This window comes from Podarcis raffonei, chromosome 3 (genome assembly GCF_027172205.1).
Source record: "Podarcis raffonei isolate rPodRaf1 chromosome 3, rPodRaf1.pri, whole genome shotgun sequence".
NCBI classification, from domain to species: domain Eukaryota; kingdom Metazoa; phylum Chordata; class Lepidosauria; order Squamata; family Lacertidae; genus Podarcis; species Podarcis raffonei.
The window spans coordinates 4,052,766-4,174,661 of record NC_070604.1 but is presented as its reverse complement, the minus strand read 5'-3'; the positions used below and the strand labels follow the sequence as shown (position 1 = coordinate 4,174,661).

Here is a 121,896-nt window from a genome sequence, read left to right as displayed (position 1 = left end):
GATTCTGATTCTTCATTTTCAGGGGAAGCATTTGATAGGAGAGGCTCAGAACTTACAGGGTTAAGAGTTCTGAGTGATGACGCCTCACATTCTGAGGGCGGGCATAGAACACGGAAAGGGAGTGGTTTCTCTGTGTGCTTTCAGTCTGCGTGTTTAGCTCCATGGAGAAAGGAGCAACATGGGCGAACTCTCGCCAGGCAGGAGATTTATAGCTATTGTGTTTTGCTAAGGAATAAAGTCTTTAAAGATAAGGAGACTGCTAAGTGTCAGCCTGAGTTACTGCCTTCGCACGAAGAACGTTCAAGCTTCTGTTCCGCTGTGTTTTACGCTCTGCTGCGTCAAAGGTCCCGGGGGGGAAGACCAGAGCTGCGCATGAGGAAGTGTGCCGGACCCCCCTGGACGTAATTGACCCGAACAGGTTATGGAGGTCAGCAATAAAGATAAGCAACGTTCGTGCGTGTGAGGAGGCTGAGCAGCCAAAGGCCAGCTAAGGAGTAGCTGGAGCCAGCTGGAGCGAAGGGAGCTCGCTGGGAAGGATCTGCCGGACCGGGAGGTACCTGTAAATAAGCTGGGCCCCCGGGGAGAGATGGCAGACAGCCATGAATCGCGTGCAGTCCCTTTTGAAGAGGCAGACGGGAAGGAGCCCTGGGTCGGTTGGCAGGCACTGAAGAGAGTGGGAGCCACACCAGAGGGGGCTAGACGCCAGCCTGAGGGACACCCAGAGGGGGCCAGATGCTGCACAGAAGCTGGGGAACGCCCAGAGAGCCCAGGAGGGGCTGAGGAATGCCCAGAAGGCCCAGAGGGGGCTGGGACTGTGTTGGAGGGCTGCCGGAATGCCCCTACATATGAGCTGCATGCTGGAAAGCTGCTGGAAGCTGGGAAGAGGAAAGCAGTGGCTAGCTGTTCCTCTGGAGGCTGTGCACCAAAGTTTGGGGGTGCAGGCCAGAAAGGCCATTCCAAGGGTCTTGAGAGTGCCCAGGCTGTTTGGCAGGAGCTGGAGGGGGTTTGCAGAGAAACCACAGCAGAAGCCAAAAGCCATTTTCCCAACGGCAGAAAAGCCTCAAGGAGGAGGGCTGCTGGAAAGGTTGGGGGGGCACTGACGTCCAAAGGCAAGTTTGAAAAGTTTTCCATTCGTTGCTGTTTTGTTTGCGGTTCTCCGGAGCACCTGCGCCGAAGCTGTCCACAGCGAGACAAAGGGCAGGAAAGTCCCAAGGACATTTCCCATGGGAACCAGTCGGGTTTCCATGGCAACAGCGCAGGCAGGCGTGAGATTGTAGGGCAGCGGCTGAAGAAGGAACAAAAAGGGTTTTCTTGTGTGAGTTTCTTGTGGCTGATTAGCTGCTTTCTCTGTGCAAAGGTCAGAGGGGGCAGGGCTTCTGTTGAGGTAGGTGATTAGCTGTGGGAGGAGCTTGTCAGAGATTGTAGGGCAGCGGCGCGCGCCTAGCGGCGCGCGCAGTTTGATCCATCTTTTAGATTTAGGGGAGCTAGTCTCAAACGTTTGTGGGGGGAGATATAGGTTTATTTGGGGGGATTTATTTGTCCTGTCTTCACGCTTTTTATGATGGAGGACCGCTGTAGTCACCCCCAACGACACCTTCTCAAGATGGAGGATGAGGGAACAGCTGCAGTCGCCTGTGGTTCCTGCGCAATGTTTGCCATCTTGCCAAAGGTTGCAGGCAGCTTTACCTGCAGCAATTGCATGTTGATTGCCCTCTTAAAAGACAAAGTCCAGCAACTGGAGGAACGTGTAGCTACGCTCCAAAGAATTAGAGAGCTGGAGCTCTTCTTGGAAGCAACAGAGCACACCGTCTCCACCAAGGAGGAGACAGGGGACTCCCCTGAGAAGGAGGCTAGTTCACCAACACAGGAGCCAGATATATGGAGAAACGTGACTCAAAGAAGTAGAAGGCCCAGGGTTCGCTCTGATTGTTTAGAAATATGCAATCGCTTTGAGGTCCTTTCCCCTAGCATGGAAGACGAAGAGCAGACTCCATTTGAGGATCTCTCCCTCATTACAGTCGATCAGGAATATGAAGACGAGCAGCAAAGGCAGTCCTCAGGGAATGTGCAGGCGACCTTGGAACGGACAGCTCACGGAAGAACCCCGACCAGACCTAAGAAGAGGCGTGTAGTGGTGATAGGGGATTCCCTACTGAGGGGAACAGAAGCAGTGATCTGTGGGCCTGACAAGATGTCTCGGGAAGTGTGCTGTCTCCCCGGGGCTAAGATCCAAGATGTAACTGAACGACTGCAAGGAATCATAAAACCCACTGACAAATACCCCTTCCTCTTGGTTCATGTGGGAACCAATGACACTGCAAGCAATAGCCTCCAGAAGATCAAAAGAGATTACGAGGCTCTGGGCAGGAAATTGAAGCAATTAAATGCACAAATTGTCATCTCATCTGTCCTCCCAGTTGAACGACGTGGCCCAGGGAGAGAGGGAAAAATAGTGGAAGTGAACAACTGGCTTCGCAAATGGTGTAAACAGGAACGGTTTGGATTCTTAGATCACGGAATGCAGTTTCTTGAAGATGGACTTCTGGCAAGCGATGGGCTGCACCTCACAACGGTTGGGAGGAATGTTTTTGCAAAAAATCTCAGAAACCTCATCAGGAGGGCTTTAAACTGACTAATGTGGGGGAGGGAGACAGTGCTCCTGAAGGTAGGAGTCTATCAATTGATGAAGATGATCATCCAAATGTCATAGACCGAATGGAGCAAACAGCACACAGACCTAGTGGTGGGAGGAAAAAATCCTTAAATAAGAGACACGGGGGAATGATTAATGGACTTCAATGTCTGTACACTAATGCGCAAAGTATGGGAAATAAACAAGATGAGCTTGACCTCTTGGTACAGCAAACTAAATATGACATAATAGGAATCACTGAAACCTGGTGGGATAAGTCCCACGATTGGAATGTAATAATGGAGGGATACAATCTATTTCAGAGAAACAGACCAGACAAGAAAGGAGGAGGAGTGGCGTTATATGTCAGGGATGTGTATACCTGTGAAGAGATCCAAGATTTAGAACCTCAAAGCCAAAGTGAGAGCATTTGGGTCAAAATTAAGGGAGAGAAGAATAACAGTGACCTCATTGTGGGAGTTTACTATAGATCCCCAAGCCAAACGGAGGACATAGATGATGCCTTCCTGGAACAGATGGCCAAGCATGCAAAAGGAAGGGAGATAGTAGTAATGGGGGACTTCAATTACCCGGATATTTGTTGGATGTCAAACTCAGCCAAGAGCATAAGGTCAAACAGATTCCTCACTGGCCTTGCAGACAACTTCATTGTCCAGAAAGTGGGAGAAGCAACAAGAGGAACAGCCATTTTAGATCTGGTCCTAACCAATGTTGATGACCTGGTTAGTGGGGTAGAAGTGGAAGGATCATTAGGCGCGAGTGATCATGCTCTTCTGAAGTTTACTATACAGCGGAAAGGAGCAGCCAAGCATACTAGGACTCAATTTCTCGACTTTAAGAAAGCCGACTTCATAAAACTTAGGGAAGTGCTTGGTGAGATCCCATGGACAGTAATACTAAAAGGAAAGGGAGTTCATGATGGCTGGGAGTTTGTTAAGAGGGAGATAGTAAAAGCACAACTTCAGGCAATACCAATGAGACGGAAACATGGAAGGTGCCTAAAGAAGCCAGGGTGGCTATCTAAAGAACTTTTAACTGAGTTAAGATTAAAAAAGGATGTGTACAAAAAATGGAAAAGGGGGGAAACCACCAAAGAGGAATTCAAACAAATAGCCAACACGTGTAGACACAAAGTCAGAAAAGCTAAAGCACAGAATGAACTCAGGCTTGCTAGAGAGGTTAAAAGCAACAAAAAAGGCTTTTATGGGTATGTTCGTAGCAAAAGGAAGAACAAAGAAACAGTGGGGTCACTCAGAGGAGAAGATGGTGAAATGCAAACAGGGGACACAGAAAGGGCTGAACTCCTCAATGCCTTCTTTGCCTCAGTCTTCTCCGATAAAGAAAACAATGCCCGACCTGAAGAATTTGGAGCAAATGATTCAGCAGAGGAAACACAGCCCAGAATAACTAAGGAGATAGTACAAGAATACTTGGCTAGTCTAGATGTATTCAAGTCTCCAGGGCCAGATGAACTGCATCCAAGAGTATTAAAAGAACTGGCAGATGTGATTTCAGAACCACTGGCAGTCATCTTTGAGAATTCCTGGAGAACAGGCGAAGTCCCGGCAGACTGGAGGAGGGCAAATGTTGTCCCTATTTTCAAAAAGGGGAAAAGAGAGGACCCAAATAATTACCGCCCAGTCAGTCTGACATCAATACCAGGGAAGATTCTGGAGCAGATCATTAAGCAAACAGTCTGTGAGCACCTAGAAAGGAATGCTGTGATCACCAATAGTCAGCATGGATTTCTGAAAAATAAGTCATGTCAGACTAACCTGATCTCGTTTTTTGACAGAATTACAAGCCTGGTAGATGAAGGGAACGCAGTGGATGTAGCCTACCTTGATTTCAGCAAGGCATTTGACAAGGTGCCCCATGATATTCTTGTAAAGAAGCTGGTAAAATGTGGTCTTGACTATGCTACCACTCAGTGGATTTGTAACTGGCTGACTGACCGAACCCAAAGGGTGCTCATCAATGGTTCCTCTTCATCCTGGAGAAGAGTGACTAGTGGGGTGCCACAGGGTTCTGTCTTGGGCCCGGTCTTATTCAACATCTTTATCAACGACTTGGATGATGGACTCAAGGGCATCCTGATCAAATTTGCAGATGACACCAAACTGGGAGGGGTGGCTAACACCCCAGAGGACAGGATCACACTTCAAAACGACCTTGACAGATTAGAGAACTGGGCCAAAACAAACAAGATGAATTTTAACAGGGAGAAATGTAAAGTATTGCACTTGGGCAAAAAAAATGAGAGGCACAAATACAAGATGGGTGACACCTGGCTTGAGAGCACTACATGTGAAAAGGATCTAGGAGTCTTGGTTGACCACAAACTTGACATGAGCCAACAGTGTGACGCGGCAGCTAAAAAAGCCAATGCAATTCTGGGCTGCATCAATAGGAGTATAGCATCTAGATCAAGGGAAGTAATAGTGCCACTGTATTCTGCTCTGGTCAGACCTCACCTGGAGTACTGTGTCCAGTTCTGGGCACCACAGTTCAAGAAGGACATTGACAAACTGGAACGTGTCCAGAGGAGGGCAACCAAAATGGTCAAAGGCCTGGAAACGATGCCTTATGAGGAACGGCTAAGGGAGCTGGGCATGTTTAGCCTGGAGAAGAGGAGGTTAAGGGGTGATATGATAGCCATGTTCAAATATATAAAAGGATGTCACATAGAGGAGGGAGAAAGGTTGTTTTCTGCTGCTCCAGAGAAGCGGACACGGAGCAATGGATCCAAACTACAAGAAAGAAGATTCCACCTAAACATTAGGAAGAACTTCCTGACAGTAAGAGCTGTTCGACAGTGGAATTTGCTGCCAAGGAGTGTGGTGGAGTCTCCTTCTTTGGAGGTCTTTAAGCAGAGGCTTGACAACCATATGTCAGGAGTGCTCTGATGGTGTTTCCTGCTTGGCAGGGGGTTGGACTCGATGGCCCTTGTGGTCTCTTCCAACTCTATGATTCTATGATTCTATGATTCTATGATTCTATGAAAGCTTATCAGCTGACTGCTTCGATGGCTATTGTGGAAAACACCACCTGCAGCGAACGCCCCAAGGTCGGGGGCAGCAGGAAGTCAGTTGCAAAGGCAACAAAGAAGGACAACTCCGGAGGGGGGAGAGTGCTACGTTGGGTTGTTGACTCGGCTGCGAATGCCCATTTGGTAACAGCGCCACCTGATGGACAAATGTGGAACTGCAAGGCTGTTTCAACTGAGAAAACAGTTAGATTTGCTACAGGTTCACAGGGACGTGTAACCCATGTTTCTAACATGTTTGTCTCTTTTTTACAGGCTGAATTGAAGGTTTATGTTCTCCCTGAGATAAAACATTGCCTGCTGTCTGTACCTTCTCTTTTACAGGAGGGATATTCTGTGAGTTTTGAAAAAAATGTTTGCACAATTTCCAGAGGTGGAGAGCAACTCGTAAGTGTTGAGAAAAATCAGAACAACCTCTTTGTTCTGGAATCACCTCTCGAGGGTGAGGGGAATGCTGGGAAAGCCACCGACCACACTCATGTGTCGTGTGCTTGCGTGTGGCACAAGAGGATGTCACATGGGTCCTGTGAGGACGTCCAGATGTTATCAGAGTGCACCAAAGGTTGCAAGGTAAAAGAATGTGGTAAACCTTTGAATTGCAAGGCTTGCAGAAAAGCCAGAAACAAGGGATTTAGCCATCCCAGGGTGGAGAGAGTGACCACAAGGCCTTTTGAGCTTGTGCATGCAGACCTTTTAGGTATGCCACAGCCAAGTCTGGGCAAGGCCAAGTGGCTGATGGTGCTGACAGATGATTTTACTAGGAACTCCTGGGCTTTTTCTCTGAAAGCTAAGGAGGAGGCAGCGCAACTGATCAAAGATTGGGTTGCAGAGGTGGAACTGAGGTTCTCCACCAAGGTGCAAGGTTTCCAGTTTGACCGTGGTTCTGAGGTCACTGGGTCTGCTCTAAAGGGTTTCTTTCGCCAGAGGGGGATACGTCACAAGGTGACTTCTCCTCAGGAGAGTGGCGTGGCAGAGCTGAGGAGTAAAGCTCTGGTTCGAGCATCCGAGATTCTACTGGATGACTCTGGTTTGCCTCACAGTTTTTGGGGGGAGGCGGTAAAAACGGCCAATTTCACGATGAACAGGTGCTACAATGCAGTGGTAGGTGACACCCCATATTTCTTGCTCAACGGACAGAAGCCACAAGTGCATTTCTTCCGTTCGTTTGGTTGCAGGGCCATGGTGCCTGTACCAAAGTGGTTGCAGCAAGAGGGTGGTCCAAAGTACCAGGAAATGATCTTCTGTGGATATGAGCCTGCGACAAAAGGGTGGAGATTCGCATATCCAGAAGGTGATCAGACCAAGCTTCTGGTCAGTAAACAGGCTGAGTTCTTTGAGCAGGATGGTTGGGCAAGGCGCAAAGTGCGCTCTGACTTTCACTCAGATTGTCTGTCTGACGCTGAGGAGGAAAGAGAGCCAGAGCCCGAACCTGCTGGTGGAGACCAGGACCCTGAACAGAGTAGGGCGTCTCCACAGGTTGTTAAGGGAGTGTCCAAGAGTGAGCCCTCATCTCCTGTGCGCATAATGGAGAAAGCTCACAGACGTGTCAAGTCAGAGGGGGAGTCTTCTGATGAGGAAGACGCACATGCTGGCCCCAGTGGGTCAGGAGAAGAACCCCAGTTTGTGCCCAGGCGGTCATCGCGGGCTACAAAGGGAATTCCACCTGAGAGGTTTCAGGTCACAAATGCGTGGGTTGGTTTCGCACAATGCGAACCTGAGGTTTGTGAGGTTCAACAGGTGCCTAACAACGATGCCAGGAAGGGGCAGAAGGCAATGGGGAAGGTGTTGAACACTCAGAAGTCCTCTCAGAACGTGATTCGAGAGGGGGTGATAGGAGAGGCTCAGAACTTACAGGGTTAAGAGTTCTGAGTGATGACGCCTCACATTCTGAGGGCGGGCATAGAACACGGAAAGGGAGTGGTTTCTCTGTGTGCTTTCAGTCTGCGTGTTTAGCTCCATGGAGAAAGGAGCAACATGGGCGAACTCTCGCCAGGCAGGAGATTTATAGCTATTGTGTTTTGCTAAGGAATAAAGTCTTTAAAGATAAGGAGACTGCTAAGTGTCAGCCTGAGTTACTGCCTTCGCACGAAGAACGTTCAAGCTTCTGTTCCGCTGTGTTTTACGCTCCGCTGCGTCAAAGGTCCCAGGGGGGAAGACCAGAGCTGCGCATGAGGAAGTGTGCCGGACCCCCCTGGACGTAATTGACCCGAACAGCATTTCTAGACCTGGTTCAGCCCCATGAGCTGGAGCCCTGGACAGCTGGTGGACCACAGTTCCTCCACCTCACCATAAAGAAAGGCTAATTTCAGAATTCCTTTTTGGTGGGGTGGGGTGGCTTGGAGGCAAAGTCATCAAGCACTATTGTAACAAACCCCCCCCCCCAAATTTATCACTTTGAGGGAGTCTATTTACATGTTTGGTGGAGCTGCTTAACTGTAGCTATTGCAATATGTTGATGAATAAAGTGATGCTTGGAATGTTTGTGACTCATTCCCAGCCACCCTCATTAACTAATCACCCTGAGCAATGTGGCCTTGGGGATCAGCAGTGTAGCTGTGGTCAGGAAAGGCCAGTGAGATGATAGGCTGCTCTCTCTCCACCTGTGGAGTGAATACTAAAGAGCTGAAAAGAAATTTGACTGTTGTGCTGAACAAGTTTGCTATGTTTTGCAGCAGTGATCTTGTGAAGGACATTCTATTGGCTGGAACCACACGTGGGTAGGATCCTGGTTTGCCTTCTTTATGGTAAAACTATAGAGACAAAAAAGGAACTGCGGGACCCTTTTTTGCTGCCACCTGCTGGCTGGAGTATTTCAATGCATTCATTTTATTTATTTCTTGTATCTTGGCAGTTCAAGTGACATCAACTAAATATTTCATCCTGTCCTATCCCAGTCCTGGTGAATAGCACTATGGCCGCACCTGGGAGGGCTGCACAGTGACAGTGGCTGAGTGAAGGAGACCGCTTGCTCATTCTACAGAGTAGCACCTTGGGCTTATGCCCCAGAGTCCTGTCCTGATACACAAGTATGCACACATTGAACTAAACAGGACTTCCAAGTAGAGATGCACAGAACCAGATTTTCCCACTGCTGCATGTGTTTCCAGTGTGTTTCCAAGGCTATGTGGCAGGCAGAAGTTCATTGTGGCACAGAGAGTCAGTAATGGGGGAAAGTTACACCTCCTGAATTTCTGGCTGTAGTTGGTGACATCAGATGATTAATAGGTGAGTGACCCTACCCACCTGTCAAAGTGGCCCACTCTGGTCTGCTGATGTGATCCTGTTCCCCACACCTGTGTTAAAGGCACAGAAGGCTAGAGGGAGGGACAGCATGTTATTTCTGTTTAGAAATCCCAAATACAAAAATTATTTCCAAGCGCATAAATCAACATAGATTTTATTGCCGTGAAATGTTCACTTAAATGTGGTCATCATCTTCAGAGACCCATGTCTCATGGACAAGTCATGTAAGGAACGGAAAGGTAAAAGAGAATGAGTTTAACCACCAAATTATAAATTGCTGTGGGGTGGAGCAGGAAGAGGAAAGGAACAATAATCTTTGCCTTGCTCGTGACCAAGTGCTCACTCACATTTAAGTACAATCACAACAACTGCTGTACAGAACAGAACCCATCAGACAAAAGAAAAAAATAGCTCTTTAAAAATGATTCCCCATGAAAGAAACTGAAGTTTGGTCTTTTTCTGATGTTGGGCAAAATGACCTCATCTTCCCAACCCCTCAGTCAGCGCTTCTGCAAAGTCTGCAGCACAGCCAGGAGGAAGAAGCCTTTGAAATTACACTTCCTGGATCCTGCTCGTGGGCCTGCAATTCTCTTACTATCAGCTCCTCTTGCCCTTTTAAAGCAAACTACTGGAACAGAAGAGTTATCTTTCCAAAGGCTAAGATAAATTCAAATTTATCTGGATTAATTAGCAGCCCTTTCAGATTTGTTAATTTCCAGAGCAAAAAAACAAAACAAAACAATGTTCTACAGTCTTTTCAAGGTTGGAGGGAACCACTACATGGGGTGGGGGCTGAAGGATGCATCTGAATAACAGGATGCCACCATGTGAGTGCTCCTATCAAGCGACCATGCCGGTGAGGAAATTTCAAAAGGAAGATATGAGCCGTGGGTGGTATTTACACAGAGGTCTGAGAGAGAGACTGTACACAGAATCAGGATTTGTTTTTTTTTGTTTTTGTTTTTTTTTGTATCTTACAGAACATCAAGCCTGACCTGCAAGAAGGTCATTTCACACATTACGCAGCAACAAAATAGTGGTTGGCCCCAAGTGTACACTCAAATGGCCCTCAAGCTACATCTAGGCTGCAGCTCACCCACTGTCTTCTAACAAGTGTACTTCGTCTGAAACACATATTTTCAAACACCTGTTTATCACATCCACACTATACATTTTTAGGCGTACACTTTTTTTTAATTAAAAAAAAACACACCATAATACAGGAAGGAGGCCCTAAGTATGGGTGCCTGTCTGGTTGGATAAAAAAGATGACTGTATTTTGCTAATGAGCTTACTTATAAATAAACATTGGCAACCAAAGGATTATAAAAGACTGAACAGTTAAGATACTTTTGAATATGAACTGGGGTGGAGCTGTGAGTGGCAATAAAGGTTTTTGCCAGGATTTCAAAATGAAGAAGAAGTCCTTAGCTTTTACCATCTGAAAATGCAGTGGTCCCATGAATACACAATTCCAAAAACCCATTTATCCCTCTCTTGATTGAATAAAAGTATTTCTAAATTACAGCCACCAAGGCTGTCCCTGGGTCACAGCCAGGGTGTTACAAATGATGGCTGCAGGGGACCCGATACCTGCTGCACAAAAACAATAATCACCACCATATTTAACAAAAATGGTGAATCCTTAGAAGGGAGGGTAAAATGTGATGAAGTTACACAATAGGAGACCTCAGGTAAAACTTCTTGATACCAAGAGGTTTGTCAATTCTCTGTATGTGTGTGAGAGAGAGAGTAAGGGAGAGCGAGAGCGCAGCTGATTTTGACACCTCACAAAACCCCACCATGCAGTCTACTTTGGTAAGCAGTATTATATCAGAGCCATGGACTCATATGAGATCAACCCTTCTCGATGCATTGAAAAATGGCTTGCATTTTCCAATGCACAGAAGAGGAGCCATGTTCTCATGTGAATCCAATGCTCTAGTGTTATACTGTTCAAACAAGCAGGCCACTCACATGAATGTGTGTATGCAAATTGGGTGTGTGGAAGCAGGGGCATAGCCAAGATTTTTGTTAGTGAGGCAGAACCGACATGATTAGTCAGTTAGTTATGTATTTCTATTGTTTTACTTGATGGGGGGGCAGCTATCCCCCGCCCCCTCTTGGCTACACCCATGTGTGGAAGTATAATCAGAACCAGCTCTGTGGGATTCCTCTATATTGGCCGGAATTAAGTGTGTGATGCACAACATGTCAGGGATTTATTTTATAAGTCTAAAGTTGTCAACATTTCAGCTGGGTTGGGCAACTGAGATTAGGGCAGATCTGCAGCAGTTAGCTAAAGTGTGACCTGCTAATTCCTGCATATCTAACCACTGTGTAAGGCATAGTTGGAAGGGCTAGTTGCAAAGTTAGCAATCCTATTACATTTTGATCCTGGGCATATTTCATGATGCTTTAGTGAAAAGTTTATTTTACTGTAGATTTGGGTAAGTTTTGTGAGTATTTGGAATGTCAGAACATCATACTATTTTAAGAAGAGGAAGAAAGACAATTGAGAACAATAAGGTTGTGCTCTAGTCTCTGCAGTGAGCAAAGTGTGTGTGTGTCTCTCTGTGTGGCAGATTTGGTGTTCCAGGCCCAACATGCGCATATGTTATGTGCAGGGTCTAGCTGAATGAACCTGAGCCCAGAATAGCAAACCAGACTTTGGGCAGATGTCTGGGAAAGAAAATTTTAAGTCCAACTTTATTATAAGCCACAGCTAGAAGGCTTTTCTCACTCCTTTAATGAACCTAACAGAAACAGAATGAGCCTGGCAAAAGCTGAGGCATTAAGTGTCAGAATCATGAAACAGCTAGAAAATTATAACTCTCTGGCTGTCTTGGGCATGGCTGCTACAAACGGCTACTTCTGAATCAGATTATTGAATTGGATAATGTGCTGGTCTATAACAAATCTTGAGTTTAGGAATGTGTGTTCTGGGGGGGGGGGACATTTGGCACTATTATGACATTTTCTGAAGAAGCAGGGAAAGGGGGAACAGCATCTTCCATGCTCATGCCTTCTGGCCCTCACTCCTTATGCACATTCAGCATGGTGTCTGTACAAATGATGCCCTACACATGTGCAAAGTGTTGGCTCTGTCTGTGTGATCAGGGACCTTTCCTGATTGTGTAGTCAGAGCTTACACACAGGATCTTTCAGACATTGCATCAGAAGCACATTGGGGAAGAGCTGGCAGGAGCAATCGTACCCGCCCCCCGCAAGAAGAGCTGAACAGTGTGGCTGAAGCATGATCGTACAAGCCGTTGAAGGGGGGAAAGAGAAACATTGTGACATCACAGCAACACACTAGATCTCTCCAGTCCCATATTCTGATCCAGCAGAGCATACAGCTGTTTATGGTTTTCTGCAGGTACAGAAGTCAGCTGCTAAGTTTAAGGGCAGGTGGGAAAGATGGTCAGAAGCTCCAGCTCTTATTTGTTGAACTTCTCCTAGCTAGCGGTAAGAAGGGTATGGACTCAGTGGCCACACCCTCCCAAGAGAAGGCACCCAGGCTGGAATGACAAATCGTTGATGGGCTTTGACATCATACTGGTGTGGATCTATCAGAAGCTCCCAGGCCTCAGTATTCAGTCCAAACAACGCAGTGCTTGTTATTTGAAATATCTTCAAGTTCTTCCACCTCCTATGCAAGACATGCTTCCATATTGTCTCTCGTGGGGGCAAGTGAAAAGAGGCACTCTTCTCTGTTTCATCCATTGAATGGGTGATGATGTGACACAAGTTCACCAGGATGCCATATTCTTTTAGTCTCCGACTAGGCTGTCCAATCAGAAAAGTGTTTCAGTGTTAGCCTGTGATAGGTTAGAATTGTGCTGCTTCTTCCTGGAAGTCTGGAAGTGCTAAGAGGGGGGGGAAGTGTCAGTGTATCATTTGGAATGATCAAATGTACGTGTGTGCGTGCGTGCACACACAAAACATCATTGAGAGAGAGAGAGAGAGAGAGAGAGAGAGAGAGAGAGAGAGAGAGGCTTTTAAAAAAGTGACGGTTTCATCCCACAGTTACTGTACATAGCTGTCCTTGGGGAGAGCAGGGGTGGTGGGTTTTAAAAAACCTCCCCCTCCCCAAATTCAGTTTGGTCCACTGGAGCCAAATCACTTTTGATGAGATATATAGATATAGATATATATGTAGATCTATATATATAGAGATAGATATATGTTTTAAAAAAAATATCAGCAGCAAGGTTCTCTGGAAATAGATTCTGTTTGATGTAGCTAGTCTGTCTTTTCTGTTTTGCCCTCTTTCACAGCAGCCTCTGAAGTTTTCCGCAGGGGGGTTTTCTCCGAGTTGGCGTGTCCTTGGCCGGATTCTGCTGCTCCGCCATTTTTGTGTGCCGTGTGTTTTTCCAAGTAGTTCAGCATTTCACTGAGAACAGTTTGGAAAGTGCTGAGGGCAGCACATATCGCAGGCGTCCCAAAGCCATGAGTGATCAAGCTGTAAAGGAAGGAGAAAGAGAGAGAGAGAAATATTGAAGAGTTTACTGCACACAGATTTTCATTTTGCTGAAATTGAAGACTTGCCCACTAAAATATTTATTACTTTTTGAGTGAGGAAGACACAAAAATAATCTATCTATCCAGGCCAGAAACATCTTCAAAGGTTGATTTTCTTGACAGAAGCTTAGGTGTTAAGTGCAGCCCTTAGGGACCAGATTTTCAGTTGGTGTAAACCGGTGTTGCTTCATTTACTGTGGCCAGGATGCCCTGGAACCCCACAGATAGAAGAGGATGCTATGAAGTCTCCCAAAGCAATACAATGTGACGCCCAACAAAACTGCCTGTTAGGATGATGAGGAATAAAGTCCTGCAAGAAAAAGCCTCAAAGGTAGAAATATGTGTGGAAACACACATCTTGCACCCACTGGGAAACTCTGGCCCAATCAGGTACTTGTGCACGGGTGTTTATAGGTTTATGGGTAACATCCACCCTTGGCATGCTGTGGTGAGAGTCAGTGTTGCAACAAAAGTGATTCCTGCAGTAATAATGTTTGGAGCTGGAACATATACTGGGGTGGCAAAACAGGGAACAGGGAATCTTCATTCTGGGAATAGGTATGAAAGTAAGGGGTTAACCCCCCTTCCCAAATACATGGCCCTGATCCAAATCATACTTGGGATACAGTCACATGTAGCTTGGTCTTTCGTTTGGATTAAAATTCAGGTTGCCAGTTTTTCCCCCTGGCATGTCCCCTATACCTTTAATGATTGCCTGGCTGGCAAAAATCAGCACTGAAGTTTTTGCTGGCGTGGCTATTCAACAGTGGGCAAAGCTTAACATGCTGGTTTCTGACGGTTATATAGCTATGAAATGCTGGAAGTATTTGGATACAGCTAAGCTTGCACTGGAAGCAGAGGTGTAGGAAGGTCAGGTGGTACCCAGTACGGAAAATTTCTTGTCCCCTCCCCCACATTGATTTTTGATTTTTGATTTGCCTGCAAAAAATGGTTTTACGTTATTTTGTATTTTCTTACAAAGGAATGTGGATTCTGGGCCCCTGATAACAAGTAGGTGACTGTGGACAGAAACTTAAATCTACAGGATGGATTGTGTTTTGGCTCCACTGAATTGAAATTTCAGCCTTCATGACATATGAAAATGGCCAAGTAAACAGTTATTTTCATGGAGGAGGGTCAAGATATTAACTGATATGCATGAAATTTCAGATATAGCTATATAATCCCTAGTGTAGTAAGATAAGATCTTTGGAGCAGACATTTTTTTTTAAAAGTTTTTTATGAACCGCCCTAGTAGGGCAGTAATTGTTCCTTGATAATTTGTCACCCCCTCCATGATGGCACCTGGGGCGTCCTGCCCCCCCCCTCCCACGCCCCTGACTGGAGGCTAGAGAGAGGAACCTCCTAGCTTCCTAGACTGACATTTATCCTGTGCTGACCTTCCTTCAGACGAGAATTTCTGACCTCATTTCCTACTTTCTTTTTTCCCATGCCACCTTGACATCTGAATCATAGAATCATAGAATCATAGAATCATAGAGTTGGAAGAGACCACAAGGGCCATCGAGTCCAACCCCCTGCCAAGCAGGAAACACCATCAGAGCACTCCTGACATATGGTTGTCAAGCCTCTGCTTAAAGACCTCCAAAGAAGGAGACTCCACCACACTCCTTGGCAGCAAATTCCACTGTCGAACAGCTCTTACTGTCAGGAAGTTCTTCCTAATGTTTAGGTGGAATCTTCTTTCTTGTAGTTTGGATCCATTGCTCCGTGTCCGCTTCTCTGGAGCAGCAGAAAACAACCTTTCTCCCTCTTCTATGTGACATCCTTTTATATATTTGAACATGGCTATCATATCACCCCTTAACCTCCTCTTCTCCAGGCTAAACATGCCCAGCTCCCTTAGCCGTTCCTCATAAGGCATCGTTTCCAGGCCTTTGACCATTTTGGTTGCCCTCCTCTGGACACGTTCCAGTTTGTCAATGTCCTTCTTGAACTGTGGTGCCCAGAACTGGACACAGTACTCCAGGTGAGGTCTGACCAGAGCAGAATACAGTGGCACTATTACTTCCCTTGATCTAGATGCTATACTCCTATTGATGCAGCCCAGAATTGCATTGGCTTTTTTAGCTGCCGCGTCACACTGTTGGCTCATGTCAAGTTTGTGGTCAACCAAGACTCCTAGATCCTTTTCACATGTAGTGCTCTCAAGCCAGGTGTCACCCATCTTGTATTTGTGCCTCTCATTTTTTTTGCCCAAGTGCAATACTTTACATTTCTCCCTGTTAAAATTCATCTTGTTTGTTTTGGCCCAGTTCTCTAATCTGTCAAGGTCGTTTTGAAGTGTGTTCCTGTCCTCTGGGGTGTTAGCCACCCCTCCCAGTTTGGTGTCATCTGCAAATTTGATCAGGATGCCCTTGAGTCCATCATCCAAGTCGTTGATAAAGATGTTGAATAAGACCGGGCCCAAGACAGAACCCTGTGGCACCCCACTAGTCACTCTACTCCAGGATGAAGAGGAACCATTGATGAGCACCCTTTGGGTTCGGTCAGTCAGCCAGTTACAAATCCACTGAGTGGTAGCAAAGTCAAGACCGCATTTTACCAGCTTCTTTACAAGAATATCATGGGGCACCTTGTCAAATGCCTTGCTGAAATCAAGGTAGGCTACATCCACTGCGTTCCCTTCATCTACCAGGCTTGTAATTCTGTCAAAAAACGAGATCAGGTTAGTCTGACATGACTTATTTTTCAGAAATCCATGCTGACTATTGGTGATCACAGCATTCCTTTCCAGGTGCTCACAGACTGTTTGCTTAATGATCTGCTCCAGAATCTTCCCTGGTATTGATGTCAGACTGACTGGGCGGTAATTATTTGGGTCCTCTCTTTTCCCCTTTTTGAAAATAGGGACAACATTTGCCCTCCTCCAGTCTGCCGGGACTTCGCCTGTTCTCCAGGAATTCTCAAAGATGACTGCCAGTGGTTCTGAAATCACATCTGCCAGTTCTTTTAATACTCTTGGATGCAGTTCATCTGGCCCTGGAGACTTGAATACATCTAGACTAGCCAAGTATTCTTGTACTATCTCCTTAGTTATTCTGGGCTGTGTTTCCTCTGCTGAATCATTTGCTCCAAATTCTTCAGGTCGGGCATTGTTTTCTTTATCGGAGAAGACTGAGGCAAAGAAGGCATTGAGGAGTTCAGCCCTTTCTGTGTCCCCTGTTTGCATTTCACCATCTTCTCCTCTGAGTGACCCCACTGTTTCTTTGTTCTTCCTTTTGCTACGAACATACCCATAAAAGCCTTTTTTGTTGCTTTTAACCTCTCTAGCAAGCCTGAGTTCATTCTGTGCTTTAGCTTTTCTGACTTTGTGTCTACACGTGCTGGCTATTTGTTTGAATTCCTCTTTGGTGGTTTCCCCCCTTTTCCATTTTTTGTACACATCCTTTTTTAATCTTAACTCAGTTAAAAGTTCTTTAGATAGCCACCCTGGCTTCTTTAGGCACCTTCCATGTTTCCGTCTCATTGGTATTGCCTGAAGTTGTGCTTTTACTATCTCCCTCTTAACAAACTCCCAGCCATCATGAACTCCCTTTCCTTTTAGTATTACTGTCCATGGGATCTCACCCAGCACTTCCCTAAGTTTTATGAAGTCGGCTTTCTTAAAGTCGAGAAATTGAGTCCTAGTATGCTTGGCTGCTCCTTTCCGCTGTATAGTAAACTTCAGAAGAGCATGATCACTCGCGCCTAATGATCCTTCCACTTCTACCCCACTAACCAGGTCATCAACATTGGTTAGGACCAGATCTAAAATGGCTGTTCCTCTTGTAGCTTCTCCCACTTTCTGGACAATGAAGTTGTCTGCAAGGCCAGTGAGGAATCTGTTTGACCTTATGCTCTTGGCTGAGTTTGACATCCAACAAATATCCGGGTAATTGAAGTCCCCCATTACTACTATCTCCCTTCCTTTTGCATGCTTGGCCATCTGTTCCAGGAAGGCATCATCTATGTCCTCCGTTTGGCTTGGGGATCTATAGTAAACTCCCACAATGAGGTCACTGTTATTCTTCTCTCCCTTAATTTTGACCCAAATGCTCTCACTTTGGCTTTGAGGTTCTAAATCTTGGATCTCTTCACAGGTATACACATCCCTGACATATAACGCCACTCCTCCTCCTTTCTTGTCTGGTCTGTTTCTCTGAAATAGATTGTATCCCTCCATTATTACATTCCAATCGTAGGACTTATCCCACCAGGTTTCAGTGATGCCTATTATGTCATATTTAGTTTGCTGTACCAAGAGCTCAAGCTCATCTTGTTTATTTCCCATACTTTGCGCATTAGTGTACAGACATTGAAGTCCATTAATCCATTTGAGATGAAGGAGAAAGCAAGGCCCATTGCACCTCTTCTATGCTAACCATGATACAATGCACTTTTGGGGGAACGAAAATGGATTTGTATTTGTAAAGAGTGTTCTGAGAACTTTGGTGGTGGTGGGATATTATGCCAATTTTCTCAAGTCATTATGCATTTAAGCACATGCAGCCATGCCCAGAAGCTGGATGGGAAGGGCGTTCCCCCTTCATGTTTTAATGATATCCTTTCACTGAAGCAAAACCAGCCAAATAGGCCTGAAGACTTGGACTCTCCTTTGGCAGCAGCTACAAGGTGTCACACACCCCACCCCACCTCTCCACCCCCAGGCTGACAGAGCTCAGTCTTATTGTGAAGGAAATAGCTTTACTCTCCATGGGAGGTGGAGAAGAAAAAGAGGAAGCCACCATCTGTCTATCCCCGTTTACAGCAATGGCCAAGTCTGGATATTTCTAGCAGCAGAAGTTGCTATAAAATATTTACAGCATACTGTGGCAGGCTGATGATACTCAAAGAGAGACATGTGCCTCTGCTATGCCCTGCTCAGTGTGAAAACATCTAACCCCATGAGTGGCCCCTATGACTGCAGAAGCCCCTTCCTGCAGCCTCTACATATTACCTGCAGTTCTTCTCAGTATGTAACTTGTTCATGGTTAGAAGCTAGAATGCCACTCCTTGTGACGGAAAACACCAGGGCTTAGTGCCAAGCCTTCAGATGCTTTACAGCAGGCACAGCCAAGGTGGGGGCCTCTGGATGTTGCCAGACATCAACTCCCATCAGCCCCAGCTGGCATGGGAGTTATAGTGCTAAAGGTCTGGAGGGCCACCCTTGCTTTACATAAATTTATTTTAGGAACCAAAAGGTGTGAGCAGTCTCCAGTGTTTTCTTGAAAGGATCTCCCTTGGTCCATAATCACATTTTTGTGGCTCACGCACATGAGGATCTGCTTGCAACGAGTGTATCAGCCGTGTCTCTTGCTGCATGAGGGACTGTATCGGCCACAATATGGGCATGCTTTATGCAGGGTTTCAGCTTCTCTGGCACTGAAGCCTATGCACATAGCTCAGTTGCCCATGCCGGATGTGTGGATATTGGAGGTGGGTCAGGGGAAGCCGCAGAGGCCGTGGTATCGCCCCACCACGCCTTTCTGGGCATGGCCACTCGTCCCATGAATAAGTGTGTGAAGAGGGTTGCTAACACGCCAGCTGCAATTTGGGTGGCTCACACAACCTTTTAAAAATACATATGTTATTATTACCATTACTATTCATTATTGTTAATAATAATAATTTAAAGCATGCAAGTATATTAAAATGATTTCAGGAGGAAGAACAAGTTGATGAGAAGGACTTGTGTGCTAAAGCTACACCCACAGCACCCTCTATGCTAAGCCTATTAGAACCCACACATTCCCTTAAATACTATTAAAGTGCTTTGTGGTAGTTCTACTGGTTGTGTTTTAGTTAATTTTGTCTGCAGAAAATGTTGCAGATACCCTGTCTGAGCAGCACAAGGAAAGTATATATGGCTCCATAAATTTTTTGGCACTTCAAGAATTTAAATCCTGGAAATGTCCCATCTCTACACTATGCTCCATGAAGTGCTCCACCTTCAGCCACCGTTTCGTTCAAGCACATTTTTATAATTGATACCTGGGGAAAATCTTTGCACTTATCCTGCTCTTGCTTAGAGAGACCTGCAATATCACTTATTTGCTTTAACCTGTTTGGGACTGAATGCTCATTTAGGTGCAATTGGGAAAATGTCACCTAGTCCTATGTCCTTTCTTGCTCCCACATATTCTTCTTTTGTTTAGCTCACTAGGAGAGCAGCAGAAAAGAAATGACTGCTTCTCACCAGCGCCACCAGAGGGCATCTGACCACTCAGGAATGACAGCACCTCGGAACGAGACAATCGTTTCCATTGCATTCTAACTGTGCAGATTTTCATGAATTTGGATTTTATGTTTAAGCCCACATATTCAACTGGATAGTTTATCATTATGCAAAAACTGAAGTGGTTTAATTGTTTATTTACTTAAAACATTTATATCCCACCTTTCCTAAGGCAGATAACCAACAATAATTTAAAGAAAAACAAGGAAGAATAGCTAAACTACTAAATGTTGAAGAACGCATAGACACACAAATAAAAGCGGCCCTTAAAATAATCTTAGAACAGTCTACAAACAATGCAATACAGATGCAGGAGTTTAAAAACCATTCATGGCCTCCTGCTCCTCTAAACTGGAAGGTTTGACCATCCGGTGAAAAGTCATTAAAGGGAGGGATAAGGCAAGCAACTCTGGGAAAAATTCAAGAGCCTAAGTCTATATTATTTATATAGCAAAAAATGAGTTTACATAAAAGTCTTGGACAGTAACTGTATCCCAGAGAGCTATACTCTCTCCTGGATCAAATTCGAGGACATTCCTGTGCCTTGGGATCCTGTAGGTTGTGGTTGCTACACAAGGACTAAACTCGGCAAAGCTCCCCAACCCAAGACTAAAAGTTCAAGTAGCCTCCTTTTATGCACCTCTCGAAAGCTCTTCCCTACCACACATAGATTGGATTTAACAGATGCTAGTCTTAATGTAGAACTTACTGTGGCAGCATAAGCAACTTTCCTCCCAGTTTCTTGAGAGGAAGCACATTGAAATCTAAAACATTCACCAGCTAACATTTCAAGTTGACAAATGGATTTCAAAGGTCATACCTGAAATGTGTTAAATGTCTCTGGATGTCAAGGTCCAATATTGGAGTGGGTCTTGAGGATCCCAAGGGTGATCTATCTTGACTTAGCAGGTCCTGAAATTCTTTACATATTTGCCTAGAACCAGAATGGATGCATAATGTTACGGATGTCTACCCAATGTCCCAATGCATGCTCCAATGTGTTGACATCTCTTAGCAGAAATGGATTCCCAGGTATGGAGCACAACTGAATAAATAGTAGCAGGTGGTACAGGTGGGAGGTGGGCTGAGAAACGAAGACATTCTTCAAAGCTCTGCTGAAAAGAGTTTGGCACTGGCACTATTCCATTGCTTTCCATAATGCATGTGAAATAGCAACACTATGAAATGCATATGGAATGTGCACAGAGGCTTGTTGCTTTGCTTTACAAGTGAAACTGTGCCAGGATGTTTGAAACACGCAATATTAATTTGGAGACCAGATGATCCAGCATGTGGACTATTAGCTGGCCATTGCTCTCTTACGCTGTTTAGTGATTATATTCAAAAACAATCTACATTCCAAAAAATGTGCATATGCATGCGCATGCACACACATGCATGCACACACACATAATACAGCGACAACAATCCAACACAAATTATGTGTGGTTATGCTGCTTTTGGAATCTACTTTAAAATGCTTCAAGTTCCAGGATTACTAAACCCTGACCATCCAGTTCCAGGCTTTGGTCAATAGAACTTCACATTTCAGTGAACAGGAAAGGCCATCAGTCGGAGGCATCTCCCTACAACCAGGACTTGCCAACCATGCTTATCTCACTCATGTCTAAATTCAGCTGCTATCAGCTTGCTTGTATGCAATTTTCATCCACTATGTCATTGAGACTACTGCATAGGATCAAAAACAGACGATCAAAGGAAATAGTGCTACATGGGGTTAGCCTCCTGGTTGCACACCATTGCACTGTTCTCTCACCATCTCACAAGGAAGCCACACATACATAAAATATTGCCTTCTGGAGTCTACAGTGTAATTTTCAAAAGAGATGATGAGCCATGCCCCCCCTTTTGAGGCCATTATCAGAAATAAGCAACATCTCTTGGGTGCATGCCACGAACACCTCCCAGGTAGGGTTTTTGTGTGTGTGAATCATTTCAGAACCTGCCTCTTAGGTTCAGATAGGAGGCCACTTCAGCTTGTGTTTAGAGGGCTGCTTCAGTCCATTTTCTGAAGCTTCACATGACTTTCCCACAGACTATAATGGGGAAATTAACAAAAGTCTCTACCTTTTAAAAAAAATTAGGCAGAATTGGGTGTTATATGCAGAGCTGAGTTGCTCTTGATTTCTAAACAGACTGCATGAAGCAGTGTGATTTGCCTGAGATTCATACCTCATAGAACTGTTGAATTGTAGAGTTGGGAGGCACACCAAGAGCAATCTAGTTCAAATCCCTGAGACTTTTGCACAGCCTTGCTCTCAAGTTCTACACAAATTTTCCCTATAGACATAATTTTATCTCATGAACAATAACTTCCATATGAACTTCTGTCTCTAAGATCCAGGGAAGCCTGCATTAAGGTCCACCAGTCCATATCAAGAAAATCTTTGCCCTCTAGTATTTGAGCTTTTGTGATGCATCAAAAGTCTTATTTTTCAAAAAAGGAAACAAATTATTTGCAACCATTGAGAGTTTAAAATGAAAGCAAATAGTATCAGTTTTTATCACTCCAATCTTTACAGTGTTAAATCATAGCTCCCAAAAGCTCCGATGCAAATCATTAGTGTGAGTAAGCCCAGAGTAATTTTGGTCCAGTCTTTCTTCGAAGCTCCGCCACTCTTGGCTGGAAGGGGTCACTTTGAAATGGTATTTATGCTGATGTGCCTGCAGATGAACGAATTGGTCTGTGCTAGTCCTAGGTAAATGTTTTAAGAGTCTGTTTGGTCTTTAAAATCCTGGCAGACTAATTGTTTTTTACGGCTCCTTGGGGAAGATAAAGGGCTTCAGGAGGCCTATTTGCCTCTGTTATGTTTGTGCATTTCAGAACTTCTGATTGTAATGACTGTGTGTGGCCTAATAAAAGTGGCAGCTTGTTTCCTTCCATTTTAAGCCAGTTATGTGATTTTTGGACTATTGCATGCTGGTATAGCCAAAGGGGATTCTTTGAAGAGAGGTTATACATCAAGTAGGAAAGAGGTTTCCCTTTTCAAGGAAACAGAAAGCTTGCGACTTTCATTGAAGCCTTTGATACTGTATAAGTTATTTGTGGTCACCTGTATCTTGTTGCCAGGCAGCACACCACGGCCGTTGAAAATGTGAAAGAGGCACAGGGGAAGGAACTCAGAAGCACTTACAGAGCAAAAAGCCTCTCTCTGTCCTTCAGTGTGAATGAATATGCAGGGCAGGTATAATGCAGAAAGTCTGATCCCTAAACAAACTGGGCTGTTATAGTTCGATTGAGCCTCATATCTCAGGCCAACAGAACAAATTAACCTGCTTTGTCTAGCCTATCATGTGAGCTTAAATGGTTTGTGCATCGGTCTATAATGCTACAGTGCAGCATGTACTTCTTTGGGGGTCCTGTTGAATCAGGGGAAGTTTTGTAACTGGGCTTATTCAGAATACCTGAGAGAGACTCTTACTAAAACTGCATTAGTGAAAATAATGGCTGGTGTGCACAGTGACTAGGTCTGGAGAGACCTTGGTTCAGCTCCCCACATTCACGAAGATCACCAGCCTTCTTCATAGACTGTGATGAGGATAACATGGGATAATGTGACAGGGAAAAGAAGACATGTTAGGAGTAGTGTCCGTTAGGTCTGCGACATCTGGTCCTTTGCATGTTTACTCAGAAGTAAGCTTCTGTTGAATAAGCTTCCTCACTCCAGAATAATTGCGTTTGGGATTACATCCTTGCTTGCGTATTAAAAGAAAGCAAATAAGAGACTGACGTCTGTAATGTATGTTTATGGCCCTAATTATAATAAACTAAAAATATACAAGGTCTTTACTCCAAAATATGGTCCTTGATTTTTGAAAAATTAAAATTAAACCATTGATTTTTGCATAAGTAACCCAAAATATTTCAAGAAAACATTTTTCTCACTTTTTCCAGATTGCCAAAAAAGTTCAAAAATCAGATAATTTCAGAAGATTTAACATCAGGAAGTCAATAGGCTGTTTCTGGCCTGCTCCTATCTTGATGTGTGCATGTCTTCTTCATGTACTTTAGTAAATTCAGCACATTTGGGCACATTCAAAGAAGTTTGATATGGAGGATTGCATGTCAACTGCTATACAGTGAGGTTTTCATGAGAATACCGAACTTCTTTGTCAGTTTATATGTTTCCCATGAATCCCACTGGATAATTCCCATGACAAATTAAGCAGAGATGGATTTAGCACAGTGCGACTGGTTCTCCTGCACTGTGTGTCAAGCTGAGGGTGGCACCGTAACTTATGTTGCAGTGCATATGCAAAACAGACATGGAGAGGGCACCAAATTTTGGCCTCATGCAGGGGGCTGTGGAAATTTGAAAGACCAAAGTCCGCCCCTGGTACAGGAGCACTACAGGATTGGCTCATGTGCCTGGTTTGTTCAGCATGCCTATGACATGCAGGTGATCAATTCTGATTATGCCCAGTAGAGGGCAATAATAACATAACAGAAAAGAAGCAACAGTCCATCTGTCTGTCATTCATCAGTCAGCTGATTCCAGTGATGTGTCAGCTGCAGACTTCTGTTAAAAAACATCCAAGTCATCTTTCTCCACACAAATGGAATTGGTGATTTTGCATTTCTAATATTATAGTGCTCCTTCAAGGAGACCGCTCATGTGAGCACTATATTTTCAGAACTGATATGAAGTGCTATTCTATTAATATTTACGTATTTGTGTCACTAAATTCAAGACAATGTACTTCCCAGGAAGTGTGTTTCAAACTGCAGCCTCTGTGGCTAATGCATTTATGTATCATGGAACAAAAACACTCTAAAAGTTTGCAGAGGGTGCATGTGCCCCCCTTCCACTATGTTTAGGGCTGACCCATGGTCAGGTTACAAACCAGCATGAAAATAATCTGGCTCTCCCTTACTTTGTTGCTAGGATCATCTTTTTCCTTGCTGTCTGTTCCTTCTGTTCCATGTGCTGTCTGGCAAGATGCTCCCCAACCGCCTTAGCTGGGAATTCAGTTTCACAAGTGTAGCCAAAATCCCTGGCCAAATGTAAAGCTTCTCCTGCAAGCAAACAAAAACAACTGAGTCATTTTACATTTAGTCTTTGGTACTTTATTTTACTTAGAATGTACAGACATGGTCTCTCTCAACTTAGATAGATAAATAGTTACGATTTAAAGCATTTTTACCTGCTCGTCAATCAAGAAAAATGCCAGAGCAGATTGCATAAGAGTAGTGAGAAACAAAACAACAACAATTTTTGTTGTTGAAATATGGCATCAAAAAAACTAAAATACTGATAATCCTGAAGAATGGCAACCACCAAAATCAAAGACTGGACTTTGGCAAACTTAAACTTTGGCTGGGTTTTTAATCCTAGCTCACAAGACATCATCCAAAATGTATATCTATACTGTACTTTGTGTTTAGATACTACTGTCTGATGTCTTGTTTCTCAAACCAGCTTCCCACCAGCTTAAATTGCATGGGGCAAAGACATCCCTGCTCAGTCAACACCTCCTGGTGTGTACAGTACACAGACAGAAATTGAACTGATTCATAGAATCAAAGCATTGGAAGGGATTCCGAGGATCATCTAGTCCATCTCCCTGCAATGCAGGAATATGCAGTTGTCCCATTGGAGGATCAAACTTGGAACCTTGGTGTTATCAGCACCATGCTCTAACCAACTGAGCCATTACTGCTCTAAGGCAGTAATGTGAGCACAACCTCACTTTGGATCCAAACCTAATGTATACTTTGCCTTTTGGCAAAGAAGTACTGCAGCTTTTCAAACCAGGCAATGTTCAGATATGCTGTAAGTAGCACTATGGGATGACTCTCTTCCATGGGCATAGTAGTGAGGTGACATATTAAAGCCCACAACTTGAGTAGGGACAATCACAAGATCACCACCAGCACATCATCCTCATCAACAACTCATCAAAAGGTAAGGTTACCAGATTTTTTCTCAATGAATCCAGGGACACTTTTCAACTTGAATGGATTTTGTCAGGGGACTGATTTGTAAATCTGGGGACTGTCCCCGGGGAATGGGGACATCTGGTAACCTTATCAAAAGGTCCCATGCAATTGGGCCCAAAAATGTGGCTCTGGGCCTTTAAATATTACAGCAGCATCAGGGAATGAATCCACAAAGAAACTGGTCCAATGCTTATACATTAAAGATCAATAACTTTAGTATTGTTTGCTTTCTTAAGGCTATGATGTTGTGAGGGGGGTACATGGAGTATTAGGGGAGAGGTAGTACCTCTGGTGGGGGATGCATTCCACCTTTGTTCCCCACCCTACACTCAGCTCTCACCTGTGGCTCCCAGAAGCTGTCAGCATGCAACAGTAGCCATACCCCAGGAATGGCTTCGACTAGCCAGCTAAACCAGGTAAAGGCAGCCAATGGGTCTCCAAACCTTCAATGAGTTAGGGACTTCCCCAGCATAGGCTGTGGTGCTGTGGTCTAAACTACTGAGCCTAGGGCTTGCTGATTGGAAGGTTGGCAGTTTGAAACCCCGCGACAGGGTGAGCTCCCGTTGCTCAGTCCCAGCTCGTCACAGTGCAAGTAGAAAGCACGTCACAGTGCAAGTAGATAAATAGGTGCCGCTTCGGCGGGAAGGTAAATGGCGTTTCCGTGCACTACTCTGGTTTGCCAGTCATGCTGGCCACATGACCCGGAAAAACTGTCTGCGGACAAACACCAGCTCTCTCGGCCAGTAAAGCGAGATGAGCGCTGCAACCCCAGAGTCGTTTGCAAGTGGACTTAACTGTCAGGGGTCCTTTACCTTTACCTTAATAGTCGGTCCAATGGTCAAGAAGGAGGTTGCATTGCCAGATCAGATATGGCCAGTAGGTGGTGCTTCCTGGTTTCAACGTTTATTGTAGCTTTAAATCTTTATATTTTTATCTGTTTAATGAGGGCTTCATCATATAGCTAACTTACAATGAGGAACTGGTGCTAGATGCCGCTATATATCTGTCAATATAATTAGGACTATATATGATAAGGGCAGGGATGCAGGTGGTGCTGTGGGTTAAACCACAGAGCCTAGGACTTGCCGATCAGAAGGTCGGCGGTTTGAATCCCCACGATGGGATGAGTTCCCGTTGCTCGGTCCCTGCTCCTGCCAACCTAGCAGTTCAAAAACACGTCAAAGTGCAAGTAGATAAATAGGTACCACTCCAGCGGGAAGGTAAACGGCGTTTTCGTGTGCTGCTCTGGTTCACCAGAACCAGTCATGCTGGCAACATGACCCGGAAGCTGTACGCCGGCTCCCTCGGCCAATAAAGCGAGCTGAGCGCCGCAACCCCAGAGTCGGTCACGACTGGACCTAATGGTCAGGGGTCCCTTTACCTTTACTTTTTTTATAAGGGCATGGCAACTTAATGAGAATTTGGCCAGCTGCCAGACACCTGCCAGTTTGACAAGTTAACATGCCCAAGACATGAACTGTACTTGGCTCAGCCTGAAGGACAGCTGACATCATGCACCCTAATTGACCAGACATAAGGCAGGCACTGCATTCACGCCCAAGTAGGGAGGAAGGCTCACATATTGTAGAACACCTGCATAGCCTGGCATTGCGCCCTCACTAGGGCTATAAAAGCTCCTAACTTCAGAGGCCGAGTGAGTCCTCGCGTTCTACAGGTAAACTTCGGACATTGGTCCCATCAGCTGAGGGAAGGATCTGATGCTCCTGGGGGCTCTGCAGCAAATGAGATGAAGCATGAACTTCGCTTTTGCAGTTATCTCCCTAAATATCCTGAAGTGCCTTTTTTGCTTATCTTAATTGCTATTTAGTGTTAAGCCTTTGCTTATTGTAAGTCTTTATATTGTAGAGCTTATTAGACTCTATTTTGTAGTATCATTATGTCTTATTGCTAATAATTGTCAATCAATAAACCATTTTCTTCTTCATCTAACAGTCTACTAGTCCTCCATCTGCTGGGATCCAAAAGAACTCCTTGCATGCTATAACTGCTAGGCAACATAGCAAGACAGAGGTTTCTGCACATGCTGTAGATGGACGTAAGGGGCAGATGGGGCTTGTCAACCTGAGAAGGTAGCCCATCTAGAAGGAAAACTCTGACCCTGAACCTCCACTGCCTTGTGGGAAAAGAAAAGGCTAAGGAGTAAACCCAACACAATCTAGAGTGGAGTTGGTTGGATGGTGCCTTGTACGCTTTCTCCCAGCAACTCCTGCAGCCAAGCTGGTGCTCTGCTTTCCTTTGGACCACATCAGCGAGACTGAGAAGGGGTCTTGTCTTCTGGGTGGCCCAAGACCACCATACACTCTGCCAAGGGAGGTCACTTTGGTGCTGCTAACACAATAGTTTGACTTCACCCCCAGAGGCACGCTCCATTGTCTTGAGACAGGTGGATGTCAACAACAATGCTGTTGTATTATGATTATAGGAAATTTTCTATAATTATGAATAAAGAAATATTTTTTTCAAATATTAAAAAATGGCATTAAAACCAGCTACCTATGACTGGTTGGTAGCTTCTGTTTATTAAAATGTAAGTTAACTCTTTAGAGAATCCATTTCTTTTCGAATTTGGATAAGAGTGAATTGGTTGAAGTTTGCATTGTAATATGCACATATATGGAAATTAAATCAATTAATTCATTATGTGTTCAGCTATAAAACATGCAGCCAAATAAAGGCCCTAAGATGGACAAAATATCAAGGGTAGATATTTGACATATAATTCTGATTAGTTTTGTGTTGCTTGTTTAGAAACAGAGAATTTTCATATAGAATTTTATAGTTTCATTGGGCTCAATTGCATAACTGTGGAGTAGTTAAAACATCAGGAGGACATATCATACTGAGCTGCAGATATTAATTTTAGAGACAATTTGCTTTCTTCACCCCATCCCTTTACAAGACAAAACACATATTTTCAACAAACAGGTCAACATGTGTCTCTTTTGGCTGTTTAATGGGCACTACCACATCCACAGCATCTCTCCCCTTCTCCTACTCTATAGCCTTTGTTTTCACAGTCTTCATTCTTCTGTATTCTCGTGGGGATGGAAAAGCAACCTATTTCTCTTTCTCCCCCCCCCCATTCCTTAAACAGGTAATGCTGCAGGAGTGCTGATCATTATGCAGGTAAAGCCAGAGAGAAGAGGAGAGGAAATCCATGGATAAGCTTCCTCCTAGGACTGTTGTTTTCAGCTTTCACTCGAGATAGAAGCATCCCTCAGTCTTGGGGAGGCCCAGGAGAGCTCCTTGCTGCTCCTTGCACCTGCCAGCTGAAGCCTGTCAAGGTACACAACCTGGTCCCTCCTGTGGGGCCTTCCAGAAATCTCTGCCTTAGCCCAGCAAACTGTCCTTTTCAATCTTGCAAAGCTCCCTGGCCAATTGTCAAGCAATACAGAAAAAGTCTTGCTTGTTCAGCATCAGCTCTAGCTGTAAATAAAGCAGCCTGTGCCCCAGATTGTAGTGAAAACAACGAGCAGTGCAGCATGGCTGCTCTAGCAGTCAGCGCTGGGTGTGGGGTCCTCTGAGCAAAGTTGCTGTGGCATTTCAAGATGGCTGTGCCGACAGATTAAAAGGCAGTCCCTTCCCCTAAAGCCCACCATGGGCCCACCAATCCTCCTGCTCTTGTCTACTCTGATTGACAACAGCTGGTCAAAGCTTGAGCCTAAGTGTATTTGGGCTGATCATCAATTACAGTACTACCATAGTGGCAAAGGGAGCAAGTTTCCTGGACTTTGCTGCAGGAGTCCCTGGTTTGAGACCCATCTCCTTAAAACTCCATGTTAGGCTCCTCCTGCCTTGTCAGATGGAGTCGGTTGATGAAAGTCTGCTCTGTCTCTTGCACAGTTGCCTGCTCAAGTCCCTGCTGGGGCTTTTACTGCCTAAAATGAAGAGGGGCTGTACCACCTGCTGATTGCAGAACACACACTTGGCATGTAGAAGGTCCTGAGTTCAATTCTTAACCTCTCCAAATAGAACTGGGAGAAACTCTTCTCTGGAATCCTTGAGAGCTGCTGTTGAGCTGGATGGACAAATGACCTGACAGCTTTCTGTGTTTGTTAGTTAAATAGTCTGCCATCTTGCCACACTCTCAGGGCAGGTGCCTCATTGAGATGTTGAGAACAAAGCATGGGAACTTCAGAAACAACAGTGGTCATTCATTGCTAGTAGGAAAAATGTAACTGTTGATCTTTTGTTTTCATCTGCAGTTACAGTAACATGCTGGAACCAAAACCACCTTTTCAAGAAGGCAACAAGTAAGGTATTTATATCATGATATTACAAAGCATACCTTCCACTAAGGATGTTAGGAGGGTGACATTTGCTGCTTTCCTCCTCCCTGCAGGCAGATTGAGCCCCAGCCTGTCCAATTTTTCTCTTAAGCAGCGTCCTCCATTCTTGGATTTTGCTCTGTCAGGGAAAGGGGAGGGAATGGAAATACAAAGATTCAATGTTATCCTTTCCCAGTTTTTCTTACTTAAAATAATTCCTCAAATGAGTATCTAAGAGCTGCATGTTCCCGATTTGCAGTACAAGGCCCTCCTCAGCAGGAATTGATAGGTACTCCCAGCAGCTGGAGCTAGTAAATGAGAAGAATGATGTTGCTGAGGGCTAAATGGCATGTTAAGTGGGGAAGCCATGACTTGATGTTGCTTTCTTTCCCCATAGGAACCATTGTGAGTAGCAATTGAATCAGTGCCATAGTGTACATGAGTGTGCATACGGCTAGCCTTTCCCCACAAATTGATTTCATGGTGCAGATCACTTAGTGGGGCTTCCAAAAATTTCCTCGACCAAATTTCTCCCCAGATTTTTGGAGTTTTGAATGATCAGGTCTTGTTTCCAAAGTGAAACTGACACATTTGATTTTTCTCCCCATTGTTCCTTTTTTATTTTCAGATTTGTACAGCACACTTTGTACACACAGACTCTTCCTTCAGTTTATTTGCATGCCCTCTCTTCTGCATCACAGATGTGCAAATATTATGTGCATTGATAAAATACATCAACAAAACAAATGTGATATGATAGTACCTACAATTGTAATAGAAGGCTTTTTTGTGTGCCGTGTTTGACCAATCTATGACAGCATATGGGCACACTGGAAAGAAACTTGATGCAGTCATATCAAGATTGTTTTTGGAGCAGTGTGCTTTATAAATGTGTTAATGTGCACTGGTAACAAAAGCCGAGATAATACAAATGAATTAGGAAAAATAGACTGGAAAACTGCACATGTCCCAAATTCCAAATTAAATTTTGCAAATGCCTCTAGTTAAACTGGATTCAGGAAAAGTGAAATTTGGAGCACAGCAAATCATAGAAACAAATAAAGCAAGAGAACGAACAGAGGAAATCCTCTCATCTCTAAAACCACTCCTCTGAAAGGGACATTAGGTGGGAAACTGAAAGCATGCAGGTACAATATGAGTAAAATTTGGGGTTTCTGATGTACTGGCATTCTCTCTTGACTTACACTTAGAAAGGGTTATCAAACAAAAAGTAGTGTTACAAAAATAGTCCTGTTCCTCTCACAGATTTATGGGTTTCAGAAGGGACCCCCTGAATGATACTAAAAAGGAAGAAAATGAATGACTTTGATTCTATTAACAGAGCTTTGCACCAAGAAGAGCAAGAATCTTCCCACCCTTCACCAATTTAATTACTCCATGGCTTTTGCTATTAACTACATCATTTGCTTTGTGTTTAATTTGAGAAAGTCACATTTCTTTGGTCATTTTTTCATGCAAAGTCATTTTGTTTCAGCACTCATGTTTGTTTCCCCCTTCAATGAAGCTTGTAAGTCCCCTGCCCCTGCCATCTGGGTCAACAGTGATCACAGAGCTGATTTTGGAGCCTGCTCCTTGTGACTGCCACTTCATTTTGCCAGAATACCCCAGATGTTATATTGTTCTGTAGGCTTTCTTGTGGGAGGGGCGGCATATATTAATGGTGGTCACCATTAGGAATGACCATCGTGTGAATCAGCTGTCATTTCTCTCCCAAATATATTGAAGTGATGCATCATCTAAGCCAGGCTTCCTCAAAATCGGCCCTTCAGATGTTTTTTGGCCTACAACTCCCATGATCCCTAGCTAGCAGGACCAGAGGTCAGGGATGATGGGAATTGTAGTCTCAAAACATCTGGAGGGCCGAGTTTGAGGAAGCCTGATCTAAGCTCTGTGGAGAAAATAAAAGGTAGAGTGGCCATTGAAACAATGTGCCTGCAGGAACTGTCAGTGAAAAGTTCAAATGGGTCTAAGTGTGGTAACAAAAGCTGAGCCCATTCATGCCCATTCATTATTTCATGCATTCATTCTGAAACAAATGAAAATGTAACCAAATGAACTCCATTTTATATACATTCCATAGAGATGATGCCTAGTTGGTGATTGGGAGAGGAAGGATGTTGTTTCTATTTTATTTTTAGACACAAAAGTTTCCTAACAGATAAAACCACAGCCAACAATTAAAATGCTACAACAAAAAGCTGCTTATGTTTCCTCTATTAGTTCTGGTCTTCCTTGTTGAGGCAATCGTTCAGATGAAGTACTAATCACTTCATGAAACAGATTCCAGAGAAGGCACCATTTCTCTGTCTCTCATCAATCTGTCTCAGTGTTCCCTTTTCCATGAAGAGCCTGAGGTACATAAAGGTCTGAAGAACTCATCTCTTAACCAAGCTGAGCAGGCACAAAGACTGAGTCCAACTCAAGGGTCCCTATATCTATTCCATGCAGTTGCACACAGCTTTCCCTTACCTTCTCAAAATCCCTCCTAACAGAGAGGCATTGAGGCATTCTGGTGGGGACAAGCGTCTCTTCACTTCTGCGATGGTCACTTTGTATTTGGAAGTGGAGCTGAGTAAAGATAAACGGCCAGGAACCGAGCAAAAGAGGTCTGTGGGATTGACTACACACGTGCCACCTGAAAAGGTATACATGACATGCGTTAGGGGGAGGCTCAGGGCAGGAGTTTTCAGGATGAAATGTTCCTGGAACACATTTGAGGGGAAGTTTAGCTTAATTCGGGAATTATGCCTGAATGGGGGGTGGGAGCACAAGTAAGGTCTGTGGGGCCAAGCACACCAGCCCTGCTGCCAACACTCACCTGTGTGCTTGCTCTGCCTCTTCCATCCCTGACCTTTCTGTCTTGAGTAGGAAAGTAGGGAAGGGAATTCTAAGCACATCTGATTGAACACACTTAGAAGTCTCCTTGGAATAATGCAAGGTTCTCAGTTACAGGGAAGTTTCTAAGCACATTCGGCTAAATGCACTTATAAATCTCCTTTAGACTTTCCATCCCCAAGACTGCTGGGGATGGAACTGACAGGCTCAGTAACATGCAATCCCTTTCCATGGGTTGATCATTTTAATGCCTGAATAGGGTTTTTATGTCTTTCCCAGTTTTGTCCATTTTAAAAGCACAATTTCATAGCAGAACATGTTATTGTTTTTTTTAAAAAAGTACCCCCAAAACTATATCAAACAAAGAATTTGCACGACATGTAAGAACTTCAAATAGCTAGTCACAGCAGGCTATTTGCAACCAATTACAATGATTTCTTCCCTTTTTATATTTTGGTTCTGGAGGATCTTTTCTTCTTCCAGGAAAATATTTTTGCATATTTATTTCGGGCTTTTTGTTCTGTGATTTCTTCCCAGAACTGCCACTTGCAACTGTGACCTGACCTCTGGCATGATAGTGATACTTAGGCATCATCCCTACTACAGCTGCAATTCTTGGAGTCTATCGCTTCAGACAGAGGATTGGGTAAATACTGTATATCCTTCTCTGTACATAGACAATTAGATGTCAGGGAGAAGGTTTCTAGCATTCTATTTTTCTATGCATGTATCTCCCCCAATATAAGCATTCAAGCATGCTTTCTGCAGTCTGAAGAGGGGCACTCTTACCACAGGAGCTGTTGTTTGTGTAGGCTAAGTTTTGCAGTGGTAAAAATTATTAAAACAGGTTTAAAATACTATTTGTATTCTATATTAGCATGTGGTAGATGTTTAGATTAATACAAGTGATACATACAGAAGTGGTTTACCAAAGGGAACTTGGGAAGGACAACGACCACAATCCAGGTAACTAACATGTACCAGTATTTGTATCATGTACATTCTGCTTTTTATTACAGTTGTAGAAGTTAACATTATTCTCTGAAGCAGAGTTTATAGTAATTACATTCCATGGATTTACACAAGGCAACGGCACACTTGAAAATATTTGCGATGTTCCCAGAGGAGGCATTCATTAATTGTTGTAGTCCATGCCTTTCTCCTTTTTACATTTTGTTTTCACAATTTCTAAGTCATGATTTCTGTATCTATGCCTAGTGCATTCAAGTGGTTAATCACGATTTCTCCCTATAAAAGCCAGTCCCTCAATATCTCCATCGCATTGTGAGGAAAAGGAACAAAATGTAGGATGTGCTGAGAGAAGCAGCCCATGGCTTGATTTGGGGTGACTCAGATAGAGAACTGGGTGAGGCCTCCATTGCAATGATGTCTCCAAGGGCACTTCTTTCCTTTCCCCCATATAAGTGAATGGGAAATGTAAGGTCTGCTCTAGAAGGCAAACTACCCTTCCACACTCACAGTGGGTGCCTCAACCCTCACAAATAGGGATCCCCCAGAAAGCAAAAGGCCCCTCCACACACAAAGTGCCCCTATTCTATTTATGGGCATAACAATTTGCCTGCCTGACTGCCTGACTTTATCTATGCCACTTTCCATATTTTCTGATTTTACCCTGCCTCCTCTGACAGAGACCACATATGCAGTTTACAAGGAGACAAGCTGCTTCCTTGCTTGCTGCTCAGGGGTCCCAGCAATCTATGGCCAACCCACTCTGTCACTATAATAGGGGCTTCACTAGAAAATATATCTGTGTCTATATCTCTATCCCTATCTAACTAGTGATTTTATAAATTGCCATTTAGGAAAGAAAACGAGGTCTCAAATTAAACGACCAACAATGAAAGACCAACAAAATACTGAAACTCAGTTATCTTAATAAATGTGAGTATTTTCAAAGGAAAACACAGGCTTCATAACTAGTTGAACTCTGTGGGGGGGGGGAGGTTATTTTATTTTTCCAAACTCTCCTCCTGCCAAATTGTACCTTATGCTTTTTCACCTACATATAGCTTTGAATAAATAATAGTCTTCCCATGCATCCAGATTTCAGTTCAGCAAAATAATGTGTAAATGATGTTAATTATATTGGAAGGTACTATTTATTTCAGCTCTTGATATATTTGCTCGTAGGCAGGTAGAGAATTACCTGCAGCCATAGATCTTTATATTACAATGCAAGAGACAAATTAAGTCTACATTTTACAAACAATGAGGAAGTGCAGCAATGAAATATTAATATTTCTCTTTTACAATCGAACCCATATGTGCACAAACAATTTGTGCTGAATAAATAATTGCTCCTTTAATAAGAAAACATTTTGTTCCCACCTGCTTTATCTTTTTCAGCGCAGGCTTTATCATTCAGCAAAATGCATCAATTCCAGAAAGGCCACAGTAGTCTTCTAAAATGAAACTGACTCAAAAAGTGATGCCTTGTAAAACAACATTGAGCAGAAACAATGGCCAGATCCAAAGAATTGCTAACTTGAGGTGCCCCTTGGGGGTTTCAATGTGCCCAGTGGGATTTTTGACATTTTCTCCTGGAGTGACAGGCCCCTGCCTGCCACATCTCAAAGTACATTCTGAAAGCCCTCACTGTTTTCAAAAGTGTTTTGCCTTGAGGTATGAGCTACTGCTCTAGCACAGGTCCAAATCAGCATTGGGCATGCAGAGCTAGCTATATCATTGGATCATGGCCAATGAGGATAGGAAGGAGAAGGGAAAATGTCGTGGGAATGTAAAAGGTATTACTTATCCAGTGACATAAGGGCAGGATGGTAAATGGAACTTCCCAGTGAACTATAATGAAGATATGAAGCAGGGTCTGTCCAAATTATGGCTTAAGCCTGCTGGACAGGCTTCATGGGAAACCTCAGTGCACCAGCTGCGCAGCCCACCCACCGAACAAAGGGAAAGCCTGGCTCTGGAGGAAAGAGCCAGCAGCCAGTTCTTGAGCATCTCCAGGGAGTGCTGCCCTCAGCTGACTCCTTGGTTTCTCCTCAGCATCCTTGAGGTTTGGATGCCCGACTTGTCTTCTGTCACTGTCCTTTGATACTACGCTCTTCCCCACCATTCTTAACATGCTTGATAGGAGAAAAATGTTCCCTGGAGGCTTCCCAAGGTTGCCCAACACTAGAACCAGCCCTGATGAAGTGGGGCAAGTTCCCTAACTGCACGTAAGTAGGCAATGCACCATTTTCAAGGATGAAGTGGTAGGCACACAATACTTTTCTCTCTTCAGGAGAATTGAAGGTGATATGATAGGAACACGTTTTATTCCACTGTCATGACTGTTCAAGCAGATGTTAGGGTGCCTAACTACAAAAGGGCAAAAACTGCTTTTCAGAATCAGCACTGGGATGGAAAATGTAAGTGACTGCATTACAAGCCATGATGGCCCTATGGTGCCACTCCCAGGAGAAGAAAAACTACCATTTGTCTCTAGTCTGAACACGGCGCACTGAAATGATGTTTTGGAGAAACTTCTGTATTCTACTAATCCCACACTTTATAAGCAGCATAATATGGATTGAAAAGCTATATTCACATTAATGATTGAATTCCATGCCTCATTTTTCATGCTTTATGACCCGAAACATTCCCAGCTTCAAAAACTCTGGAATATGAGATGATTCTTAAACACCGTGTCCCAGTCTCTATCATAGCACCTTAGAGCCAAAGCTTTGATCCACAAACCATGAAGTGACATGAAGCAGTTGCCTTGGGCAGCAGATTCCTGGGGCAATGCCTTTTCCGCACCTCCTGTTTCTATTTATGTACACATTTTGAAACATCAAGTCATCACGAAGCATGGGGTGTGGGTTGGTGGACTTTGTGTGTAATGTGCGAAAACATCCAGAATGGTATATGCCAATTGTCACCACTAAAGGCTGGATTAACTACTATATACTAACAGCTGGAGCCAGAGAAGAACTCTGCTCATGAAATGGACCTTTTTTGGACTCCCCTTCCATTGCAGCCCCTGATAACTCCAAAAGTCGCTCCTGATGGTCAAGATGAAGGAGGCTGAAGGGGTGGGGTGTTAATGGGATTTGGGGAGGAACTACAGCTTTAGATCTAAGCCTAACAACTCAGACAAAAAGGGCATCCTGCTAGATCATAATTAGCAAGAAATGTGGGGCAGAAAGCCAGGTTTTATTTAGTCACTGAATTCACCATCGGATTCTGCATTCCTGTGGCAAATATCTATGCCCTTTCCAGTATTAACTGTCTAGAATTCAAGTCAGTATTTACTGAAAAATGGTTTTTATAGTGGCTTCTGGCACTTTGAGTCTTTATGATTGATGTTTCTATCCCAAACTGTGAAAGCTAGAACTATCTATTTAAAAATAAATAAAAATGAAACCAATACTCTCCCATAATGGCATATGATTTCTTGGCTAATGAAGGCTTCAGTCTGTACATTTTAAACAAGAAAAAAAATCATTCCATGAAGGAGTCATCCAACTATCTGCCATATACTTCAGTTCTCGTCCAAAAAACACCTGGGAAGCAGACATTCAACTTTTATCCTAAAATCCTAGCTGGATTCAAAAATAGATTTCATTGTTTCCGTGTAGCTAGCATAGCATAGATTGGTTTTCTTTCATGACAACTGGACTTCACAACTATCCTATGCTAGCTACACGGAAACAAGTCTCATTGTGCTCAGTGGGATTTACACCCAGGAAAGTGTGGAAAGGATTGCAATCTTTTTTAAAAAAAGGTGTTTCTAAAATATTTTAGAGCAAGCTTTGGCATAACACAAGGAAGAATTTGATGAAATGTGATGTCTAGGCTTGCAAGCAGGGCCGTCTTGCACCCAGGGGTGCAGAGCACCCAGGCACCAAATGTTGGGGGGAGCGCCAAATGTATACCTACGGTATACTGGTCCCTCTCGATCGGCGGCAGTGAAAAGGAAAGGAGCAAAAGTCCCCGCCCCGCTCCTCCATCGCTCTGTTACTCAGCAGCATCAAATATCCCCAACGAGTCAGGAAACAAAAGCAGTTTTTTTCACTGTGTCGTTGTTATAGGTGAGCAATTGCCGCCCCCAAAAAACTCCAAAACTTTGAGTTCACTCCCCCTAAAAAAAGGTCAACAACTTTGGCTGGCTTCCCCCCTCCCCAAAAAAGCTCAATAAAAGTTAATTTGGGGATGGCTAAACTAAATTTGGGGGTGCTGGACAGATCTTTGTACCCCGGTGGCCCACATGCTAAAGACGGCCTTGCTTGCAAGCCTATGCACATGTACTTGGGACCAGCCCTCGCAGATCTGTGAGGTCCCTTTCTGAGCAGAGGTGGATTTAGGAGAGTGCGGCTGGTTCCACAGGACTGGGCATGGAGCCTTGGGGGTGATGCAGGAAGCGCCACAACTGTGATTTAGAATGGAGTGTAGAGGAAGGGGGTGCACCACATTTTGCTGTTGTGCAGGGTGCTGCTGATTTTGAGACCCCAAGTTCCACCACTGTTCATCCAGCCTGCATATCCTCAGATAGCAGCAGTACAGTAAAAGATGGAATAAATCGATCCCTTCTTTGGGACAAGGTGGGACACGGTGCAGTGAGCGACGGAGGAGGCATGAATCATGGAGCTGTTTATACAGTGGTACCTCGGGTTAAGCACTTAATTCGCTCCAGAGGTCCATTCTTAATCTGAAACTGTTCTTAACCTGAAGCACCACTTTAGCTAATGGGGCCTCCCGCTGCTGCCGCGCCGCTGGAGCACGATTTCTGTTCTCATCCTGAAGCAAAGTTCTTAACCTGAAGTTCTGGGTTAGCAGAGTCTGTAACCTGAAGTGTATGTAACCTGAAGCGTATGTAACCTGAGGTACCACTGTAATAAGGAATAGTACAGAGGGAGTGAAGGAAGAACAACCTTTTTTTCTAAACTAAAAAGATAAATCTCTTTAGCTTTTCTTTCTAAGGAAGATAATGCTATGGTCAATTCAATTGCCTTTTGCTGCACTATAATATGTTTTTTGAGATTGGGTGACCTTGAATACAAACAACATTCTAAATTATAACCATAACATGTGCCAACATTACAGCCCTGCTTTGTTGTATCATTGGGAAGTATTTATGTGCTGGTACAGCAAACTGCATAATAACTGCTAACCTGGGCCACAAGAAAGAGGTCTTTTCTTGGTGTGCCCAAAAGTTTATATAGGCTTCAAAAACCAACACCTTTCTTGGAATGACAAACATATTGACCAACATTTTTTTTTTTTTTGTAAGCACACTTTCCACCTACCAGGCGCTGTAAGTATCTCACAGATATAGAATCATAGAATTGCAGAGTTGGAAGGGATCCTGAGGGTCATCTAGCCCACCCCCCGCAATGCAGGAATCTCAACTAAAGCATCCATAACAGATGGATGCTTGAAAACCTCCAAAGAAAGAGAGTCCATAACCTCCTAAGGGAGTCCATTCCACGGTCTAACAGCTCTTACTGGCAGAAAGTTCTTCCCAGTGTTTAGTCAGAATCTCCTTTCTTGCAACTTGACTCCACTGGTTCTGTTCCAACCCTCTGGAACAGCAGAAAACAAGCTTGTTCCATCCTCCATAGTGGGAAATAACACAGAAATAAGGGGAAGGTTCAGGCTAATTAAGATTGGGCTGCTATTTGGAAGTTCAGTTGAAAACAATGTGCCACAGAATACAACAGGAATACATGGACGTAGCCAGGGTTTATTTTAGGGGGGGGCAGTGATGCAATTGGTCCGTTAGGTATCCGTTAGGTAAGTATTTCTATTTATTTACTGGGGGGGGCAACAGCTGCCCCCTAGCACCTCCTGGCTACATTCACACAGGAATGTGGCAAGTGCCTTGCACCAAATTAGGAGGTGTGCCCACCTAGCTAGCAGTTGTCCAGGTCCCAGGCAGAGGTCATTTCACATGTCAGCTTCTACCTTTCAATCTGAGATGCCTGTCAAGATGGACAGTGCTGGGCTAGATGGATAAATAGCCCATCCATTCATATGGATTTTCAAGGGTAAGGGTTTTTGTTTTTTTAATCATTTGGGGGGTTAGGAATGGTAGAAAAATTGCGACTTGAAACAGTGTTGTTTTAAAAAACCCCTCTGTTTCTCATTCCATTGTCACAATATCCTTGCATTCTACTCATCTATGATTAAACTTCCATGCAGATCTGGCTGAAAACATCATGCTGCCTATTGCACCATCCAAATCTGTCCCCCTGCAGAGGACTGTGGAAATCATAGCAGCAGTTCCCATTCTGTGCATTTAAAAAAAATTTTTTTTTACAAAACTGTGAGTTCAGCTTAAGGATATGTGGGGAGGGGGGTTTCTCTATCCAATTCCCTTATTTTCTGAGGGCTTGCTCTGCTTTGATGGCGCCACTCCTCCAAAATTCCAGTTTAACTAGGAGAATTTTAAAACCCTTTTGCTGGGACTGGAAAACGCACAATTTGCCTCCACTTTCAGTTCCTACAGTTCATGGTCGGCCTACAAGCAAATTCAAAAGGGAGCCAGACAGGAATGGCAAGTGAATCAATGGCGGGCAATCATAGAAGCCTCATCATCACGGAACTCCAGACAATTTTGGCTCCTGGTAAATAAAAGAACTAAAAGATATCCTTTAACTATTATTCCTGCCCCGGTTTGGGAATCTTACTTAAAAAACTACTTTGCCACAACTGACTGTATTGTTAACACAAGAGATGAATCTCAAGATCAGCTTCCCCTCTGGCCCCCCACCGATCCGGAAGACATCCATGACTTGATCGTTAAACTTAAAACAGTTCATGGTCATGGTCTTCCCCATCTACTTTAGAAATACAGTATGCACATGTCTGTGTAGAAAACATTGCAGAAAAGCAACCCCAAAGTTGTAGTTCCATGATTGTATCGAGATTCTTTTTGTGCAATGTTTCGCTGGTGTGCACAAACGTGCTCCTTTCCATTAGTAAAAGATTGCACAAAGGAAAATCAATACAACTGAGTGTACAATTCTATCAATGCAATTAATTAATGCACACACACACACATTGGTAACGCAGGACAGAGTGAAAACATGAAGGAACTTAAGCAAATCATGGACCCACAGCACTGTACAGAAAATTTGGGAACAAAAAATTGGAGGAATGGAGTACTCTGAATACATTGATTCTCTTTCAAAAACAAGCCTGCACAATTCAGAATGCCAAGAAAATTCAGAGGAGGATTATTTTGGAAACACCTCTAATTCAAGCACATGAGAGATCAGCCATGTCTCCACACCACAAGACAAAGACCAAATAAAATGCATATTTGCTGCCATGCAACATGAAGCAGCACATAGAGTGAAGAAGCATGCTTAATTCCATCACCTTTAGGACCAAAATAAAGTTAGCATAGCCTCAGTATTTCAGTTGGATTGCAATAATTCTCTAGCACTTTATAACCTCTCATTACAGAATTGATCTGAGTTGCATTAGTTTTGTAGAAACCAAGTAACAGCTCTGTCATAAACACATTCCTTAAAACACAAATTCCCAAAGTCCTTCATTCCACACAATTGGTGTAATCTTGAAAAAGTTACCTACACCCCAGTCTTATGGAAACCACAGCCCTTGCCTATGATGGGGTGGGGGTGGGGAAAGAAGGAATCTCCAGCAAGCAAGGTTTACTTTGGAGTAAACTTTGATGCTTGTCTGTGTATTTCATCTCCCTAGGTAAGTAGGATTTAGCACGCCCAACTTCCTCTGGACTTCCTCCATGAGGCGGGACTTGTAGAAATTTCGTTGGGGACTGCAGCCTATTCTTACTTGGCCAGAGAAAGCAACACAGCCCACCCGACCTGTTACACCTTTGGGATGAGGCGGGTTTACATCCCTGCTTGGGAAGGCGCTTAGTGGAGCCAACCATGAGCCCAACCCAAGAGAAGACCGATTCAACGCAGGCTGCCAGCACTTGGGAGCAATCCCCCAAAACACAGCGGGGCTTTCTCCAAGGAAGGCATGCAAAGGATCGGGCTGTGCTCCCACGGTGAAGCCGAAGGGGCTTCCGAAGGCTTGAGCACAGCCATGGAAGTGAATGGGGGAAATGCCTTGAAATCCTAATACAGTTCTCCTTCGTTTGGGGCGGGATTTCCCAAGACGCTCCCGCGACCCGCGAGTCCCAAGCCCAGGCAACTGTTGAGATACTCGGCTGCTAATCTTTCAGCCAAGCCAAGCAACCCTCTCCACGCCCCGCAAGCTGTACCCTCTTAAAACCCAGCCGCGCTTATTCCAGCCGCTCCCTCCTCCGCCTGGGCGCGTTTCTTGCGGCCTCCTTCATGAACCAGTCAGGCTTTTCCCCACACCCAGCCTCACGTCTCTCCTTTCCTGCCCCCCTTCCTCTCTTTTTATTGTTGTGACTCCATTTGAAACCAGCTCGGCTGGAACTATTAATTAAACAAGCGCATTAGGGCTTTTAAATGGGACTCAATTTGCTTCCTGGAAAAAAAGAGAGAGAGAAAAGAGACAGCAGCGTTAATGACAATACATTAAGAGCAAATTATACGTATTATGGGATTATCAAGATTTGGCCAGATAAGAGCTAAAGAGTGGGGAGGGAATTGGAATCTAAGGGGGCCGACAGAGAACGGCTGGCGAAGCAAGCCAGCCTCGCCCGGTCTCCTCAGGTTGCTTTCTCAGAGACCGGGACACTAGCTCAGCACAGTTACGCGCGCCTAAACACCGCGGATGCGCAACGGGTGTCGGTGGGTGTCGGAGGTGTTATAATAATTCTAAGGTGTCATAAATAAAATGAATCTTCATAAGTGCACAAGGTAATCACAGATGATAAAAAACCACATGTCTGAAATAGTACAGGAAAGAAATCCAAAAGCCATCTGGACTCTTAATGACCCATATATTTCTTCCGTAGAAGGAAGTATATTGGGGAAAAACCTCTCCCAGTAGTTTTTTTCGCTTACAAATCTAGTGAAAAGAGAATATTTTGTGAATGTCTTGGGACAGTTGTTTCAGGAACTAACGTATTTACCATTTAAAAGATGGCCCAGACTGGCCGAGGTGGAGCGATCAGGAAACAATATCAGGTATCTTGACAAACACGAGACAAGCCACACTCTCAAATTTCTGTTGTAGACCGCCTCTTTCTGAGATGCGTGTGTGATGCTTCTGGTGGTCTTTAGGCAATTTCTAAGTGTTTAAACGGACCTTTGTCCGGGGTCCTCCTCTTCTCTGACCGATCATGGACTTAGGAGACACTGAAACCCCTTCATGTTGAGCTGTAAAAGCCAACCCCATCCAACCCACCCCCGTAAAACAGCGTTCTCAGTTGTGCCCTGCATTCCGCAGAGACTCCAGCCGGCTTTGGGAAAGCGTCCGTGGGGCTTCCTTACTAAGGGTTTTAGGGGTTCGAAATGGAGGGAGCAGAAATTCATATTATTTGTTTTTACGTCAATATTTAAAGATGGAAAGAAAAGCGGTTGAGGACTAGAGCTAGGTGTAACTTGGAGTCGAGAAGAGAGAAGGACTCAGGGAGAGGACTATGAGACAGAAGAGGCCTGTGGTGGATCAGGTCTAACAGAGAACATCCTTTCAAAAAGATTGACCTCTTGGACATGTTTCTGCTGGAATATGTACTGTTGTAAAATGTATACACATTTTTTAAACCCACTCCCACATGAAAAACAATAGTCAAATAGAATTCAAGAGAACAGCTATAGTGAAGCAAAAATAGACCAGAGAATGTGGGTGTAGGACTCTCGCGTTGGACGCCTTGCGCCCATAGGAGCCAACATCTGGGGCCCAGGAACCTTCGGCCCCCTCCAATAAAATATTGGATGGGGCCATACCCCCAAAAAAACTAATGGGCAATCCCATTCAAATAGTGTCTTGTGATTGATTATTGGGGGCTTACCAGCCCCCCAATAGTTTATTTAAGTTGGCACCCCTGCTTTCGCCCTAGGAAGAGGGATCGGATTAGCTGGATTTATTTCCCAGTAAATATGCCTACGATCCGCTCAACCTCACCTCATCCCTAACCTTGCCGGGTGGTTTAGGCCAGGGGTGTCCAAACGTTTTTCAAAGAGGGTCAGATTTGATGAAATGAACATGCATGAGGGCCGACCAAAGTTGTTGACCTTTTTTTAGAACCACAAAGGGAGAACTGCCTGTGGGGGCCGAATTAAACCGACCTGCGGCCGGATTAGGCCCCCCAAACGGACTTTGGACATGCCTGGTTTAGGCAAACTGGTGGTTCAGCCATTCCTTCCAGTTTAGGTATGGGACGTAGTAACGCTGGCCTGCCTCACAGGTTTGTTGTGAAACGATTGCTGAGCTAAATGTGGCTAATGCTTTTGAGAGTACTCGAGAAAAACGCTGTGGTGCTAAAGTCACAAACCAGCCGAAGTCAAGCATTTTAAGCCACTGATTCGAATAAAATAGTTAAGCACATGTTTTGTTGTTGAAATTAATTTAACGAAGTCCGATCTTCTGGATATCAGCTTGGAAGTGAGCCTTACTGCCAAATAAATTCAAAAGGGTCGCGTAGGATTGAATCCTATATGTAATTCTTTCACAGAATAGCCGTATGGATATGATAGACAGGTCTTATCTTTCACCGCGCCGATATGGAGAATATTCTGCGAGATATACTAACAAAGTCCCTTTAGGTTTTACCTTCTGTTTCGGCGTTTACAGTAAAACAAACGGTGGCTCGTCTGTCCCATCTGGTTTCTCTGCCTAATTCCCTATTCTCTACACCCAGTATGAACAGGGTCTTTTCTAACACGACATATGCGTCGTGATATATTCTGCCAGAATGTACCATAAATGCAAAACTTGGAGCTATCCTTAAAAAGGAAGAAAGAAAGAGATTGTTTGGTCTTAGATATTTGCCCCCTAGAGCTTCACTCCACCCCTTAATAAAAACTCTCTCCACCCCTCTCCCCCCGCACCCAATGAATGAGTCATTAGGCTGCAGTTTCATCATTAAGTGCCTCAAATTAAAATTGCAGATCAAAGGACCACGATCAAACCCCGGATTGCAAGGGATAGGCAGCGCCTTAAGTAAACACATAAAAGGCAGAAGGCAGAGAAGGGGGACGTCTATCCAGGCTCTCTATTGGTTAGGCTGGTTTTTTGGTGACTGATGCTCAGACTTTTAAGAGCCTTTCTATTTTTTATTTTTTTTAATCAAATAAGATCTGACAATGTTTCTAGCTTCGCATTAATGCCTCAGCCTTCTCATGTCAGTCACCTCTAAGCGATTTGACAAACTCAAGATCTCTTAAAACGGGAAGAGTTCAGATCATATTAATTCCCCAAAAATGTTTTGATTCAAAGTAGTTTGTATTTTACGTTGCCAAGGGCAATCGAGAAAGAGAGTGTGCCGATAGCCCGGGCCTTCTTTTTCTCTTCATGGCCCAGAGGCGATAGCAGTATTTAAGCTTCTGAAATTAGCCTGGGGCAGGGAAAGATGGATGATCACAAAGCGAAACAAGAGCCGCCCCCCCCTTTCTCCTTTTTTTTTGAGTTTGCCATTTCATAAAACGACACAGGAGGGCCAAGTGTCACCGTGTTGTCTTTTTTTAAAAAAAGGACTCCAAAATATTTAGTGCAGAAGCCACCAGGCTATTTCTCTTATTTACTCGTTCCAAGGTAGGCAAGCAAAACATACGAGACTCTTAAAAAAGAAAAAAAGCAGGTTCCAGGCTGATAATTGTCGTTTAGAGAGGAATTCCTAAAACAGAAAACTGATTTCTAAGAAACTATAAAAAAGAGGGGAGGAAAACTGGGCGTGGCGGCGGGGAGAGGAAAAAGATGTTTCTTTTTGCCGCCATCCTCAGCAATGATTAAAAATTGCAGACTCTTGTAAATAGAAGGTTTGCATCTTCGGGAGAGATTTCTTTTGAAAGGGCCGATCTGAATATTCAACTTTTAAGGCAAAGCTTCACTCGTCTGTATGTACAACATTAATATGATCTCTGCAGAATTTGGGCCCTCAGAAAGATTACCATATCAAAGCAGGCGCCTGCGGCTAGAGAAGCTATCGATACGCTCGCAGTAGGTAAAGTAAAGATTATTGGTTGTGATGGTGCGAGGAGCGGAGCTCCGGGCGAAATCCTGCACACCATTAACTGGAAGTGATAGCGGTGGGAGCTCGGCCACCGAATCGGGGGCAAATATTGGCTCTGGCTGGTAATTAGCTCGCCAACACCTCAGTCCTGCAGCCCCGACCTCCTCCCTCCCCCCTCACAGCCACCGCCCAAACCCACACAAAAGAAAGGCCCCTTCCTGCCCGGGTCTCATTAAAAAGCAAACACTCCACATCAGGGCACCTCCAATGTCTCAGCTGGGACAGGCCTAGTCGGAGGAGGAGGCAGGCAAGAGGCTGCATTTTGAGCAGGCGGGGGTGGGCGGACTCGGGCCGAGGACTTCGTTGGAAGCGGGGCGGGGAGTAGGGGCACTTGGTTAGTTTTCGAAGAACAATTGGGCAATCTTGGCTGTAGGGCCAGAAGGCCCGGTTTGAAATGTACATGGATTTCCCCACTTTCTTTCTGTTCTATGCCTTCTATAGTCCTTACCAGTTTTCCTCACCTGTTTAGTAAACAGTATTAGTATTTTTGAGTCGTCCTTTCAACTCGTTCATTTTCCTCTATATTGAAATTAAAGGGGTTTTTTTATGTCTTGATGGAGTTAGATTTTCCTTCCTCTTTCCTCCTGCTTCTTCCCAAAGTGAAATATTTTCTCCCCCCCCTCGAATTCCCTCCCTCTCTTCTTAAAGCCGCTTCCCCCCTTCAGATAAAGACACCAAGCGCTTAAAATATGAGGGGAGCCCGGCTTCATATATTTGCATCGATGCAGCGAGAGAGAGAAAAGAAAGGGCCCCGCTGATTTATGCGGAAGGTTCCACAGCGCTCGGGATCCGCGTGCCTTGATGACTGCTAACACTTTTTCCCTAAGACTCACTTGACAAAATATTTATTATGTATTTCGAGGACTCATTTGAAACGTATAGGTTCGTCTTTGATATTTGTCCCTGATTTCACAAGAGGCGTTGCGCGGAGGGCGGGGGATGGGGGCTCTAGGTGTCGGAGCCATTCAGCTCTTAAGATGAGTAGAGAAACAGCCTCCTTGCATTTTCATGCTGGATTTTACCATCAGCCTTTAAATCCTTGAATGACTCGGTCGCCTTTTGAAAAACGGAACGGTAAGGAGGGAGAGAGCAGCCTTGCTTAACTACAATCAGTCGCTCAGGTAATTGGAAGCTCCTTGCCAGGAGAGAGCTGGCTGGAGACGGCATCAACTCGATAAGAAGGACTCGAGAGGAAAAACCTCCTTCAGATGGGAGATTAGAGTCCAGTCAAGCAGTTACAGACACAGCACCTCAGTTGATGGGGATTCAGCATTTGCCGGTTTCTCCCCTCAGGATCCAGCCCAAAGAAGCAAGCGCACTTGCTTATAATGAATATGAACCAAAATACAAGAAACCAACATGCAACTCCTCTCCTCACCTCTGGCGCTAAGGAAGGTGGAGATGACTGAATAAGAATGCATAACATATTGTCAAAACATTCCATATGGATTACTCCAGAGAAATAGACCCTTGCTCTTTTTCCAGTATACAAGCTACAAATGTAACTTTTTTAAAAAAAAATGTGTCACCCCTAGCTCTATTTATATTTCTCAAACCACACCATAATACCGCACATTAAGACGATTCTAAAAATCAGAAGGTACAGCCTTGTGTAAAGAGTGAGGGAAAACAACCGATTTACAATCCATTGAAACGGAAAGAAGAAGAGTTTGGATTTGATATCCCGCCTTTCACTCCCTTTAAGGAGTCTCAAAGCGGCTAACATTCTCCTTTCTCTTCCTCCTCCACAACAAACAGTCTGTGAGGTGAGTGGGGCTGAGAGACTTCAGAGAAGTGTGACTGGCCCAAAGTCACCCAGCAGCTGCACGTGGAGGAGCGGAGACGCGAACCCGGTTACCCAGATTAGGAGTCTACCGCTCTTAACCACTACACCACACTGGCCATTTGTGGTTGATATTACAGTTTACGTTTCTGCAGACCTTGATCAAAATGTTAACAATAATATAAAAAGAATCCATCCGTTTGTTTAGAAGAAAATGACGTGGCTTTCACAGATCCCCAGTTCCTAGAAGAACTGTAACCCTCAACATTCAGAAGGGTTTTAGAGTGGGACTGTTATAAAGTAGCCACCGGCGCTCAACGGTCAAGCTTCCTCGCTGTTAGGAAAACTCACCGCCAAGGAGCTGTCCATTTCAGCACCAGAAGTATCCCTGCCGCCGCCTCCTTACCCGCACCTTTAGAATATCTGCAGTCCGACAGGATTCAAAAGACATTTCACCACTAGCGTGTTGCTGTGCGCTCTTTCCATAGTTTTATGCTTCAAATAAGTTGTTATGACCTTATTACTATTTCAGTAATTTTAACCAAGACGGAAGAAAATTTCCCCTTGCTCATTTTGGTTTACCCTTCCTCCAAATGTCAACAAATAAAATAAATAAAACTATCTGGAAAACAGAACCGTAAATTATAGTTGAAGCAATCCTGTTGGAATCAGCCTATATTACACACGTGGCCCAAACGGGCTAGGAAGCTCTCAGCGTTAGTACAGGATGGTTTCAATAGTTTCATCTTGTCTCCCTGTCATCGGTGATATATGGGGGAAACCCCATTTAACTTCATCCCTTCATTAATTTGTTCACATTTCGGGGGGAAATGTTTCCCCCCGTTTTCAGATGTAATCTTTGAATAAATTCTGTTCTCTGACATTTTTATTATCCTTCATTCTGATCAGACCGGTAACATATTGGCCTCACTATAGAGCCTTCTGCCTAAAATACTTGCGATTCACACAAGTTAATGAACTGACCCACCCCACCCCCTTTCATTCACCCAGTGCATTTACAGTGCAGTCCTATACATGTCTACTTAGGAGTAAGCCTCATTGAATTCACCGGTTGCCGTAGGATCGAAATGTGAGCTTATGGCTGGTGCTACTCCCCGCCCTGCAAAAGCCAGTAATTCGGGTTTCTGATACAGAGTAGGCTAGAAGACCACATCCTGATTTTTACAAAAGCTACGCTTCGGTTTTAAAACTTCCATCGCAAATTGTCATTGAAGCTCTACTTGTGTCCCCCCCGCCTACGTAAATAGTACCAGCCACATACTGAGTTGAAAAGTTTACAAAACACACGCGCGCGCACAAAATGAAATGGGAAACGCAGGTGGCAAAAACAGCATGGCAAGATCATCCCAAGTAGAAAGCATAGCGGAGTGGGGCGGGGGTCGTCTTTCATTTCCTAGAGCTGCACACTAAACACGATGGCAACGTTTCCTTAAGGCCTCTTCTGTTTCTATTGGGGTGGGGGCAATTACATGGATATAAAAGGCACCCAGAACCCGGTCACAAATTCCGCTATTTGTTTGGAAGTTGGCCCTAGTGGTTATTACACAATTTTAAGGCTTTCTGTTGTTAAAATAATAAGTAAAAATATAGGACTCGCAACTTGCTTACCTCTCCTTATCACCCCACCTTGGCCGTTCAACACTAGCCCACACTGGGTCTCCACTGAGCCCTTGAATGAAGAGAATAAAATAAAATCAGATAAAGATCCGTACAGATAAATTGCATGGCTGGATGCATCGAACGTGATGCGTTTTAGAAGTGACTATGTTCAGATTGCAACTCAAAGAATATATCTCCTACGAAATATTTCAAAAACCATAGAAAAGCACAGCTTCTTCCCAGAACAAACAAACTCTGTTCTCAGATATGATCTTTTGTCTGAATGATTGATTGGCAGGCAAAGAGGAAGGGAGTCAGTATGGAAAGTTTTTGAAGGGATGTTTTGGAGGAGGAAAAAGAACAATTTTAAAAGAAAGTGGCAGCATACCTGTGGAACATATATACCCCTTTCAAGGTCCATGTCTAACGTGTTAAGTGAAGGTAGCACTCACATGTCACACAACTAGGACCAGTTTGCAGAGACTGGTAAAAGCCAGACTTAGAAATGCGAGTTATAAAGAACGGCGACAGAAGGGGAACAATCGGGTGTTTCTCGATTTCTCGACTGGACTAAATTCTAGACTACGTTGTAGTAGTCCATTCCAACGACTGAAAATTTTGCTATCAACTTCAGTGGGATTTCAACATGCTCTGGTCAAAACACTTTACAAACTGAGTTCCATATACTCTGGTTTCGCTTTATGCTGGGATACGAATTCAATCGAGAAGAAATCCCCCCTTTTTTCTGTCTATGTGTGTGTACATTTCTTCCACGCAACCTCTCAGTCCTTTTGTCCAGTGGCAATGTGTTAAAAGATGCATTTTCCTTTACAAACAAACGAGGTATTGGACATGAAAGAGGCCTCTTAAGGGTGTTAACCTACTCAACAGCCCGTGAAGAGTTAAGTACATGCGGAGAAAGAGTCGGTGCATAATAATAAAAAGCCCACTTTACAAAAACAACCTTTACAGTCCCGTCTCTCTCTTCCCCAAGCCTCCCCCCCCCCGTTTTTCGGCATATTGACGCTGGCCTAGAAAACCCCTTTCAAGGCCTCTTTTGAGTTTTAGTGTTCTGCCTTAAAGTGATTATGAAATCAATATGGGGAAAAACTAGGCGACTGAGCATAAATTAAAGCGGTGATGGGAAAAGGTGTGACAGTTTCCTTTGTTGCCCATGGAAAATCTTTTTAGGGGTCTCAAAGATGCCCATTCGGGCTCCAAGACTCCTTGCATCTGTTAGGCTGGCTTAAACAGCCTTCCAAACTATTGGACTTTCACTTAACATTCTGAGCAGGGGAAAGTATATTTACATTTGTTGCATTAGAAATGAGGCATATGTTGATGAAGAAAGTGGAAAGCGGGCGGGGGCGGAGATGAAAAAGAAAAGGGAAAGACTGGCTACGAGTTGGAGTTCTTCCTCCAACCTTGGTCGGGCAACAATCCATTTTGTCACCAAAAAAAACCTCCCCTATAAAACATAAGAAGCTGAAATCAACAAGCTTCTTTTCAAGCGTCGGAAAGAAAAAGCTACAAAAATCAATGCAAATTCACAAATAGTGGTTCCCCCGCCTCCCCCCTCGCGCCACTTTCGAAACCCCACATTTGTAACTGTGAAGATACTGAAGACGATGTAAGGAAATATACTCATGTATAATGAGTATAACAGACATTATGCATCATGCATAACTCAAAACCAAAACAGGGTTTTGTTAAATTTGATTTTTTGTGGCATTTTTTTGGTAGCGCTTCGACGCCCCCGCCCCCCACAAAGCGTTAAAAACAGAAAGAAGGAAAGACGACCTCGTCTTATTCTCTCCACTATTTAAATTTAAGATAAAAAATGATTTTTTAAAGTCGTTAAAATGATTCCTAAGCATGAACCTGCCATCTCAGTCATCTCGGCAAAAGGAGGTTGGAAGGGAAGCGCGTTGTTTGGTCGGATGACATTGCATAAGTGACCAGTTGAATGGCACTAAGTCGAAAATTGGATAAACTATGGTGCTTTTTTGCACAGGATTTAGGCATTGTGCGCTGCCTTGCAAACGTCTCTAATCCCTCCTTTTGAAAAAAAATACAAGGCTTTGTGCTCCGCATAGAAAAAAAATGTACAGCTAAAAAAATCAGCAGCAGACGTGGTTATATAAAAAAAGGAGAGTAAATAGGTCTTAGTGAAGCGAAATAGTGAATGGCAGATTTGGGAGAAGGAGTGATGAGGAGGAACATAAGGGAAGCCCTGTTGAAAATGGGGAGGGGGCGGGTAGAGACAGAAGCGTGGAAAATGATTGAGTGAATTTCAATGCAGAAAGTCAGGTTTTAGGGAACTGTTCTTCATGGGCCCAAATGATTTTATTCTTGTGCAAATTCCAAAATATGTGTGTGGGAGGCCTTCCTTTTATATGGTACACATTAAAACATTTTCTTTATCCTCAGAGAGGAAAATATATATATTTTTCTGATAAGAAATCTGGGGCGGGGTTTGAGGGGAGAAGAAAGGACAATAAAAGCAACTTAGAATTTACTCTCTGTAAGTAAATAGGACCCACTTCATTGCGTGAAACTACACTGCTTCCTAATAGGCTTGATGGAATTTCACGTTCTCTCTCTTTTACAGTAACGTTATAACTATGTATTAATTATTACAACTATAATTAGTTATTATAATACATTGTAACTATGTATTAAAAGTAGTTAATTCCATCAAAACGCAGCTTCACTTGATGCTGATAGCTTCTTGACTAGGAAACGTTCGAATTTTGTAAAACTAGAGATTTGTGTGTGTCACAGACAGCGAAAGAGAGGTACAACAGAAATAAACAGATGAGTATGTTGGAGAGGAAGAGAAAAACAGGTGTTTGCGTTGGAGGGGGAGAGAAATTTAGGGAAGAGACGTGCATGCGTATGTGAACACGGGGGGGGGAGCGGATGATTGGGTTAACGAATGGATGGATTTGCAGATCTATTTCAATATTTTACAGCTAGTTTTTAATGCTTCTGCTGGCTCCCTCACTGCCGTAGGTATTTACACACACACACACACACACGCAGTCGCCTTCCATGAGCTACTGCTCTTGTGTAGTTCTCTTTCAGAGATATTTCTGCCTATCTGGTTCAGTTTTAATTTTGCAGAGCGGAGTGGGGGTTGTTTGGAGGGATGCGATTGTCTTTTGGGGAGCGACCTTTGATTTCTGCCTGTCTAATCTGGATTAGCTAATGTCCCCGCCCGCCCTCGGCCGCAGGCAGCCCGCAGGTGAGAGGCTCCTCCGCCCGCGCAGCACTTTCTCTCCTGACCAGAAGGTCGCCGAGCTCTCTCTCGACAGCCGGGGGCCGGGTGGGCGACAGGCGAGTGCGGGCCAGGGGTGGGAGCAGGAGCCGGGCGGCGGCGAGGGCGGGGGGTGCGGCGTGAAGGCGACGTGTGATTTACCTGCAGGTCGTCTGCTCCCGAGGCGGCCAGCCCAAGGCTTGGTCCTGGCAGGAGTCTTTGATCGGGGTGCATCCCATACTGGGAGCCATGGCTCATAAGAGACAGGTCGTGGCGACGGTAAGCGTCTAGGCAGCCCAGCTCCCTCCTCTGCTCGTCCAAGCAGGAGGACTTGAGCGCCCGGGCGTTGTGCAGGTTGATAAAGTCGGTGGGTTCTCCATGGTGGATCTGCTGGTAGTACTGCTGCGAGTGGTGGAGCGAGTTCAAGGAGTAGGCGTCGGGGTTGACGGCCGGGTGGCTGTGTTGGAACTCGTAGTGGAAGGACTGGTGGTGCAGGGGGGTGTACTGGTGGTTGGTGGAGAAGTAGGGGGAGGCGAACTCAGTGCCGGTGGTGGAGTAAGTGAGGGGCGACGTGGAGGAGTAGGCGACGGTGGAGTTGGCCACAGACTCCAGGCATCCCAGCTGCATCAAACGGTAGCTGTTTGATCCATCATGACGTATCTGAAAGGAAGAAGGGAAAAGGTAACCCAAATACTGCAGGCTGGTCATCGGAGAAGAGCGGGGCTCCAACAGCACCCTGTCCCGCCTAGCTCCCCCCCCCCCGCAACCCTGGCCAAAGCTCCTCTAGAGTTAGCGCCGGCAACCCCATACACCTTGGGCTGGTGCCCTGCAAGTCTGCACTAGAGGTTTAAAGAGGGAGCGAGAGAGAGACCCCTACGTAGGAAAGCGAGGCGTCCACACAGCTTGGAAAAGAAAGCTGCTACTTCACTGTGATGGCTGCTTGCGGAGGAAACCCAAAGTTACCCAACACAAACGCTGCAAAACTCCATATCCGTCTCAAGCGCAGAAGGGCTGATCTCCTCCTCTTACGGTCCTAACTCTCTCAGCAGACATAGGTCTCTCTCGATAGATACCAGGCACCGCGTCTCTCTCGGTGTGGCTCGACTCCCTACATGCCTTTAACCCTTCTTGGTAAAAGATCTAGGTCCAAAACATCCCCCTTCCGACAACCTGAGTAGGAGTCGATCGTTTGCTGGCCCCCGGATTCCCATTGCGCGCTCTCGCTCTCGCTCTTTTTCTCTCTCTCCGGCTATTATTAATAGTATTTGCCACCTTCCGTTTCACGGCATTATTGGGGCCATTAGCCTGCTTTCTTTCCGGCAACCGTTTGAATGCGGCAATGGGTTTGCCCCTTTCCTGGCGACAGATGTCATAACGAATTTTCGCCCTTTACTTCTCGAAGTTCTCTCTGAAGCCGGATTATAATTAAATGTAACGGTCCAATGTGGATTAACAAAAAAATGGAAACAACCACACACAGGCACACTCGACCGTACACACACACACACGCATGCATAGGCACACACATCCGCACACACGCGCACACACACACATCCGCACACACGCACACAGACACACACAAAATACCTCCGCATCGTGGACGAGTCCTGGAAAGGTAGTTGACATTTTGGGTTCTCCGAAAGAGGCTCTGATTAAATCCCTTCTCCAAATTTAAAAGGAAAGAAAAGACACCAAAGCAACCACCAAACCACGAACAGTTTTTAAAAATCAAAAAATTGCAGTCCTCTCCTGTTTCCCACAGACGTGAAAAATATATATACATATAGAGAGTATTTCTATCTAAACACAAAGAGGCTTTGCAACGTGTCTGCATAGGTCTCCCGCTTTTTTCCACCGTGCACCCTTTTAAAAACCTGTAGGAACAATTTTTCCCTCTGCACAAAAGCAGCTCCCCGGATCAGATTTTGTACTTGCAGGGTATTTCTTTGGCTGATGTCGTAGGTCCCTTGGTAATATAGAAGTTTTGAAAATTAAGCATCAGCACTGAGAACTGGGAGGACAATAGATAGAGCGGCTTCATCCCAGGAGACAAGGAATAAATATTGTATCTTCGCCTAATAAGGAACTGTAGGTTCTTTCAACGTTTTTATACATTTTTCCTTCACTCTTTTAGAAGGCTTCCCCCCACTTTACTCAGGCTAATGTGGGACCTAATCTTTTCGAAAGGGGCCTTTTTAGGAACATATGATTGAGGTGAACTAGAGCTAATACATAAAACAAACTAGATTAATTAAAACCATCCTTTTTCAGTTGGTGAGTGTTTCTTCTTGCTGGCTGTGGCTATCCACCCCCCCCATATTGACCAAAACACAAGATTAGCATGTATGTAACTGGATTTCCCCCGTCCTCCGAATTACACCAGCGCATTTATATTTCTTAGAGAAAATAATAAATCGAATTGAAGTCCACCTCCACGCCCCCCCCTCCCCGCCACCTTAGTCAGTGTTCGATATGGGGCAACTTAGATGAAATCACACTGGGTTTTGAAACAGAATTTCAAAGAAACAACTTATCTGAAATGTGTCACTGCGGTTAAGTGTCGCTGCCGTGCATTAGAGAGAGAGAGATATATATATAATATAAATACATACATATATATATACATATAGGGCGATACCGGGAGCAGGAAGACACCCCCGCGCGCCCCCGCACCCACACAATGACTGGGGTAAGAGAGCTAAAAACCTGGAGATTTGAGAGCGAAAAGGTGAGAAAGATTTGTATCTTCCCGCCCCAACTTGGAAGTGTCTATTTGAAGTGCGATTTGTTTTATTTTTCAGACAGCTAATTATGGCCGAGTTAGCATTATGGCCGAGTTTAAAACTACGTGCATCTATTTATTTGCAACCATCCCGGGAGTTAATTTCTGGGGGCGCGTCCGCTTTCTGCGGGAGAATCATCTAAGCCCCGTTTTCTGCTCGGAGGAGCCGCAACTGAAGATTCTCGCTCGTCAGGGCGCGCCTGGCGAGTGCTCCAAGGAAGGATCTGAGGCAAATGGCATTTCCTGCCGCTGCTGTGCCTCTCTGCTGATGGCGAGCTTAAATTACAAGCCTTGGAGACAGAAGCGGGTGTAACTCGCTTTTAATTGCCATTTAATTTGGTTCGCTTTTAAGTGTTTAAACCGCGAAGGTGTCTTAATAATAAGCCGCAGGCAAACAGACATGTGGCTCTTTTTTAAGGTCCAGGTTTGGGGAGTGTTTATTGGTATCTGTTCATGCAGGCTAACAGGAGCTGTCATTCAAGCCTCTATTCTTTATCCAAATGGACAAAGGCACACGACTAGAATTGAAATGCATTGTCTGAAATGGAAAAGTGCGATTATCCAGACCGGCACAGGGGTCAGCAGCAAACACTTTTTGTTGCCTCCCCAACCTGCTCTTTAACGGGATGGGGTGGGGTGGGGGGGTTGTAGAGCTGCACTTCTAAAACTCCTTCGCAGAAAGAAAAAAGAAAGAAAGAAATTACACCCTGACATTTTAAACAGGAAATTACTGACATCTCTAATGTTTCTTTTCCCAGGCTTTGGGCAACTTTGGTGGTAAAGATTAGGAAATGGGAGACAGTACATAAATCAGTGAAATCTTTCCCCTGCAAAGACCGAGTTTGTCTAGTGATCAGCCTACCCCAGTTAAGACGCTCCCGTCCACCCCCTTCCTAAGCGGAGGCGCCTTCAGGAAAGAGCAGGGGCTCCTCTCAAGTCACCTCCTTTTAAAGGATCCTGCTTGCCCATCAGACGAAAAGAGCCACCAGTCTCTTGGGATAACCACGATTATTCACCCCACCCTGGTTTATGACCATCTATAATGCCGAAGGGTATTGTTTTGGTTTATGAGAGCCTGGATCGTCCTTCTGGCTCGCAAGAGTAGATGAGCACGTCGGAAGCGTGGAAGAAAGAAAGAAAGAAAGAAAGAAAGAAAGAAAGAAAGAAAGAAAGACTAAACCCAAAGAAAGGAGAAATCTTGTTCATGGCTAGGTTCCACTCAAATGCGTCTATTCAAGTGTAACATCGGACAACTAAATACTTGATTTGTTTGTGTGGAAACCTTACCCACGTCAAACTGGATTTCCAGGAGAATGTGCGGAGGATAGCATCCTTACAGCCCGATTCTCTATACTTCCCTCTCACCTGGAAGGTAACCCCTACGGATTTCAAGTGAGGTTCTGCTGCTTTAAAAGCAGTTTAGTTTTGCACACCTCAGGTGTGATTCTTCTTGTCATCAACTGGACGTACTTCTAAGTGAGTGCCTTGAGATTAAGATGGAACTAGACAGGAAGCGAACCTAGGTACGCTTACTTGGAGATGAGATCCATAGGAAATAAGATCCAAGTTGGTGATGGCCACCAACTTGGATGACTTTAAAAGAGAATTAGGGAAATTCAGGGAGAAGGAGAGGGCGACCAAAGGCTACGAGCCGTGATGGCTTTGTTCTGCCTTCATTGCCAGGGGCAGGGTGATGCATCTGAATACCGGGATCGCAGGTGGGCAGAGGGCGCTTGCGCACAGGTCCTGTCTGCGCGCTTCTCATCAGCATCGAACTGGCCAGTGTGAGACAGGATGCTGGACTAGATGAACCATTGACCTGATCCAGCAGGCTCTTCGTATGTTCTTGAAATCAAGCGTAGGTTAGTAATTGGTCGGTTGCTGCAAGGTCTTAAGAGTTGAGGATCTAGTTCACATTCAGTCACGAAACTCTGTAGGTAAGGGTTCTGACAACCTGGTGTGATATGACACTTAATCATCGTTTCCCCCCAACGTCATAGAAAGTGTCAGTTCGACGCCGGAAAAGCGAGTGGAGAAAACGCGCGACGTCCTTCCCCATGCTGGCAAAGAAAACAGCCAAATGGAGACAAAGTTTGCATGTTTTATCTTACTTGTCCATGTTTAGGCTGGAGAGCTGTTTTCACTTTCCTACAGCCTAAACAAGGCAAGACAGGCGTGCAGAAATGAGACTGACAGTTTCCTAGGCATGGAAACAACTTCCTCGACAAAGCAGTTACTCCTCAGGAAGAGGATTTAACTCCTCCCTTTCCACAACAACAACAAAAAAGGCACTCCTCCACCGTCGCGTAAACACTAGCGGGGTTACCAAATCCTGGATCAGACCGGCAACAAGGACCAAGGTTTCTGCCCGGACTGGCGAAAACGTTTAAAGAGCAGCCAGACAGAACAGATGAATTTGTCCTGTCAGCTCTTTTAATATGGAACGTAAGAAACTGCCTTCTGCCCAGTTTGGCCGTGGCTCTTCTCCACACACACACCCCGGAAATGTCGGGGGTTGAACCTGGCTGAGATCTTCTGCACGCAAAGATGCGTTACCGCTGGGCTACAGTCCTTCCTACGCCCTGGATTTGTGTTGCCCTCGAAACAAACCATTAAACACACCCTCTCCTCCACAATCTTGGCCAAATCCATATTGATGAACGGAGCAAAGCTGTGAAGCAACCGACTGATTGCTTCTCAAAAGCAAGGAAGCGCCTTGTTTCCTGCTATGTCAATCCCGTCCTATGCAAAGCAATGCTAGACTATCAGCCTAAAGACACAATAATTGAACGCGTTACAGTTAACAGATGCAGGTCTACTCTGAAGTAAGTCCCACTGGGATCAATGAGAATTCCTCGCAAGTAAGTGTGTACTGAAGGGCACTCCCAAGGTGTAGTTTAGTTTTCTAGCTAGCCTATTCTCTCGAAGACTTCTTTCAGTTTTAGCCTGTGAAGGAGGATTTCAGTGGCACTTTTGAGTTCTTTGACAGTTTGCGGGATTATGGAAAGAAATGGGTCTTGAACGCCTGGCTTTTCTCTCAAAACAAGGCATTCAGAACACAGAAGGCCAAAGCTATGTGTGGTGCTGCGGAAACCACCCTAAGCTATTGCTCACCTCCCTTCTCTCTATTTTAATTAGAAAGTCTGTGGGATATATTGGGGGGCTCCTCCGTTTGAGTAGCTCCTCCGTTTGAGTAGCCAGTGACCAGTTCTCAGAAACAGCTGGAGAAGCTTGTTCCACACTCTCAGTTTTGCCTTCTTTCTCCCAACCACTCTCTGTCGGGATTCTTTGACTCATCTTATGATCCACAGGCACTACCATAATTTTCCCTAAGTCAGGGGTGCCCAAACTTTTTTCAAAGAGGGCCAGATTTGATTAAATTGATGAAGTGAACATGTGTGAGGGCCGAACAAAGTTGTTGAGCTTTTTTAAGGATTTGACCCCAATAAGTAAACTGCCACGGACTTGGGACATGTCTGCCCTACTACATCAAGGACTGTTTGTGGGAGGAAGGCTGGGAGGGAGCCACCATCCATTCAGACTTATTTGTTGAAAGGTTCCTGTTTAGATGAGAGTTGGGCAATCTGTGGCTCTCCTGATGGTGCTGGACACCAACTCCATTCAGCCCAGGCCGAACGTGATGGTGGAAGCATAGGCCACACCTGCCACAATGATTCAGTAGCAGCCAGCTTCCAAGCTGTGTGCTCAGTCTGCCAAGTAATTCCAACAGGAAGTTGTAATTCAACATCCTTGGGCCCACAAGTTGGTTCCCTCTCTCTTCTTTGGGGGATCAGCCCCTTTATAGCACTTCTGACCACCAAACACGGCTTAAGCCAACAGTGAGACGCGGCAGCTAAAAAAGCCAATGCAATTCTGGGCTGCATCAATAGGAGTATAGCATCTAGATCAAGGGAAGTAATAGTGTCACTGTATTCTGCTCTGGTCAGACCTCACCTGGAGTACTGTGTCCAGTTCTGGGCACCACAGTTCAAGAAGGACACTGACAAACTGGAACGTGTCCAGAGGAGGGCAACCAAAATGGTCAAAGGCCTGGAAACGATGCCTTATGAGGAACGGCAAAGGGAGCTGGGCATGTTTAGCCTGGAGAAGAGGAGGTTAAGGGGTGATGTGATAGCCATGTTCAAATATATAAAAGGATGTCACATAGAGGAGGGAGAAAGGTTGTTTTCTGCTGCTCCAGAGAAGCGGACACGGAGCAATGGATCCAAACTGCAGGAAAGAAGATTCCACCTAAACATTAGGAAGAACTTCCTGACAGTAAGAGCTGTTCGACAGTGGAATTTGCTGCCAAGGAGTGTGGTGGAGTCTCCTTCTTTGGAGGTCTTTAAGCAGAGGCTTGACAACCATATGTCAGGAGTGCTCTGATGGTGTTTCCTGCTTGGCAGGGGGTTGGACTCGATGGCCCTTGTGGTCTCTTCCAACTCTATGATTCTATGATTCTAAGCAAAACTGGAGTCTAACAGAGAAATGCTGTTCAACCAAATACTGTTGTTTTACACAGGAGCCACACATCTGCACAGTCCTGCCTTCCATGGACCACTCCTGAGCCATCCATTGTCTCTGCCTTTAGAGACAGAAGAAATCTATTTGTCTTTCGTCTATCCTTAGCTGAAGAGCAAACTGTACTGGGGATATGAAACCTACCCTCTCTTCCACTCCCTTCATAAATACAAGAGCAGGAAGCAAAGTCTCTAATTCAACTATATGCCAGGTCCCTTGGCAAGTGCCAACTTGAATAAAATATTGGGGGAAGCAGGTAAGCCCCATACTGCATAATTGATCACATGATGTGGTGCGCACACACCATTTGAATGGGAATTCACCTCAACTTGGGGGGGGTGGCCCCCTCAAATATTTTCTTGGGGGGCTGAAGGGACCTCAGCCTCTAGGAGTTGGCTCCTATGCAAGGTGCTGTAGTAATGGTAAAGACTTCAACACACCTCCTTCCCTGCTCTATGTTTGTCCCAGATTTCCTCATTTTCCAACATTATATGCTGAAGTCACTTTGCTTACTGCGATGTTATTTAAGCTCTTTTTAACTAATCTGCATAAGCATTGGGCTTGGACCATGCATAACCTTTAATGATCTTGAACTCATTTATTCTGCAGCCCACAAGAATGGTTTCTCAAGGTGTACCCTATCTATGATTTTGTCTTTTATGTGGCTTTCAGCATCTTTTATCTATACTGTCAAGGGAAACTGTTCTTTCAGCAGAATCCTTTCCTGCCTTTGGGAACTTTCCCAAGATCTTTATTGGGAGACTAACCTAAATGCCAGAAAGAGCTCTACTCATTGCTGCGAATTGTTGTCTCAGTCACAGGAAACAAGCGTCTACAAGTTGAGAAATGTAGAACTAGTTTCCCCTGCTATTGTTTTCTTATTTCATCAACAAATGTGTGGTTGTCTTTCTTAAGCTACCAATGGGTTTTAATGCAACCACTCATTCAGACAATATTTAGTTTACTTTGGAATATGAATATTCACTTTAAATATGTACTGCTCTTACCACAATCTTTTCAGAAAGATCCTACTTGCTTCGCTATGTCCACTCCACCAAAGAGACATAGCAACATTGATCTTCCTTCCACTCATACCTGTGAATAGTGATGCAGGTCAAGTCTTGCAATCCTCTCAGCTCAGGATCATGCTGATAATTTTGGATTCATCTGAGATGTCCTTCTTGATGTGCCATCTCTTATTAGAAATAATTTTTTTGTTTCCCCTCCCTCCGGGAATATACAGTTAACTGTGGGAGACTTGAGGTTAGAATATTATTGGATGTTACCAATAACATTCACCACTTTGTGGTGAAGAATCACACAAAGAGAGACTGCTGCAGCCTCCAGCAGCAAGGGAAAATCTCTTCAGCAGCATCAAGTAGAATCCCAGCTTCTACTGATTGTTCTTATGCACTAGTGTTATGTGGATTTTCTTCCTAATTAGTGTTTAACCACTACGGATCGGGGGGGGGCAGGGAGGGAGGGGTTTTCATTGATATATACTTTCCCATTCTCTTAGACTGATACACATATTCACAGGATATATACACTAAAGGGATGGCTTTGAAAGTGAACAGAATAGGCACCCTGAAAAACAGATACCCCTTTGAAGACTCATAATGGAATCTCTCCTGGGAAGATGCCAAGCCTATGATAGCCCCAATATCAGCAGTTATGGCTTGGAGTGGTAGAGTGCTAAGAGAATAGTCCAAGGTAGAATTGTATATAAGTATGTGGAATATATATATATATATATATATATATATATATATATATATATATGAAAAATGCCGAAGGTTGCCCTCAAAGCCACCATGATGATGTGTCTCAAGATGTGTGTACCAGCTAGCACCAATTTGGGATTTTTTTAATAGCACAGTTGTTGTGAAACCTATGGTGATCTACACAATCTGCTCTTTAAGCTGGGTCATCTTGTGAGTGATGTGCTATTTCATTGTCTTCAAATTCACAATGCCTTCAGTATAGAAGTGCCTCCAGTTTTTCTGAGAGTGACTGATCCAAACACTACTTGTTTTGTAGTCTCTTAGAAAAAAAAAGGGGGGGTAACTATACAAAGGATTATCAAGGATTTCCTGACCAGGCTCTCCATAAAAGTATTCCTGGCTCAGAAAACATCACGCCAGATGCAGAGCAGCTTTTTCATCAAGAAGACTATTCTGACATTGTTTTCAAGATGCATTTTAATATTTGAGTCAGTATCCAGTCATTAAACTTCTCTCTGGTAGCTGAGAATGAAAACATCTGTAGACTGTGATGTATTAAAGATGCACCGTATATTAGGAGTGTCTATAATTGATGGAGACATTTCAATAAATAATACAGTGTCAGAATCTTTAGATTATTGAGGCTCATCTACAGTGCTCATATATTTATGCACCACCAGTAATAGCAAGCATGTCTCCTTCTCTAATTAAACACACAGCACCACCATGGTATGTTTAAATAACATAAGACTATAGCACAAATGTGAAAATAATTCATGTCAAAGATTTGGGTCCTTAGCTTATGAGTCCTCTTAGTGTCAACTCTTTTTTTGTAGTGAAATAAGTTGGTGATCATTGATGTGAATGTCAACATCTGCTAGATTTTGGATAATCATTCTAATGTATCATACAAATAAGTATTTTGACTTGCTTTTGTTCTTCCAGTTGTAGGCCTATGCTTTACTAGTAACACTCTTCATGTGTCAGTCTAATGCTATTAATGTTTTTAAGCCACAATTTCTCAAGAGTATGAACAGCTTGAATAAATTTTATGATTAAGGTGGGGTTTTTTTGTAAAAATAAAATAAAATTGAACACATATTTATTCATGGGCTTGAAACATAAGGCTTTTATTGACCCAAGAATCCAGGATGGTTGCAAAGGAACCACTGAATATATATTTTTCCTTGACTGATTCAGAATTCATGCCTTCCTGCTATTAAAATGCATATGCTGCATTCCCCAGACTGAAGGCAGCTACTTCAGAGACACTGGAGTCCATCAGGGAATATGTATTTATGTTTTAAAAACATAATTTAATTTCCCCATTGATTGTAACAGCTCATGGATAAAATCAAGGTTTTCCCCTCCCATAATTATCACTTAAAATTAACAAGTAAAATTTATATGGAAAACAAAATAATGTCCTCAGCAACTCAGCAATGAGAGGGTAGTGGTAAGTTTGTTTTATTTTTTAAATCCACAAGGTTTGATTCTGAAATGAGTTTTTTCTTCTTACGTTTTCCTTTCTTAAAAAAACTTTTGGCAACAGCCAATAGAGATTCATAACGGTCCTGCTGATAGTACAAACTATGAATTCAATTCTGCAAACCTAGTAATCCCTGCTTAAGCTAGTTGTCTTCCTGACCCTATTGGAGTCCTTGACCTGGGTGAAGGTTGAAGGGTCAAAGCCCTAGAACTCTGAAACTTTCGAGGCTTGAAGGGTTTGGCCCAAAGCTCATTGCAAGTCAGAGCCTCTTCAATTGAATGCACTAGGCTTGAGCTGAGGCCCTGAGCAAATGTTTGAATTTTCATTGTGTTTTAAATGAAAGAATGAAAGAGTAAATGGCGAAGCAATGACTGCTCACATTAAAGGAATGGATTTTTAAGCATTTGGGGCCATTTCACACAGTACAGCACAGAGCAAAATTTGGGTTTGCCGTCAAGTAAGGACCAAACTACATGTTACATGCACTTGCATCTTTAATTGCCTCATTCCCTTCAGGAGAAGTATATAAACTCACTTTGGGTGGCAATTGGACGTGCAGAAGTGGTGGAGGGAAACTGTTTCTGGGTGCCTCAACATGGGGGTTTTATGCTGCAAGTGTCATTCAGGTTTGATTTTTTTCTGTGTGCCCAATGGGCATGCAGCTACCCACCACTCCTGTATTAGTCGTAGGTTTTTGCTTTAGAAAAGATATTCCACTGCTTCCCAACCACAACAGTGGGTGGTCCTTGATGGAATGTTTCTGTGTTATGTTCCTCTCAGTCACTACTTCCACACCTTTAGTTAACTTTCCTTGTTCTGGACATGCATACAGGAATTTCTTCTTTAAAAATTGCGCAGGAAGTATGCAACAGCAAGTGTTATGAACCCTTCGTTATCATGTCTCACATTGAGCAAAACTGGCTTATGCTATTTTAATTTGGAGGTGGGAGGTGACATCAATGTCCATTTATTTTCTTTTTAAAAGAAGTTAATTAATAATTATGACTTTGGGTGTGTAATGGTTTTGGTTTTATTTAATGGATTTTCTCCAGTAAGAGGAAATCTGGATTAAATGTAAAAAAAGAAGGAGAGAAAATGGGCTGGAATTTTGATGACAATGACATCATGTCAATGGTGTGAAAAATAAGCATGCGTGAGTAGCACCAATATCAAAACAAACCTCTATCCAGAAGTGCCCTAACACTTTCCCAACCCACTGTTTTTCTGCTCCAAATTACTCCTAAATGTCTTCTCCTGTAGAGAAAAAAAGTTTTTTTCTCATTATATGAGATTGCATATAATGTATAGTTTGGTTCTTGATCTTAAAACTTGCTTTAAAAGATATAGTATGAAGTCCCCCCGAAAGATCCTTTCAGGATCTTCAGCAGTACCATTTCCCAGGTTCTGTATAACAGGAAAATAAAACATATTATTGTTTGCAAACAGCAACCACTGTGAAGACTTTCTGAGTGAACCTATCACCACTCCTTGAAATGGCAGCTGAAGAAAAGGATGACTTTGGAACCCTAATCTGAAAGCATTAGTTATTTACAGTATGTTGAGATCTGCAATCTTGTCTGAAAGGCTGTAAATATGAGCTCACTCTGCAGTCTTTGGCATCACTAAGTAATTAATTTAAGCATAAAATTGCATTTCCTAAATCAAGCCAGTAACAATAGGAAGCCACCCACACAATGCATCTTTACTTTCAACAGGGCAACATTCAAGTCAAATGTGTTCAGGAATGTGACCATAAAACTCAGAATTAGAATCAGGGCTATTTTCAAAACCTGAGATTTACGTTAGCTGATAAAAATCAAAGTAACTCCATGAATATTCTCAATGCTGTTATATTTCAGGGCATCAGAACGTCAGAATATTTATCAGCACTTTGTTTCCAAACCTCAGTCCCTATTTCAATCAACAACAATTGATTTCCACTGAGTGGCTCTGTCCATATTCTACCCATGCGGGAAGCTGTGGTCATTTATGTACATGCTAATTCTACTGAAGTTAGTGGTACTGATTCAAGCTTAACTGAGAAGACCCGTGCCTTAATTTATGCCTTACTATATCAGCAACATGCTAGCAGTGACCCTATCAGCTTGAACCCAAACACACTTACAGGGAAGTAACCTCATCATTTCCAGTGGAATTTACTTCCAAGAATATGTGCTTAGGGCTGGGAAGTACATTTGAATCCCCAAGGTTATTAGGGATGAGTCCTTGTGAGTAATGTACAGCAAATCTAAAGGCTGATTTTTATTTATATAATTAACTGGGGTGGGAGATGATGAATTATATCTCTCCACTCTCTTCCTTCAAATCCCTCCTCAATACCCACCTGTTCTATAAAGGTTTTTTGTGCATAATATCTTTCTCTTCACTCCCCACTGAACTTGAATTTGTGCATATCCCCCCCGCTATCCTTGCTCCCACCACCTTCCGCTTACACTGGTGTTTCCTCCTCTGCTGAAATGTAAATCGTAAGCTGCTTGGGGTTGAGAAACAGTTACCAACAATCTCTTTGTCCTTGCTTTAAATTTTAATTATTCTGGAGCAGAATGACTCTAAATCATTGAAGTATCACTTGTTTTCCTGCAGGATGTTTCCCCAAATCTAAAAGGTACCCTCCTTTATTGTCTTCAAACAACCCCTGAGCTAGGCTGAATGTTTGCAATAAGAGCATGAAAAAAGGATGCAAGCCTGCCTGGCATCCCTTTCTTTTATTTTCTGTAACAGGAGCAGCCTGTTAGTTGGAGTAATCCCACACCGTCTCCCTCCCTGCTCTGCAATCCCCCCATCCCCTTCCTCCAAAGAGTTATTGGTTTATCAAACATCATGGCCCCTTCCAACAAGGTCCCTTGTCTTTCAGCAATGCTTCAACAGGGAGCTGTCCATTCAGGACCAAACAACCACGTGGTGCCTGCCCGCGAAAAAACAAAAGAAGTGAAATATTAATTAAGAGAGAGAGAGAGAGATGCAATCTGTTCAATCCTACGCCTGCAGGCAAGCTCTAACGGAAACCACATATGCTTTCTCTCTCCCCCCAAGAAATCTTCATTTGGGCATTAAAATACTTAAAAGGATTAGTCATTAAATACTTGTACATTTGGTTTAATTTGCTAGAAACTCTATGTCACAGGGTTAGATCAGAAAGCTAAGAGTTTTAATCTCATTTGCAGTATTTACCTAGATGTTTTATTTCTTCTGCTGCTTGTTACAGGGATCATATTAATATCCCATGCATCCAGAGGGAGGAGGTTGAAAAAAAGGAGCTGGTTGCTGACTGATGGCATAGAAATATCAAAGGGCCTTTTCAAGTAAAACAAAAAGCATTAATGGGAATTGGGTGTTTCCTATAGCAGTCTGGCTCCTTTTAATGATAGGGATGCTGTAATAGTTGCTCAGGGAGACAGTGAAGCTAAATGGGTAAAGTAGTGGCTGAATCCATTAGGGGCTTTGGGTGATGTCCCACCATTTAAGTTGTTCAGGTTAGGTCATCTTCCTACTCTCTGATTTTATCTCTTCCCTTTCCAGATGTCATATAAGAACACTGAGTTGTTTCAAGCAATGGGTTATTGCAACAAATTCTTCTATGTTAGTTTCTCAAGCTGATGTTGCCATTTAATTAATGGAAGAGTTGGCATATTTCACTGTGCACTCGCTTAATTAGGAACAGCAACTTTGGTAATATGGTGCCCTGTGCAAGGCCAAAATTTGACAGTCAAAATTTCACTGCCTGGCCCCAGCCTAAAACTGCCTTCCCAAAGCCAGATGTGGGAGGTGTCAGGTTTGGGAAGGAGGTGCAAGCTCTTGCAGGGTTCTAGAGCCCTCCCTCCTCCTTCCCAAAGTTGGGGAAGTGCTAAATAGGCTTTAGGAAGGAGGTGGGAAGGTGTCCCTTTGGCCCCTGTGCCCTGTGTGTGTGAAAACTGGTCATGGTGCCCTAAATCTGCCTGTGGGGACAACATGTATGGAACTTGAGTAGCCATGATCTAAAAAATAACCTGTTATGATTCCAGGGATCTCTGATACTGGGGAAGGGCCATAGCTCATGCTTTGCATTCAGAATGTCTTGGGTTAAGTCCCTGGCATTCCTAGGTAGAGCTGGAAAAGTCCCATGTCTAAAACTCCAGAGAGCTATAAATAATACTGCCACTACATGGCCTTGTATTGTATTACAAGGGACGCGGGTGGCGCTGTGGGTTAAACCACAGAGCCTAGGACTTGCCGATCAGAAGGTCAGTGGTTTGAATCCCCGCGACGGGGTGAGCTCCCGTTGCTCGGTCCCTGCTCCTGCCAACCTAGCAGTTTGAAAGCACGTCAAAGTGCAAGTAGATAAATAGGTACCATTCTGGCGGGAAGGTAAATGGCGTTTCCGTGCGCTGCTCTGGCTCGCCAGAAGTGGCTTACGCCGGCTCCCTTGGCCAGTTAAGCAAGATGAGTGCCACAACTCCAGAGTCAGCCACGACTGGACCTAATGATCAGGGGTCTCTTTACCTTTACATGGCCTTGATCAGATGTGCACAAATCCATTCAAATCTAATCAACTGAAACGTGCCCAATGATACCTCAGTTTAAGAACAGCCCTGTTTATGAACTATTCAGTATATGAACTCTGCAAAACCGAAATTGGTGTTCCAGTTAGCGAACTTTACCTCGGTCTATGAATGGAAGCCGAACTGTGCAAGGCCTCATTATGGAAAGAACACCTTGGTTTAAGGATGGCTTTGGTTTAAGAATGGACTTCTGGAAAGGATTAAGTTAATAAACTGGGGTACCACTTTGATGAGATATTTAGCTCCAAGCCACAGTACACCATGGGGAGATGAAATATGGAATATGGGGCTTATTAACACTCACCAGGCCCATTGGGAGACCAACTATCCTTACAAAGATGTCTGCAAACATGATATGAAGGCTAGCAACATCACTCCTGCCATGTGGGAATCCCTTACAGACAACCACAGTGCCTGGAGACAGAAAGCAGGTCATGTATCCATAGCAGTGACCACAGGATGAATGATCATCAGGAGCAGCACAGAGAGAATAAATGCCATGGTGCATTTGCATCAGCACAACTAGACACCTTTATCTGTCCCAGCTGCAACAAAACATGTATCTCCCATATCAGTTTCTACAGCCACAGCAGGTGCTGCAACCTTCCAACAGGTTGACTTTACCTGCAAAGGCACACTCTTCTCCTCTGTTGGATGCCAGCCAGCCAGCCAGCCAGCCAACCAAGCCTCAGACAACAGAACAGTCCTTAGAATCAAAGATGGTACCAGTAACTGGTACAAGTTTAAGAGTCAGAACATCCCACCAATAACTAGACTGAGGCATTTTGTATCACTGCATGTTTCTGAATGGTCTTCAATGGCAATCTCACAAAGAGTGTACTAGAGTAGTCCAACTTGAATGTCACTACTACATTCTATGTCACTAGTAAATGAGGTTAAAGGTAAAGGTAAAGGGACCCCTGACCGTTAGGTCTAGTCGTGACCAACTCTGGGGTTGCAGCGCTCATCTAGCTTTATTGGCCAAGAGAGCCGGCGTACAGCTTCCGGGTCATGTGGCCAGCATGACAAAGCCACTTCTGGCAAACCGGAGCAGCACATGGAAATGCCGTTTACCTTCCCGCCGGAGTGGTACCTATTTATCTACTTGCACTTTGACGTGCTTTCGAACTGCTAGGTTGGCAGGAGCAGGGACCGAGCAACGGGAGCTCACTCCGTCACGGGGATTCGAACCGCCGACCTTCTGATCGGCAAATCCTAGGCTCTGTGGTTTAACCCACAGCACCACCCACGTCCTTGTAAATGAGGTTAGGTCTGCTTTATTCAGATAGGGTCATGGTTGGCATCATTCTGTGAACTGCCCTGAGACCTCCAGGTATAGAGTGGTATATAAATTCAATTAATACAACAACAACAACAACAACAACAACAACAACAACAACAACAACAACAACAACATTCTAAATGGAAAAATGCACTCCTTACCACTATGCTGAATCCAGGAGAACTCTGAAACTGTTTACTCCAGTGGGACTGCAACCTTATCCAAGAAGGGTCATGAGCCTCCATCCAGAGTTGACAATTCACCTCCCTCACAACATCTTGTCTGGATGAAGTTTTAGCTTGCTTGCCTTCATTCACACCAAAGCTGCCTCCAGGCACTGGTTCAAGAATTTCACAGCCTCCTTAACAGAGAAATGGGAGTTTGCTTAAAGGCAAAATTAATCAGTAAGGATATCTTCCATGTTGGAGCTTCAGCTGTGGACAGCTGGAGTCACGAAAAGTCTCCTTCCTCCGATGTGTGTGGGGGTATTCCCTCTGGGGCAGCAAGGACTGGCATACATTAGTGAGTGGGGAGGATAGAGTTACACTCTAACATTTTCTTTTGGAAGACTGGGTGATGCTAATTTGTATATTTTGGGAATTGAGGAGGAATGTCTCCCTAGGTCAGTTTGGTCAGTGGCTTATATGGGGAGAGAGGTGAGAGAGAAAGGGGGCAGGAATACAGACAACCAATATTTTGGGGTTTCACCATTCCACAACATTTTTCTATTCTATTCTGGCTTATTATGGTTGCTATGTACTGTAGGCTGAACGATGGAGCACTTGGGAGCAGGCAGGTCATAGAAGAGGGTTTTGGAGTGCATGGTCTTTTCTTCCTTTTTAATTTCATGAATCTATAAAACTATGCCCACATCAATTCAAATCTGCAGGTAAGTTTAATATCAGCCATGAATTGAAAGGCAACCAAGCCATAAGATCCTTTTTACTTTCTTAAAACAACATTTTCACAGTAGATGAGACATTACGTAGCAGCTCTCCTGATGGCTGCCATCTTTCTTTCCTCAGAATGCTTCATTTTTTGTGGTGAATGTTCAGAGGCATTCTGGAGTGGTGAATGTCGCGCCACTGAAGTCTCCTTCTGCCAGAGCTGACTTGGCTCCTGCTGCAGACAGGTCATCTACTTATCCGTCCTTGAATGCCACCAATTGAACAAATGCACATGAACAGGAGTCCCAGACTGGATGTTCATTCATGACAGTTTATTCCTCTAAACATTAATTGTACCACAAACTGAACTGAACTGGATAGACTCCATTTGGTTCAGTTGTCTGTTTGTCCCTAAACAAATGCACACCCCTAGCAAGCAGTCGCCCATCCAGGCATTGATCAAACTTGTAGGAAAGTTTCATATGTGCACTGCCTGAGCCACATTTTCTGCTCATGTGGGTAAAGGCAGCCCAAAAGTCATGAATCTGAAAACTGGCGGATGACCTGTGATGTCTGTTCATGTTGAGTCATAGAAGGAAAGGAGGGAGTATAAGAGAGATGGGAAACCTATCCAGTCCCTTCATTGCCTTTCAGCTTTCCCAGGCAATTGGTTTACAGCATGCAAAGTTAAGTGACTGACAATTTTGCAGCCTTTAAAGGGACCTCAAAATATGCTGCCTAAGGCAGGTCACCCCACCCTGAATGATGTTAGGGCCAGCCTTGGGGCTCTGCCCCTACAGCAAGGCTAGTTCCTCTGTTGCAAGGCTACCCTGCTTTAGGTGCCGGTTTGGGGCCAGCAAGAGGAAAGATAAAATTCGAGGGTTTTGATGAGGTGAAAAGCCCTTGCTTTTCAAGAATGCAGACCTTTCTTTTCATGTCATAGCTGCTGCGTTTAATCTACTGGATTTATTTCCAAATATCTGATAGATGGGGAGGGGAGAAGTTTTATTCTCAGATGTTGCTCCCATGTTCAGTTTTATTTGAGAATGCAGGAATAAACCCTGCACCACACATAAAGCTTTTTCAATCACACTGTTGTGCTTTTCTTCCCTTCTCAAAAGCCAGAAACTCTTTTCTGATATTCAAAGCGTTAAGCCCTGCTACCCATGGGAATGCTTGGATGAGGACTAGATAAGAGAGTTACATTAGGGCAGAAATTCGGGTCACATCATATCAAACTGAAAGCATCAGGCCAAATACGGGTTTGGCTAATAAGATTTGTACACAGTCATTTTAAATTTTTAAGACTTGCCTTGAAATTTAAGGGGAAAGAAAAAGAAAAAAGAAACAATGAATGCATTTTCAATAAGCACTGGTTTTATTTGCTTGCAACATTTTAGGCTTCTTTTTTGCATGTTATTCTCTTCTCCTGGAAACTTCAATCCTCCTGGAAGACTTAGGCCTCATCCTCACTCATGTGGTAAAACAGATTATGCCACTTTCCTTCACACACAGTTGTTCCCTGCTCATCAAAATTTGGCATTTTTTTGGATAAATCTCTTTAACATGTTAGTTTTATATGAAGCGATTTTTGGTTTTGGGACATCCTATCATGTGAGCCTTCCACCTGCAGTCTGAAGGGGCAGGGCCCAGCCATTGATTTTTAACACCTCAGTGACAACTTGCCTCAAAACACAGCTGTGTGTCATCAGCTATTCTATTTACAAGAGGAACAAATTGAAGAAAAGTTAAGCCTAAAGGTAAAGGTAAAGGTACCCCTGCCCGTACGGGCCAGTCTTGACAGACTCTAGGGTTGTGCGCCCATCTCACTTAAGAGGCCGGGGGCCAGCGCTGTCCGGAGACACTTCCGGGTCACGTGGCCAGCGTGACATCGCTGCTCTGGTGAGCCAGAGCAGCACACGGAAACGCCGTTTACCTTCCCGCTAGTAAGCGGTACCTATTTATCTACCTGCACCCAGGAGTGCTTTCGAACTGCTAGGTTGGCAGGCGCTGGGACCGAACAACGGGAGCGCACCCCTCTGCGGGGATTCGAACCGCCGACCTTTCGATCGGCAAGCCCTAGGCGCTGAGGCTTTTACCCACAGCGCCACCCGCGTCCCTAAAGTTAAGCCTGGTGTATGTTAAGTTATGTAACTGGGACATATGATGGCTCATGAAATGCTTACCTAAATTCCTCAAGTAAATTAATTTTAGAATTTGTATACAGTTCTAGCTTTAGTTGGCTGAGCAGATAATCTAAAACTTATTTTATGAATTAGTTGAAACCTAAACCGAAGAAGAAAACAGAACAAGGCAGAGAACTAGATTAATAATTGTATAGTGTATTGCACACAAGGCAATACAACAGAATTACTGTGTGGCTATGAATAGAAAATGTGTCTGCTCTGTTTAATGCTTTGTGTTTCTTCTCAGTGGCAGCTTTTCCTTAACATAAGTAAGCAAAATGAAAGTCACTGCAATGAAATTGTGGCAAACAAATGTGAGGGGAGAGAGGCTCCATGTTGTCCAGCAGGTAATGGCTTTTTCCACCTTCCTGTCCTAGGAGCCTCCATAAGGATGCTGTTTCCAGAGGAAGAACTGTGAGATGAGAGAGACTTGTTTGCCATCAGGGGGTGGTTGATTTCACCTGTGCTGCTCCACCCCCAGCCTGAGGACCCTTCAGAAGGGAGTTGTTGCCATGGGCATTAGGTGTACGTGCATTTTGATGAACTGAATGGAGAGAAAGATTATGAGTCATGGGGTGTGGAGAGTGCATGTATGAACTTACCAATGCTTAGTTTATTTTGGCTGCTATTTTGTTAATATTCTTATTTTGTTTTATAGATTATAACTTCGGAATTGATTTGTTAATCATATAATATGACTTTGCCTTAATTGCAATGTTTAGCTTATTTTAATTTGTCGTTTAGTTAATAGTGTTTTATAGATTGTAATTATTTCACTGATGATTTGTTATTTATTCTGTATGATTTATGTTGTATTTGTGATGTTCCATATTATATTTATGATTACTTATTGTTTGTAAACTGCTTTGGGATTCATTTCAATGAAAAGGGGCATAAAAATATAATAAATCCATTAAATCAAATCAAACCCAACACAACTGTTGTGGGTATATCAGTGTTACACCAGTATTTTACACAACAAGCATGTGGAGTGTGGATGAGAGTTATGCATCCTTAAATATCTGTGCACAAGCACTTGGCTCAACCAGGGCTCCCAAACATGTGTACAATAATGTACACTTCTTGCATTAGCTGGAGAGGACACTAGTAGGCAACAATGCTGTAACAATCATGTTTGATGTGTAAGGTGTGGAGCTGCCTTCACAGGGTTCTTCATACCCCTATATATTTTAGGTGTATGATCAACAGGACACAACAAACTCCCCCTGTGCTTGTCTGTATGCCAACCGCAGTATTCCTATGCAACTGCAGATGTAAGTGAGAGTATGATATATGGGACAGAGAGAGACTAGGGATGACAAAACCTAGAAATCGTAAAACCTATGATAGCATTCCTTCCAAAACCAGGTATACCAGGGATAAGCAACCTAAAGCCTGGGGGGCCAGGTGCGGCCCAATCGCCTTCTCAATCTGGCCTGCGGACAGTCTGGCAATCAGCATGTTTTTACATGAGTAGAATGTGTGCTTTTATTTAAAATGCATCTCTGGGTTATTTGTGGGGCATAGGAATTCATTCACTCCCCACCTCCAATATAGTCTGAGGGATGGTGGACCAGCCCACAGCTGAAAAAGGTTGCTGACCCCTGAGGTATACAGTTAGCCCCTTATCCCTCTTCCTGGCTTCTAGTCTTCCTGCTTCTACCATACATTGTTGTTGTTTAGTCGTTTAGTCATGTCCAGTTCTTCGTGACCCCATGGACCAGAGCACGCCAGGCACTCCTGCCTTCCACTGCCTCCCGCAGTTTGGTCAAACTCATGCTGGTAGCTTCGAGAACACTGTCCCACCATCCTGTCCTCTGTCATCCCCTTCTCCTTGTGCCCTCCATCTTTCCCAACATCAGGGTCTTTTCCAGGGAGTCTTCTCTTCTCATGAGGTGGCCAAAGTATTGGAGCCTCAGCTTCAGGATCTGTCCTTCCAGTGAGCACTCAGGGCTGATTTCCTTCAGAATGGAGAGGTTTGATCTTCTTGCAGTCCATGGGACTCTCAAGAGTCTCCTCCAACACCAGAATTCAAAAGCATCAATTCTTTGGCGATCAGCCTTCTTTAAGGTCCAGCTTTCACTTCCATACATCACTACTGGGAAAACCATAGCTTTCACTATATGGACCTTCTACCATACATTAGTAACCACCCAAACTGTTTGTGGTCCATTCTCTTTCCCAAGTCTATATAGGAGAAAAACATAAACAACAACGCCACATTCCAAATTAAATATGACAGCAGGCATAAATCACAAAGAATAAATATGGAATGGAAATGAAACTTGAGACCGGGTTGGTAACCGTGATAAGACACTTGTGCAAAGTAAGGGGCTGCTTTATACAAATTTTACACACCCTCATCCCAGAGTGTGATGTGCAACAAGTTACATGTTTGCAAACAGAATGGTCAGTGAAGCCAGTATGTGGGTAGGTGGCAGGGTCTTCAATAGGCAGGCAGAGCTGGAGGTGGATCCTTGAGCAAAAACACTGGGGTGGTAAGACCAGTCCACTGCTTTTAAGCAACGGGGCAAGGGGTGGAGATGTTTTTGTAAAATTTATTGCATGTGATCACAGAACTGGAGATTCTGGAGAGTTTCATCCAGGCTTCCTCAATCAGATGTCCTCCAGATGTTTGGGCTACAGCATTCATCAGTCTCAGCTAGAATGGCCAAGGGTCAGGGATTTGTTGTATATAATACTATCAGGGCACCAGGCTGCATAAATTTGGTTCAATCTAGGCCTCCCATAGAGAGCAGTCATGCACACATCTACTCAGCAATGTGTTCAATGGGGCTTATTCCCAAGTAGTTATAGGACCAAAGCCTTCAAGAAGCAGTCGTACCTGAGCTCAACCAAAGTGTCTGAAATACTAATAGAGATCTTTCCTAGTATTTCTTTTAAGCTGTCTAATCCAGAATAGTTATCATTTTGATACTCCAGATCTAAATTATTTCTAAGAATGTCCTGTGGAAGAAAAACGAAAGAGAAAAGATATTGTAAAGGAAAATTCATTTGCATCTTTTGAGCAGTAAGAACCTGTTGAATGACATTTAAAAGAGGATTAAAGCTGATTTCTTACAAGCAGCAGAATAATCAGATCTCTAAGCTAAAGTGGAATTAAGGTCCTTCAATTCATCTGCAAAACCTGACTGAAGTTAAATCATCGTTCGGTAATTTACATGTCATTTACAGGGACATTCATTGTGCCTTTAGTACTGTAAATATGATCTGAACAGCTTTTGATCTTTTGCAGTATTTGCAGGAACACATTATTGTTTCAGAGAAGGAGGGGAGGCAGAGCTTATGAAGGAAGGAGGGGGGAATAAGGATGCTCTTTTATAACGTCAAAACAAATGTGTCAGCCAAATGGTAATATCATCACTGGTTTCATTTATTTGAGCTTGGCAGATGTGAGGGTGGTTCAGTGATTGTTTGTCAGGAAAATAATTTTTTAAGAGAAGCAAGCAGATTGCTGAGCAATGAACATGTCTGATGGAACATGCAGCATTGTAAACATATTTTTCTGCTCCAATGGCATTGTAAGACTAAGTGCATTAACAGGGAAACAAGTTGCTGAATGCAAAGCTTCTATTTAAAAGCCCTATGTTTTGGGACCCAGGTATCTCAAGAACTGCCTTCTTTCCTAGTAGCCTGCAATACACTTTGAGATCAACATATGAGATTCTTTCCTTGGTTCTCCCCCCTTCTGAAGTCATGTGTCTGCCTACTAGAGCTAGCACCTTTGTTCCTGTGATGTTGCAACCGTTAAGGAACTCCCTCCCTATACATATTTGACTGGCACTTTCTGTTTTAGCTACTGTTATGCACTAAGCTTGGATCCTAGAACAATAGGCAAGTAGGATCCTAGAATGCAACAACTGATTGGCTTGCAGGAAAAGAGCAATCAGGCTCCAGGAGGGAAGCAGAATCAGCCAGTCAGACGGCACTCATTGTGTAAATAATGTATATAAAAGCCTGAGGTTTGGGGGGCAAATCAATCACTGTTTTACAAGCTGCAATAAAAAGCATGAAATCACTACAGGACTCTGCGTATATTTCAGCTACTATCATTTCCTGGGGGTGGGGCAGTAGAAAAAATGCTGTTACTCAATCATACCTAGGATAAACATCTGAAGTTCTCTATTGTTCTCTATGGGAAACTATGGGAGGGGGGTTGTGTAAGTCTATGATAAGTCTATGGATGAGAGCAAGTGAGATTGGGAGATGCATCCTGTGTACCAGGAGGAAGAACAGAGAAATATGTTCCCTTCCCTTCCCCACTAGAACTTCAGTATTCTCCTGCTGTATAGCTGTAAAATTCTCAGGACTGTGTTTGACTGGCAAATGTTAGAAGCTTTCACATGAGGGTCAAAAAAGGTGGCCTTTTGGCCTCCTCCTCTCCAAACCAAGGGCAGAACAGTACTGCATGAAACCCACTCCCAGCATCATATATGCACTTAAAGCAGTACTGATGATTCCCTAACATGGTTGATAAGTAACCTTAAATGCTGCTGATCAGTGTTAGACTGAGGGCTGCCCAGAACAAATTTACCAGGAAGCTTCCCACATTTCATAAAAGTCATAAAACACAAGCACTGGATGCTTTCATGTGGACATACAGCATCTGAGAGGAGAGAGCAGAGCTCCAGAAGGGATCTTCCTCTCTACTCCAAACTTCCTGCTCCTGTTTTCTTCTGAATGAGCTGCAAGATCATCTCTGAAATGGCATCTCCTTAGTTCTAACTCCAACTCTCTGTAAGGCAAACCAAAGCTTTATTATTCACCCTGGGTTTGGGCATGTAGTCTCAGTTTTTCTTTCTGCCTGCTTAATGTTCTATTCATTTTATCTGTCCTTACAAATGGATTTTAATGTTTTGATATTTTCATTGTTGTAAGCTGCCTTGAGGACCCTTTGGTTTGGTTGCTGTTCCTTTAAATCTCTGGTTGAAGCAGGAGAAAAGGCAGCTCTGGCTCCTCCCATCCATTCTGTCCCTGGTCTTGCTGATTCGTGTGTGGCACACTTGGGGTTTTATTCAGGCCAGCAAATGATGGAGGTTGTGGAGTGAACAATATGACCTTGAGAGACTGGATGGGTGCACTCTCTGCTTTTTTATATATAAATAATTTTTATTAACCGACCAATTTTTATTAACTGAGAAGCAGACACAGAGCAATGGATCCAAACTACAAGAAAGAAGATTCCACCTAAACATTAGGAAGAACTTCCTGACAGTAAGAGCTGTTCGACAGTGGAATTTGCTGCCAAGGAGTGTGGTGGAGTCTCCTTCTTTGGAGGTCTTTAAGCAGAGGCTTGACAACCATATGTCAGGAGTGCTCTGATGGTGTTTCCTGCTTGGCAGGGGGTTGGACTCGATGGTCCTTGTGGTCTCTTCCAACTCTATGATTCTATGATTCTATGATTCAATCAAATCAAATCACATCACATAAATTCCAAATTACAAAGCCGAATTTTAAAATTTTTGTTGGGGGTACCCATATTTCAAGTTCCGAAGGATGGGTGCACTCTCTGAGGGAGGGATGACTGGATTCCCCACATTCTGTTTTGAATTGTTTCAGAATATTTTATTATAATTATTATTATTTAAGAATATTCTTCTTTGCTGAACTCCCTTCCTCTATCACTCTACTTTAATGGGGAAGATTTCTAAATTAACTCCAAGAAGGAGGCCATTTGAAGTTTGATGCAGCTTTCTATTCTTTCTGATCAATTGTATCAGCACAGAAGTTGATAATGTGCAATGCACACATTGATTCAGCATTACAAAAAGCAGTTATGAGTGTTGTATGATTGCATCAAATGAAAAGGATCTTAATGCAATTTTACATATGATCATTGAAAAATTACTTTTCTGCGGTATTTTAACAGTGTACATCTGTGCATTATCAGTATAGAGAAGGGGAGGACAGGGATGAATGGAAGGCACATTAAGCTTTGCAAACTACTCTGTATAAACTCCATAAATTGAAACAACAACAGTGGAGGATCTCTAATTCATCAGTTCTAGGTAACACGAAACAAGACTGGGTAATTCAGAACTCCAAAGACATGCGATGAAAATTCCAGAATCATTCCTTTACAGACTCACCTGAACTGATAATTTATAAGGCAACATTTGTGGCTGGAACAAGAGGTGAAAAGGTGAAGTAAGAATGGAAATAATAACCAAACACTGGGGTGAATGGCAGAAGGAAGAAAGGGACATGGATCTGCATAGGCTTAGAGTACAGAATATAACTTTAAGTAGACTTTGTGCCACTGCCAAAATGTCTGTATTTCAGCCAACTACACAGGGCTGTCCCATTCATGAGGCCAGGTGAGGTGACTGCTTCAGGCAGCATGATCTACAGGGGCAGCAGATTCAGATGTCTATCTCTGCCTCCACACCTTGTTCCCAATGTTGATCTTCGCTCACTTCTTCCTTGGCAAGGAGGTGAGCACCATTTCACAATTTGCCTCAGGTGCAAAAATCCATTGTGCCAGCCTTGTTACACTACAACTAATTTTCTCCTTTTCTGTCCTCAGGTGGAATGCACAATAGTCCTTCTCACACAATAGCCCTTCTCACACAATAGCCATAGCATAGCAATCTGCAGGAAAGAAGCAAATGCATAACCATGTACCAATAAGCTTCCACTTATTTGAGACATCCCAGTTCATCCCAGTGTCCCAGTCTTGTGGCAGCCAATGTGTGTGTAGCTGCTTATACGTATAGGCTTATTCCTCATAGACAACACCACCATGGAGCTAGGCAGCGCCCCCAGTGTAGGGGTGTTGCCAGGAGCATGGCCCCATTCCCCATTAATCATGTGATGTCCCTTGCATGCAAGTATTGAGTGAACTTTAACTCAAGGGGTTAAAGAAGCCAAAACCAGAAAAGGGAACTTCTGAAACCCCCCTTTCACCCTAATTTGAGGTGAATAATTAGCTGAGTAGAAAACTTCCCCCCATCTACAGCACAAACATCAGTCAAGGACATATGCTAAACCGTTCATGGCACCAGGACTAAGTACCGCACTAAACTGTATCAAGGAAAATGAGGATTAAAATATGCAGTAGCAACAAAACCTACACAAACAGGCAAGTGTTCATTTTGTACAAAATTATCTTCTGTCAAATCCAACCAAAGCGACCTACCGCTAGGTGAGTTGCATTTGGAGAGCCCTGCATTTGCCAAGGTGTCACAAGATGTTTTTAATTAGCAATTGTTAAGAGCTCTAAGACCTTCACTTGGAGAGAGAGAGAGAGAAATGCTACAGGAGCATTTTTCTAAATTACAAAAAGGGAAAACAGCATAATAATAAATCTCAACATGAATATCTCTGACTTAAGATGCCATGATTTCAGCTGTGATTAAAGGCTACAAGCAGTAAGAAACTGGAGCAATAAACTTCCTCTGCAGCCGAGCACTACAGATTTCTGACACACTGTGAGGCCGCCGAGTTCATTAGCAATGGAAGCCCTACAGAAAGAAAGAAAAAGGAAAGAATGAAGGGAAATGACTTTCTATTCACACACTTTTTAAATAATTAAAGTGGTATTTACAAATGCTCCTAGGATCTTTTGTTATCTCTCATTTGGCATGAGTTACTTTTCTTTTTATATATAGAACTAATAAGTAAATTGCAAACATATATTATTCCTCACCACTCTCCACTCGCCTTCCCCCCACTGGCATCCAGTCCACCAGAATTTTCTTCCATTCCCATTAATTGGTCCTTAGAGAGTCTCACTCTCATACCTTTGCAGTGACAGTCAGTGAACATTCCTTAGTAATACTGAGTCAGAGGCCCTGTGATAGCTCACAAGTCACATATTGAACTGGAGCTGTACTACTCCCTTCCATTATGTTTAATGCATGAGGCTTTTAAAAATGGTACCATTAAGGTGATGGCTTATACTTTATTTTGAAAGAATCGTGAATTTTGGGGGGTTATTGTGTGTCTGTGTTTATTAAAAATATAAAATATCTTTTATATGTCTTACATAAAAGAACAGAATGGAAGATCACGGCAGACCATGGTATCTGAAATTGCAATGTGAGCAAGCTCTGAAGGGAGGACTTGTTCCTTCCCATAGGAAAATGCAGGTTTCTTAATGTGCTGCTTTTATAAGAAGCTTGCAATTTTGATGCTCAAAACATTTCCGAAGATTACATTGAAATTATTTATTTCAATTATTTATTTTATGGCTAAAAATATCCCAGATTTAATAGCACAAATGAAAATTCACATTACAGTTATTGTGTTTCTGCATCCAGTATATAAATTATTGCTAGTTATATAAGTCTAATATGAGAATTATGGTTTGGGGAAATTTCATGGGAACAATGACAGCCATGGGCTAAGATTAACTGCAGTGCAGTAGCATATTATTGTCTAGGGATTTGGATTTTGGTTGTTGGCCATGATTCATTGATGATGCCCAAGTATATTTCTCTTTTTCATCTGAACTGCAGCGTCTTTGCTTGCTCAAGACTCACTTGCATTTTGGGACTGGATGAAGGTGAGTCAATTAAACCTGAACCAAACTCTATCCACTTATGAAGCCTATAAGTGCTATAGTCATTATTTACTGGATGTCCTTTGAAAGTAGTGGGTGGCTTAGGTTCTCTGATACCTTTTCATTTATTAAGCAAACTGGAAGGGGCAGCCCAAGTCAGGGCCAGTCTGAGACCTTTTGGAACTTGAAGCAAGATGTGCTACCGATGCTTCTCCTCACCACAGATCTATGCCCACACCCTGGTGAGGTGAAAGGACCATGCCACCCAAGATGGGTTGCCTCAGGTTGCCTTACTGGTGTGCCAGCCATGCTAAGGCAGCAAGCTAGCTTAGGGGCTGCAGGGCAAACCACATGGCACACCTTTCTGGCCACTTTCCACCCTTCAGAATTTGCTACCTGAGGCAGCTTCCTCACTCTGCCTGGTCCTGGCCCTGGCCTGACTATGGGCTGAGTATACATTGAGTATGCCTGAGTATCAAACCTATCCATTCTTAAGGAAATCAGCCCTGAGTGCTCACTGGAAGGACAGATTGTGAAGCAGAGGCTCCAATACTTTGGCCACCTCGTGAGAAGAGAAGACTCCCTGGAAAAGACCCTGATGTTGGGAAAGGGGGACGACAGAGGACGAGATGGTTGGACAGTGTTCTTGAAGCTACCAACATGAGTTTGACCAAAGTGTGGGAGGCAGTGGAAGACAGGAGTGCCTGGCGTGCTCTGGTCCATGGGGTCACGAAGAGTCGGACACGACTAAACAACAAAAACAACATGCCTGAGTATGCATTGCTACTGGAGAAGAAGGAAGAAGGTTCGGAATAGATTATTATAACCAAGGAAGAAGATGCCTTAGATGTTCTTGAGGTGACACAGTGTCAAAGGCATTTACCTTCTTCTCACACCAGCATGGAGTCTGCTGGTGTGAGGCACCCTAGTTTTTACATCTCTGCAAATATTTCAGAACTGAAGATCATTTGGAAGTTTTCTTGTGCAAGTCCCAGCTACACATGGACTCAAAGGTTCTAGTAGGTTCTGGCCCTGGTGACTCAAAAGAACTCAGAAGGACACAAAAATAGCTCTGCTGAATCAGGCTAAAGGCCTATCTAGTCCAGCATCCTGTTCTCACAGGGGGAAAGCTGCTGGGAAGCCCACAAATAGGACATGAGTGTAACAGCACTCTGCCCGCTTCTGTTCCCCAGAAACTGGAATTCAAAGACACACCATCTCCAGTGCTGGAGGCAATAATAAGCCATCTTGACTAGTAGTCACTAATAGCTTTATCCTTCATGAATCAGCATCATCCCCCTTTAAAAGCACCCACATCGCTGGCCATGACAACATCTTACAGCGAATAAGTTCCTAGTTTAACTGTGCACTGTCTTTCGTTTTGCCTCCCCCATATCTTCCAACATTCAGCTTCATTGGGGTTGCCATATTTTGAAGAGCAAAAAAAGGGGACACATTTGCTGACTTCTACTTTTAACTATATGGGACGCGGGTGGCACTGTGGGTTAAACCACAGAGCCTAGGACTTGCCGATCAGAAGGTCAGCGGTTTGAATCCCCACGATGGGGTGAGCTCCTGTTGCTCGGTCCCTGCTCCTGCCGACCTAGCAGTTTGAAAGCATGTCAAAGTGCAAGTAGATAAATAGATACCGCTCTGGCGGTAAGGTAAATGGCGTTTCCGTGCGCTGCTCTGGTTCGCCAGAAGCAGCTTAGTCATGCTGGCCACATGACCTGGAAGCTGTACGCTGGCTCCATCGGCAAATAAAGCGAGATGAGTGCCGCAACCCCAGAGTCGCCTACCTAATGGTCAGGGGTCCCTTTACCTTTACCTTACTTTTAACTATGGATCGCTATGATGACTCTACCAATGATAAAGAGCATGTGTCCTGGAAAAAGAGGACATGTGGCAACCCCTGGCTTTATAGGTCAAAACCAGCACTTTGAATTGGACCCAGAAATTAATTGGTAGCCAGTACTCAAACCGTCTTGCCTGAGTGAGCAACCTGGTAGCTGAATTCTGTACCAGCTGAAGTTTCCAAACCATCTTCAGAGGCAGCCCCATGTATATTACAGTAATCTAACATAGTGCTTCTTCCAGAAGTACAACCCTGCTGGTAGTTTCCTCCTCTCAGTATAATTATTTTGGGTGGGTAGGTGGGTGCCCAGAGTACTGTGCCTCATTGGTGCAGGCAGTGGCGGAGTTAGCTGCATGGGAGCCCGGAGCCATGCCGTGCTCAAGCTGTCGCGCACAGGGTCAGCGGGGTGAGCCCCCTGCGGTGTGCCTTTTTGTCACCCCCCTCATGGATGACACCCAGGATGGACCGCCCCCCCTTCCTACGCCCCTGTGCAGGGAACTAAGGATGAATTCCTAAGGAATCCCACCCAGTGAGTGTGGCTTTAGCCTAGGATCACTTTGTAAACTTCTCAGGACTCACCAAACTACAATTGCTTGGAATCTTTCAGGAGAAATCTTGATAATGAAACTGAGATAAGTTTATAACATAGATATAAAGCTGCGATAAGTTTATAACCGAGCTGTCATAATTAAATAATAACAAAAGTTTGTGGTGAAATGAGCTTGAATTTTACTTAGACAAAAGCACGCTGCATAATAAGCCAAGTGTCAGGAACAAACCTCTGACTATGCAATTTCATGAAAGATGAGGATGAATGGGATAAACTAACAAGGCATTACCACATTTAACCTGATATAATTTGGTACATAAGACGTCAGGGAACAATCCGCTGGCATTCATGCTGAAGCCCCCCATTCCTACCCCCCCCCATTCCAAGTGCTGTAGGAAACTGTCAGACTGTTGATGCCATTTGTCACTGTGCAGAGTTCTTTTACAGATGGTGTTCAACAGTGGCTCAGTAATTCACAGATCACTGTCCCCATTTGGCTTCTCCAGGAGGTGTGAATATTTCAATGTGGTGATGTGCATTCATTTTCATCTTTGTTTCTGGGTGCCTTCATGCTGGGAGAGGTGTCTTTGAAATATCAGAGCATGAAGATGAGCAGTGGCTTTTATTTCCAGCTTATCAAAATCACACACACACACATACACACAAACTTTCCCTCACACACAACACACACACACACACACACACACAACACACACACACACAATCTGCAGTTTTCAGATGTACAGCTCTATTTCATAGAACTTTGGAATCTCTCAATTGTCTGATCTAATACTGTGGGGAACCATTTGCTGAGAGCCAAATGTGGCCCTCTCAGACTCTCTGTCTGGCCCTTGGGACTCTCACCTGACTGCACACCTTTACCAGCCTTCCTTTACAACCTCCTTGAGTGATTTTGCCAGGTTGGAATGTGTCCTTGAGCTCTAATCATGCCTCTTGTTTGCCTGGATAGAGATGCATGAGTGTGCACAGAAACTAACCTACTGTGCAAAGGTAAAATCTACATTTATTGCCCCACCCACTTTCCCCTCTGGTCCTGCCCAGCATTGTCATGTGGCTCCCAGAAGGTTACCAAGAAGAAGAAGAAGAAGAAGAAGAAGAAGAAGAAGAAGAAGAAGAAGAGGAGGAGGAGGAGGAGGAGGAGGAGGAGTTTGGATTTGATATCCCGCTTTATCACTACCCGAAGGAGTCTCAAAGCGGCTAACATTCTCCTTTCCCTTCCTCCCCCACAACAAACACTCTGTGAGGTGAGTGGGGCTGAGAGACTTCAGAGAAGTGGGACTGGCCCAAGGTCACCCAGCAGCTGCAGGTGGAGGAGCGGAGACGCGAACCCGGTTCCCCAGATTACGAGACTACCGCTCTTAACCACTACACCACACTGGCTCTCAGTGTGGTCTCAGTTTGTGGTCTTCAGTCTGGAAAGGATTCCTCACTCCTGCTTTAGTACTTGAGTTGACCTCTCAGACTGAGGAGCACGGAGACAGAGAAATGCTACTTTTCATGGTGGAAAAGCGAGTGACGGAGCCGGGACCAGCGTTGTTGCGCACCAGCAGGTGGTCCACTGCCAACTCCCAAGGACCCGGCTTGCTGCTTCTCTTCTTTGCTGGCACTTCCTCTTCACCTGCCCCCTCTAAGCAAGTGAGCAGCCAGGAGAGGACGGAGAAGGAACAGCAGCTCCATTTCACTTTGGCCTTCTCCCTCTGGCAATTGTGTGGATTTTGCCCAAAGAGAGGGAACAAGCAAATGGGAAGAGAGAATAGCAGGGAGAACCCAAACTAAACCTGGAGCCAGCACTTGACTGAGCATTGGTGATGGAAGAGTGATTGGGCAGGGGCAGCAGGGGGGCACTGAGAGGAGGGGAAAGGCAGCTGGTTCTGGGGTGTGAGACTGCACCACAAGGGGGGTGCTGGGGCAAGTGTCAGTGTGATGGTTTTAGCCCACAGGTTGGCAGCAGAAGACAGTTGTTCTTACCATGGCTACGCCATTAAATAGGTGGAACTGGATTTATCTATACTTGGAAGGCCCCCTCTTTTCAGCCCAGCAGCTACTGCGACAAATGGTTCAACAACTATCAGTAACGTATCAGCAGAGCTGGCCCACCAATGAAGTGGGCTGAAGCCGCCATCTCAGGCGGTGGAAGCCGAAGAGGCGGCTCCCCCATAGGCACCCCACCCCCACTCCACTGCCTCTAGCAAGATCTTGCTGGAAACCTCCACCACCGGTAAGGGAGGCAAGAAAGACTTTGGCAGTGGCAAGGCAGGGTGGCAGCACTGTGGCACCTTCCCATTTCACTTCAGGCAGTGAGACAGGGTGCACCACCCCTGCATATCAGGATGCCTGATGACCCCCAACTCTGTTTTCTTGTTATATCTGGCTCAGGAATAGAAATGAGTTCTTTGGGTTAGTGCCTAGATAGGCAGATGAATGTACGCAAATCATAAGTGTTTACCATTGGGAGGTGCAATGATTTGACATAAGTGCTCTAGCTGGGATTTCATGCCCCTGTTGAAAATGGAAGTTCTTAACTTGGTATACTGCTGGGCCTTGCTCTTCTGATGGATTCCCAGGTTATATTATCAACAAGGAGTGTTCTTGGCTTTCCCAAGTTCAGCTGGTCACTGCTCAGAACCATGATCCCTCTCTCTCTCTCTCTCTCAGTCTGGATCAGTCTACCACTATATTTGGATTACAGGAAAAGCAGCTAACTTGGAAGATGGTTTGGAAACCATGATAAGCATGTAATGGTCAATAGTCATTGCTTCTCCCCAAAGAAGAAATTGGGAAGCTTTGGGAAGATGCTCTGAATTCTGTCTTGGACGGTCTTCACATTAAAAGCTTCACTCAAGTGAAGCAATGGCAGTCATGTTCATTTAAATTTATACAGTGCATATGCTCTGAAATGATGATCACCGTTCTGCTATTGGAGCCTGTTACCAGGTAGAAAGTTTTACATTCACAACTAGCTGGGACCATACTTTGTTTTTTTGTTTGTCTGTTTTCTAACTTCAAGACAGTGCCTGGCCTTATAAATTCTTTAGGATGTGACATTGCACACTTCATTCATTCTTAATACACAAAATGTGCTTTCCCCCCACATTCCACTTTTAAAACTTTACAAGCTGTTAAATTTCCCATCCCTTCTGCTCCATTTCCCCACTAAAATTCTAGTGCATATCATATAAATTGTTAAGCCAAACACCTGCCGCACAACTAGTCCATATAAAGTCAGCTAGAAAACGCAAAGCCAAAGGAGGAACTAAACCACCACCTGAGAAATTGAGCAAGGAGATCCTCAAGCATGACAAGTACCCCTTGCTAGAGTTATGGGTGAGCTTTCTTATGAACATGAGAGGTAAAAGGCAAGGAATGGAAGAAGCTGCCTTATACTGACTTAGACCACCAGTCCATCTAGTTCAGTGACTCCCCAGGGTTTCAGAAAGGGGTCCCTAGCTGGAGATGCCAAGGGGCTGGACCTGCATGTAGGGCAGTGCCTCTACCACTGAGCCGCAGCACTCCCCCTCCAATAATACTCATACTCAATCATATACCTCATTGGAGTATTAAAAGTGCCACAGGTTTATGTTTGTCAAATGTTCTAGGCAGCTATCTTCTGCAGTCCCTGAACTTCACCCACAAAACCACTGACTTTTACTTCTGGATTGTAATTTATTTTTCTTTCTCTGCACACAGTGGCCAGAGGCCAGTAGCCAGCAGCACCTTGCCCTGAATCACTACAGCCACATATATTAACAGTCCGATCAAAACTGTCTGATTCTGTGATTTAGCAGGCTTTATCCATTTGGGGCGGTGGGAGCTATCATGCTGGAAAATTTCATTCATTTCTGTGAGAAAGAAAAATAAATATTTTTAGATTTTTGACTCATGTATGGGTGTGTGTAGAGCCTAGGACTTGCCTAGGACTTGCCACAGAGCCTAGGACTTGCCGATCAGAAGGTCGGCGGTTCGAATCCCCGCGATGGAGTGAGCTCCCATTGCTCGGTCCCTGCTCCTGCCAACCTAGCAGTTCGAAAGCACGTCAAAGTGCAAGTAGATAAATAGGTACCGCTGTGGCGGGAAGGTAAATGGCATTTCCGTGCGCTGCTCTGGTTCACCAGAAGTGGTTTGGTCATGCTGGCCACATGACCCAGAAGCTGTATGCCAGCCCTCTTGGCCAATAAAGCGAGATGAGCGCCGCAACCCCAGAGTCGGCCACAACTGGACCTGATGGTCAGGGGTACCTTTACCTTTACCTATGGGTGTGTGTGAAATGAAGAACATTTAAATGGATCTGCAAATGAATTGGACAGCCTACAAAGTCCAAGTCAGGCTATTTTCCACTGTGATAAATTGGGATCAAAACCAAATCTTGTGGTTGATGTGCATTCCCCAGAATTTTCAAGGAAGTTTGCTTAAGACTAACAACGTAATCCTATCCCCAAGATTGTGCCATTTGCTATGCTAGTTGTTGCTAATTGCTTCCTTGTGGGACATCTTCAGGAGAAGAAAAAGCTAAAGAATAAATCCAACACAATCCAGAGTGGAGTCCCTAAGGTGGTTGGATGGCGCCTTGCATGCTTCCTTCCAACAACTCCTGCAGTCAAGCTGGTGTCAGACATATTGCTCTGCTTTCTTTTGGACCACATCAGTGAGGCCGAGATGGGGCCGGTCTTGTCATCTGGGGAGCCCAAGACCTTCATAAATACGTATGCCCAGGCATACGCCCCAGAGATATCTGTGCTGCAAATGCAGTAAAAACAACACAGAAGGCAGCAGTTATGAGTTAATGGTTACTGGTCTTTGCAGCCACAGCAGGTGCTGCGATTCTCCACCAGTTTCATTTCACCCCTAGAAGTGCACTCCATTGTGTCTTGAGACAGACAGATGCCAACAACAACAAAATGCTAGTTGTTTTACCCCCTGTAGGCAATGCTATTTTCCCTAGAAAAAGAGGTGCCAGAACTGACCATGAACTCTGTCCCTGTTCTCTTATAGGTAAACGCAAAGGCAAAGGACCCCTGGGCGGTTAAATTCCATCAAAGGTGACTATGGGGTGTAGTGCTCATCTCGCTTCAGGCCAAGGGAGCCGGCGTTTGCCGACAGCTTTCTGGCTCATGTGGTCAGCATGACTAAACCGCTTCTGGCAGTTGAAGAGTGCCAGAATGCATGGAAACGTCATTTACCTTCCCACCGCAACAGTATCTGTTTATCTACTCATGCTGGTATGCTTTCAAATTGCTAGGTTGGCAGAAGTTGGGACAGAGCAACGGGAGCTCACTCCATCATGCAGATTTCAACCGCTGACCTTCTGATCAGCAAGCCCAAGAGGCCATGTGGTTTAGACCACAGCGCCACCCTCTCTTATAATGGCCGTGGTTGGGGTGCTGGAACTGAGTTCCAGTGAGTTCCAGCTGAAAAAGCCCTGTCTGTAGGAATGAAAGAAACTACTGAAAACACCCAGCAGAGGAGAATGGAAACACCAGATTAGATCAGACTGAACTGGACTCAACCTGAACCTGACTGATTTAAAATGACTTTCTTCATCTGGGAATGTTCATTTTCTGCAGACTTCATAAGTAAACTAACTGTGCATGTGATCTTATTTTTATAAAAAATCCTTAACTGGGCTGGTCATACTGCTTACTGAAAAAGTCACACTCACAGGACTGGAGAACAAGTCCCAGCTCACTGAGAGAAACATATTTTCCATTTCAATTCCATCTCAGACTTTTTTCTTACAAAGTTTACATCCTTCAAATCCTGTGGATTTCAGACAATGAAGTTTAAGATTAAATGAATTAAATTATAGGACCATGGGAGTGCCCTTAGTTGAGAAGCAACAATAAAGTTCTGCCATTAGAAGTCTCAAAATTCTTTATCTTATAAAAATGGCACCTGTTGGCTAATAACTTGAAATTTGATATCCATGATCTACCCAATGTGTCAAATTTCAAATTGATCTGATATAAAATGTTACAATAAAATGCAATTTTAGAAGTGCTGAAAATGGTGGATGACAGGTTGTAGTGGTTAAATGACAGATTGCCAATTTGGGGGGGCCTGTGGACAAATTTGGAAACCTGGGAAACTGTGATAGGGGAACCTGCCCCACAACCTTATGCAACCCCATTGCAACTCCTTTCAGCTCATCCTACAGCACCCCATCAGTTCAACACTGTACAAAGTGGAGAGCAGTATAGTATAGTATAGTGGTTAGTATGTGGCTACCCATGAACTCCTGGTGTGTTCATGTTTCCCTTCCAGTAATTATCCTCACAATGATCAGGAGGGGTAGGCCATATGGAGAGGGAGTGATGTAAAGTTCAAACAAAGCAAAAGAAGCCACTTGTTGAATGGCTTATTATTTGCTCTGCACAGGAACATATTGGTTTCTGGTTGACTTCCTCTGATGACACAAATGCTGATCTCACACATGATAAAAATCTTGAATTATAGGCATTTCTCATTTTAACCTACTGTACATCTTTAACATGGTCCCAGCTCCTGCCAACCTAGCAGTTCGAAAGCATGTCAAAGTGCAAGTAGATAAATAGGTACCGCTCTGGCGGGAAGGTAAACAGCATTTCCGTGTACTGCTCTGGTCCGCCAGAAGCGGCCTAGTCATGCTGGCCACATGACCCGGAAGCTGTATGCCGGCTCCCTTGGCCAATAAAGCGAGATGAGCACCGCAACCCCAGAGTCGGTCACGACTGGACCTAATGGTCAGGGGTCCCTTTACCTTTACCTTTACATCTTTAACATTGGTTGTAAGAATATATATTGTATACAGTCATACCTCATGTTACGTTTGCTTCAGGTTACGTGTTTTCGGGTTGCGGCCTGCGGGAAACCCGGAAGTACCGGAACAGGTTACTTCTGGCTTTTGCCACTCGCGCATTCGCAGAAGTGCTAAATCGTGCTTCGCGCATGCCTAGAAGTGCCAAATCACGCCGGCACCTGCGCAGACATGGGGCTTCAGGATGCGAATGCTGTGGGTTGCGGAAGTGTCTCCATCACGGATTACGTCCACAACCCAAGGTTCTACTGTACTTCAGATGACGAAAGAAGGAACTCTTTAACCAGGGGACAGACAGAAGCTATTGCCTCTGGTGACTGGGCATAGTAACTGCAGCTGGAGTGCTTTTATGAACAAAACTTCCCATTTCATTCAGCACTTTCTGAGATTTGTCTCCTTTGTTTTTCTACTTTGTACATGGTGCTGCCCTTCCTAATCCCACCACCAGCAGCATGCCCCTGTCTTCATCCCTGGAGTGTTAAAGGCTGTGAATTTGCAACCAGTTGCATTAATGTTGCTCATTTTTACTATTGGATCGAACCATTTTGTTGGTATGTAATTGGCACTAGTGGTATTATTTTGAAACAAGACATGTAAAAGTATTTCATCCATCCTTGTTAATTTTTTATTTATTTGAGAAACTGCATAACAAACCAAATTGTAACTTCATATAAACAAGTGATCCTACAATATCCTGGCATACAATAAATAACAGTCTCCATAAGTTCACATCATATATTGTACAAGAAGATGTTTATTTCTTGGCCAAATTGTTTTTTGTTGGTTTTTCACTTTTCTTGCCCTTTATACTGCTGGGATTATCATTTTTTGCCTCAATGTCAAAGTAGGTCCTACTGAGTTCAACAGGACTTACTCTTAGGAAACTGGGCAAAAGGTTGCAACCTTAAATGCTCTCCTGTGGTAGTAAAAAACAAAGAAATTCAAAACCACAGTGAAGTAAAAACCAAATCAATCTCTAATGTTAAGATCCAAGGGTGCAGCCAGGACTTATGTTGAGATGGGGAGCAAGAACACCCACCTGCCATCATCCTCTGTCTGGCTCTGTCCCACTTTTATCACTGTCACGCGTTCCCTGTTTTGGCTCCCTAAACAAAGTAAAGGAATCTGAAATAAAGTAGAATATGCAGGCCTGGCCAAGCTCCATGAATAAAGAACTGGGCAGTGGTCTTGTGGCATTCAATGTGTTAAAAAGAACAGAAACATATGAATGGGTTTACTTAATGGTAAAAAAAACTTTCTTACAACCTTTTCAAAACAGTTGCTGTGTCCTAGGTAGGCTGACTGGGTTAGAGTTAGAACACCGACAATAGCCAGGAAACTACACTAGATTTAAATATAACAATGGTTCACAACAACGTTAGCCATGAACTCTGCACTGATCCAAATTGTGAACTTGAATAAACTGAACTATATCATTGACTGAGGCCTGAGGGCTTTTTGCGGTACAAATAGCCTATGGGAAACTTCCAGCCATTTCTAGACAGGCCCTGCAGGTGCACGCTTGCAGGAGAAAAAGCTGGAAACTATGAAAAGCTTCCAGAACTGAGCTACCTGCAAAGCCATGCCTATCACTCAGTCAGGTGGCCAGTTGTGTCACTAGAATGTACCACAACATCATCCAAGTGACCTCATTGAGCATTTCAATTTCAAATATTCTGATTATTTGCACTTTCTAGTATTTTTATTTATTTACTTGAGTTCTTTACTAGCTTTATTTACTTGATGGTGGACAGAGTAGTTCTAATCTAGTTCAAAGATTTAAAAGTGAAACGTTAAGTAACTCAAGAACTAAAAACAATTCAGTTTAGAAACAAAAACCTTGTAAAGAACATCTGGCAAAAGATTGAGGAAAATATTGATATTTGCAAATATATTACATACTCTTAGGCAGAAGGGGCTCAGGCAAAGGACTATGGGCTACAGAATATTACAAAAAGAAGAAATGTGGAAAATCTTCCTAGTAATTCAAAAAAATCTTCACTTTGTTCTTTCCTGATGTGAGAGGCTTAATTTAAACTTATAGAATATAGAGTAGTTCAAAGACTAAATAAAATAATTGAAATGGAAACTTTCAAACATTGGAAAACCAATTCTCAACAGACTAACTTCCAAAAGACATCCGATGGGCTTGCTCACAGATTCACGCTTCCTGGGCTCCTAGAATATTACTGCTCAAGCCATTGATTTAACTGTAGCCCACACAGACCATGGAAGAGGGTTCAAGGCTGGGTTTTCTTTACCCAAACAGAAAATGACAGAAGTTACATGCAATATGGTACTTGGGGGAGCCACCTTTAGAAACTTGAAAAAAATTCTTTCTCCATCTGTCAAAGTGGTAAATGTAAAGTCATTTCACTTTTCATTACTTCAGTCTTGTCTTCACTCTACTCAGAAACTCTGGGAAGCATGGGAGGTTACCAAGCAACCACTAGTTATCACCTATGGTTCCTGTGGTATCTGCACTCCTGAGACAGACATGTCATAGCATCCTGTGCTAAGGTATGCTGAGATAAAGGACTTGCCACAGGACTTTTCATGAAAGCAATTTTTTATTTTGGCAGCCTAAAACTACTTGACATCAGTAGTGACAGAAAAGTGCTAGCTGGTGGTTTAAAAAATAAAGCAGGGGGGAACCAGCCACAGTTGATAGCCTCTTATCTAGAGAGGGACAACACATACTGACAAAGTAGTGGCAAGGTTCCTAAAAGGGTCGAATCCATGCATCTTCTCCCCCTTGCCACTCCAACCTACCCTTGAACTGAACTTATTCCTAGCAGTGAAATTTAGTTCCAGAAGTCCAGCTTTCATATCAACTACTGCAAAGGAACATAAATCAGTGCACATGTCTGGTCTGAATAGTCTGTTCTGTGGTGCAATGTGTTCAAATTGATATTATTATTAAGTGCCTGTGCAAGGCCCATAATTGCATGCGGAGAGAGAAAGTAGAAAGCAAACTCTCAATGCTCACAGACAAAAATAGGAACATTTCTGAGCATGCGTAGATAATGGTGGACTATGGAAAAGGCTCCAGAGGGAGAGGAGTCACACAACAATAGAAAATATCACCCACGATGACAGAGAATTTGATATGGCAGACAAAGTGTGTTAACTATTTCACACTTAGCAATCTCAGGTAGACAGATGGTGTGAAAACTATACCTTATATTCCAGATAATCTCATATTCCAGATCTCAGTCTTGCAAAATTCTTCGTAATTAGGAGAAAAACACTGTAAAGATTGCAGAACACATGGTGTATCTTTGAATTACCTTTTGTCAGTGTGACCCTATGCATACTTTTGAGCTAGGGGCATATCCTGATGGATAGTTTGCCTGCACCAACAAATATTTTATCTATGCTATGTTAACAGATCAAATCATTATTCACAAAATTATTAATAAAATAAACATGCCCTCAGTGGGGAAGAAAAACTCAGCTTCAAAAACACTATATGAGCATTTTACTTTATTGAATACCAAACCATGAATAGTTTCACAATACAGAAATGCACACAAACACAGTTATGTGTTTTCACTTGGGTATTTTTGTTGGTCAGCCAGAGTGGGTCTATGAGTGTAAGAAGTACTTCTCCATATACCTAAAGCCAGATTAAGTTCAAGGAATTCAAAATACAGTTTTATGAGCTGGAGAATATACGTAACCTCATACCATTATTTAAATACTTTGATTTAAGTACAAAAGAATGAACAATATGCGTCTAAGCATAATTACCGTAATCAAGAGTTATGTGATCTTAAGTATGAACTCGGGGATCACATTTGAATGACTAGAATGTGCCACAGAGAAAAGATCGAGCCTTTATACTCATTACAGTGGTACCTCGGTTTAAGAACAGTCCGGTTTAAGAACGATTTGGTTTACAAACTCCACAAAACCGGAAATAGTGTCTTGCTTTGGGAATTTTACCTTGGTCTAAGAATGGAATCTGAATGGTGGAAGGGCACTGGCGGCGGGAGGCCTCATTAGGGAAAGTGTGCCTCGGTTTAAGAATGGTTTTGGTCTAAGAACGGACTTCTGGAATGGATTTAAGGTCGTAAACCGAGGTACCACTGTATTCCTTTATAATTAATCTAAAATGGCTGACACCCACTCCCGGCCATTCCCTTGCTTTGTCTATTATAGGGCTTTTTATTGTAAGGCTCTATGCACAAAACTCAGGGCTTGTCCACATTTCCGCTTGCCCCATGGTTTCTAGGCATGGATTTTGTTTTTGCCCTGCAGCTCTTCCCTGAAATACTTGCTCTTTACTGCTGAATCAGAACAAACAACAATCCAGGGGAAACCCAGTTGCTGTTTGGTCCTATTCATCTGTCAAGCATGGATTTCCTCAGCTGGAAGCAGAGGGGCAAACCCTCAGATCCAGAACTGAAGTGGTCTTTGTCTGAAGCACAAGGAAACTTCTCTGAAGAAGCCCAAAGTGAAGCAGACTACTTGAACCTGTGGACACACTTAGAAAATTTCGAAGGACAGAGAGACAGACTGCACATCTGTGAAAATTCAAATCCCCCCCAGCTCTCTTTATGAAGAAAGTTGTCAGGGAGGGAAGAGGGAAAGGAGGCCCAGGCTGGCAATGGCTCCAACCAGGGAGTAACTTTACCAGGGCTCTCCTTTTCACCTGCATCATCCTAAGTGCTTTGGAGAACAATGTAGGAAGAACTACATTGTGCAGTTCTTGTGAGATGTGTATCGCAAAGGTGCAGTCACCAGGAAGCTGCAACTGGCTGTAGCTCCCTGTTGAGTGTTCTTTCTGGTGGCACACCTATGTGGGCCTAATGTCTGAAATAGCCTTCTGTGGAGTCAGTGGAATGATCTGGGCTTTCAGATCGGATGAGGGTAGAATATAATTTGAAAGCTTGTTATAATTTAGGTTTTCAAAGGTGTTTAATTTCCATCTCGTGCCCTTAAATGTTAAACATAGGTAAATCTTTATAGCACATTATCTTGTAACGCAACACATAGTTTATGCTTATTTCTCTGGTAGCTCCTGTAATGACATTCTTTCTGCAAAAACACTGCTGTGTTCTAAGTAGCAATAACGCTGCCAGATGTGTAATTTGGGATACACAATAATGCCTGGAAAATACTTATATCAGAATAATGGCTACATTTAAAAATATTATGGAAGATAAAAGTGCATTTTAAACAGATGAAGAATCAGATCCTTTTCAATATGTCATAAAATATATAGTACAACGGAAGCAACACTAAAATGCACCATAATAAAATCTGCATTTTTATTATAAATTACATTGTTGGGGCAAAATCCCGCCGAAGTTAAGCAGTTTTAATTCTCATTGACTTCCGACGGATGTTTCAGTGTCTCCCACTGAAATTAAGAGGTCTTAAAAATTCTTGTCTTTGACTGGCTATATCCAACAACAACAACAAGAACAACAACAACAACATTTTAATTTATACCCAACTCATCAGGCTGGTCTATGTTTGGTTAAAACATAATACAGCAGTCTATGAACAGGAAAAGCATGACTTTGATTACAGTGCATTCACCGTGATTGTGAATTGTGCATATTCTATGCAATATCACCGGTAACGTAAATGAATTCAGACCACAATACAGTCCATGTATTTACTCAGAGGTAAATTCTATTTTTTCCAATGAGACCCACTCCCAAATAAGCATGCATAGGTTTTCAGTATTGTTCAGAGTATATGGGGAACCAGAGTTTGTTATAAAAACTATTCTGGTCCTATTGATTTCAACTGGAAATGTAATTTATACTTAGGGCTACAAACCTATACACACTTACTTCAGAGTAAATCTAATTGAAATAATAAATGAACCAGGTGTAGGAAACCGTTAGTCCTCCAGATGTTGCCAAACCACAATGCCTGCTATCCCTGGCCATTGGCCATGTTTGCTGGGGTTGATGGGAGTTGTAGTTCAGCAACAGCTGGAAGGCCAAAAGTTCCCTACACCTCAAAAACACACACACACACACAGTACCTGCCCATTTATTTCTCCCACTGAATTCAACTGGCCTTAAACACACTTCGGCTGGATCTTTCCATGCATGACTTTGCATCTTATCTGAAGGACACAAACACATTTTATTGGGGGAGAAGGGACAACCATTGCAGCAACAAAAAGCACATTTCCGTCTTTCATTTATCTGATGTTTCTTTAGTCTTGATTACCTTGGTTTCGAAGAGAACATTCCAGGACTATTGTTTTATAATACATTAGTTGTTTTTGAATTTGCTTCCCTCTGTATAGGTCCTGAATGCACAGAGAAGGGGGTTCCTCTGTTCATTTAATGGATGGTCCGGAAAGAGCTTCTAAGCATGCACAGCTATCCACTCTCATGTGTGAATAGCTACAGAGGCTCGTGCAACATCTTCTGCGGAGCACACAAGGTGTGATCCTGCTCCCCCCCACACACTCTGGTAGAAACAATTTCTAGATCCATCATTAGCATCCAGAATTTATGTGGGGCAAGATATGGGTGTATGCTGAATTAGAGGAATTGATATGAACTATTTGTAATACCTTCACCCTGATGTTTCTTATGGTTTGATTTTAATCAGTAGAGGGTTCTTTATCTGCTCAGATATTGCCTTACCTGAGCATATTTACTTTCAAAAACTAAGGCAAAAAGGAAGAAAGGTAAACATTTGAATCACTACCGAATTGCTATGCACAGCTTACCTGCAGAGAATTCCACACACTTCCTTATGTATAATTGCCAAGAAAAGGAACTAGTGGCAGTGAACACCGAGTTAAACATGTTGTGCACATAACACATTTGCTAGCACATGCACAGTGCAATCCTACTGTGTTAAATGGCGCTTACTCCCAGGAAAGTGGGTATGGAACTGCTGCAAAATCTAAGTCTTTTGGCATATATTTAACATAAGATTTTGTGATATTCCTACAGTCAAAATCTCAAAAAAAGAAAAAAGAAAAAGGGAGATGACATTAAGAAATTAGCCCCAACACACACACACATCAGGGAAGACAAAGGCTACAATCTAAAGCACACTTACTTGGACTCACTTCTGTAGAAAAAGGAAAAAGAAAAAAGATTTGAGCTGAAAATATTAGGAACAGAACCACTCTTGAAAAATGTAGCATTATGTTAGGAGCATAAAGCATGCAAGTGTTTCTGCCAATCCTGTGTAATTATTTTGGATTCATATAGCTTTGCTTTTTTTGACAAGCAGTTGAAATATTTCATTTTTTTAAAATGGACTCTGATTCCTGGACGATCTTCACAAAAACATCAGAGAAGGCTGTGATAATGTGAATATGTCACTAAATTATTGAGCATTGTGGCTGTTGTAATGATAACAATTGGCACAGGTCAGATTTTCTGATGGACCATGGAAGAGAATGGAAAAAGACAGAGCTACATTTTTAAGAACTTTGTTTTACTTTTACTCCCTATTTCAGCTTTATTCTCCCTCCTTGCCTGGCAACGGTTTCATATGTTAATATCATTTTTTATTAACATAATACAAATATCAGTAGCAGTAGTACAGCTTTCATTGCTAGCGGCTTTCCTATCAAACGTCACAGTAAATTTTATTTTCCCTAATAGATTACGACTTGTACATTGTATTAGGGAAGGTGAGTAGTATTGCAGGATGACACTGAAATTACAGAACATACTACCTTACATGGTTTAAAAGTGTGATGATGAATTATCCACCATTTCTGCCCCAACCACTGTCCCACCTCGTAATGCTGAATCAGGGAAGTTAGCTGGGGAATTTATGACTATTTACGATTATGATTAATGTTATTTTTTGGAGAGGAGGAAAATCGCACCCGTCACCTTTCAAGAAGCTCACTGTAGCCGTTGTCAAAATATCACATTATACAATTCACTGGAAGTGAACTTATTGCTAAATACCCGTTAGATTCCCGGGAGATGCCTTACATTAATTGTTTAGCAAAAGCACCCTTAGGCGATCGCAGGGGAAGAGCATTAAATGCGCAGAAAGAGAAGCTGACAGAGATCCCTGTAGAACAAGCTGCGGCTTCCCGCATAAAACTTCTCCCAGGGAATGGCGGCGGGGGACACGCTGCAAGCCTGGACGGTCATTTGGGCGGGGGGGGCCCTGCATTTTCTTCCCTTCGACGCTCTGCAAAGCGCAAACACAATTAGGCTGAAAAAGAAAAATCAATGGCGCATCAGCACAGAACCCTTTCTTGTCCTTTCCCCTTTTTGGAGACGGCCTGGGAATGGTAAGCAAGGTTTTAAAAAGAAACCCAAAGAGAGAGTTTGGACCTGAGCTGCTTACAAGGACAAAAACAAGAGGGAAAGTTGGAGGGCGCAGCAAATGGTCCAGCCAGCGCTGAGGATGAAGGAGGCGGCGGCGGACAGATCAGAGTTCAGAAGCGGGAAAAGGGAGTTCGCGAACTTCGCGCATTTAGAGCGCCCTTCTCCGCGCCGAATGCGAGCCCTGCGATCAAAGTCAACGCGCGCGCGAAAGAGGAGAAGATTAGGAAGGGACACCTTTGCCACGCTCTCTTCGGTGTCGTGGTCACTGCTTTTATTCACACTTTTATTTGCCTCTTTCTTCTTTCTCTCTCCTCCGCCCCCCGCCCCGCGAACATCTGGCTCAGAGAGCTTTTCAGAATAAATTGAGCTAAGCAAACATATTTCGATCTCTGGGATTATTAGATGAAACTATGCCGTTCAGGTTATTTTAACAGCATCCTTTGCCAGCACTTCTGCTATTGTGCCACTAGAGGGACCACTGGTTAAACAAGAAGCAAAACCATAACTTGTCACTCTCTCTTTTTTAAAAAAATTAAAAAGCCCTTTCCAACAGAAATCTCTCCGCCGGAGTTAAAAAGAAGGAGGAGACCATCATATGGGGATTTTGTTTTTAATTGCTGTTACTATTGTGAATATATCAAATAAAAGGGTTGGGCAGCAGTAGAAAAGGTATGATTAAAGGAAAGGAAAAGCCATTCAGTAATGACCTGCCAAATGTCAGCAGGTGTTTCGTTTGGTAAAATCTTCCAATGTTGTTTCTCTAAGGCTGGCATCCTGTGCCCTCTTACTTGGGAGCAAAGTAAGTACTGAACATCACACCACACCGTGAAATGCTTAGTCATTCAAATTCTTCTCCTCCTAGTTATTTTTATTCCACACTTGCAAATGGCAACTCTATATTAAAGAACAGCTGTTAACTGCAAAAACAATTTATCATTAACAACCCAAAGATGGTTGTAGGAGTTCCACGACAACATAACCCCTTTAAGGAAATTCTTTCTGTTTCTTCTCTGCTGACCCACATACATAGCTCAGAGTTGTCAACTCATTAAAAACAATAGTTGATTAACCACCTGCCTTTCAAGTAAAATTATTTAAATAAGCATGCATATTACAAAAAAAGTTAACATAGATGTCTATTTTGAGACATTGGTGTGGCAGCCAATCTACATGTTAATAAACTCACTGTCAGAAAAAAGCCATGTTTAATATTTTATTTTCATGTCCTGTTAAAACAAACCGAAATTACATTTTTCTGAAGAAAAAGGGCCCACACTAAGATGACCTATAGATAGATACCTTCCCACACCCAAGGGGGAGCCATTTCTCCTTGCGTAGCGCTGAGCAAGGCGCTGATTTCAGGAGAAAGACCCTTGTGAGCAGCCCCCAGTGCATGTGATTGGGTCATTTATATGTTCTGCCATCTGTATGGGAGCTGTTTGTGGATTAGCAGCTCCCAGGTGGTCCAGATAACATCTAAACGGAACATGAAGTCTGGGAGAGGATGTCTGAGGTGCACCTGGACCTACTGTTCCTGATAATCAGGGCCGGCACACCCATGAGGCAAGGTGAGGTGACTGCCTTGGGCAGCAAGGTCCACAGTGCAGATCTTTATTCCTTCCCTTGTTCCTGATGTCGATCTTCACTCGCCCCTTGACAGCCACCATTTTGTGGTTCATCTCAGGCACCCAAATGTCTTGGGCTGGGCCTGCTGACAATGGCCTAGCGTGCTGTGTTATGAACTTGCCATTAGAAGGACGGGAGCACTGGGAGACTCCCTAGAAACGTATAACAATACCTCTGTGTGCAGATACATTTATCTGCATGGATATAATAATTTTATTATTCGTACCCTGCCCATCTGACTGGGTTGCCCCAGCCACTTTGGGCAGCTTCCAAAATATATAAGAACATGTTGTTATTGTCAATTGAATTTCTATACTGCCCTTCATCCAAAGATTGCACGCAATATAATATAAAATATAATATAAATATAAAATACACAATATAAAAACACAAAGAAGACACACCATAAAAACAAACAATAGCAATAACCACCACAGTTTAAAAGGCCATAGATATGTATTGTTTTCATTCAAATGTATGCTTCCAACCCTGATAACAGCAACATTAACCAATTCAGCAATACTTTTTATTAGAAACAACTAAAATGTCACCAAGTAGTAAGGGAGCTTTCAAATTCACAAAACTCTTTACCGAGCTTGATTATTAATTCAAAATAATGGGGTGGGTGACTGGAGGAGAGAGGGAGAGAGGAGAGCCTAAGATTGACCGGGATATTGATGGCTTGCAATTGTAACACTCTAAATATAATTTTGGTTGCTATCTGAATCCTTACATCAACTTTGTTTCACAGTTGTAGCACAGGGATCATTTAACTATGGTTGCAATCCCACACATACACTAAGTAGAAGAACAGAAGCATAACCACCTGACTCCACCCCACTCACCATTCCCCCTCCCCCTTTTCCCCCCTCTTTTCTTCCTAACATACAACACTAATGTCTCGCAACAAATGAAACTGATCTGTAGGAAACACAACTTGAAAAAAGAGACAATGCACGTATTTTTGTAAACTAAGAAATCTTAAATAAAAATATATTTAAAAAAACATCTATGGTTACAATCCTGAAAGCACTTACTGAGGGAATAAATCCCTTTGAATACCATGGGCCACACTCCCATGTTACTATACATTGCATCATGCTGCATGTTGTATTATGGGTGTCCTTTTTCTTACGTCTTGCCTGCCAAAAATGGAAACTGCTTGAATGGTGCACAAATTTCTGTACTCAGATGATAAACAATATTGACTGACAAACAATAGTGCTATGAAGTATATGTCAACTGACAAGCCTTCTCCTTTTCATCAATCCAGTGTACTAAGTACACCTGCATTGGAGTGCAGAAGAAACTGGATTTTAATTCTGTATTCATCATGACTTTTATCAGTTATCCATACTGATAGCTTCATCATGTTCCTATGGGCTGCCTGCAAAAGTGGCATGGATTAAAGTTTAAGAATCATATTGGGGGGTTTCAGTGCTTTTCTTCCAGAAATAAAGGTGCCAGTGCTTTGTAACCTTGAGTAGCCCCAGAAAAAAAGCACAGAGTGGTATTCAGTTAAGTTTTACTCAGGCTAGATCCATTGAAATTAATGACTCTAAATTAGGTCTATTAATTTCAGTGGGTCTGTTCTGAATAAAACTTAGCTGAATACCATCCATTGTTTTTAACATATGAAATAGAGCCCCCTTTTCTTTACTGCAACATGATAAATATACCACAGAGAAACAACTTGAAGTTACTTCTACATTTCAAGTGTACAAACTTTAATTCATGCACACACACACACAATCACACACATTTCCTTCAAAGTTTGTGAATTTTAATGGAACTTTTTGAATGGAAAAAGAAAGGTGGAAGGTGTCATCATTTTGCATCCGCTCTGGGATTGTCTTTAATACAGAGTGGGCTAAAAATGGCATAAATAAGTAAATGCGTTGCTCTCTGTCTACAAAATGAATGCCTTATTGGTGTAATTCTTGCATGTCTGAGAGCTCATTGCAATGTAGGGTGTAGCTTTCTTTAATTGAGGAGTACATTGAGGGAAAACTTTGCACCAGAGTAAAAAATCTGACTAATTTTCAGGAGATAGATAGATAGCTTCCTGCTGGTAGCTAGGTTATTCAGCATGAGGGAAGGCATCTGACAGCTTTTGTACCAGCCAGTGGCACTGGGTTTGGCCTCTGGTGTCTCTCAGCATCTTCAGCCAACGGGATTCTAATTCACAGTCTGCATGTACCGGCCTGCATTGTCCTTCCTGCTGTGGCTCATGATCTGCAAGGCTCCTAGCTTGAGCCCCACTGTATTCACTGTATGTCTGCGACTAGACTACATGTGCACTAAATTCCAGCTCTCTACTAGCGCTGGGGTATCTTCTGCCATGAAGAAGGAGCATTGTATGAATTTCAGACTTCACTAATAATCATGGTGTCTTGAGTATACCAACGCATACCAAATATCATTTTGCTGGTGAATGTGGAATTACTTTTTCCAGGTATATTGAAAGGGAAAGATACTTCCTGAACTTTCAGTGGATGTGGCTCATATGCTATTAAACTTTTCCCTGCAAACAAAAATATTAGAAATTTACTCTCCCCCACACCACCCTCCAAATCCTTGGGAAATCAAATGTTATGCTGGATTCCAGAGTTTGACCCTGCAGAGGGAATGTGGAGTGCTAACAACTCGAACATTCTGCCTCACTCTTGAAAAGCGGTCTTTAATCTTTAACATTCAAAGAATATTCACACTTGAGAAAGTCTTCATGGGGGGGGGGGGGTTGCTTCCCTTGTGCAAGCCCTGTTTGATTCTAGGAAGTGGCTGAGGATTTTTTCCATGCAAGATAGATGGAATGTGAGCACATGATACCTCCATCATATCCAGTCTATTCAGTAAGCTTTGTGAGCATAAATATGAGACTAGGTTGTCCCCTCCCCAAGGAGGGGAGGGCAGTGTTCTTAGGAGCATTCCCATGTCTAGTCAAAGAATCAGCCTTCTTTCCTTAGTAGTCTGCACCTAGGATTATGTCAATGGGGAGCAGAGGCAGCTTCTGGGCAGATTTCACACAGGTCATTGAGCAGCCATCTTGCAGCCACTACAGCCCTAGGACACACAGAAACCAACCCGTTCTTTTTCCTTTTTCTTTTAAACTAAAGCCTCTGTATCCTGTTACTGGTCCCCAAGGGTTGTCATCCAGCCTCAAACCCAAAGGAGACAAAGTCAAAATCCAGAGTGGGATTTATGCAAAAAAGAAAAAAGAAGAAACCCAAACCAACAACACCCTGAACCTGCGATACCTCCAGGGCTTACTACCTCCGAAAACGTCAAGGGATTGCTTGGGGATGCGTCGCATGAAGAAGATGTTGTGCTATTATATTTTGCTATTGCTGTATGCACAGTAAAATCCTGTCCTCAGGAGGCTGGTGAGAATAATTACAAATAGTGGGTTTTTAAAATAAAAAAAAGCAGAGAGAGGGGAGAAACAAGAAATAGAACATCATCCAGCAGTATCATTTTCGTTCTTAACATAACCTTTGCCAGGAGAGGAAAAGAGAAGCCACTCGTATTCCCAGCCCATGTACCATTTCTCAAGTCTGGCTCCATGAATCTGGGTTGGTTTTGGTTTTAATTTCCCCCCTCCTTCACCTCCATAGGCAAAAATGAATGCTAAGAGGCGCGTGGTGGCCTCTGCCTTGCCACATTGCTTCCCTTGTTCCCCATTGACTGCAAGCAAGAACTGCCAAGACTTCAGGAACCTCTTCATGCTATCACTTCACAGGCTGGAAGGTGACAGCTTCACCAGGGACTAATGCAGTCCGACATAATTGAATGTGGCCTGCAGCAAAGCAGCTGCCTGGAGCCACTCTTGATTGTAGCTGTCATCAGGTGGAGCCCGCTGCAAGAAAACATGTTCCATTGGAATGCCAGTCTGCCATGCAGCTCCATGCTGATAGCTTATTTACTCTCCTTCTGCCTAACAACCATCTCGTGGCAAATAGTTTCAATTCAGCGTCGCACTCCTGAATGAGTGCATAAATTCATAACTGCCAACAATTTTATTTCCGCAAATGAACTGTGTGCACTTAGGAGTGCATGGATCTGCATTATTTGCCTTTCCTCACCACTCTGGGATGTTTTTGTTGTTGTGTGTTTTGTTGGCTTATTTATGTATTTTTCCTAAATGTGGAGGTGTTGTTGTTGTTTTTCATCAGAGCATGGTAATGTGGGCAAATAATCTGCTAAATTAGGCATGGAAAAATGTGTGCAGGAGAGGAAACAAGGAGAAGCCTCTGTCACATTAATGACAACTTCAGATGAAAGAGCATCCAAACTATTTTGCATTGCTCATTCCTCTGCCCTCCAGCAGATGCCTCCATGCTAGACAGAGTTTCTGCTACTATTCTGTGTGCCTTGGGTCCCATAGAACCAATATAGGCCTTTGGCAAATTAAACAAATTGTGTCGTTTTGACTATAGGGTTTGGGGTGTGGATTTACTATTTTTGCATGTCAATGTGGGATATATTTTGTAAATTGCCCTGTGATATTGTGGTGAAGGGTGGTCTAGAATTATTGTTACTACTACTACTACTACTACTACTACTACTATTGGGAAAGGAGTGCCTTGTCATAGGACAAATGATACCACTTTAAAAAAGAACATTGTGGTTCTCAGGAACCCCAGTAGTAGTCTCCATACAGGACAGACATGAATGGCATTATTAAATCTGCCATCAAAACAATGATCTACTGTGCAAGTTGGGCTGATCAGCTGCACACCTTGGATATCTCTAGTGTGCATTGGACCCTGAGAATTGCACTAGGTTCATGTACCACAATACTCCAATTTGGTCCAACACAGGGACTTCAGGACTCAAGTTCTGTGAATTATGAATTCATGAAACAAAGAGCTAATACGTCAATCAAGTAATGCTTGATAACTCTGTTTTTTCTTTCTTTCTGGAATAAAACCATTAACTAAGCCAAGCATTAGCCAGACACTTATTGCTACTTTGTTGAAGCAATAAAAAGCACATGTCTTGGCCCATGTTTGCAATCGGTAAATTTAAAGTTCAAACAAGGTGCTTGTGATGATTCAGCCAACCACATTGTCCTGCAATCTTTTCCTCTCTTGGCTTAATAAAACTCACTGAGGGGGTATGACCAGGGGAATCCAGGATGTGGTCAATGCATCAGTTTAAGACAACTTCTACCCTGTCACAAATACTGTATTTGGGAGAAAGGTGATCAAGAGGGTTTTGTGTGGCAGCTAGAAGTACTCTGTGATAGAACCAATTACTTTAACCTATATTCCAATCTTGGTTCAGGCTTGGATATGAATTGGGCTTGGTCACCCGGATGGATGACCTTTATTATGAGAAGGACAGAGGAAGTGTGACTCTCTTATTCTTGCTTGATCTCTCAGCAGGTTTTGAAATCCATTATTATTATTATTATTACCCCACCCAGCCATTCAGGGAACTCCCAACAGAATATTAAAAACATGACAAAGCATCAAACATTAAAAGCTTCCCTAACAAGGCTGCCTTCAGATGTCTTCTAAAAGTCAGATAACTATCACACCCTTCTGAACTAACTCTGTGAGATAGGCATTGGGGGCACTGCTTTACAGTGGTTCTGGTCGTATCTTCAGAGTCAATTTCAGAAAATAGTTTAGGATTATTATCTTTCAGCCCCCTAGTAGTTCTGCTACTATCTAATACTGAAGGACATTGTCATTTCTTGTTATTCTATTCAGCCTATCAGGAATTACAGAAATGGAGGTTGAAACAGAGCACCTTTTCCTATCTCTGCATATGGGGAAAAGTTTTATGCTGCTAGATGCACAGAGACTTCAGTCATGAAAAGATGCCAGATAAGTAGCAAGTACCTTGTCTAACTAGCCTTTTTTTTTTGTCCAGATAGTGGCTAGGAAGAATAAAAAGACTAAGTTAAATTTCCTGAATGAAGAACTATGTTGTTGCATGATTTCATAGAGAATTCTGCAGTATAAAACCCACTTTTATGGCTTTGAATTTAGTAGTAAGTGCCATACTAAGGTAGGTCATATAGATCAGTTAAGTAATACACAGATTACTTAGTGTAAGTGGACATCTCAATTTGACATCTCAATTTGTCATTCTTCAGTATTTAGCAAACCCATACAGATGACAACACACAAGACATTTGAAACATTAACCAGATTAAACAGTATTCACAATAAAAGGTAAGAAGAAATGTACATTACAAACTTTAGCTTCTTAGCTGCTAGAGAAAACTTCTCTACCAACTGAAATGAATGTGCTAATATCCACATACCAGAAATATCTAATTCTTCCAAACACATCACTTCTTTATACTTATTCAGACTTGCGAGTCATCACTTGAAGTTGCAGGCATCATAGCTAGGACTTCCACGTAACCTTGCACCATCTCTCTCACCCAGTGATTTTCAGTGGAATCACTTCATGCATAATGCTGCTGCTGCTGCTGCTGCCGCCAGCCAGCCATAACTGAGCCCAGGGAAGTCAAGTTACGTATACTTGCATGTGTGAACTAGCTCCAAACTTCAGAGTGCTGTATGTTTATTCTGTCTTAGGATTCTGAGTACCCAGATACTGACAAATGTGCAACTGATCATAGTAACTCAGCTGCAGCATGGAAGAGTGTAGTTATTAAAAATAGAGAGAGAGAAGAGCTCAAATAGCAACAGCTTCCTTTTAAAGCAATCTGCATTTTTGGTTTAAAAAATTGCCTACATATCAATACTTTGTAGACATCAATAGCTTATACATCAGTCAACAACCAGACAGGCACAAAGCTACATGCACATCAAAGAGCACAAAATGGATTGATTAAAGGGGGGGATTTCTAAGAAGAAATGCATCTTTTGAATATATTACAGGAAGCACTGTCATTATTTGCCTGCTGAAATTGCAAATGTGGGTGATTTCATAGTTCTGTTTTGCTCAGTCTGAATAGTTAATTAATACTGTTTCTGACTTTCTGAACCTGGTTTTATTGTCCGTGAATAAAAAGTTAAGCTAACAAAAATCATCAGGGGGATTGTGGCTTTTTAAATTTAGGACACTTCCTGCTCCTGTTGTGACCGATTCACTCTCCCAGCTATTTTGCCGTATAGGCTGGCCTTGCCATGTTGCACCCCAGCTGCAGGATTCATTGCCCCCTCTTCCTCATCCCTCCTTTCCCTTCTCATCAGACTGCCTCTTCAATCCTAGCAATAGCACCCACGCCACTTGTGAATCCTGAGACCATCAGTCCAGAAAATTGGTGTGAGCAGAAAGAGGATGGGCCATTGCCTCTGAGCCCACCAAACTCCCATCTCCTAGTCCTGGCATCTCCGACCCATCCCATGCTTAGGCAACCTGAAGCCAGATACCACTATGAAAAGGATCCCTAACAAACAATTCCCTAACAACCAAGAAGCAGCAGTTACTGAACAGCATCTAGGTTTGAGGAGATCCTGAAAGAGGCAAGTGTGGGGTTGCCAACCATTCACCCCAGCAGGGCTGCTGTGTTTTCAGCAGTGGCTGTGCAAACAACAGGGTAGCAGATGCTATTTTAACTCCATGTAAGGGATGCCTTCAAGGAACACGGGTGGCGCTGTGGTCTAAACCACAGAGCCTCGGCCCTGCCGATCAGAAGGTCGCCGGTTCGAATCCCCACAACGAGGTGAGCTCCTGTTGCTCAGTCCCTGCTCCTGCCAACCTAACAGTTCAAAAGCACGCCACAAAGTGCAAGTAGATAAATAAGTACTGCTCCGGTGGGAAGGTAAACGGTGTTTCCGTGTGCTGCTCTGGTTTCGGTGTTCTGTTGCGCCAGAAGCAGCTTAGTCATGCTGGCCACATGAGTTGGAAAAACTGTCTGTGGACAAATGGCAGCTCCCTCGGCCTGTAAAGTGAGATGAGCGCCGCAACCCCAGAGTCGTCTGCGACTGAAGTTAACTGTCAAGGGTCCCTTTACCTTTTGAATGGATGCCTTCACCTGTTGCATAACTCTCTGTCTTGGGCCAAGCAACTTGTCAGTCCCATGGAGGAGCAGACAGGAGCATCCAGGTCTCTGCTCTGGTCATGGGAAGCCCTCCATTGTCTGCACAGATTAGGATGTTAGGGGGTAGAAAAGATCCATTCCCTGTGGGAGAGCAAGGTGAGGCAGCAGCTGGAAAACATAGTCCCTGAACCTGCATGTACAACAGGTATTGTTACAGGGCTGGTAAGGAGAAATTCCTAACACAATATCTGGGGCTGATAAGGGCATAGCCATGGTCTGATGCATATCATATCTGGCACAGGTGTGCTCCTCTTCTGTGTTTCCTTGGAGGTTTTTAAGTAGAGGTTGGCAGGCCATCTGTTCTGGATGCTTTAGTTGAGATTCTTGCACTGCAGGGGGTAGGATTCTATGATTCTATACTGGGTCATGGTATCTTTGCCAGAAGAATGGCTCTGCAAGCCAATTGCTCCAACCACTTTCAGGAAGAGTTTCACTGGTGCCCCAGGCTTATTCTTCACCTCAAGTTCCACCAGTGCAGTGGGGCTTCTACCACTTTGTAAATTTCATCAGCCAATGGAACTCAGGAATAGAACTGCATTTTTATTTACTCACTTTATTGTGTCCAGTGAAAAGAAAAACACATTTTCTCCAGAAAAACTTCCTGCTGCCTTAAATTGATGGATTTCTGACATAGCATGTTTATTTGACTTACATTTTATTTTGATCATGAAATTTATGTTGTGTTAATTTTACACGCTACAAAAATGTCTGAAAACTCACCAAAAGGAATTGAAAAGAAATGTTGTGGGGGTGGGGGAGAGGGGAGAAGCCAATAAAAGTGCACTAATTGCTTCTAGATATTCCTATGATAATAGTGAAAATGTTACCTAAGAAGTCATAAAAAGAATATAAGGTAAGAGATTAATTCAAAACTACAGAAGCCTGGATAGCTCACTTGGTTAGAGTGTGCTGCTGATAATGCCAAGTCTGCAGGTTCTATCCCTGTACGGGACAGCTCTAAACACATATAATGATAAATATTTATAATATAGTAATAATAAAAATCAAATAATTTAATATTTACACAAGTCTTAATTTCGTCTTGAAAATTGTTATTCCACAATTTGAAAAATTCCAAGAATAATTTCCAAAAAGAGAGAGAAGCTATTCAATAAAACACTTAGTATGTTTAAAGGTTTACATATTTGCAGTTTTACTTGAAAATATTCTTTTATTGGAATATTTGCAAATATTTTAAAACTCAGTAACAGATACCCTCATTGAATTATGGAGATTTTGAGTGGGGAATGAAGGCACTGAAAATGGTTAAAATGGTAATTTTAGCAGGCATGAAGAGCCATGTGCATAAATGTATGTGCTTCTTAGGAAAAATCACCTAAAAAAACTTAATTGCAACTTTGATTTGGGAATTGGCTAGAACTGTGGTCATTTACAGTTGCCTAAGCTGATTTGTGTTGTGTTCATTTGTGTTGCTGGTACATTTTATGAAACAATGCATTTCTAAAACTGTCATCCTGATAAATATAGTACATCATTAGCCCATTCCATGCCATTAATTCAATGTAACAAGGGCTTGTATTTGAGTTTCTACAACACTTCTTATCTTGTCCCTGCTGCTCTTATGTGACTCAGACTTGGGTTCCTAAAGCAGAATCCTATTACGTTTCCACGTAATCCTTTTCGAGCCCCTCTCTGTATTCTCAAGTCCTCCTGAAACTGCACTGCTATATGCACATCATATTTGCATGTTCCCAAGAAAGTACAAGTGAGGAAAGTGCTGTTAGAACTCCTACTGGTCTCCCCAGGGACACCTGGCTGGCTACTGTAAGAACAGGATGCTGGCCTCATCCTGCAGGGCTCTTAATAAACCCTGTCCTCCGCAAAAAAACAAAACCAAAATCCTTCCTGGATATAGCACATCAGGGACAAGGCCAGAAGATGGTGGGGGGTATTCCCATATCAAGTGATTATTACACCTCCCGCACTCTGAAACCCCACACCTGCAAATTGTACCATATTCTTTCTTTCTTTCTTTTTATTTGAGTATCAGCCCTTCAAAAGAAACTCTAGGACCTCGCTCTGTTCTCCCCAGCATAATTGTCGCTGTTACATATCGCTCCGCTCTGGGGTTGTCTTCCTAAACAGATGCAGCCTGACGACTGGATTCCTCCTCTGTGTTGCCTTAAATCACCGCTACACCCTGGCCAGGTAGGATCCTGCTCAAGGAAACCCGACTCTCTCCGAGTCTGATTCTTCTCTCATCCCGTTGCTCCTGAACAGCAGTGACCCTGCTGGCGCGCACGTGGGGCACTATGTCCCCAAATAGAAAAACGCAATGGAGAAAGATGCAAAATTCATCCCAAACATATGTCGGGGGGGGGGGGCTTTTAAATAAACATACCTCTCAGCCCGGACCAACTGTTCCTGAGGACTGAAATGGATGGAGATTTCCGCCTGCCACGGCAGTTTAAGGCAAACTCTCGCCTCCCCGCTCCTCAAAAGGAGATGACTGCTCAGCCCCCCCAACGAAAACACCAGCAAGCAATATTTTCCTAAACATGCAGAAGTATATATATGTGTGTGTGTGTATTTAGAATGAGACTCATGTTGTCTATTCAGCTGTCTCTTCGTATTTAGATTTGGGGAGCCTGCGAGAGGATTTTAAAACCACTTGTTTCTCTTTTTCTTTCCTATCCCCCCCCGCCCCACCCTCCGCAACTTGTCACAGCAATAAAGTTGGCAGTGGCTCTGGGGAGCCCTCTGCAAAGTACAATGCCCTGGGCTATGGGAGATGGAGCCCTCAATAACTGATATGAAAGGTCCTTAATTAAGCACTTAGCATTTCAAGGCAGTTCTCACGGCTAGCCCACAGACCGAGCTGGCAGTCCGTCACCACCGATAGGCCACCTCGACGCCTAACGTGAGTTGAGTCGAGTCTTTTGTACTTTAGGCGAGGCGCCCCGAGGCACAGCCTGCTCCGGTGACCCTCCCAGATACACGGTTTCTGCCGGGAGGAACGGGATATCGGATGTGACAACGCTGCAGACGGGGAAAGGCTTAAAAAAAAGTATATTTTTTTTTAAAAGCCCCTCTAAAGATCAGGGATAGAGTAGAAAGTTGGAATGACAGTGGCACATTCTTGGCTCTGCAGATGCGTCTGAATCTGGCCAAACCAAACGAGTGAATAATTAGGAAAGGGTTGCGGGGGGAAAGGAAAGGGCGATGGAAACCTCTCTCGCCACCGCGCGCGTGCCAATGGCTGCGCAAAAGAGGAGGAGGAAGAAGTTCGCCAGGAAGAGTAACTTCTCCTTCTGTTTCCTTCCTTCAACATCACAATCCTCTGGGCATACCAGCCCAGAGTGCCGAGTGGCGGAGATGTTTATCTCTGCATTAAGGAGACGGCGGGGCTTTGGTAACATTAAAATGGAAAGGGTTAATGGAATGAACTATAGATTAAATTGGAAAGCAATCAAAGGGAAGCACACCCACCCACCCACCCAAGTGTTTATAGCAGACAACCATCTTCTGGTGTTTGGGTCTATGTCAAGCCATGGATGTGGAAAATTAAAGCCATACTGAGGGAGGAAATGAACCATGTCTAATACATCCACAGCAATAAAATGTTTTCACTAGGACTGTAAAACTGTGGCTTACATTAGGAAGGAGAAAATCAAACTATATGTCAATTCCACATCATGGGACATGAAGTGTCCACAAAAATTTATATTACTATTTAGAAGTGTTTCATTCTGGTGTTTTATTGTGATTGGATGCGCCCTTCTCGGTATCTTTTGACTGGTATGAAAATGATTTGAACTACTTTTTTAGCATTTATTTTACATCTATTACCTGTTCTATTACTTTTTATTATTTTATTGTGCTTGTGTAGAGGGTTTTGCACAGTTTCCATTATAATGTAGCATTAAGTCAATTTATTTGTGTATTACACGCTGTATAATTGCACCTTTTTCTGGAACAATTTGGATTTCATTATCTAACAAATCAGCTGTGTTACATTTCAGAAAGCTCATGTTAGGAACCAAGTGCATTTTCAAACTATGACAGCAGAGGTTAAGTTTGCATTTAAAAAAAAAAAGGCAGGAGAAGAAGATTTCCCAAACCAGTCTTCCCACTGTGGAAGGTGAGACTGGAAACAACTGGAGAGGTTTGTGAAAAGGAAAAAAAAAAGCAGCTATTTAAATTAACTTTATCTTGAGATAATGGCTACCAATACTTCAAAAAAAAAAAAGAGGAATATTGGTGAATAAGTGATTCTGACATAGAACTGGAAAAATAGTTTACAGAAAGAGCAAACGAAATAAGTGAAATATATCACATGTAATTTTGTTTGTTATTCTGACATTGAAGAAAGTAGTTGCTCCTTAATTTACAAGTGTCATAAAATGCATAACTAACAATAAGCAAAAATAAGCATCTATCCATCTGCTTGATGAAAAAAAAATCAACAACCTGTTTTGACATCAGTTATCAAGTTTAAGTCTCTCCCAGGAATTGGCAGAATGACTCATAAAGGTAAGATTGGCAGCAGTTTAAACCCGGAATGTAAAATATTCTTTGAAGTGTAGCAAATCATCAATAGATCATGCTATTACATATGGCTATGAAAATTAATGGAGATTACTGTTTCCTACAGTGTTTTGCATTCATTGCCATTTCTTTGGCGAATGGATGCATTAACGACTTAGAGCAAGGAACATCAGACCATAGCTGATTTACAGTTATAATTTTCACCACATGAGTCTGCGCTTAACTATGGTGAGCAAATTGTTATCAAAGATCATGAAGGCACCTGTGGTGGGACTGGAAAAGAAGGGGCTTTCACAAGTGGTCCCGTCTACACATTAAGCTGGAAAGCCAGGCATGGATGCCAGGATGCCAGGCATGTTCTACGATAGCCTGCCCTTGCCCCTTGCCAGAGATTGCTACTGCTTTGTGGTGGCATGAATTTAAATAGCATGGGGGGAATTCAGTGTATTGCTATGGCAATCATTCCATCAATGCAAGCATTTCAGCTTGCCAGAGGGAATGGCCCCCCTCTCCTCCCCATGCACTGTCCTGGGGGTTCTTCTGACCCAATGAGGCAATTGGTGGGGTGGGGGGGCATGAGAGGGGGAGAAGGCAGGCTGTGCTTGTGGAAGTCCTTGTACAAACCTCCACTAGCGGGACTTATTAGCTGAATCTAGTCCACAGTAGACATATGCAATATATGCATGGGTATGGGGGGGGCGGTGAAAGACCCAAAGTGGGCAGGTTCCCCCCTAGATGAATCATAATCCTCAGATTCTCAAAGTTCATTTGGAGAGAGAGAGAGAGAGAGAGAGAGAGAGAGAGAGAGTTTAGCATTTGTAGAACCTGAGCTATGAGACAAAATTGACAAGTGCTATTCTCATTTTTACCTTCCCGCAGGCGCGGTACCTATTTTTCTACTTGTGCTTTGACGTGCTTTTGAACTGCTAGGTTGGCAGGAGCAGGGACCAAGCAATGGGAGCTCACCCCGTTGTGGGGATTCAAACCGCCATCCTTCTGATCAGCAAGTCCTAGGCTCTGTTGTTTAACCCACAGCATCACCCTGCGCTGCTCTGGTTCGCCAGAAGCGGCTTAGTCAGTCTGGCCACATGACCTGGAAGCTGCACACTGGCTCCCTCGGCCAATAAAGCGAGATGAGCGCCGCAACCGCAGAGTCAGTCATGACTGGACCTAATGGTCAGGGGTCCCTTTACCTTTATTCTCATTTTTGTGAGAATTTAGCCTGCTTTCCCCTTTCCAGTGTTTTACTTCCCTCTCCTTCCCCAGATAAATTGCTGTGGACATCCATGGATATGTCTGGAATCCTTTTGAAAGGCAAATGTTGTAGAGATGGCCAGGAAATACTTAGAGAACAAAGAAGCCAAGACCCTGTTGCGGTTCTTCTGCCGCAACCTACCTGTCTTTCTTTCTTTCTTTCTTTCTTTCTTTCTTTCTTTCTTTCTTTCTTTCTTTCTTTCTTTCCTTTCATTTTACTGCTGCCGATTCTGCATGTCCAGATTCTCATGTTGGAACAAAGTGGCAAAGGCCACTGGATTACCTACCTGTCAACGTAAATTTTCACGAGAAAAATGAGCCCATATAGGTCACCCTGGCTAGACTGGTGATTTCTGTTGGCCAGGCCTAGGCAACCATCTTTTCAAGTGGCAAGGAGGAATTTATCACATGCTGGATGAAGATCTGTTACAGACTATACACTTGTAGGAGACTATGCAGCAGATGTGTAGTAGATTGTCTATTGTTTTTATTTTCTGTGTATTTTTATTGTGAAAGTTTTAAGCTTACAGAAGAACCAAAGATTGCAAACATAAAATTGTGATACATGAATTTGGCAAGTAAGATGCACAACCTACAAGTGTGTGGATAATTTTATTATCCAACAGAAATGAAGAGAAGTGAGATTCTCATCATCACTTGACAGGAAAATGGAGGCATTAGAAAACAATTTTATCACAAATTTCACTACACTTTTTACATTTTACCCTTTTTAGTAGGACAATACAAACAACCAAGCTAACCAGAGACAAGAGAGCTTCACTACTGGGCAGGTTGGTCATCAACTTACCAAGTGGTTACATACAGACTTTGGTCATTTACTATGCTATAAATTCACCCAAGATTAAATAGTAAGATTTGGAAGACCTTGTCTGCCTGCTTTGCAAGAATTTGTTGTTGTTGTTTAGTCGTTTAGTCGTGTCCGACTCTTCGTGACCCCATGGACCAGAGCACACCAGGCACTCCTGTCTTCCACTGCCTCCCGCAGTTTGGTCAAACTCATGCTGGTAGCTTCGAGAACACTATCCAACCATCTCGTCCTCTGTCGTCCCCTTCTCCTTGTGCCCTCAATCTTTCCCAACATCAGGGTCTTTTCTAGGGAGTCTTCTCTTCTCATGAGGTGGCCAAAGTATTGGAGCCTCAGCTTCACAATCTGTCCTTCCAGTGAGCACTCAGGGCTGATTCCCTTAAGAATGGATAGGTTTGATCTTCTTGCAGTCCATGGGACTCTCAAGAGTCTCCTCCAGCACCATAATTCAAAAGCATCAATTCTTCGGCGATCAGCCTTCTTTATGGTCCAGCTCTCACTTCCATACATTACTACTGGGAAAACCATAGCTTTTACTATACGGACCTTTGTTGGCAAGGTGATGTCTTAGAATGAAGCTCAGATAACTTGCATGCTTTCCCCCTCCTCCTCCTCCTTCATTAAGTTTATATATTGCCCTTCATCCGAAGATCACAGGGCAGTTCACAACAAAAAAACACAAAAGGAGAACACAAAATACATAAAAAACAAGAGCAAATACAACCACAGCCCAATAACCCCCTTCCCACAAACACATTTAAAAGCCCAAATAATGTTAATCAGCCAAAGACCTTGTTCAAGAGGAACATTTTTGCCTGGTGCCTAAAGGTGTATAATGAAAGTGCCAGGCAAGCCCCCCTGGAGAGAGCATACCACAGATGGGGAGCCACCACAGAAAAGGCCCTGTTCTCATGTTGCCACCCTCCAGAGGAAGCACACAGTGAAGGGCCTCAGATGATGATCGAAGGATCCAGGTTGGTTTTTATGGGGAAAGTTGGTCCTTGAAACATGACTGGTCCTTTTTACCAGTCATTACTTTAGGAGCTCCAAGCCTGGGGACAGGTGAGTTCTTGGTTTGACTCCTTAGGACAGCCTCCCCCAACCTGGTGTCCTCCAGATGTTTTGGACTACAACTCCCATCAGCCCCAGCCAGTATTACCAAATATCAGGAATTTGAGTTGTCCTAAGTATCTGGAGGGCACCAGGTTGGGGGAGGCTGCATTGGGTGCCTGGTAAAAAGGAAATGTGGAAATTAACAAGAATTACGAACATTTATGGCCAACGTATACAGCCAGTACTTCTTGTTTAATTGAAACTTTTAACAAGGGTATAATTTGAGTATCCATGAGGTATCTGCTCTTTGTTAGATATCTGTAAACTTCCATTTTACAAGATTCTTTTTCCACATAAAACCTGGACTCTGGGCCCAGATTTTGGGTCAGAGTGTTTGGTTTGGAGAAAAGTTTGACTGCTTGCATTTTATAGACCAGCCCACCACCAACCTCCAGGTATTTTGGTCTACAACTCCTCTCAGCTCCAGCAAGTGCTGATGTGAGTTGTAGTCCAAACCATCTGGAGGGTGCCAGGTTGGCACAAAGTCCTTCAGACATCCCTATTTTTATTGGAGAACTGTAGGAGGTTATATGACCCCCCCAAGCCAAGGAGATAAGTAACCTTTAGAAGACATTTGAAGGCAGTCCTGTAGAGGGAAGTTTTCAAATGTTAAAAGTTTTATCATGTTTTTATATACATTAGAAGCCACCTAGAGTGGCTGGGGCAATCCAGTCAGATGGGAGGAGGATAAATAAAATAAAATAATGGAATAGGATGTCCCTATTTTCGTTGGAGGGTATGATGCACCAATGGAATTTTTTTCTTTCACTGCAAGTAGCAAGAGTGGCCCTCTGATCTGAATTGGGACCACAGTGTGGGATAAAATGCCTCCAAATTGGGCCTCCACACGGACTAATTGCTTTTTTAAAAGCACCTCACACAAGTGCTAATCTCATGTAGCAGTTTAGCCCTCAGATCCAGCTGCATTGAGCACTAGGTTGTGACATTTGGCCCTCCAACGAAGTGCGCTGCAGGCTACCCTGTAGAGTCTACGGGCCAAATTATACACCAGCGCAGCAGATCTGTGTCCTTAAAAATGGCAAGGGCAATCTGCTGCACGCAATGCAATTCAAAGCACAGGGAGGGTGCTCCTGCCTCTTTCACACCCAAAGACCACCCCCAGATTTCCCTCTAGCAATGCTTTCTTACCAGAAGTGAACCCAAGTGAAAACTCCCTGGGCTGCAAGAGGAAAAGCAGTGGCCAAACGCTTTCTTCCTGAACCCCCCGTTTGGTGCTGTAAATTGCACTCTGTAACTGAATGTCCTTTGTATCCCTCTTCAGGCATTACTAAATAGAAACCGCAAATATAAAAGGCGGGCAGCAGCGAAGACAAGCACCTTGACTCCGCCACTGCCACTAATACCCTGCTCCAGTTTTTGCCGCTTTCCATTATTCTGAAGTGGGGAGTAGTTTTCTAACCATGAAAACAGCTTGTGCAGTTTTGAGCCTTGATTATGCAACGTTTCAAAATAAGTAGGGAGCCTTTATGGTAGGGTTGACATATTTTGAAGAGCAAAAAAAGAGGATGCCGGGACCCTACGACAGCCATTCAAAGCAATTAAATGCAATTTGTCTCAAATTTTACTCCTGAAAAAGAGGACGTGCCCTGGAAAAAGAGGACACATGGCAACTCTGCTTTATGGTTACAAAAGGCTCCCCACTTCAGACTGTCACCTTTCATGCATTAGATCCACGGTTTCCATGCTTCACAGTTGTGCTGTTGTGGAAAGGGCATTGGTAAATATGTACTGTGGTACCTTGGGTTAAGAACAAAATTCGTTCCAGAGGTCCATTCTTAACCTAAAACTGTTCTTAACCTGAAGCACCACTTTAGCTAATGGGGCCTCCGGCTGCCGCTGCGCTGCCGGAGCATGATTTCTGTTCTTATCCTGAAGCAAAGTTCTTAACCCGAGGTACTATTTCTGGGTTAGCGGAGTCTGTAACCTGAAGCATCTGTAACCCGAGGTACCACTGTAATTAAAGATGTAATAAAGCAAATCAAGTAAAAGCCTCTCAATATCCCAGTTCTTTGTAAGTCCCACTCAGTTCAAAATGCACTTCCCTGTGTGTACAAACACACATGATCATGAAGATCAGAGATCCACCAAAGCACATGGGGCTTTAAAAAGTAGCCTAAGCTAAAAACTATAAAGAGCCTTGTTGGATCTTAAAGTCTAACACATTTATTGTGGCATAAACTTTCATGATCTAGAGGTGATGGACGTGTTATCCTTAGCTGCTGTATTGACTGCACATATTTGGTCTCCAATCTTTTTGGACTAGCGAGCACTTTTCAAATTTTGAGAGAGTCCTGTGGTTGCCAGTGACAAAATGGCAGCCATGTTGGCATGGCATAATGAGAGGGTACAGTCGTTGCAGCTTTTCTTCTCCTCTGCCACCCAGACAACCTCATGCACACCATGAGAAGTCAGCTACGTCTTCTTGGTCCTGATTGAGTGGCTTCAACACAAAAACTCTGTTTCACTTAACGCCAGCCCTAAACCAAAGCTTGTAGCCACTTGCAAGTAAGACTCATTAAACACAAAGAGACTTAACTGTAAATTAACTAAAATTAACTTAATTGCTGTTCTGACTTCATTCTTTATCTAAAAATGCTGACAGGTGGGAGCAGCCAGGCTGGCCCATTTTGCAGAAATCACTAGAAAGGGTAGCTGCATATTTTGCTTCATCACTTTATTTCTAGCTGTGTTAGAGACTTTTTTCTTTTAATGAAAGCTCAGAGTCTGGGACCCCACCTAGGGGCACCAATAGGCAGAGCCGTAGCTAGGTGATCTTGCACCCCTGGCAGAACAGTCTAAATTGCGCCCCCTAGCCACAGACAAATTAGTTCTTTTTTCTGCCTCTCCTCCAACCCCCCCTCCACCATATTCAATTCACCCTCTTTTTAAAACCATTTCTTATGAGACAATAATCAATATTTATATTTATGGACATATTTTTAAAGCCAATTTTGCGCGCGCGCCCCCATCGCCTGCGCCCCTGGTGGGGGCCCACCTCGCTATGCCCTAGCTATGGCCCTGCCAACAGAGCCTTCTGAGGGCACCAGGGTGTCTGCAGGCACTGGGTTGGTGATCTGTATCCTAAGTTTATTTTTTATATATATATATGTAATTTAGCAACCTAGATTTTTGAGGATGGAGTAGCTGAGGGAAAGGCAAGAGTAATGAGGAACAGGAAAAGGAGAGGAAAGGGGCATGCAATGTAACAAGGCATGAGAACCAGTAAATGGGGTCAATGTACTTAGGCTGCAGCCTGTATTTACCTAGGAATAAGCCCCACTGAACACAGAGGGACTTACTTCCAAGTAAGTTCCAAATACTGTGTCCAGTTCTGGGCACCACAGTTCAAGAAGGACACTGACAAACTGGAACGTGTCCAGAGGGCGGCAACCAAAATGGTCAAAGGCCTGGAAACGATGCCTTATGAAGAACGGCTAAGGGAGCTGGGCATGTTTAGCCTGGAGAAGAGGAGGTTAAGGGGTGATATGATAGCCATGTTCAAATATATAAAAGGATGTCACATAGAGGAGGGAGAAAGGTTGTTTTCTGCTGCTCCAGAGAAGCGGACACGGAGCAATGGATCCAAACTGCAGGAAAGAAGATTCCACCTAAACATTAGGAAGAACTTCCTGACAGTAAGAGCTGTTCGACAGTGGAATTTGCTGCCAAGGAGTGTGGTGGAGTCTCCTTCTTTGGAGGTCTTTAAGCAGAGGCTTGACAACCATATGTCAGGAGTGCTCTGATGGTGTTTCCTGCTTGGCAGGGGGTTGGACTCGATGGCCCTTGTGGTCTATTCCAACTCTATGATTCTAATTATGCATACAATCAGGCTGCGCAGCTTCAGTTTGGTTGAGGCTGAGGACTAAGAGGTTAAGCCATAGGCCACATAGAAAAGTGAAAGAAAACACGGAAGTCTGCCGTTGCAAAAACAAAACAAAAAACTGTACGTATTATTAGCCTTCCTTTTCAGGCGCAGGGCACCTCCCATACTAGAGGACACTGTAAGCATTGTATTTTGAAGAGCACCAAAAATGTCTATATTCAAACATGCCCTATGTCAGGTGGTTATAATGTCATCTCACAGAAGCACGAAATGCAAAAAACGTGTCTTTAATTGTCTCTTATAGAGGCAGCCAAATACCAGACATTTCTGCTACGTGTCGTCTTGTAGTCTCTATGTAGTTCTGTTTTCTTTTTCTCCTGGGCTCTCCAAGAGCAAGTATCCTGGCCCTGGACACACACATAGCCATGCTGAATATTGCTTCTTAATTATAGTGTAAGAAACTCAAAATATTGTCAACTGTATCCTCAGTTCAGGTTGTTGCTCCTGTGTGGTAAGTAGAATTTTGAGGATGTTTCTTCTGAGTGGTGGAGTGGAGAAATCCCAGTAAAATCATGAGTGGAGAAAAAAAGCTTACTGTGGTGTAGTAATATTGTTCTGTTTGAAGTTCATGTGCCTCAGTAGTATCAATAAATTTGAAACAATGCATCCTGCCTCACATCCCACGATCCCTCATTAGTTGGTTTTGAGTGCTGCTGAAGGTGAAAGGGATGGTAGCCACAGTAGCAAAATTAGCTTAACGGAGACTCAGTTGCGCTGGGGTGTGTGTGTTTCCCCCCTCTCTACAAGGGAGATTCAGTTTCTGAGTTTCCAGCAGTACTTGCACGTAGATGTTTCCTCTCTTGTGAGAAAGATGGAAGCTGACATGTCAGTACAATTCTTTGTCAGAAATATACATCTGCATGAAGAGGGGAGAGTTAAAAATTTAATCTGCAAAGCTATTTGGAGAGTGGATAGGCCTTGACAGGCCTCCCCGATGTATTAAAAGAACAAGAACAGCAGAGTTATGGGGGGAGAAAAAAGCTGTTGCAAGCAAACAGAATGAAACTAAGCTTTCTTGACAGAATCAGTTTGCCAAATGACTTTAAAATTGCACTATGTCTTGTAGGGTGTCCCCCCCCTTAAAACAGACTTTAATTTAAATTATAAAGCAAAAGAAAGTTCCTTAAACTTCAGAGATCACCACTCTGCCCAGAGGATAGAGAAGAGCCAGACAGCAACAATTAGTGAGGTGGGGGTGGCACTGGCGGGGGTGGAGCGCGTGTGAATGCAGAAATCTGGGAGAGCTGGGTCAGGAGTTTATTTTCTCTCACAGATCACAGACCTTTTGTTTGCCTATGTGTTTTTGTTTTGTTTTTGAAACAAATAGCAGCAGAAAGTCCTCTGCGTCACATCCAGAAAATGGGTGTAAAAACCCCAGCTAAGAGACTTGGATTTTGGCTTCTTAGGTCTTGCTTGATTAGTGACAATACCTTATACTTAATAAGCTCAATGGGAGCATCTTCATTCCTCAGGATAATGCATCACCACAATAATATAAATAGCTTTTGTTTTTAAAAATGCTGATGCCAGGAAATGGGGCCTAGGAAAATCCCAGTGGTGGAACCCAGGAGATTCTGGAAGTAGGAGGAGTGACCGCAAAGTGTTTGCTCCTGAGGCTGCTGGACTCAACCCATGAGTGGGTTCTAGTGAAGGGGCTGTGTGTGGAAGCAGCCTCTACAGCTTCTGCCACTGTCGGAATGGATTTAGACACTGATATATTGTTTAGTTGTTATCCTTCCTTGCTCACATTAGTTAGATCAGCAAAGTACAAACCATGAGTGGTAAGCGAAGAACAAACAGATTGATTGTTCAGAGTCAGACAAACTACAAGTTCAGGTTTTGATGTAATGCTAAACCAAAGCATGACGCAGCTGGTCTTCTAAGTGGTGGCCTACAGCAATGGAGCTCAGCAGCTAATGGTTGGGTGGAAGGGCTCACCTGTTCTCTGGTTGCTTGCTTTGCTGCTCTTGCTTACAGAAAGCTGGGGGCAGAGGCGGAGCTAGCTGTGCACCCGGGGGTGCGGTTAGCGTCTCAGGGGGGCGGTGATGTCACTCCCCCCCCCAGGGTGACACCCGGGGTAGGCTGCACCTACTGCACCCTGCTTCCTCCTCCAGTGGCTGGGGGGCAGCACAAAGTGTGAAACCGTGTGAACACACTGGTGGAGCCAGACCCTGCTGATGTATTTGCAGTATACCAACTTTACCACTGCTCTACCTCCCAGTAAGTAGCAGTAACACAACTGACCAGAGACCTGGAAAGTGCTACCACCCTGCCAGCTACTTATGAAACTCCCTTCCAAGTGAATTATGCCTTGCTCCTTCAATTTGTGCATTTTAAGAGAACCTTGAAGATCTTTCTATTCATAGTTGGGAGTCTTTTAACATTCACCATCTGTTTTGCTAGAATAATTTTATTAATGCTGCAATTAATCTCTGAGGATCATACCCCTCTGCCACAACCCTCATTTTTAGCTCTTCTGCTTGTTGTCATGGTTACAATAATCTTATGCCAGCATAAAAACAGTGCTACACCAGCATAGCTCCCTAATCCTGGTGCATTTATGGGTTCCACCAGGTCAAGTGAACTTAGCAACAGCTCT

The 121,896-nt window shown here is 43.5% G+C and overlaps 1 protein-coding gene across 3 annotated transcripts; it reads right to left on the bottom strand.

Annotated features, from left to right (window-relative positions):
• Nucleotides 1–10,492: 10,492 nt before the first annotated feature.
• TFAP2D (transcription factor AP-2 delta) lies at nucleotides 10,493–54,473 on the bottom strand. 3 transcript variants are annotated; one of them, XM_053380381.1, is made up of 8 exons: nucleotides 54,166–54,473; nucleotides 52,741–53,238; nucleotides 49,329–49,389; nucleotides 32,446–32,611; nucleotides 29,976–30,094; nucleotides 24,601–24,742; nucleotides 20,525–20,638; nucleotides 10,493–13,407 (listed from the first exon to the last, which is right to left on the bottom strand). In XM_053380381.1, exons 1-8 carry the CDS (start codon nucleotides 54,202–54,204, stop codon nucleotides 13,188–13,190), a joined length of 1,359 nt encoding a protein of 452 aa, XP_053236356.1. In that variant the 5' UTR covers nucleotides 54,205–54,473; the 3' UTR covers nucleotides 10,493–13,187. The 3 variants fall into 3 exon arrangements, with proteins under 3 accessions (XP_053236356.1, XP_053236357.1, XP_053236358.1); XM_053380382.1 differs by lacking the exon at nucleotides 54,166–54,473 and adding an exon at nucleotides 53,749–54,146; XM_053380383.1 differs by lacking the exon at nucleotides 54,166–54,473 and adding an exon at nucleotides 53,456–53,733.
• Between the last annotated feature and the right edge of the window lie 67,423 nt (nucleotides 54,474–121,896).

Excerpts from the sequence above, each read along its gene's own strand:
- TFAP2D (XM_053380381.1), bottom strand. The coding sequence starts at position 54,204 with ATGTCAACTACCTTTCCAGGACTCGTCCACGATGCGGAG. Across the intron at positions 32,612-49,328 it reads AGGTGGGGTGATAAGGAGAG|GTGGCACGTGTGTAGTCAAT; the intron begins GTAAGCAAGTTG and ends ATACCTTTTCAG. Across the intron at positions 24,743-29,975 it reads CCTAACATCCTTAGTGGAAG|GAGAAGCTTTACATTTGGCC; the intron begins GTATGCTTTGTA and ends GTTTGCTTGCAG.